General features: G+C 45.9%; 4 protein-coding genes across 15 annotated transcripts; 1 reads left to right on the forward strand and 3 right to left on the reverse strand.

Annotated features, from left to right (window-relative positions):
* The first annotated feature begins 4972 nt into the window (after positions 1–4972).
* CHRNA4 (cholinergic receptor nicotinic alpha 4 subunit) lies at positions 4973–26257 on the forward strand. Its single transcript, XM_053958379.1, has 6 exons — positions 4973–5445; positions 6607–6758; positions 10244–10288; positions 10379–10488; positions 19161–20541; positions 25668–26257. Exons 1-6 carry the CDS (start codon positions 5385–5387, stop codon positions 25791–25793), a joined length of 1875 nt encoding a protein of 624 aa, XP_053814354.1. The 5' UTR covers positions 4973–5384; the 3' UTR covers positions 25794–26257.
* Positions 26258–32187: 5930 nt separating this feature from the next.
* On the reverse strand, positions 32188–83074 carry COL20A1 (collagen type XX alpha 1 chain). Its single transcript, XM_053958485.1, has 40 exons — positions 82902–83074; positions 79313–79397; positions 76865–76975; positions 75085–75228; positions 74716–74865; positions 73604–73804; positions 72238–72393; positions 71165–71284; positions 70837–71001; positions 69479–69643; positions 68363–68535; positions 67634–67763; positions 67022–67167; positions 65183–65306; positions 64111–64250; positions 63386–63515; positions 62719–62861; positions 61525–61657; positions 56450–56592; positions 55756–55885; positions 55178–55234; positions 52204–52242; positions 50341–50479; positions 48528–48670; positions 48069–48178; positions 47204–47362; positions 45181–45258; positions 44452–44538; positions 42236–42289; positions 41316–41411; positions 40770–40823; positions 40360–40413; positions 39986–40039; positions 38523–38594; positions 37779–37814; positions 36433–36499; positions 35359–35547; positions 33976–34053; positions 33016–33171; positions 32188–32522 (listed from the first exon to the last, which is right to left on the reverse strand). The coding sequence occupies exons 2-40, from the start codon at positions 79383–79385 to the stop codon at positions 32509–32511; spliced, it is 4413 nt and encodes a 1470-aa protein (XP_053814460.1). The 5' UTR covers positions 79386–79397; positions 82902–83074; the 3' UTR covers positions 32188–32508.
* A 2616-nt stretch (positions 83075–85690) lies between these two features.
* Positions 85691–102256, reverse strand: LOC128796543 (DEP domain-containing mTOR-interacting protein-like). 5 transcript variants are annotated; one of them, XM_053958301.1, is made up of 9 exons: positions 101874–102256; positions 95516–95694; positions 91873–91996; positions 90474–90652; positions 89694–89879; positions 89190–89330; positions 88828–88898; positions 87086–87190; positions 85691–85963 (listed from the first exon to the last, which is right to left on the reverse strand). In XM_053958301.1, the coding sequence occupies exons 1-9, from the start codon at positions 101957–101959 to the stop codon at positions 85838–85840; spliced, it is 1197 nt and encodes a 398-aa protein (XP_053814276.1). In that variant the 5' UTR covers positions 101960–102256; the 3' UTR covers positions 85691–85837. The 5 variants fall into 5 exon arrangements, 4 of the variants coding, with proteins under 4 accessions (XP_053814276.1, XP_053814275.1, XP_053814274.1 ...); XM_053958300.1 differs by having other exon boundaries at positions 101900–101990; XR_008433834.1 differs by lacking the exon at positions 85691–85963 and adding an exon at positions 87287–87384 and having other exon boundaries at positions 87104–87190; positions 101874–102041.
* Positions 102257–109351: 7095 nt separating this feature from the next.
* On the reverse strand, positions 109352–130046 carry ARFGAP1 (ADP ribosylation factor GTPase activating protein 1). 8 transcript variants are annotated; one of them, XM_053958290.1, is made up of 15 exons: positions 129792–130046; positions 129425–129562; positions 125926–125989; positions 124980–125089; positions 123833–124004; positions 122806–122906; positions 122046–122132; positions 121453–121549; positions 120028–120084; positions 119810–119842; positions 118485–118514; positions 116634–116690; positions 115261–115320; positions 114079–114155; positions 109352–113623 (listed from the first exon to the last, which is right to left on the reverse strand). In XM_053958290.1, the coding sequence occupies exons 3-15, from the start codon at positions 125983–125985 to the stop codon at positions 113296–113298; spliced, it is 1269 nt and encodes a 422-aa protein (XP_053814265.1). In that variant the 5' UTR covers positions 125986–125989; positions 129425–129562; positions 129792–130046; the 3' UTR covers positions 109352–113295. The 8 variants fall into 8 exon arrangements, with proteins under 8 accessions (XP_053814265.1, XP_053814264.1, XP_053814266.1 ...); XM_053958289.1 differs by having other exon boundaries at positions 129786–130046; XM_053958291.1 differs by lacking the exon at positions 118485–118514 and having other exon boundaries at positions 129786–130045.
* Between the last annotated feature and the right edge of the window lie 8549 nt (positions 130047–138595).

Genomic DNA, 138595 nt, shown 5'->3' on the forward strand with positions numbered 1-138595 from the left:
ATCTTAAGAGAAGTGAAAGCTGCCTCCTTGCTCTTTATGGGTTCTTTACAATGGAGTCTGGCATTTACAAATAAGATGTAGAGGTTCATCTGATCTGTAACATGAGCCCTTTAATAGTTGTAGAGCTGAAAGTCTTAATGAGGCCATGACTTTCTGCTTTGCTTCATTTCCTCTTTCAAAGCTTGGCTCACTTTGTTTGTTGCTTTGTTTAAGCACAGCCAGAACCACAAATCCTCCTGTTGCTTCATTAATAAAGAGCCTTATTCAGAAATTCCCAGGATATGCCTGAGTGAGCAACAGGAAGAAGAGAAATCCAGAGAGGAAGAAATGTGTAGATTATTGTGTTTTGTTGGCATGATGAGTCATTGGTCAGACAAAAAGAGAATCAATGTGCTGCTGTGGAGGACAGAGGTGAGAACACGTCTGGAGGCAGAAGGATTGAGAGAATTCCCCCTGCTCTCCATCAGCACAGGCTGTTCAAAGGTAAATACAACTGGATTCTCCCCAGAGCTTCGTTATGGAGTTTATCCTGCAAAGTTCTGAGCTGCCTTAGCTCCCAGCCTGGCAATGTGTGAGAATTCCAAGGCAACGCAAAAGGTTAATGCAAGAGGGCTCTTGTGCTGGGATTCAAATCCTAAGGAGCACACAGAGAGGAGGGGAGGATGCTGCATGAGCCCCCCTGCCCTGCTGTGGAGTGTGCATGTCTGTGCTCCAGCCCCACTGAGCATCTCCTCGTGGATGGGCTGCCCTGGCTCGGCACTGGGGGGGCCTGGATGCCTTGGAGTGGCTACCTAGAACAGAGGCCAGACAAGACTAAGAGTGTAAAAGCAGGTATTTATTGAAGGCCTTCAACAGGTACTCCTTGGGCAGTCAAAACCTCTGCCCAAGATGGACAGTGGTCACAAGTTTTTTACACAATTATAAGCTTGAGCCATTTACATATCAGGGGTTAATCCTCCAATTACAGGTTCAGGTAATGAAGTCATATACCCCCACTTTCCTCCTCTCCCAACTTACTTTTTGTTTATATTTTTTAGAGCCTGAAACAGTAGGGTGTCCTTGAGTTTCAGGCCCAGAGAGGAATTGTTGTCTGAATAAAATGGGAAGGCAGTAACTAACAGGTTGTGGAGCTTTAGAGTTATACACTAAAGAAGCACAGGATCTGAAAAATATAAAAGCTAAAATCCTAAGGCATCACCCTGGCTGGACAATGTGTGCCTGTGGTGTCCCAAGTACCCAGGGCTGGGCTGCCAGGTGTGTGCTCACTGTGTGCACCCAGGGAGGGACACTGCTCCGGAGGGGAATCTCCTGGGAGGTGCAGCATGGAGCATCTCAGACGTGTTGGCACACCTGAGTTCTCACTGGGGGTGAGGTTTAGCAAAGCCATGGCACTGCCTTTTTCTGCAGGGCCTGGTCAGTGCCACGAGGGTGCTCCAGGTAATAATAAGAGGATATGGTAGAATTCAGTGGCTGAAACAAATCCACTCCATAGCCAACTTCCAAGAAGATGAGAAGCCTTGGAAAATCCTCGGCTCTATAATTATATCTACTGCTTTGGAAATAATCATTCCTACATTTACAGGCAGCATCTCTCCCTCCTCTCTGGGTGCTCATTAGGATTTGAATCCTTTTACATTCCTACAGTGTTGTTTTACTGTTGTTCTCACTCCCATGCAGGTGTCTCAGCTCCCCTGCATGGCCAGAACTCTCTTACACAGTAAAAACCCCTTTGATTTAGTTAAAAATGTCTTTCAAAGCATTCTTTCACTTCAGAATCAAACTGAAATGAATATGAATAAATCAGAGTCACTCTTGAGAGGCCAGCAGTACCTCGCAGGTTTCCCCAGAGGCAGATGGAGCCAGCTCTGCTCAGAAACAACCCTGCACGTCCCTCTGCTCTGCTCATTTCAGTGCACATTCTACTGAAAGGACATCTCTCCCCTTTCACTGTTGGTTTTCTTCCTCCTCCTTTTGCTCCACCTGAAGCTTCTGTTGATGACAAAGCAGTAAGAAACAGGAGAGGGAAATCTTTTTCACAGGAATGAAGAGACAAGGAAAAAAATCCCCTTTGAATGCAAAGCTGGTGTTTCTCAAGCATTCCATTAACCTGCACCGTCCCTTGTCCCTCGTGCCAAGCCCAAATGAGCAACGGGTAAGGAGATATTATCATTATAATGTCTCACTCGGGTAGATTTAAACATCCCAATGACATTTTACAAAATAAACAGAGGTCAAGGGCTTGCCCTGGAGAGCTGGCTGTGACATCCAAGACAAGATCATGGAGAGAGAGCAAATTCAAAGGAAATGTGCAGTCCTGGATTCCCTGGCAGCGCAGCAGCTTCTGCCTCCTCAAGCAGCTGAGTTTTTTCAGCATTGAATGAGGCAGGAGAGGGGGCTTAGGCACAGTTTATGTGCAGGCACCCACCACTCAGGGACCTTCAATCCACTTCTGCCAGTGTCTTTTATAGAATAAAAAATATTTGAGAAAGGTTTAAAGTAGACAAGAGATTTACAGGAGTGCAGAATGCAAGAAGGCACAGTCAAGACTTACCAGATCCTTGCAAAATCATGGAATTGCACTAAATGGCTTAAAACTGAGCTTGTTACTGCCTTGCCCTTTTTCCAAGGACAAGTCTGAGATTTCACTGGAAATCTTGGGGAAACACTGCCTTGTTTCTGTTTTGTTCAGTCTAGAATCTTCAATAGCTGGGATGTTTGAATCAGCTTTTGTGAACATCTGGATCACCCGAATTATCCACGTCTTTTTCGGACGAAGGAATATAATAATAATGAAGAGACTCAGAGCTGGGTCCCTGGAAATAAGGCTGGAGTTGCAGCTTTCTGCCACAATAAAAAAAAAAAAGAATTAAAACCTTTAAATGGCATCTTTTGTTCCAGTCAGAGTCCCTTGCACATGTACCAGTGGAAGTCATCGCCTTCCAAATTCACACAGAAGCTGATGGAAATTTTGTTATGGCCCAATGATGCAGAAAGAAACTGGCAGTGAGATTTAACAAGGTCACTTAAGGCACAGAAACCACTGTAAAATATGCTCATTCCACACATGGCCAGTGAGGTGAGGGATAAATATTTCACTCATAGGAAATAGTGATTTACGATTAATTTCCAAGAGAAGGAAATCCTTTTTTAATCAAAGTAATTTATAGGGTCAGTCTAAAGGCAGTGTTCGCTCGCCAGCATGGAAAGCCAGGCAAGGTGAAGATGGATGGGGTTTGTCCATGGGATTTGAATCAGCTCGGCACAGGAGGGCCTGTAGTCAAGGATACCTGTATTATTTATGGCCAAGGTTTTCAGAAGGGAATAGTTGATCTTGCATCCCTTGGGTTTGGCTGCTCGGGGTATGACCTGTGCAGAGCACCAGCCTCACTGAAAAAAGGCCTTTGGAAATCTATTCCCCACTATTTGTTGTGTTTGGTGCTCGTGGCTGGATGTAGGTGGACAGAAACCCAGGATTCCGTCATTTAATGCTGCTGGGTCAGAACTGAGCAAGGCTGGACATAACAAGGGGTACAAGAACCTGCAGGCTTCAGATTCCACAGAGAAAAGGTGTTTAAAGAAATGCTAGGGTTTTTTTTAGTAGTTGTTTTTGGGAATGTGTGGCTGCAGTAGGAGGCAGAGCGATGTTGTTTTAACCCTGGTGAGGAGTGATTGCCCCTCTGCTCCCCTGCTGCTGGAGGTGCTCAGAGCTGCACAGGACCTGGCTCTCAAGATGTATCCCATGCTGAAGCTCCGAGTTAATTTGATCTCACATCTGCTGCTTATTAAATTAATGCTGTATGGTTCCCTGGAATGAGCACTATAGATTTTTATAGCATATCACAGGTGCTCAGGTGCTGCAGTGAGGGTCAGGACTCCGAAAGCAAAGCAGGAAATTGTTCAGGAATCCATAAAGTGAGAAAATAGGGTGTGATTTGTCACTGGAAAGGCTGATAATTGTTGAGGAAGAGATGAGATAAGAAGAACAAGACAAGTCGAGTTTGGTACTACAGTGATGTTATTTATAATCTCACTACAGACCTATTTTCTCTTGTGACTTTAATCCTCCCCATTTGCAGTGAGCAATCTATTATACTGGAAGATAGTTGAGATGCTTTGGGAGTAGGGGAAGTATTATACATAAAATATGTGGCTAATATTATTAGAACAGATTCTGATTAATTTTGCAGCTGGCAACATTACCCCTGCCTGAAAATTAAATCCATTTGCTATCCGTGTGGAAGTAATTGTGTTAATATCAAAGCTAGTTTTGAAATGAAATGGGGAGAGTTCCACTCCATGTCTCCCATACAAGAAATCAGGGATATGAGATGAAGGGCTGGAGTAATAATTTCTTGCTAACAAAAGGAGTTATCCTTTCCTCCACCAAATTTGCAAGACTTCAGTAGAGTTTTTTGTGATGTGTTTAAGGTACATTCAAACATATAGATAAATCCAAGTGACCTTGTCTCAGTCTCACCCCTGGCTTGCAATATTGCCCGTGAGCAGACACAAATACAAATATTTGTATTTGTACCACGTTTGTACAGCACCAAGCACAGCAGAGCCCTGCTCTCCTGGGCAGGTTCATCACCCCAGTAATTACTGACAGCAAAGATACGTGCCCACGCCAGAAATATCTCAGTCTAATTACACTGGAGTGATTTTGAAAAGCAGTTGGACGAGATTAAAGAGACAGCTTTCGTTAATTAAGAACTGTTTGGGCTTCCGGTGCTGTAAAGATCCCAGCTGGCCCCATATGCACCTCTGGCTGCAGCTGGGCTCTGGATCTCCCCCTTTATTTCTCCTGGAAAAGTTTTCCTCCCTGCAGCCTGTTTGCTGGAGCGCGGCGATTCTCTCCTCCTCCTCCTCCTCCTAGGCAGGAGGTGGGCAGGTCTGACTACATTAAATATACAAACACGCTGTGCTCGCTCTCTGCTCCAGAGGCATCATCGGTGGCCCATGAGCAGCAAAACCCGAGCAAAGGCTGCCCCAAGGGCTGGGGGAAGGCTGAAAGCAGCAGCAGCAGCAGCAGCAGCAGCAGCAGCAAACAAACCAGCAGGGAAGGGGAGAGGAGCAGCAGGAGAGCCCAGGAGGGCTGGGCACCCCGGGCTCTCACAGGAGCTCTCTGCAGCCCTGGCACATCACTTGTGAGTAAACGAGCAGCAGCGTCCCAGCAAAGAGCATCCTTCGAGGAGGAAGAGCTGGAGATCACTCGGAAGAGAGAAGAAAACAAAACAAAACCAAACCAAAGCACCAGCTGCTATCCCTTCCCAGAGGGAGAGAGAGCGAAAGGAGTTTAGGGGAATGAACCTGGAGGATCCAGAGACTCAGAGCGGAAAAGTTGCCCTGACGGGAGACTCTGCACACTGAAGCTCTGCTCCACGATGGGATTTCTCGTGCCTAAGGGAAACCTCCTCCTCCTGCTGTGTGCCAGCATTTTCCCCGGTAAGTTTGAGAAAGCTCCTCTCCCCTTGCTCTGCTCTTTAGCTCTTTCCTCCCATATCCCTCTCAAAGACACGCTGCAGAGACCAGCCCGTGTCACCAGGGAATTTCCCTGACCCTTCTGCCCCACCATTTCTGGTCCCTTGAGCACCAACCTCTGCTGAGCAGCGCTTTGCCTTTATTTTCTGCTCCTTGTCTGATTTGATGGAGAAAGGGTTAAAGCCACTGTGGGAAGGGGACAGGAGGGAGAACCCAGACGGGGGCTCAGCATCCTGCTTCTAGCCTGGGCTTTTCTTCCCTGGATAAAGTGTGTTAATGTGTCTCGGGGCTACAGCTCCGGCTGGGGAGAGCACAGCCAGCGCTCAGCTAATGCTTCCCTTTGTATAATCCAGGGCAGCTAAAGACTAAGTAGAAGCCATATTCCACGAGGGACGTGGGGACAGCCCCCGGCTCCCTCTCCCCTCTGTCTGGTACCGCCGGCACAGGAGCACAGCTCCTCCAACAGCCTCTGGATGAAACGTGGCTTTAATTTTTAACAACAACCGGGCACCTCTGACAGCTCCTGGAGCCTACGTGCGGGGTCAGGGCTGCTCCTTGAAGCCTCCAACTTTTAAAGTTATGCCTGAGCAAAACTGGGATCTTGTCATCCAACTTGTGCTCTCCACCATCCTCTTCCTTCTCCCATCGTTTTTGTGAAATATCCACTCAGCAGGTTAAAGAGCTGAATTTCAGTCTGCCTTTTTTTTCCTGATAGATGTAATGCCAGTTTTTTATGTGTAAATCTGATCCAAAATCCCTATCTCTCAGCAGGAGGTTGCTTTTTCCTTTTTGGCTTGCCCTTCTAGCATCCCTCTTCCCTGCTTGCAGACTCCAGTGCTAGAAACTTGCCACAAAGTGGCCATAAAAATTAGTCCAGATTCAGGGAAGAATGGCTCATGAAGTGTTTTCTATGCAGTATTACTGGTGCTCCCACTTTCTTCAGACCAATCCTGCTCTGTAATAGTGGGTGAATAGAGTGAGGAATACCTGGCAATGTTGGGGGTAAAGGGGACACAAATCACCTGAGTAGCATCACCCTCCTGTGGTTTGCTGGAGTTTCCCTCTGGAGAAGGCTCCAGCTGTGCCAGCCCGTGGACCTGCAGGTGTTTCATTCCTCCCCCACAGCCTTTGGCCACGTGGAGACCCGAGCCCACGCAGAGGAGAGGCTCCTGAAGAAACTCTTCTCTGGTTATAACAAGTGGTCCCGTCCCGTGGCCAACATCTCGGACGTGGTCCTCGTCCGCTTCGGCCTGTCCATCGCCCAGCTCATCGATGTCGTAAGTGCAGCCTCTTTGTGCAACAAAGGCCAAAATTAACCAGGCTGGGCCCAGGGAGAGCCTCCTGGTGCATGTGGGCTTTACTGGCTGATGCAGGGTTGGGTTGGGAAGGCTCTGCCCTCAGCAGAGAACAGCAATCATGCAGACAGACCTGGTGGAACACGGGGGGACTCATGTGAGTAGATGGCCATGAAAGTGGATCCTTTACTCTTCATTTACTACAGGCAAAATCCCAAATTCCCTGTCAAAACCCATGGGACTGATCACAGCAGGGCAGTGGAGCCGCTGGCATAAGTGCCAGAGAATTCTGGCAAAATAATAAATCAAATACCTAATTTGGAATTTGAACCATAATCATTAACACTAATTTACACAAGCTAATAGGGACAGTGCTTTGCACACCCTGGGAAGAGAGATTGCCTGAAGAGGTTTCTGCAAATTAAAGTTTTCAGGGTTTTTAACTAATCTGGCAGATATTAACAAGAAAATTCTGAGTGTTTATTCAGACAGAAGTCACACATGGAAACTGCATATGCCCTGTACAAAACAGAGTGGTCTGCACGTAGATTGATGTGCCCTGAAACAGTATTTATGGGATTATTCTGGCACAGTGTGTTGGGGTCAAGTGTGGGACAAAGGAGGTCCCTGCAGGGCTGCAGATGCCAGACACACTCACAGGCTTTAGAGCTTGTGCAGATCTTGCTCCTGCATTTTTCTCCTTCCTGTCCCTATTTGCATGTGGCACTTCCCAGGACAGTGTCCCTGCAGCTGCACATTCTTTGAGCAGGTATTGGGCTGGCTTTCATAAAATGGCTGGGGTTGGAAGGGACCTTTAAAGGCCATCTTGTCCAAACCCCTTATTTTTCAGAGGGGACTCCCTGTCATTTTTTACTGTAGTCATGTGGCAGAATGAAAGGGGTGGTGATGCCCCAGCCCTGGGAGTGTTCAAGGCCAGGCTGGATGAGGCTTTGATCAGCCTGGTTTAGTGGAAGGTATTGGAGAGGGTTGGGACTGGATGAGCTTTGAAGCCTCTTCCAATCCAAACCATTCTGTGATTCCTGTGACAACGGAAAGAATAATGCAACCTAAAGACATTACTGGTGTGGGACAATCCTAACAGATGACTCTCCACACAGTTTTATATTTTGAAATCAGACTTTTGAGATGAAAAGGAAACAGCTGAGATGGTTCAGGAGGTGGGAAATCAAAGACACCAGTTGCTGGAGAGTCTCATCTCCTTGTGCAGAAGCCATCCACTTCCAGGTTTGCAGCACAACAATGGTCTCCCCTTCCCCTCCTCACTCTTATGTCAGCCTGAGGGATCCAGGGCTGTTTGCAGTTGCTAATGTTGAAGTTGCATGGTTCTCATCTGAATAATTGATAAGACTAAAGATAAGACATTAGTGACTGTGGAGGCATGAGAGAGACTCTCCATTATGCAGCTGCTGAATTGTGGAAGAGGGGGGATCGATACACCTGCTCTGCAGAGCTTTCCCAGTTTACTTAAGAAAAATTAATCTTCTTAAAACCATGTCAGTGGTTAGAAGTGCAGCTCACAGGCAGAGCTGTGCTGGGACCTGTGGGCATGGCTGGAGGAGAGCTCTCCCCTGCTGCCCCAGTCTGTGACTGGTGACACTCCTGCCACCACTGTGGCCCTTCGGCTCTCTCCCCCTTCCCGACAGTGACAGTTTTGGTGCAAACCCTGCTGCAATTGTTAGACACAACGCTCAGCTCCCAACGACAAGAAGTCTGAAAGAGAAATCAGAGCTGTATTCAAACCCCAGCTCCTGCTGACAAAAGCTGGGAGCAGGGGAACAGAAATCAATGGGGAACTCTACATTCCTGCATGTCCTTACCTCACCCTGGACTGCTGAGGGATTTCTGAGACCAGGAATAAGCGGGGGAGAGGTCAAATACATGTCCAGGAGCAGCCACTGAGAGACACATTTGGACTCCTGTGCCTGTGTGTCTGCAGGACCTCACGTGCTCTGCTCACCTTGAGAGAAGGGGCCAGGCAGTGCAACACCCCCATGGCTGTGGGGTCACTGCTGCCCTCTGGGCTGGCTCCTGAGGAGCATCCAGCTGAGGAGGAACTTGGTCATTATCCCATTGCAAACCCCTCTCAGATAATCCCGTGGGACTGGAGCTGTGCTTCACTCGGGTCAGGAGGATGGTGTGGTGATGGGCAGGAACTGCCACCAGGGGTGGTTCCAGGGAGGAGAATTCCAGGAAAAGGCGGCACCTGCTACACCGGGATGCCCCGTGCAGGGGCTGTGGTGGAGACCCTCAGGTGCTTGAATTGCAAAGTGGTAAGAGAAGCAGGTTCTCAAGGATTGGTCCAGGTCATGGCAGTCTTTATCTCCATCTCCCACCAGCAAAGAAGCAGCTGGATGTTTTCTCTCCCTTTGTTTCTCACTGGAGTGTTTTTGTATTCCTCCTTTCTCCATGTGCTTCTGGTCCCTAACCCCAGAGCAGAGAATCTCTGCTCAGGTTTTACATCTGGTGCCACAACAGCAATGAGGAGGCTCAGGGAGGAGGAGGCAGAGCTCCCCCCAAACATCCTGGGTTTTAATGTTCACAATCAATCCTGAACTGCCACAAGAGCAAGGTTAATGATGAGCAGTTTGCTGTCAGCTGAGCCCTGCCAACTGAGCTGGGTTTGGTGCCAACCAAGGCAAGAGATAAAAAACCCCACACAAATAAACCCTGAGCTCTGGTGGGACACTTCAGTCAGACCAGCACTAGGCTCTGCCCCACATAATTCATCTGAGTTACTTACAGAGGGCACAAGAGGCAAGCAGCAAACAGTAATTAACTCTACTGCAGTGCTGCCAGCATTATAAATGCCTGACAATTTTAAAATATGTATCTACAGTCCTACTATTTGTGCACAGAAAGTCTACCCATGGATGGAAATACACCAGGCTGCCCAAGAATTCCATGTCAGCAGAGCAGCTGGGGTTTATTCAGAAAACCCAACCCACAGTGCCACAAGCTCATGAATTTGGTAGGAGAAATGCTGCTGAGCTTCTTGTTTCCAGAACTGTGTCCATGGGTGATGTTTCACAGGAGAACACCCTTGCAGATGAAGCTGGAATCCACCACACGTGTGTGAGTCAGGGTTTATATATCCATCACTCCCCTCCAGTGCTCAGGTCAAAGGCAGGCTGGGGAGCTTTTTCCTCTACCTGGTATCATCATCCCAGGCTGAATCCATCAGCACTGAGTAAAATCCCAATAAATTCCAGTCCATCTGTTCACAGGATTGCTTAGGTGCAGGCTCAGCTGTTCAGTGGTATCAGACAGCTGTGCCCTGTCCCATGTCAAATGACAGAAACATCTGCTTTTGATTTCCAAGACAGAAATTACATTTATTGAAGAGGTGATTTGTAATTACATAAATGAAATATAATTAAGGGAAATTAAGAGGGTTCTTTGGGTGCCTTAATCTGCTCCTGTAACCAATATCTGATCTTGCATTTCAGGATGAGAAAAATCAAATGATGACCACGAATGTGTGGGTGAAACAGGTGAGTGTCCCCAGATATGTGGTTTTCCATGTTTCTTTTCAGTTTCTCTGCTGAACTCTCCCGGCTTTGTAACCACCTCATTTTTGGCAGGAGTGGCACGACTACAAGCTGCGCTGGGACCCTCAGGAATATGAAAATGTCACCTCCATCCGAATCCCCTCGGAGCTGATCTGGAGGCCAGACATTGTCCTGTACAACAAGTGAGTGTGAGCTCTGTGACCAGAGGGCAAACCCATCCTTGCAATTTTTCTCTGTTCATGAGGTTAAAATGTTTCTACTTTATTTTGTTCATGAGGTTAAAATGTTTCCACTTTATTTTGTTCTCTGTGGTCGGAGTTCCTGTAGATTCTACAACATGCCTTAAATGACATGACTGACATTCATCACAAGGGCTTTGCTCTCCTAATGATCCTTCCTCTGGGCAGCCAGTTTTGTTGGGGGATGCCAGGTATTGTTTTCTCTTCACATGTCAGATGCACAATTAAGCTGGATTTGAGCTTTCAGTCCTCTTCAATTTCATTTCACCCAGGAGCTCTCCCCTAATTCATCACCATCAACTGGAAAAGCCAATTACTGATGAGGAGCTTAAATAAGGAAAATATGCTGAAACATGTCGGGCTTGTGCATCTGCAAACTGGGGTTTCAGGTCAGCTAAATACCATTCTGGAATGATTTCTAAATAGGTATTTGTTCCTCATTGCAGATACTTGGAATCTGTCCCTTGTATGGACACTTCCTAGCGAGCAGGTTGTGGTTTTCTTTCTTTCCTTTGGAGCCTGTTGATATTCTTAGAAATGCTGCCCAAGTGCTAAGGCTGTTTTCTCCCTGGAGCCCCCACCACAGCTCTCCAGTCTCCCAGGGTGCCAGATATCCCAATTCCCCACCCTAGCACAGGCCCCAGAGAAAACACTTGCTGCAGGCATCAAAGGAAACATCTCTGCATGCGGCTGACACTCAGAGAAAACCCTCACAGCAGCAGCCAGGCTTTGTTTTAATAAACAGTCGCCTGGTTCTAGCTTGATATGATTTTGCTTCTGTTTAAAAACCAAAATAAATGGCTGAAGCTGGAATCTACCCAGGGGATTGTGAGCTTTGGAGACTGCAGGGTCTGTTATCTTTCCCATTAGCTCATTCTGGATCCTCAATGGTGTGGAGTGATTGCAAACCTCTTGGAAATCACTGCATCCTCACTGAGCACCTTTCAGAGATTAGCCCAATGGAAATGATTCATTCAGAGGCACTTGGCCCTTCCTGCCCTCCAGGGACACACTCTGAGCATGAGTATTGCATCAAAAGTGCCTCACTTGGCAGCCCAGAAAGTTGTTCACAGTTTCCACTGGAAGGAAAAAATAATGTCCTTGTCATTCTCGTTGTTTAATTAATGACAATGACAAGGGTTATTATTTTTGGAGCTTCTGGTGGTTGTTGTGGTGGACCATGGTGCCAAAGGAAATGACGTGGCACAATCCCCCCGTGACCTTTGTGTGTCAAACCATCCTTTTGCTGGAGCTTCTGGCACAGAAGAACCTGATATGTCACCCCTGCTTCCTCTCCCTTGGCTCAACACAGTTGATGAGGATGGCCCATGCAAGGAGGCGCCAGGAAATAAGGAATCACAGAATGGCAGAATGGTTTGGGAGAGACAAGATCTTAAACTTGATCTCATTCCAGTGGCAGGGACACTTTCCACCAGTCCAGGATGCTCAAAGCCCTGCTCAGCCTTGCCTTGACCACTTCCAAGGATGAGGAAGACTCCACGAGACCTTGGTATCCTTTAGGTCTCTGGACATTTTGGGGTTTCATGCTAAAGGCATCCTCCAGATGTCCAGGACACCCAGACCTGGAGCTGGGCAGCCTTTGGCTCCTGCCCCTCACACTCTGCCCCTCTGCCCCGTTGTTGTAGTTCAGTGTTGCTGTCACTTGAGTCTCTACAGGGACTCCAGGGGTCTGATCTCCTGGCCACAGCAGCTACTCCAGAATGTCCTTCTCAACCTCTTCTGGGCAGTGAGAGTTTCAGTCCTGCCCACCTTACTGCTCTGACTTGCAGTGGCAAATCTGACTGTCCTGGGACCTGCTGTCACAGGGAGAGCTCATGCCTCAGCTCCCCAAATCCAAGCTGCTTCTCTCCCTTGATCCATACTTAGTATTAATGATCATGCATTCATCTGTTGGTTGTCATGAGTCTATCATGCACTTTTAATTGGTTACTTTATCCATTAATTAAACATGGATGTGAGCTAGGCACCAGACATTAGTGGGTTTCCATGAATTCCATGTGTCTTCACTGCTGTATTTCCCTTTGTTCTTATGGAAAATGTTTTCTGCCCTGAGATGCACTTCTTTCTTCCACCTAACTTCCTACAAAACACATCTGGAGCTGCAGCCAATATCTTCATCAGGTTTCACATATTTTAGGGATTGCAGGGCAAATGCAAGGCAAAACCTTCAGAGTGAGGGGACACCAAGGTGAGGCTCTTTGGCACAAGATTTCACCAACTGCATTCCCAGCCAGGCCTTCTCCTGGTGGTCATCTCAGCTGGAAATGATGGTGACTAGCCATGGTGATGATAACAAGGAGTCCATCTCATATTTTACACATGTATATGTATAGTTTAGAGGGAGTTTAACATAGCTGCACATGATTCTGGGTCTCTGAGAGCAAGAGAATATGCAAAGAAACCTTGGTGGAAGAGAGCAAGAGGCCACACTGACCTTTTGCTGTCTTCAGGCTGTTTAGTGTGAGCTAATTATTGCTCATAATATTATTGAAATATGGTATTTCTGTTGGATGGACTCCTTTAGGAAAGATTATACAAACACCTCTTCTGTTTTTATCTTGGGCTATATATTAAAAAAAGGTTAAATTTCAGTTGATTGCAGATTTACATCTTTAAGGAAACCTAACCCTCTGTTGTGAGGTTACTCTCATATCTTGGCTCATTATTGTAAAAACATTCAGTTTACCCACTCTAGAGACCCAAATTAAATCAGTAAATTCAGCTGGTTTGGCCTAGAGACTAAATGTAGTTGTCAACATTCATAAGAAATCTGAAAAGAAATTAATATCCTACAGGGAAATTAATATGCTGCTGAATTTTCAGGCATGATGAGATAAGTTCCAAAACTCTGCAAATGGTTTCTACTGGATGTGACATAACATATGTACAACAGAGGAATATGAGTTCCTCATAGTGAAGTGACAAAGCCTCCTCTTTGCCAAAAAAACCAGGCTGTTCCTTATCTGAGGTTGTAAAGGCTCTTCAGGCACCACCAAATCATTTCTAAATGAATTACCTAATCCTCTGTATAGATTTGGTTTTCCATTCATGAATGGCTTTGAAGCACATTTTAGGGTTTTTTTTTGTATATTAGAAGTACAAAACATGAATTGTATTTTTTCCTCTAATGAGGGCATAAGCTCTTGGGGGTTGCATTTTTTGTTTGTAATGGGGTTTTTTGATTTGGTGTTTTTTGTTTGTTTGTTTGTTTTGGTTTTGGTAATTTTTTTTTTTTTTTGTTTGTTTGTTTGTTTGGGGTTTTTTTTTTTGGTTTTTTTTTTTTTTTTTTTTTTTTTTTTTTTTTTTTTTTTTTTTTTTTTTTTGCTTGTCCATCACTGTGTAGAGTCACTTGCTCAACATAGGAGCTCCAGAGGAGAAATCCCTGGAAGCACAGGTTTGCATCCAGGTGCTCCAGCTGCTGGGCAATCCAAGCCCATGTCCTTGAACCTATGCTGCTTTTCAGCTGGATAGTCATGGTATTATCACAGCATTTGTCTTCTCCAGCCTGATGATTGTAAAACCTGGGAAGAAGCTACTGGGAATATTGAGAATTCAGAAGTTTCTCTTTTCTTGGTATTTTCTGGGATTAATTGTTCCAGAAAGTAATCCCCGCCTTAGAATCCACAGTTACCAAAAAAAAAACCCCAAAAAAAACCCAAAGAAATAAAAAAGACAAGATCAGATATGAAGGAAAATCAAATACAAATTTCTGTAATTAGGCATAGGAAATATCTTGAGGAATTCATCCAGTGATAAAATGGACACAAAGGGATTACTGGACTGGGTAAGATCATCTGTCAGGCAGCTTTTGAAAATCATGGAAAAGCAAAGAGCTTTTTTGAAAAGTACTGTAGCAGCTTGTTCTCGTGAACTGTACTGTGATGTTTGCAACCAGTTAGATTTATGGAGTAACACTGGTTTCATGACTCATCCCAAAGCTCTTTGGAGGAGAAATACCAAAAGATGCCCCAGCATAACCTTTAAAATTGGAAACATACTTGACATTTTTCTTTATGTGCATTGGCACAGAACTCCTCATTCTGCACCAGCTATATTTATAATAGGCCAAGAAAAAAAATCACTGATTCACCCTTCAGTTCTCCTGATTCTTCTGGCAGGCTCAGTGGTTGTTTTTCTGGACAGGGACATCTTCAGATGCTTTGAGGTTTGCTGCCAAGCTCTACCCAGCAATGCAGGAGCTGATAGAAGGAAATCTAAAGAGGGATCCCTCTCCTGGGCTGCTGCTCTGTTCACACCCAAGGGCTGCTCCTACCATTCCAAGGACAGAGCAGGAGCTCTGTCTTCAAAGTGCTGGCAAGGATCCTTGGCAAAGGGGATAATTGGAGCAAACTGCACCAATCCAGCAGAGTGAGAGCTTCCTGAGACACCTGTGCTCATTCCATCGGCCCAAGCTGAGAATGGTGCCTGTTTTGCTGAGCAACAATCAAAATGTCATTAGTTACTGCTGGTTTCTAAACACCTAAGCCAAGCAAAAGCTGGGATGTGACTGAGGGAAGTCCCATCAGTGCACACACATCTCCCCTGGGCACCCAGGAAGTTTTGTACCCAGGTTGCCAAGATCCTGGAGATATTTAGAACCCAACTAGGTAAGGTCCTGATGCTCTCGTAGCTGACCTGCTTTGAGCAGGGAGTTTTGGGCAGGAGACAGCTCCAGAGGTGCCTTCCAAGCAGTGCATTTGAGTTATTTGGTAGCACAAAACAGTATATATTTTCCAGTACATATTTTCTGGTTTCCCTTTGAAGAGAATTTTAATCTGAACATTCCAGAAGCAGCTCTGTAATGGGTACCAAAAGGATGCAGGCTCCTAATACTACAATTTTTTCTTTGTTACTGCTCTTTGATGAAAAATGCTTTAAGTGAGGACATTCTACTCTATCCATATATGTGTATAGAAAATTTTCAGGCTTTTAAAGGTCTGTTTGGATTTAAATTGCATCATCAGAAATGAAAATAAATGTGTGCCTCATTTACATGCACTCTGAAAACACTTAATTTTGTGACATTGTGTATCTCCCAACTGCAGGAAAATAGAAAGTGGCAAAAGAAAATAAAAATTCTCCGTCAGCAGAGCTTTTTAGTAAAACATGGCTGGTAGTTGTCAGTAAAACAATGCCATCCTTAAACCCTTATAAACTTAGGAGATTTAGTAGAGCAGCCTTTATTCTCAAAATGAGAAATCAAAGCCTGCAGGACACAGCAGCTTTTTTATTTTTTGAAAAAAAAAAAAGTAATTGTCTTCTCTCTTTCTTGGTGTGCACTTCTGTGTTTGACATAAAAATATAAGAGCTCCAGTTCTTTAATACTGATAGATTTTTAAAGCTGTCAGGTCAGAGTAACCAAGAGAGCCTGACTATCTGAATTCTCCAGTTCTTGTGATGTTTGCCTTGCACTCACGCCTTCTTCCAAATGGATTTTCATGACAACTGTCACAACAGAGTGATCTCCACTGAGTGAGATGAGAACGTGCTGCTGCTCTAAAGGAATGTCTGCAGATTTTCTCTGTCCCACTTCATCAGGTCTCCCACCTTCCTAGGGCGGTATTCACGTGGTGCAGGCAGGGCTGTAGGAACAGGAATGGGTTTTCCCACGGCAAAGCTGTCCAAAAGAACACAGGGTTTCCCCAGTCTCCCAACTGCAGACTGTGCAGTTGGTTATCTCACCTTCATCCCTTGGAGATTGGAGAAAGACTTTGGAAAGCACCCAACAGCCAGGTGACCTTGTTTGCTCCCTCTCTGATGTGGAGAGGAGCAGAATCAAAGTCTCATGCAGGAGGGGAGGGAGAATTTCTTCAGGCTCCCTGCATGGGCAGGGTGCCAGCAGGCACAGCTTCCAATCCCCTAAACATATGCTTGAAGGTCCAGTGTGGGTGGAAATCTTGGGGAAGGAGGCAAAAATATATGGATGCATGAAGGGTGAGACAAGTGGGAATACTGCCTTTGCATGATGTGGCTGGCTGGGATGTACTCTATGTACACAGCATGGCTGATTTACCCTGCTTACAAATTCCTCTGCATTGAACTGCAAGGAGAAATCCAAACACACTCAGTAAAGTCAGGAGTTCCTTCATAGTCCTGGTAGGTTGGTGAGGCTGGAGCTTCCCAGGGTATTTTAGTGGCTCCTCAGAGTCAATAACTGACTAAATCCAAGGAGATGTTCTGCAGCTGCTTTCACTCCTGCCATGGCACTGCAGGCAAAAGCCAGCCTGAAAGGCAGTGCTAGTATTATTTGTAAAAACATGTGAGCCAAAGAGGACCCAAAGAGGGTGAAGTTGGATTTGTTAGGCGAGCAATTAAAAAAAAAAAAATGTTCCTCATTAAAAAGCAGATAATTTACAGAAACAAGCAACACACAGATCTGCAGCATCACAATGGTTCCATCTACACTTGCAGAGGAGGAGTGTGGTGATCACACAGAAACTGCAAAACTGCCAGGGAAGGCATTTCCGGGAATGAAACAGAGTTACATGTATTATTATCATTCCTGGATGCAATTTTAGAAAGAGTTTAGTGTGTTTTTTACCAAGAGTTTTCAAAAGAAAAATGCACACCTGTGTTGTTTATGCAGCCACTTACACGCTGCTCTACCTAAGAAGGGAAACACTCATAGTGGAGGCTCAAAATCCCTTTTCTCTAATAAGATCAAATTAAAAATATTGCTCCATTAATGAGCGATTTAATCATGCCTCGGAGATATCATTAAATGCAGAATTGGATTCCATATTCCTATTGAGATTTAAAAAGAAAACCACCAAGAACAGAAAGCACTGGGCTGTCACTTGCTGTGCACATTTCATGTCTCAATCTGGCTTTACTATGCTCCTGGCAAAACCCAGGAGAAAAAAAAAAAAAAGGTGGTTTTCATCCAAATCACATGTTCTGGAGTGCAAATTAGATTTAAGAAAGAAGAGGTAAGACAGGAGCTGGATGGATTGTACAATGGCCCAGGTTTCTTTGCTTCAGAGTAGATCACCATGCTGATTTTGTCTTAATCCCTTTGTGAGAGTCTTGTATGTAGTTTCCACTCTTTTTTCTTTAAGTGTTTTAAATATTTTGTGTTCTTTTGATTTGCCCAAAATCTGCCCCAAAGAACAAAGAAGAGTTTAGTAAAACCTGGTTCTCCACCACACAAGAATTCTGAGGTTATTTTTCCATTAATTCAAGCAACCTAGAAAATTGTCTCAAGGACATCTGGGCTGTGATCCTGAGGCCTGGGGACGTTTCCATCTCTGCCCAGAAGCCACATTAGCCAAGGCTGCTCAGCAAGTGCCAGATCCTCCCACTATTTCCCAATACTACACCAGTCTCATTTTTAGGATGTTCCACAGGGCAAGTGGAAATATGTGATGTGAGTTGTGAGGCCCTGGCACAGGCTGCCCAGAGAAGCTGTGGCTGTCTCATCTCTGGAATTGTTCCTGGCCAGATTGGATGGGGATTGGTGCAACCTGATCTAGTGGAAAGGGGAAAAAAAAAGAAACTTCCATGGCAGGGAGTTGAAATCAGATTGTCTTTAAAATCCTTTCCAACCCAAATCATTCCATGATTCTATGAAACTATCAAAAAGTCCTTTTTTTTTTTTTTTTTTTTTTTTTTCAATTTTGCTTATAAATGAATGGTCTCCTAAAGAAATTAACTCAGAAAGTTCCTGTGCCTTCTGCAGCTTGAGGAGCCCTGCTGGATCACCCGTGTGTTGATGATCTTGCTGCTGGTAGGGAGGAGGAGAGGAGAGCCCCCTGTCACTGCGTGGCTGCTGTCAGGGCACATCTGGGCACTGAAGCAGCAGAGTGGGGCCCAGGGATTTTGGGAACTGCAGGCTGGGCTGGTTTCAGCCAGAAGCACTGGGCAGGAGCAGAGAGCTTTCTATGTGTATCAGCCTGAATAATTCATCTCAAGTTTTTAGCAGAAGCTCTCTTCCCCTGCATAGCCTGTCCTTAGTCTGGCAGTGCTGCTGTTTGTAACTTGAGTTCTTCCTCCAAAAGTCTGGAAAATACAATTTATTCATACAATTCCAATACAAACTTCTGAGCTGTTATCTATTTATCTGATAACCCCCAGTTAAAGGTTCCTGTGAGATGACACCACAAAAGCCAATTCTCTTCCTAACTGGGAAATCAAAAGATTAATGTTCATTATTCTTACTAATAGGATGTTCTTGCTGTTTTTCACATAAAAGACTGGGTGATTACCCAGCACACTTTCATTTTTAGCAGCTGTCACAAATAATTCTGCCGAGCCCACAGCTACACTACCTGATAGTACTTCCTCCCACTTCTAAAAAAAACTCAACCCATTCCAGAGCACATATGGGACACCTTTGGGGAAAACCTGTGTACAATCACATCAAGGAACTGACTTATGCCAGGGGAAGGCTGACATGTACATGAATTCCAGGGCTTGTGTAAGCCAAGAGTTCAAAGTCCACTGGAGAGAGTAGATGGATCCAATGTTTGGACATGATGTGCCTCTTGCATCTCTCAGGTAATTTGGAAGCCATGCACTAAATATCCTATTTCCTTAAAAGAGCTGACATGTCCTAGAGAAGTCTGAGCCTTTCTTTGTCTTCCATCTGTCCCCAGTGCTGATGGTGACTTTGCAGTCACCCACCTGACCAAGGCTCACCTCTTCTACGATGGGAGAATTAAATGGATGCCCCCTGCTATCTATAAAAGCTCCTGCAGCATCGATGTCACCTTCTTCCCCTTTGACCAGCAAAACTGCACGATGAAGTTTGGCTCCTGGACCTACGACAAAGCCAAGATAGACTTGGTGAGCATGCACAGCCATGTGGACCAGCTGGACTACTGGGAGAGTGGGGAGTGGGTCATCATCAACGCTGTGGGCAATTACAACAGCAAGAAGTACGAGTGCTGCACAGAGATCTACCCCGATATAACTTATTCCTTCATTATCCGGAGGCTGCCGCTGTTCTACACCATCAACCTGATCATCCCCTGCCTGCTGATCTCCTGCCTGACCGTCCTGGTCTTTTACCTGCCCTCTGAGTGTGGAGAGAAGATAACCTTGTGCATCTCCGTGCTGCTGTCCCTCACTGTCTTCCTGCTGCTCATCACAGAGATCATCCCCTCCACCTCCTTGGTCATCCCTCTGATCGGGGAGTACCTCCTCTTCACCATGATATTCGTTACCTTGTCTATCATCATCACTGTCTTCGTGCTCAACGTGCACCACCGCTCCCCCCGCACCCACACCATGCCGGACTGGGTGAGGAGGGTCTTCCTTGACGTAGTCCCACGGATCCTTTTCATGAAACGTCCCTCCACAGTGAAGGACAATTGCAAGAAGCTCATTGAGTCCATGCACAAAATAACCAACGCACCGAGGCTTTGGTCCGAGATGGACATGGAACCCAACTTCACTACCTCATCCTCCCCCAGCCCCCAGAGCAATGAGCCATCACCCACCTCCTCCTTCTGTGCCCACCTCGAGGAGCCAGCCAAGCCTCAGCCCATGTGCAAGTCCCCCTCTGGGCAGTACTCTGTGCTGCACCCAGAGCCCGTACAGGTGACCTGCTCCTCTCCACAGCCCTCCTGCCACCCCCTGAGCGACACCCAGGCCACCTCTGTCTTGAAAGGCAGGTCACTCAGTGTCCAGCAGATGTACAGCCCCAGCAAGGCAGAGGAGGGGACAATCCGCTGCAGGTCCCGGAGCATCCAGTACTGCTACCTGCAAGAGGACTCTTCCCAGACCAATGGCCACTCCAGTGGCTCTCCAGCATCCCAGCGGTGCCACCTCAACGGGGAGCAGCCCCAGCACAAGCCCCCTCAGTGCAAGTGTAAGTGCAAAAGGGGCGTGGTGGCTGGCACAGCAGCCCAGGGGAGCAAGAGCCACAGCGCCAAAGAGCAGCACCTCGTGCTGATGTCCCCAGCCCTGAAGCTGGCAGTGGAAGGGGTTCACTACATCGCAGACCACCTGCGGGCGGAGGACGCGGATTTCTCGGTGAGTATTCCAGCGGAGCCTGCTCTCCTTCAGGAAGTCAGAAATGAGCTACTAAGGGAGCTGCAGCAAGCCTTGAGCTGTGCAGAGTGTGTACGTGTTGAGGCAGGCTCAGCCATACCTCTAGTGAGGGTTTTGGCCACTGTAGGCACAGCTGGAGATGTCCTCGGGGTCTTGGAATGAGGACCAAGGGGGCAGCACAACCAGGTCATGCTCAGGGCTGCGCTAGAACAGTGGATTCTCCAGCAGAAAATAGGAGTGAAGTTGTTGTTAGGCAGCAAAGAAGCAGTTTGGTTTGTGAGAGACCCAAAATGCAGCCATCTCACAGGAACAGAGACATTCCTTATTTAAACCTCTGACAAACGGGGAATCCACACTCTCTGCTTTTTATTAATCACTGACTTTGACTGTGGAGCCCAGGAAAGCAAATTGCCCAAGCAGGCTGTGGGAAGCTGTAGTAGAGTGGGGATACTGCAGGGTCTGTTCAGCTCTGCTCACATATCGTGATATGATTCCTCATTTGTGGACCTCCACTGGAGCAGTTGGCTCTGTGCAGGGAGGTGGGGGAACAAATTTCCTGCTTATTCTGTGGGGGTAAATATGGCTACAAATAAAAGGAGTAGAGGCTGAAAGGATTTCTTTTCATGGAGACACTGAATATAATAAATGCCACATCCTTTCACAGCTCTTGTAGCTCTTTCCTGCAGGACTATGGATATTGTGTGCTAGTAATTATGGCCATAATGAAAGGAGGCACAAGATAACCTGAAGTTAGTCACCTTATTAAAGAAAAGTCTTATCTATCTTTTCCCGGGCAGTTCCATATGCAAGAGGTTCTTTTTAGCTTTGTCTACAGTATAAATTTCTTAAGATTTAGAATCAGTGCAAGTCGTAGTGTGTTTATACAAGATTTCCTGTGCATGGAGAGTGTCTTTTATTCGCATTTTTCACAGCACTGAGCACCAGCAAGAAAAGCTTAAATACTACTGTCCATTTCTATACTCTTTGATATCATAGTTAAGGGCCTCTGTTCTTCAATGGATTTCACTTCACAGCATCCTTTGAGGACAGAACTGTTAATTCCTTATGTTGAGGAGTTACAGCCAAAACACAAACTTTCTATTCAAGGTCACAGAACCAATCTGTGGCAGAGATGGGTTGTGAATCCTCATCTTCATAAGTTGCCAGTCCAAAACTCCTTGCCAGCACTTCAGAAGCACATTAGGAGTACAGGAATTAAAATCTGCTCTCTCCCTCTGGCAACAACCACAAGTAAACCCTTGGATGTCAGTTGAGTTTAGCTCAATTTTTTCCCCATGGTGCAAATGAAAAAATATTACACCAATAATACTTCCCATTTCAAATGATTCTGCCTGCTGAGCTGGTTGGTGTTAACAAGAATGGACTCAATTAATATTTTGGGTTCCTTCCTCTTAATTTTTTTAATGAAGCAGCCTTCAAAAGCCACAAATTTTCTTCTGATACCTCCTGCTGCTCTTCCCTCTTAAAATTAAGTGATCATCCTGAGGAGAAAGCTATTTACAGCGCTAAACATCAAAAGCAGAAGAAAAGGAGCAGCTTTGAGCCTTTTGTCTCTGACCCAAGCTCCTGCCAGCCCAGGCTGTGAGGAGAGGCACCAGGAAAACATCCAGCAATGAGCTGTGGGCAGCTTTGTGGGCTCCCCTGGGGACTCAGGGTGACCTTTCTCCACCGTTCCACAGCAGCTGTGGTTGGCACAGAAGGCAGAGATTGAGTTTTCAGATAGAGGGGATAATGCTGACTCCATTGTGGGGCTGAACTATTTTCTCTCTCTGGACCCAAGTAACATAAAGTAGGAAAGCACAATTTTTTTCTCCCAGTGGAAATGAAAAAGAAGAAGGAAAACGATCTTCTGGAACTGAAATGTACTGTGAGGAGCAGAACTGATCTAATAAAATGAGAATTTATTGGGGAAAAAAATCAGTACTCAGAAATTTGCTTTCATCTTAAAATAAAATTGTGGCATTTCTTCATGGAAGTCTTCAATAAATCTATCAGCAGGCACCTCTGATGCAGCTACTGAGACACATCTTGCTGTCTTGTGGGCAATATTTCCAGAGACTTTCACCTCCCCAGAAGGAGAGCAGAGCTTCTTTTAAGTTCCTGTCTCTTTATTTTTTCTCTAAAGCTCCATTGCCACAGGGGCAGTGCTTCTAAATTAAAAGTAAATAGCTCATTTAATTAAGTGCTCCAGCGAAGAGAAAATGGGAAATGCAAGAGGCAGTTGTTTGTTACAGAAGGATATCTGCAAACAATACAGGCACAATGGGGCGCTGGGGAAAACACACGGAGGAATTGTCCCAGCATAAGATGGAAATGCCATTAGAAATTAATTACAGACTGAAAGGCAAAACAAGTTCCATGTCACACATCAGCCAAAATAACCAGACAGCACCAGCACCATCTGGGAAGTCATTCTGTCCATGGCTGTGTGCATCTCTGGAATGCTCTGATATGAAGACATTTAAAAATAAAATGGGAAGGAATAAAGCTGAGGGGCAGGAAACAGGATAATCTCACAGGGTTATTTTTAACAAAGTACAATAACACCGCCTGGGACTGCTCTAATCTGTGTTGCAGACTCCGGGTCCTGGGCATCAGATGTCACCAAGGCACCTCAATCCTCCACCCAAATCCTGAGGCTCAGACCCACAAGGAGCTGGACCAGGGCAGAGCTGCAGATTCCCACTTTTCAGGAGCTGGGGAGTGGGGGAGTCAGCTGGTTCTTCCCCTGATTGTTTCCCGAAAATAATTTTGAGCGAGCTTCTTAAAAACTAATCAAAAAAGAGGTCAGGAGTTGTGGTGGCAGATGTTGGCAGCTGCATGGATGTCAGAGAGACGTCTGTGGATCAGACTCCACCTGGGCTGCTGGACCACGAGGAAATGCTGCAATGGTGGCAGAACACAAAACAAAAAATCCAGATCATTTTCTCTCCCTCATCCTCTTTTTTTTCTTCTTTTATTATCTCTCCATAATTTCCAATTTCACCCTCGGTGCTCTCAGTCTGAAGCTGGATATTGATTTTACAAATATCTGATGCACTCCCAGCCATCATTTTCAGGATGGGCTCAGTATTTCTGCATACACCATTACATTAGAAAGCAAATTCCTGTCCATGTTGTTCATCCCCCACTTTCCTCTTCTTTGCTCAGGGAGAAACTCATCAAGTTTCTTTTCTTTGTGTGATCTAGCACTTATATTTACTAGCATAAATATTCAAAGAAAGTTATTACACCAGAATGAGACATTATTTGCTCAGTCCAGTTTTCCAGCTGAACATCAGATGGGAAATTTCAGATTTGCTTTACACACTGGTTGCATCATAAGACATTAATCCCATAAAAACAATCATCCAGGGCTTGTTTAGAAACCTTTTTAATGAGGAATTTTAAGCATAGAGACTCCAACTTTCAGCAAGTGATGAATAGGTCAGAAAATAAGTGCAGCAAAAGGGAGTTTTGAGCTCTTATCACAGAATTGTAGTCACAGAATGGTTTGGGTTGGAAAGGATCTTAGAGCTCATCTCATTCCACCTGCCATGAGCAGAGCCCCATCCCATCTGCCCTTGAACTTTCCAGGGATGGGGCAGCCACAGCTTCTCTGGGCAGCTGTACCAGGGCCTCAGCACCCCCACAGTAAAGGATTTCTTCCTAATTTCTAATCTAAAACACTACATTTCAGTTTAAAGTCATTCCCCCTTGTCCTGTCACTACACGATTTTATAAATTTGAATAAATTATAGTTCACAACCCAAGGAAATGATACAATCTTGGGATGAGAGAATTCCTTTTGATTTCAAGGGTCAATATTTTTTTTTTTTTACTTACCCTAATTACAGATGGTTGTGCAGAGGGCTGTACAATTATAAGATACTATGATTTTTCCCAAGAAGGTGACAAGATGCAGGATGAACATGGTTGTTTTCTCTGCCTATTCAGTAGTAAAGGCTGGCTTAACTCAATGGTGGTTTTAAAAGGAATAAATCTATCCATTTAATGAAAATATTGAACCCATTCTTACGCTTTTGACAACATTCAGGCATTCCTGAAATTGAAAATGCTTTGTTCAGAGAAAATATAATATGGTCTCCAGTGCGTGCCTCATTTCCCAGCTCACAAAGCTGCTCACTGAGCCAAGGAGCTCAGCAACACCTCTGTACCTGTGGAAACATCCTCTGCTGCAAATGGCATTTCACTGACCGCTGGATTGCTTCCTTTACCAAAATGCATTTTTGGCAGCTTTGCTGTCCCTGTCTCCTTTCACCACTCACAGCCACTGGGGAGGTTTGAGTGGGCTCCTGCTGCGATGTTTTCCCCAAAGAGCAAGGCAGCGTGCCAAATTTCAGCCCTCGGGACTATTAATCACCAAGTGGGAAATTGTAGGAAATCATGATGGGTACAGTCATATCAAACAGAGCTTTACCACCTGATCAGGCCTCTTCCTGGGAAAGAAATTACTAATAACAATGTAATAAAAGAGGTTTTCATCTATATATGCTTTCTTAATGAAGCAGTCATTTACCATTTCTGCCTCATGGTACTAGAACTCCCCAGAGAGGAATTGCTGGAAAATCCTCCCAGAGCAAGGCAAAAAAGGGGATAAAGGAGGGTGAGGGTACTTTTATTTGCTGGTTCATTTTCACTGCTTATTCACCCAAAGCTGGGAATCCCTTCACAGGAAGTTTGGCTTTGTTAATCTGTAAGCAAATCTTTTTATGAGCATGGGGAAACGAGTCATTTCTTACCCCCCACTGCCCCAGCTTGAATCACAGCCTCATTTACACATCCAGCTACAGCTGTTTGTGATGGAAAATGGGAGAGTGTGCAGATGGCCTTAATTATCCACAGGGGTGTGTTATCCATAGGGATTTGTGACTTCACATGCACACCCCTGCAGTCTGAGGATCCCTCAGGTGATTGATGAATAAACCTGTGCCATTTTATAGGACCACTAAGTGTGAGGGAGACCTCCCCCTCCTATCTCTGGAATTATATTAAAATATCCTACTTTGGAGTAAAGCTCTAAGAGTTTTCATAAATTTTAATCTCCAGTAAATGTCAATAATTGGCCTCTCTCCTCTGTGTTCCAGGTGAAGGAAGACTGGAAGTACGTTGCAATGGTCATCGACAGGATCTTCCTCTGGATGTTCATCATTGTGTGTTTGCTGGGAACTGTTGGGCTCTTTCTCCCACCGTGGCTGGCAGGAATGATCTAAATATAGCACCAAAGGGAAGAAATTATTGCCCCACTATCCCACTGTATGGATTTTAGTTCACCTGGAAGGAGAGAACGGAGAAGTGGAGGCAGCCCTTCGAATAATTCACTGAGTGTCCACACTCGAGCTGCTCCCGAGCTTTTGGGGAATCCTTGCAAGGTCACATTGTTCTGCCAAGCCATTTTCATCTCCTCCATCTAATTTAGGGGAAAAGTTCTTATCAAAGTCTGTACATAGCATGGTGGCATTCATTGGCATATACTCAGCAGTGTAAGAACATGAGCTTGTCCCTAAAGCAGCACAGAAAGGGGCTCTGCATCCACAAAGCAGCCCCTGGCAATAGCTCCAGTCACCCTCAGCAGTCTCACTGTGCCCTGCCCAGTGATTTTGCCCTGTCAGGCTGAAGTCTTTCAGGACTATGTCCCTGTATGAGTCATTTTATAAATAAAGTTCCAAATTTGGGATACCTGTGCAGGATGTGGTCTGTGTTCCGCTGGTAAAGGCAGATTCTGGAAAGGTTTAAATGACTGCTTGGGACAAACAGTGATCATTAGCACAGTAGATGCAGATCTTATACAGATTTTACTTTGGCCAGTGCCCTCCAGGAACTGTGGAGACTGGGGCTGAATGAGGATCAGGCAAATGGAGGGAGGATTTGGGGTTAAGACTGGGACCACATTGGCAACACTTTAGGGTACTTTCAGAGGAAATCTCCTGGATCCAAGTTACGGCTTCTGCAAAACAGCAGAGGGTCACCCTGAGCTGTAAAACCATTGATGCAGGTGGGGAAAGTACCTGAGACATGGGGAAGCCAGAACAGAAATCCAGGATGATGTCAGGATAATAAATGTGCCAGGGTCACCTAGAGCAGGTTATTTAGGTCACAGAGAGAGAGACTCCATGATCTCCCAGGCAGCCTCAGTGCTCTGCCACCCTCAGTGTAAAGCAGTTTTTCCTCATGCTGGGGTGAAACTTCGTGTCTTTCAGTCTGTCCAGCTCAGTTTGGTCTGGCTCACCGTTCTCACTCTCAGTGCTGGGTGCCAGCTGGGAGCAGCCCCCAGCCCAGTGTCTCCCTGCTTCCTTCAGAGCTCTGAGGCAGAAGGGCTCATGAACATTTTACCAGTGTGTGCAGGCAGAGGCAGATGTGGTCTAAAAATCCTCTAAAAGCTGCCTCAGGACCTGCCATGAGAGCACAACTCAAAGACCAGGCTGCAGCTCTGGGATCTGGCTTTGCCCAGCACCTCCTCCACACCCAGCTGGGATCAGCACCCAGGAGACTCTCTGGGCGCTGGGAAGTTTTCCCTGCCCTGAATTTAGGGGAATACACACCAGGAGAGGCAGGCAGCTGCCTGGGGAGCAGCACAGAGGGTCCTGGCAGGAGCCAGAGCCAGGTGAGAGCCCAGGTGGGACGTGTGCCACCCCTGTGTGGTGGCCTGGCACATGAGGCTGGTTGCTGCCACACGGCTCAGTGAGCAGCACAGGGCTGCTCAGAATTGTGACAGCAAAGCTGGAACCAAAACAATGGGGTTCAGAGACTTCTTTGAAATACAAGTTACTGCACTCAGCCCCAACAGCACAGGTTAAAAATCAATGCAGTGATCAGCCTGTGAGGCCTCATCTAGGAAACTACAAGTGACCTCCGTGTTCACAGATTCAGCCAAGTGCTTAAAATCTGTTTGGCTCGCAAAGAAAGCAGAGTAGCCGTGGTTTGGGCCAGTTCCACAGAGAGCTGTGCTGGCACAGCGCGGGGTGCGAGGCAGGCAGGGAGGATGAGAGAGCCGAGCTGCTGCTCCTCGTCGCTTGTTTTCAGAATGAAGAGAGACCCAGCCTTTGGAGATGCTAATTTATCCCTTTTCACAGTCAGTGAGTTTGCTTACGGCAATGAAAGGGAAACAAACAGTCGAACATCTTCAAGGCCTAGTGCATAAATGCACCAGCACAGCTGCGGTGTGTGTGCGGGCTGCGGCACAGCGGGGCTGCCCCTCGGTGTCACAGCCCCACGGGTCACAGGGTGAGCCCTCCCCAGCCCCTTTGCACATTTCTCTGACATCCTTTGACAAAAGGATCATGAAGGTGGAAGATTTCTGACCCTGGGCACTGCTGGGTCAGGGTGTCGTATCACAGAAATGCCCACAGCAGCTGCTCAGAGCTCGCTCTGCCTCCCCCTCCTCCTCCTCCTCCTCCTCCTGAACACATGGGAATCACTAGCAGCAGAGCAGGTGGGAGGCTTGGCTGTGCATGCAGATTTTTAGCAGTAAAAACAGCAGTTTCCAGCTGGGATAGAGTCAGCAGCAGCTTGAGTCTCTGCTCACATCTCCCAGCAAACAAGGGAGCCAAAACCAAAGGCAAGCCAGGGTGGCTGGACAGCCAGAGCTGCTGCTGGGCCCCTGAGAGCAGGAGGGGATGGCTGGGAGGCACCAGGAGAATTGATAAAGGTTTAAGGACAGAGTAAGAGCCAAATGTTCAGGGTGACATATTGGGAAGTTCAGTAGGGACAGGCACAGGCTGTCCTTTGTTGACAGCAAAGGGCTCATCTCCAATTTTCACCTTTTCTGCTCAAAGTCATGGCCAGTGCACACTGTGTGAAGGGCAGTGTCTCGGGGGAGCGAGGCACTTCGACTCCAACAGAGCAGGACATGAAACCCCGGGCAGAATGGCCCTGCCATGCAGGAGGGGGAGGAGGAAAGAGCTGCATTAGCACATCAGAAGTACCAGGTGTGATTAGGAGTGCTAAGGGTGTGGTTGTGTCCTTGAGGAGTCAGTGACGCTACAGCATCACGGGTTTGGAGGGACAAGATGAGGAGTGACAGCTGAAGCCATTTACAGAGGTGTTACTGGTGTCTGGGGAGAAGCTGAGATAGGGCAGGTCCCTGGCATCATCTGCTTTGTCAATGTCACAGCAGTTTTCATACACTGATAACTACATTTCTTCACATGTTACATAAGTCGTTTCTCAGGTTAAAGTTCAAATAAATTCTTGTTTTTGCTTCTGACATGCCTCCTTTTGAAGTCTAAGGGGAAAAATTAGGAAACAACATCTACTGCTCTTTCTCAGGCAGGTTATTCCATCTTAGAGGTTGTTTAGGAGGATGTTATCCCTCCATAGGATTCAGTGATCAGAAACTGGAATAAAACTGGGACATGAACCAGACTATAACCGTAGAATAATGAATAATTGTGCTATTTCAAACCCATGGAACACAAAGAGAGGTTTTAGCATATGAAAGACTCCAGGAAAATGCATGCAGCCAGACTGTTGGCATTTGTAATGCTCCCAGCTCAGAATTGATTCCCAGGACTTGAGTGAACAAGCTGACATCAGAAAAAGAGTGAGGAAGCAAGAGCGGGACACAACAAGAGCCCTAAAATGTCTTGGAAGAGATCCAGCACTAAGTAAATCGTTTTCAGCTTCCAGGAGTGCAAAACTAAGCTCAGAGACCCCAAAGGCATCAAAGACAGCAGACATGGATGTTGATCTTTTCTGTTTCACTTGTGCAGGAGAGATTGAATCCTTACCATGGTGTTTGATGTTTTCCTCCAGTACAGCTCCTTTGGGCATGAATGGAACAAAACTGACTGTAACAACCTCAGTTACCTCCATTGTTCTGTTTTTTCCCTACATTTTCTTTCTCCTGCTTCCCTAATGCTCACTTTGTCCAGATCATCTTCCCAGCCACAGAAGATGAGGGTATTTTATCTGCAGCTGGCTGGTAGGGTGATACATATGATTACATTCATATGTAATCCCCATTTCCCCAGCATTTCCAGGGCTGATTTCCATCTCATTCCCCAATGAGCTAATCCACGTAGCTTATAACACCTCCCTTTTGGAGAAGTTTCTCTAGACATTTATCAAGGAATTTGACTCAAGGAAATTCACTGGTGTAGAGGCAGACAGGCAGAGATGCAGATGAGATGCAAGATTCATGTACAGTCCAAGGAAAAACACCCCATAACAGCCCCACCTGGCCCTCCCTCACTGCAGTGATGTCCATTAATGACCTTTTATCCACTCCCAGGATATCTTTCTGTTTCCAGCCCTTTAATTCTGGTCCAGCCAAGCTGTTGAGTCATGGAGAAAGGGCATAACAAGCTCTGCTGCTTGTTAATAGCTTTGCTGATTACTCCTGTGGTTATATCTTACTCTTGAGACAGAGATAACACCTCAAAAAGATGCTTTTTTGTAAAAAATATCTGTCACTGAAAGGTCCTCAGCCTCTGCCAGAGCCCACCTACACCAGGTGGGTCAAACTCTCAGTGCCTAAAATTTCGCAGCAGAAAAGCTCCTTGGCTTGAGGAACTGGGTTACAAAGCACTGGCACAAGCTTTGTGACACTACATGGGCTAAATATCTTTGACTTCAAGTAAATAAAACCACTCATGGGACAAAGTTTAGGAAGATAAATGGACAAGTTGTTTGTGCAGGTTGTCTCTCTCCTAATCAATAGCCCTGCTGGGACCCAATATTGTTAAAATCTGACTGTTGCTGTTGTATCTGAAATAACCAGACAAAAGCAAATGTCACTAGAAATTCCACCAAAATAGATCAAATCCCAAGACAGGCAGAGAGGGGATGTGAGCAAATTTCAAAAACAGTTGATAAAGAAACATAAAGGAGCTCTGTCTCAAGTCACCTGTGGTTATTAATTTGAACAGGCAGAACAGCAAGTTCAGAACTGGGAATTTGGCTGCACTGGTTTAAGTCAGAAAGGAAGCAGAATAACCTGCAACTGCAGATGTTCCTCATTGCACTGCTCACCTTCCCCACTTTGTGAGCATTTCATGGCAGGAATTCTCTGTTCTGCTGTGCAGGCACCCCTTTTGCCTCCTTGCCTTTGCTGCCCACTGCTTTCAGTGGCCCATTATCACAGCTGTGGAGTTTATACTCAGTGCTAAATTCAGAACCATTCTGAACCAACTTACTGTAGGTTTGGCTTTGGTTTTTGTTTTTGTTTTTTTTTTTTTTTTCTCCCCAAGGAATCTGGAAAGCACAGTTCCAAATCTCTTTGACCCATATAAACAGAAACAACTCCCAACACCTGTGCAGGGTGTTCCTATGCAGCTGTCTCTTCTAAACACAGCACTCCTGCTGTGCTGCAACCTTCAGCTCCTCTGACCTCTCCTTTTTCTTCTGACTGGAGCTTTGTCTGCAACAACCCTTCATCTGAGCTGAAAGGTTTCCACTTTATATGTCAAGGCAACTCTGGAGAGCTCCACAGTGAACAGAAATGTTACTTCTATCAGAGTGGTATTTCTATGCATTTTCCTACATTTTCCAAAGGGAATGCATGTCATACTGAAAATATTAATTCTTGGGAGTTTCTAGAGAATGAACACATAAAGCCAAGGACGACTTTAAATACTTACAGGATGCACTAACCATATTTTATCTGACTTTTGTTGTAGGTTGGCTCCCACACAAGTCTGACATGTTCCAATATTCCTTTAGCAGAATTTCTTAACTCCATAGGATTTTTCCTTAATGACAAGAAGAAATAATATTTGGACTCCTTGTCTAAAAAAGTCAGTTCTCTTAAGATAAACCTCTTTCTCCTTGGTATTGATGTGACAATCTACTCTCTAAGTGTGATGTATTTGCTGCTAAGATTTCAAAGGTTGGCTGTATGAGCACCCAGGCTGCCAGCCTGTATGTAACTGCAGAAATTATACATCCAGAATAAATGTGGAGGAATGTGCATGATGCTCCCTTTACCTTTTAACAGCTCTGAAAAATCTGTACTGATACTTTTTGTGCCGCTCTGCTTTAGGCTTAGGGTTTAAATCAGAGTTCAGGAAGGTTTTTTTCTGAAGCAGGGGCAGGTTACAGGCAATGATCCAGCACAGCCCGAAGCAGTGATTGTAAAGAAGGAGGAACATGTTTATCAGTATCTGCATGGTTTGTTGCAGACACATCCCAGCTGATGGCAAGGAAAGGGGTGTAACACAACAATTACCTCCATGTCATATGGGTAAAAGCCGGACTCAGAGCTGTTCAATATTCCACCTGATAAAATGCAAAGTAGCTACTCAGCCTGCAGGAGGAAAACATGGAAAAAGCAGCAGGTTAATCTCCAGCTCCTCTCAGCACAGGGTTGTGACTCATGTAAGGCTTTGCCTGAGTTACCAAGCCCCAGGGGAGCTGAACAGTGGTTTGTCACATCACAGTGAGGTGATCTCTGGCTGCAATGTTTGTGTACAAAACACCCCTGCAAGGAAACCATCAGCATTCTGCCAAAAGCAGAAGCAGCCAAGATGGTGCTAGACTTTGTTACCTTGGCAGCCAACAGAAAATGCAGCTATGCCCCAATGGATTTGCTTCTTTGGTTATGAGGTGCTGCTTCTCTCTGTGCTGGGACACAGAACAACTGACAAAAAGAAACCACAAGCAGACAAATGGGCAGAAATTATCTGTTATTTCTGAGCATTTCAATACAGTATTTCTTTTTCTTACAAGTCTGCCAGCCTGAGTGTCCAGCTGTGCCTTTGTCTTGCTGTGGGATGTCAGTTTGAGCACTACAGTTGTGCAGACAGACGGCTCAGCCAGACACAGGCTGTGGCTGTGGAGTTTGATTGACTTGTCCGCACAGAAATGATGGGGCATTAAAAAAACATAACACATCTGCTATTTGGGTTGCTGTCTCTTTTGGAGTTGTGGAGTTTTCTTCCAGAGATTTCCAGGGAAAAGCAATGTCTTCAGCTGCCTCCGCCCCAGCCATCAGGGGACAAAATCTGTGTGTGGAAAGGATGAGGCCACTGAGCAAATGAATAAATCAGTGTCAGGGTGTGAGAAGGAATGGCACAGAATGAATTCCTTTCCCTTGTAAACCTTTTGTTCCATGCCAGTGAATTTCTTCACCAGCCAGATCTTTGTCACACTGAGCCTCCATGAAATGTAAATGTAGGAAATGAGGAATTGTCCCTCCCTCCATCCCCCATGAAAACGTTGCTGGTGACATGAAGAACTGATCCCCCATGATCACTCCCCACCTGCTTGACTAGTGCAGTTATGTGTTAATCCATGAAGGATAGCTGAGGAACAGCCCATGGAAATGGCTTTTATCCATGTGGGTTGCACGGGAATCACCCTGACTGCTCTGCAGAGGAGGCTTTGCAGGACTCCTGGTGCCTGAAGGATGAACAGAGGTCTCTGCCTGGCTCAGGAGAAGTAACCAGAGACCAGCCATAAAATCATCACTTTTGCACTGACATAGTCAGGACTTACCTCTTCTATCAGCCTCGTAACATCCAGAGATATCACAGCCCCCCGGATGCCCAGGCTGCCCAGGCTGCCCTCTGACACCAGGGACACCTGGAGGACCAGCATTCCCAGGGAAACCCTTGGGACCTGGTTTCCCCTGCACAACTTCTCCTGGTGGGCCTGCAGAAGGAGAAGCACTGTAAGCTGTAGCACATGTGCTTTAGCAGTGTAATACCTCTTCTGTATTTTCCTCCATCCTACATGGCAGGTAATTTTCTGAGCATAGCTTCCTCATTTTGGTGGATAAACAGGACCTGCCTGTTGGAAAACCTGTTCTGAATCCCAGTACCTGAATCCCAGTATTCTTGACCTCAAGGGTGCCCAGCTTGGCTAAAAATGGAGCCTGGTTATGAGAACCCCAAATCCACCTACATGTTAATGCAGAGAATCACCTTAACCCCAGGATCCATCCCAGAGCCATTCGGTTTTGCATCTTTACATTTCAACTATAGACAATTAAATGAAGAAGAATGTGTTTGACCACACTCTTTTGACAGTGCCTGGTTTGTTATGCCAGTGGCAAACTTCCCACAGGTCCCAGGTAGCAGGGATCAGGATGGAGGAGTACACCAAATCCTCACAGATTATCCACAAACCCTTATGTTCCACGAGCTGAATTTTCACAGCTTCTATCCCCTGAGCATCTGGTCTTGCATGCAAAAAGGCAGCAAAACTTAAACTCCCTGGATGTGCCTCATGTCCTCAAAACACATCATCCCCTGGGAATGGGAGGGATGAAGCTGCCCAGAGTAATCTCTTGCATTTTAGCAGAGAGCAACCATCGAGGATGCTGCCCACAGGGCTGTGGTGGGAAGGTGAGTCCAACCCCACCACACAGGTCCTTCAGCTGGGTGATGCTTTGAATCTGAGAGTAGCATCACAAGGCCTTGCTGGATCAATAGACAGAAGTTGGGGTCACTCTACCTGTTCTGCCTCTGGGTCCTTGGCTCCCTTCCTCACTGGCTCCAGCCATCCCTTTCTCTCCTTTGGGCCCTGGGGCACCTATTCACAGATAAAAGATAAGTGTTGCTTCACTGTATGTTGAATTTCACCCTAAACTGAGGCTCTTGCAGTCTCCCCATGTGTCAAAGTGGAGTCACAGCCCTTGGTAACACTGAGAAACATCCATTTGCTTTCATTCAGTCTGGGCACCTACTCTTGCTGTGACCAACAGGGCACTGATTTCTTTGATCCAAGCAGCACTGATTTGCAACCCAATAGGGGTGGGAATGAACACTTTTACAGAGAAATTCATAGCAATAATGTTACTGCACCAGCCTGAGGGTCAGGTCCACCTCTGAACTCTTCACCTGGATCAAACAAATCACAAAGCTGAACTGTCTCTTTGACCAGGTGCTGGTTAGCCAGGATTGATGTTTGCCTGTTAAATTACTTATGAAACTAGTACCTCTCAGAGAAAACAGGTACATTTTGACAAAATACGATTTTTTTCATTGTTTTAAGATGAAAATATTTTGATCAGCCATGTCCTTCAGGTGGTTTTTCACTGAGATCCATCTTCTGCTCTTTCCTGCTTGACAGGCTGGAAAAATCTGTTGTTACTCCCTTCTCTCTGAAGTGACATTTTGATAAGCTCTGCAGATATCAGCTAAGACTGACTACTGCAGGAGGAAGGAGTTAAACAGAACATTTCCAGTTACTCTGAGGTGTTAGGACTGCTGAAACCAGTGTTTTTCTTTTTATTTTGATAGACAATTACGTGAGCCACTGACAAACCTCATCTGCGAATCCAAGCAAAACATCTTCCCACTTTTCACCCATTCACGTGCAATAACTGAGGCCATTTCTGAGATTATATTAATCTATTTCTTTAGTTATGACTGAGTCTTTCACTGTGAAACTACTGCTCCAGAAACTTACTTCCCCTTGAAGATTGATTCAGCCGCCTCATGCCTTCCATCAGTGTTTTCCAATGCTCCTCATTTCTGCCCAAAGCTGATCTGTTCCACCACCCTGTCTTCACCCAAATGACTGCTTTTCTGTAGAAAAAGCCTCCTGACCTCTAAAATTAAACTCTCCATCCCTCCAAACCTACAAATGGTGCTAATCTGGCCTTTCCTTCCATTCAGAGCTTGAAAATAGAGTGGGATGCATCTGGTTTCTCCCTACTTGTTGAGATTTATAATTTGGGTGTCTCTTCCTAGAATGGAGAAATCCAAAAGGAAAACAGCAATGAAATGAGATAATATCATGGATTATCTATACAGTACTGCCTGAGGCACTAAGATGTTTAGTCAAAGTATCAAAGATGCAGTGAAAAATGCATATGAACACTTCTGTCCATACCTCTCTCTCCTGGATACCCATCTTTGCCTGGCTGTCCAGGGGTGCCATTTTCTCCTCTTTCTCCACTGTTCCCAGGTGGGCCTGGAGGACCTGGTGGTCCTGGCTCTCCTGGTTTTAACCTTTCCTCCCAAATGGGAACTGGCTTCCTTGCATGTTCATGTATGAATGAATCAAATTTCAACACATGAGCTGAGAAGGGAAGAGAGAAAACAAACGTTTCCTTGGCTGGGAAATTCAGAAGAGAGATAAAAATCAAAGGATTTTGTCTAAAAAGGTACTTAGAATGATCAACTAGTGCTAAAAAGCTGTCAGTCCAAACTGAGAAAGGCAGAAGATGAAGATGGGCAGCTGAGTGATGACTTTGCTGCCTGACCTTGGACAAGGCACTGCTTCTCTCTGCACATCACAGCACAGGAGCTTAACAAAACTGCCTCGTCTCGGGAGGAATCAGCACATATTGCTGAAAGAATAATTTCTCTCAAATTAGTTTCATGTTTTCCATTTAAGAAATGGAAATTTCTTAAATGAAATATAAGAAACATTTAAGAAATAAAGGAGGCTTTGCAATACACCAAAGAGTTTTGCAAATAAATATTTCGCAGATCTTTTCTATGCTAATGCCACCCAATAAAGCCAAAGTAGTGCTTAGAGCCTGAGATGGGACATTTGCTGGTCATGGTGCTCAGAAGGGCACAGGGTGGTGGAGCTGCTGGGATCACTACAGCTTCAGGCTGTCTCTCCTCTGGTTTTCCACTTCTGGAGATCATAGGATCATAGAATCACAGGCTGGTTTGGGTTGGAAGGGACCTTAAAGCTCATCCTGTTCCACCCCCTGCCATGGGCAGGGACACCTTCCACTGTCCCAGGGTGTTCCAAGCCCCATCCAGCCTGGCTTTGAACACCTCCAGGGATGGGGGCAGCCACAGCTTCTCAGGGCACCCTGTGCCACGGCCTCAGCACCCTCACAGGGAACAATTCCATATCTAATATAGATCCAATCCTTCAGCTTAAAGCCATTCCCCCTTGTGTCATCACCACATGAACAGAATCAGGAGCTGGGTTGGTTTTACTCACTCTGAATCATCCGCTCACAAGCCTGGCTAACGAGCTGGTAAATTGTGGCCAAGGACTGTGGTTCCCCCTAAAATGAAGCATTAAAAAAAAATTAAGAAAAAAAATGAAGTATTAATATCTTTTAGAAAGGATCTATCTCATAATGCATGATAGCTTTCACCCCATTCATTTTCTCAGCTTGATTTCCAGAGATATTAATTACTGTGAAATGCAGCTCTATTTATTTATCATGAAGCTCTGAAACCAGAAAATTGAAATTGGAAACATCAATAATTGCTTTTCTTCTGCACATCAAAAGGCCCAGACCGAATCTAAATAATTACCAAAAAAAAGGGAGAGCAAATTTCACCCTCACATTTTATCAGAAAAGATGCTAAGTCTATAACTCAGTGTTCTGTGATATGTAAAACATTTAGTATGATCAGATATTACAACTTCCTATCTTTGACTCCATCTTCCATGAATATTGATTCTTACTGTGTTTTGAATAAATCATATATGATGGGCCCTTCAGAAAATTTTAGTAAAGTAGGGAAAAGAGATTAAAATGCAAGAACCTGCTTAAAAATAAACACTGACTGTGAAAATTCATACCTAATGCACCTGCTTCCAGAACTGTTTATAAAACATACATCTCCTGCTGGATCACAGTGCAGATAATCCAGGCTTAAAAAACTGCTGTGATCAACACCCAAAGGAGAGGGAAACAGAAAGTTCCAGTATAAAAAAAAGTCTAGAAAAGGAAAAACTGGTGGGATTGGAAAGAAAATGCTCTTAAAAATATAATTCTGAGGAATTAACTTGAGACAAAAGCACCTCATCCCTGTCTGAAGACAAATTTGCATAAGTCAGTCTTGGCAATGACTCCTAGAAAGTCATGGCATTTTGATTTAACTAGAAGTCAGGATGAGAAAAACTTGAAAAACTTTTTTCCCATCGAAATAACCTTCCAAGGTCGTGTGGATGTCCTGACTGCCAAGGCCTGTGCTGGGCCAGGGACAATGATTATGACAAATGAGTCCCCCTTGTGCAACACATTAAACCAGAACAAAGTGGAGCCAAGTGGGTTTGGTTTTTTCCCTTCTCAGCAAAGAATGGATTTGCATTTGACATTTCTGCTTCATTACTACAAGTGATACTAAGGAGCTCCTGACTGCTGTGGGATTATTTACACCCCAGCAGCCCAGCCTGTGCAGGTGAAAGGAAAGGCAGCAAGCAATAGGTACAACCAACACTGGAGAGGTTTGGCTCAGAATTGTAAGTAAAGGTTGCAGTTCAGGTTACCACACCCACTCTTTTCAAGGTGTGATGTACTGACAGTGTCACCCAGCACCAGAAAAACTCACCTTCTCTCCTCTTTCTCCTTTGGGACCTGGCAGCCCCTATAGGAAAAAATAAATTAAAAATAAAGAAGTCTAAGGGAAGGAAGAACAGAAAACAAACAAACAAATCAATAAATTCACTGGGGGTGTGGGTTACATTAATGGGACATGGAGCACAAAATTTGTTTCTCACACTCTTGTTGGTTCCTTGACCTCGTAGCAGTGATTGTAAGAGTTTTAAGTCCATACTTGAAAGTATGAACTCATACTCAAACACTTTTTTTTTTAAAGAAAAGGAGTAATAAATCAGTAACTGGAGCAGCAGGATAAGCACCATCAAAAGGGATGCAGAAATTTCTCACATGCACTCTTAGAACAGATTTCCCAACAGATCAGGTGGTTTTTATCATCTGAGGAGAAGAAATACCTGTGACATTTAGATATGATTTCACCTACAAGCCCAAGGCTGGCTGCACCAGCGCAGGAGTGATTTTCTTGCTTTATTCTGGAATTTTACACTGGAAATCTGTTTGAATTTTGTGTAGCAGGTGAATCTGCAGAGGGCAAAGGGAGGTGGGATTTTTTTTTAATGCTTTATCAACAGATCAGTAGCCTGGGCTTTGAATGCCCAGACATCTCCTTAAGAAGGATGACTGTGAATTTAAACCATTCTTCAGACTCTGAGGCAGGGCTGCTATGGGAACAGCTCATTCCCATTCAATTATTCCATGTCTTGGCTTTCTTTGAGACCCAAAAGCAGAAACTTACTGTTGGCCCAACATCACCTGGAGGTCCCTTCTCACCACTGCTGCCTCGGGTGCCTGTGGCTCCTTGGAAACCCTGCAGACATTACAAATTTAAAATCCAGGGGTTTTTTTTTTTTTTGTTTTGTTTTGTTTTGGTTTGGTTTTTTTCTGATAAAGGGCTCCAGGGGCACCTGTAGTGGGAGTTTAGAGGACTCAAGCAAGGGAACAGTAGCCTTAAGTTCCTGTCCAGCCACGAGCCCACTGTTCAAAGCACATCATGTGTGAGTCACGCTCACATCATTTCCCATCACCATCTCAATTATGGCCAAGCCAGCAAAGCTGAGTTTTGCCAACAAACTGCAGTGTAGTTTATACCCTACAGGCTTTTGATCTTTCATTATATATTCAGATTTAGACATAGCCTAGAGCACAACCCTCTTCTTCAGCCTCCCAAAACCACATGGTTGTTTTCTTTTTCCTTTAAAACCTGTGCTGGCCTCTAATACTTAACAACACCAACAGCAGCTTAGAGAGTGGGAAGTGCCTTCTGTGGTCATCCCCTCTTTGTGAGCTGTCTGTGCCTTTTGGAGCCATAAAGGGAAGAAAAAAATAAGCCAAAAGCAGCTAGCAGAAATACTTTGGTTTAGAATTTTCCAGCTATTACATTTGAATTCAGTAGATATTAGCAAATTTCTGAACAGTGAAAATGAGAAAAGTTTTCAAGGCAGCACCAGAACAGCTTTCAGAGTCTTCTCTGAAGGTGACAGTGCTTTCCTCATATTTAAAAAGCTGAGGCTCAGTGCTGCCAGCTCCACATATTCCCAGGATGAACAAGTCAAAGTTATGAGCCTAATTCAACCTTGGCTCCTATAAATAACTTAGCACAAGCACTGCCAAATTCCTTATAATTCAGCAGTGAGACTCAGCTGTGAGATTCAGCTGTGAGAATCAGTAACTTATCAGGTCCACCAGCCATCAACTAAACCCAAATTTGGTTCAATTTCCCAAGTAAAATGAAGTGTTCCTGTGGTGTCTTCCAATTAGGAGCTGTGAATCAACATATCTTAAAGTTCTGCTACCCTGGGCATGACTGAGTGCAAGTACACCCATCTACATCCAGCCCTGGCAGCAGATACTGGCAGTGATGTGGGGGGAAACCTTACACACTGCCTGCGTCCTCCAGCTCCTGCTGATTTCAGTCTAACAAGCCAAATCACCTCCAACTCAACCAACAGTTGGAAAACAGTAGTGTCAGGAAAGTGAAAACAGCAAATAAGAATCTCCTTGCTGGGATGAAGTCCCTCGAGTTGCCAGAGGAAGCCAGGGATTTTCCTCTTACACTGAGCAAAGGGGGCACCTGCACGATGTGCCAGATGTTCCCCGTGGCGCCTCGGGAAGGGGGTTTGCCCTGACACTTCCAGGTGAAAGCACAAAACTCTGCTGAGGAACAGATTTCAGAGTGCACCACTCACAGGGAGTACTCACCCTTGGTCCAGGAGGTCCTGGAGGCCCAGCTGTGCCTTCTAGTCCCCTCACCCCCTGCAAAGCCAAATCCAGTCATTTACTAACCAGAGGATTCTAAGAGACCTCATCAGCAGTGAGATGCTTTTCCATGTGCTGCTTTTAACAGGAGCTTGCTAAAGATGGGTAAAAAAAGCATCTGCTCAAGAAGGGCGGTATCTGCTCAAATTTGGCCAAACCTGAAATGATCCCATTTTTTTCCCCCCAGTCCCTCTGGCTTTGTGAAAAATCATTCACTTCTGCACTGAATGCATTGGATTGTTTTGGGTCTCTGCTGGGATGCTCCTAGCAGATTTTTAGGCACCCATGCATTAAACCACAGGGGTGAGGTGTTTTACCTTTGCACCTTGAAGTCCATCCCTGCCCGGAGCTCCCTGCACACCAGGCATGCCCTGTAAATCAGAAATGCTGGGTAAAGTCAGCAGCTCATTATCACTGCCCTAATTCATCTTGGAACAGAGGACAGAAGAGAAAGGTCAAAGAAGAGAGAGAGTTATTCACTACATAGAGCAAAGACTGTTACCACAGCTTGAATTCCATCATATCCAGATAGGTCTATCTCTCTTACACCAAGTGACTCAGTTTCCCTTGGGAAAACGATGGCATTCCAAAATGACAGACAGTTCCCAAGCAGACAAGAGCAACAACTTTTCAGACTTGCTTAAAGTAGTTACCCAGGGAAAAAAAAAAAAAAAAAAAAAAAGGGCATATCTTTGGGACAAGTAGAAGGAGTGGTGTTTACCATTACCTGCATGCCAGGGATTCCAGTGTCTCCTTTCTCTCCTTTAATTCCTGGTGGCCCCTTGGATTAAAACAGAAGCACACAGTTGGGTGTGCGTCAGAACCCTTTAAGGCAAAGAGCATCCTGCTGCTCCACATCCTTGTCCCTGCAGTGTTCCAGGGTAATTTACAGCCACAGCATGTGCACAGGGATTCTGCCATCCCAGACATGTGGCAGCCCTTGCCACTACTCCCTGCCAAGCAATGATGATCACTGGAAAGAGAAATGCCTGAATATTCATAGACTATCCTGAGTTGGAAGGGCCCCCACTGGGCTGCTTGAAATAAAAGCCCAAAAAGGAGAGTCTGGACAAAGGAAGGCTTTGGCCAAAATGATTAAGTGCAGGGCCTCATCAGCATAAACCCCACTGATTGTCATCTTTCCCTCTGCAGCTGCTCAGCTGTTAGTGAGGGTGATGTAAATACACAAATCACAGCACTGACACCCATTTCTGAGACAAGTTCTGGCTGTGAAGAGCGAGTGCATAAAAAGGCAACGGAAGAGGTCACATACCACAGGGCCCTGAACTGTGATTCCTTGGGAGCCTGGAGAGCCTTGTTGGCCACTGGGACCTGCTGGTCCTACTTGTCCAGGTGGGCCTGGCTCACCCTGAAAGCAAAGACAAGGAAACAATCATAAGGGAGGAAGTGGTTGGTGCCTGCTCTCCTCACAGGCTTCACTGCAAAGTCTAGGTCAGCATGAGCCATCTACAGGATTCAAGATTAAATTGGGGCACTGAGGGCATCTCCAGTAACCTCAGCTGCCTTTATATTTTTTAGGTCCAAGATTTTGGTCTATCTTTCATGAGAGCAGACAGCAAAGCTGCAGAGGGTGCTTTGCAGAGCAAAGTTCACCTTCCCAAGCAGTTATTCCTGTTATTCAAGGTGGTCAGAGAGCAAAGGGAAACCTTCCTTAGTCCATTTCTGAGATCTGTGTCCATTCTCATTCCTTCCCCCAAATCTCTCCCCTGCAGCTATGCTGCTTTCCCAGATATCACCCCAAAAAAATGGGACCAGTGGTCTGCTCTGGCTCTGCCTTGTGCTGATCCATGGAGCTGTGAACACGTGCACCAGGCTTTGCTACAGTCCCCAGGGCTGGGGGACTCAGACCCAGCCATTCCTCATGCCCACCTCAGGGCTGTGCTTCCCCCTCTGCCTCCCTCCTCACGCTGCTCTGCCCCAGGACAGTACCAGTGTGTCTGGTCAGGAGAATCTGGCAGCACAAAGCCTGACCCTGTAGCAGCACAGCTGCTCTCAGAGGACATTGCATGTACAGTGCATTAATTCAGCACAATCAGGCTCATCATCTCAATCTCCAAAGCCCAACTGAGCATTTAATTAATAATAAGTGATCCCATCCTCCTCTATGTGTTGTTAAGATTCTGCTTAGGCTCAGCTTGGTGCAGTGAGATAATCTCCAGCCTAAGGACTCACCTTGGGTCCTGGCTCCCCCTGTTCCCCCTGAGGTCCTCTCCTCCCAGGGCTGCCCTGCCAGTGGGACACAAAGAACATCATCACATTTATTGCACTGTAACCAGGAGCCTGGGGGACAGAACTCTGTGCACTTCACTGCCCCACACTGAAAGATGTTTCCTGCCCCACAGAGCTAAAAACAAATAGAGGTAAAAAGAAAATTAATTGAGTTATCCAAGAAATGTGGGAAAGGTAAAAAGAAAGCAACAGCCCAGTCCCTCCATGACCAGCATTGGGAACACAGCACTTATTCCCAGCAGAGATGAAGTTTCAACCTGTTTAACCTCCCTCCAACTCCCTCTCAGTGGATCCACACTGAGACAAAGTCTCATATGGACATGGGAACACACTTGAGAAGGAAGAAAAGGGGTGCTCACATCTACACTCCTTTGGAACTCAGTTGGGTTTTATACTCTCCACCCCAGAAATGTGACATGTGCTGAGCTCAGGGACAGACCTGGCTCTGCGAGACCTGGCTTAGCTCTGCCTCTGCCTAACTCTGGGTAGGGAGAAGAAAACAACCTCCTGGCATGACCTCATTTTGTGTGAATTTTTGACATCTTAATCTGAACATTGCTATTCTTGAATCCAAAGAAAATGTGGATTTGAATTGAGAAGCACAGGCAAGGAACTTTGGGAAAGGTGCTTTCAGAAGTGCCCAGAAACTCATTTCAGAAGCCAGCTGGATCTAGTCAGACACACTCATTAAGGACAGTGATAAATACAAGGTGGGACATGTCTTGCTAACTGGAATTTTAAAAATAGCAGTGAGTGCTGTTGTAACTACAGCAAATTACCAAGAGTTCAGTGGTGTGAGGAGAAGGTTATGTGTCAAAACCTGATTTCCTCTAATGCCTTAAAGAGTCCTGCTCTTTAAGGAGTTGTCTGTGGAGATGCTTAAACCACAGGGCAATGCAAGCTGCTAATTATGCACTTAGGATATTGGAGCAAACTGTGACAGTGGAGTGTGCTGTTAATTAATCTTCCACCCGAACGAGCAAGTAATTACTCTGCAATGAGGCACTCTCCTTGCACAGAACTGAACTCACAGCTAAACCATAGGTCAGTGCAGGAGATGACCTTTTCACACTTGAAAAAGGAGGAAAATGTTTCCATTTGTGGTTATTTTCCAGGAGAAAAGCACCTGGAGTGGTTGAACTGAGGTGCTCTGGACAGGCTGTCTGTCAGGTTTCAGCTGGCTTGTACAAATCAAATATTCTTCCCCAGATTTTAAAAAAGCTTTTTTTTTTTTTCTTTTTTTTTTTTTTTTTTAATAGCTGTTTCCTAGTGTTTAACAGGAATATTTTCTCCTGGGATTTAAGCCCATGACAGCTTTCCTGCATCCATAAGGGATAGGGCAGAATTGATGCCCTTTTTCCTGAGCACACTGCATATGTAATGGCTGTTTTCTCTTCCCCCCCATTTCTTCAGGGTTTTTTTGCAAGTGACATTCTCTGAACAGAAAGAGAGCTTTGGGGACAGCCAGGATAGCAAAGTCTCCCCTTTCTCTTTACACTGTCCACCCACACAGACACTCACAAGTCTCCAATTTAACATAGCATCCAGACAGGAAGATTTTTTTTTTGGTGAGTTGTTTTTTCCTTACATTTACAGAGAATTTCAGAGCCTCCAATCCATGAAATCTCTGCAGACACTGAGGGTGACCTGTCCTTCTCTCCTAAGAGGATTAGTGTGGAACCAGGCACTGCTCAGCCTGTTCCCAGCTGCAGCTGTTGTGCTGCCAACTCTCCATCTCCCCATTCCATCACCATCCAAAATCCAAAGGGAAACTCTCAGCCTTGCCCTGGAAAAGCTCCTTGAGTTAGGATGAGAGGAAATGACTTCAATTTGCACCAGGGGAGGTTTAGATTAAACATGAGGATAAAACTTCACCAAAAAGGGCTGTCAAGACCTGGCACAGGCTGCTCAGGGCAGGGGTGGAGTCACCATTTCTGCAGGGATTTAAAAGGTGTAGATGTGGCTCTTGGGGACATGGTTTAGAGCTGGGTTTGACAGCCCTGATTAAGGGGTGGACTCAATGATCTTTAGGATCTTTTCCAACCTGAATGATTCTGTGATTCTAAAATCTCCAAGAGCCCTAGGAGTGTTACCCACATGCCCCAAAAATTGAAGCAACAGCAGCACCTGCAATACACTGGGTGGGAGGGTGGACTTACAGGGGGCCCTGGGGGTCCTGGCAAGCCTGGGCGCCCAGAAGTGCAAGAACAGGCAGGAGCCAAGGTAGGGCAGGTGTCCTCATCCCTCTGAAATGAAATCAAGCCAAAACCAGTCATTAGCAGCTGCACAGCAAGAGCAGGATGGATCACAAGTACAACACTCAGTGTTTCAGAATTCAGTCTTTTACTTGAAGTAAAGCAGAATTTTTTTTCTACTCCACTGAGAGATTTTTGTGAGTAATCGAATGCTTTCTTTTTTCTGTTAAATAACAAATGTAGACAAAAAAAAAAAAAAAAAAAGCTATCAACCTTCCCTGCCTGCAATGTGCAAAACACATATTGGAAGATAATTTTCTCCTTTCTACATATTTATACACCCCACATAGCAGCTCTCTGTGTGGAGAAGAGAAGTGAAAAGTGAAAGGAAGAGTGGGGGATGTTGTGCCTCGGGGCTGAGATGGCAGCAAAGCTGTAGGTCTGCAGGGCTCCTGGATCAGGTTGTGACAGGAAAAATATGCACTGCACCAGGATTGGAAGTTTTCACTCTTTTTGAAACAAACATAGTTTGTTTGCTTCACCAAGAAACACACTGATGTTATTCCCAAGAGGAAAAAAGTGCTCTCCCTCTTAAGTCTATCAAAATCATTTGCAGTGTCACTTCAGTGCCATGGACTTGTCCCATCCTCCCCAGCTTCCTGTCAATGAGCAGAGCAGTGCCCCTTGTCTTACCAGTGCAGGGAGATCACAGCATCTGTCCTGCTCTGCCCCCACACTGCTGCACAAGATCTGCAGAGACTGCAGCTGGAACTGGGAAAAAAAAAAAAAAAAAAAAAAAAAAAAGAGAGTTTGATAAGAAACTAGCATTGACTCCCACCACCCATCACCAAATCTTATGAAGTTCAAGAGATAAAAACAATCTTCAGGGATGATTTGACAGGGCTCTTCTGTGTGGTCCCAATTATAACTGTACCCCAAAAAAGTCACAACATGAGAACTACCCTCAGACTGAGTGTTCCACAAGTCCTCAGGTCTCTGTCTTGCTGAGCAAGTCAACAAAGCAGCTTCACATCACGTCTCCAATTTACTCACAGCTCTGCAAAAGCAGCAGGTTCTCAACTAATTTGCCTTCAGCACCACCAGAATGTGAAAGTAAACTTTGATTTGCTCCCCTTGGGGACATGGGGAGAAGGGTAAATGTGGCAGCAGCATTTTCCAGGGCAGGGATGTGATCCCCTCCCCAAAAACCCCAACCAGTCTCTCTCTGCCTCCCTCGCAACAGCCACATCTTTCCATTAACAAAAAAGCTCACACTGCACAAAGCCAAACAAAATAATGAGGCAGAGATTAATTTTTCTTTCCTTGACACTATTTCTCATCTTTTTTTTTTTTTTTTTCTTTCAGTCCATGCATTTAACAAGGAGAGAGCTGTACAGCCCAGGGAGGGTTACAGATACAGATGAGCCCTGCAGATCAAGTGGCATTTAAAGATTTCTTAAATTAAATAAGGTTCCCTGATAACCAATAATGAGGCACTCTGTCTTCTCAAGGACAGCAGAGCTGTGGAAGATGTGAAATGTTGCTGTGCTTGAAAGGCAATGGCAGTAGGGATGGCACAAGGCTGTTTATTATTCGGCCAGACCTGTCTAGCTGAGCTGCTAGAAGAGAGAATTTGGGAGGGACAAGGAAAGCACAGATTCCTGCCTTGATGGCCACAGGTTTTGATCAAATTGTCAGAGAATTTATTTAGGAAACAAGTAAATACAGATTGAAGACACTGTCCCCTGGTTTGTTACACAGCAGAGCCCATTTCTTACAGGCAATTCCACTTTTTTCCAGGTGTGTCCCAGACCTCTCCCTCTCAGTTTGCAACGGGGGATGCACATGGGACAAAGAGGTTTTACGGTGCTGCTTTGAGGCAAGGGGAGTTATAAATCACCTGATGAGCTGTTTTCCTCTGGACTTCTAGATCTAAAATCAGGGCCAAGGAGCAAGATCTTGATGTCAGTGGTGAATGATTTCCTACAGCCCCCCTAGAATCTTGTGAGTGATTAACTTGCCACTGATTCTGCACATAATTAACACTCCTGCTTTGGGGAGTAAGAATGGAACAGACAGACAGAAGAAGGGAGGTTTTGCCCTGAGGACTGTGCACAGGCCAGGACACCGAGTCCACACATCCCCTTTTCCTGCCCCATCGCAGGGAGCAGCTCCCTGCAGAGCTGTGTGGAGCAGTGAGGACAGCACTCACTGTTGGATTGCGTTTTTTTTTTCAAAGTAGCAGCTGATAAAGAGCCTCTCTACTGGAGATTATTTTCCCCTCATTTGTATTCAGATAGACAAATCAAAAAACACTGGAGACTGGGGCACACCCAGCTCTGCTGCCTTCAGCCACCAGCATTTCCCAGCATTGCTCTGTGTGGGCTGATGTGCCCAAGTTTCCTTGCAGAAGCAATTCCCAAACCCTCCTGTCTGCTTCAGCATCCCAGTGCAGGAGCTGTGCTGCCCCATCCCCGGGGGATGCAGCCAGCAGAAGGCTCCTGTGGGACACACTCCTGCTGCCACCCCCCATCACAGTCCCCACACCAAGGCAGGAGGGACAAAAACGCTCTCCCAGTGCTGGGAAAGCTCATTAAAGCCACAGGGACCAGCGGGATCAGCACAGCAGAGTGGGGAGGCGTTCAGATGGGGGTGATGTGGCACTCCTGCCCGTGTGCCACCCCAGCCAGCTCCAGCAGCACGACCCAGGACTCACGGGCACGGAGCCGCTCCGGGGCCCTCTGGTGCGGGTCACTTTTCCCAGCATGATGAAGCCGGCGCTGGAGACGCTGCCCAGGGTGTTGATGGGCTTCTCTGCTGTTTTCTTACAGTCCACATAGAGCTTGACCTTGAAGTGGCTCACGGCCACGTGCACCTGGCAGCAGGAGGAAGAAGTCGTGTTGGAGCTCTGTGGTGGGATGAGGGGGTCTCCTACTGGCAGCAACACCTTCTGCCCCATCCCCAGCCTGCTGCTGGCACGGGTGGGGTGTTTTTAATGAGTGAATGGATGGAGGGGGCTCAGGAGTAAGTTTTAGTATGTGCTTTCCCCTGTTGATCCCCTCACCTCTCCTTGGGAGAAGCCTTGCTGGAGCTGAATAATGAACCTGCCCACAGATACTCAAGGAAAGAGCTCGTTGCTCATTTGGGTGCAATCCCTTTGCTATGAGGACATAGATAGCCAAAAACCCCGCCCTATTATGAGTGATAAAGTGGCTTTCTCACAAGGCTGGATTCTCTTTTCCTTTCATCCAGAACTAAATGGTTACCAAAATTCTAAATGCTAAAAAAAAAAAAAAAAAATTAAAAAAATTATTTTTCAATTTTTCCTGATTATAAAGAGCTAAAAAACATCTCAGTTTTTGAGGTCTGGGGGAAAAGGGAAAAATCAATACATGGAAATCATATTTTGATCATGAGATCCACCTGAATTCTTTACAATTATGAATTTCATCATATCTAAGAGGTTGGCCACTTCTCTGGCAATCAGGACAAAGCATTTGGATGATCACCCCTCAGTCTGAACAATACTCCCTGACCAGAGTGAGATCATGAGCCACATTTCTCCCTCCCTTGATAAGGACCTTATGAAAGCTCCCATAGAATATCTTCTTCACTTCCTGCTCGTCAAAGGAGACTTCCTGTAAATCAGCCTTGTAGTCATGATTGAAATAGGTCAAGGATTTCTTACTGGCTGCAGGGAAGATAGGACAAATAACGGCTTAGAAATTGATTTCACACATATATACAGTAGTAAATAATTAGCCTTAAACATGGTGGAAGATTTCCTATATTATCAAGAAGTACTTCTAAACAATGGAAAAAATATGTAAAAATAAAGAATATGCTGCAAGTAGAATAGAAATAAAAATGTCTTTCAATTGCACTGGGCATGTTTTAAATGTGAGGTTGTGGCAGCCACGACAAAGCTTCCCAAGAAGCTGCTGCTGAGTAAGGAAACCATTAAAACATCCAAGCGAGTCCTGCTGCTTGCAAGATGTACGGAAGCACCCGAATTTAATGCATTTAGCAAGAAATCTTACGGTCCAGGTTAACACCCAGGAGAGGCTGGAAGTCCTCGTCCGTGACCTGCCACACAGCAAAGGGCTCCTTGGGGGTGTCGGGCAGCAGGCGCAGCAGGATGACGATGGTGTGCTCGGGTGGGATGGCAAACAGGTGGACGTCACTGGAATGGCACAAAGCAAGGGAACATCACCACCAGAAACATCCCTGTGTTTGCTGGGCAGGGAGGGGCTGGCAAAGCTTTGCTCCCAGGAGATGATGGTGATATGAAGAGAAAGAGCCTGGACCTGCTGTGCCTGGACCACTCTGTGGTGAGTGATGAGCACTCGTGGGCCTTCTCCTCACACCTGGGGGATGCTCAGCTGGAGCAGTTGGTGTCAATCCATCACTGCCAGAGCTGCCTCAGGGAATGCCAAGCCACAGCGAATGCAGCCTCAATGCTTTTGAGATGAGAGCTCAGTGGAGGCTTACAAAGCATCCCTGCCAGGTTCCAAAGCACTCCCCCAGGTCTTCTCTTCAAGGAGGAGGAATGGTTGCCATATATCATGGCGTAAATCTTTAAACCCTGGCACAAAACCCTTGGCTTAGGGACATGGTTTAGTGGCAGACCTGGCAGCATTAAGGTAATGGTTGAACTCTGTGATTCTCCCAACCTAAATGATTCTATTATCCTAAACCAGTGCAAATGCCCTTCAGGGATAAGCACTGAGCCCACAGAAAAGCCTCCTCTGGGTCCCCACATCCCAGCTGCAGGATTTAGGCTCAGCAGCAGTGAGAGGATACAAGGCAATAAGGGAAGGTCAAATTGGTTTTGCCTGAAACACGCCTGTAATCTGAAACAGGACACACTGGCACAGCATAAACACAACCCATCAGACATCTTTTCAGGACTGATTCATAAATAATATAAGTTTTTTTTCTTTCTCACTCAGTTTCTGGAGGGGTAGTGTCCTTGGAAAGGCATCTGTAAGAGCCGAACAAAAGGATTTGCCCATCATTTCCTGAGTATTTATACCAAAGGGTTCTCTGAATCTCCCCCACTCTGTTTACTCTAAGAAGCTTTGCCTCTTTAACTAAGATTAAGCGGAGTCAGTGGCTCAGTAATTAGGCTTTAAACAAAGTAGCAATGAATGTCAGGAGTCAGATCACTCCTGATTCATAATCATAAAAAAGGAATGAGGTCACAGGAGCTGCCTGGCTTGCTTGGGACCCTGTGGAGAAGCTTCATATGCAACGGAATGAGGTCAAGCCACAAGCCAGAGCTAATGGTTATTCCCTCCCATCAGTGCAGCCCAGGCTGCAGAGAGCAGCTACGAGAGTGATATTTTCTAAAGCAAAGATCTCTCTCCAAACCAGAGCTATTTGGGAGAAGGGATTGAAGATGAAAATGTGACCTCAAACTGCCATCCCTGAAATGTAGGTGGCTGTGGACAGAATGCCTAAAGACTGGTGCAGTGTCCATACGTGACATGATCCTCATGTCCATCACAGCAACTAAAAAGCTGGAAAAAAGTGATTTTGTAGAAACCAAAAACAGCACTGTGAAAATGTTTGGCTGTACAAATGCATAATAAATACTATTGTGTCCCCTTAATTTCTACATGACAACTCATCTTGAGGAAAGTCAGGGGTTTATTTATTAATGCATTAAGTAAAAACCCTCTGGCTATTTTTTCAATTTACCAATGATTTGATTTAGCTCATCATATTTATCATTTCATTTGGAAGCTGCCAGCAGGGCTGCACAATTCCTCCCCAAAATGACCTTCCTTTGCCGTGCACATGGCATGAGGCTGAGGATGAGGATGGCAAGAGCCAGAGCTCTGCTCCCACCTGGTCCTCTGGGTGAGCTGAATGTCCCTGAACAGGGTGAAGGTGCGGGAGCCGCTGAATACAAAGGGCTCCATGGCCACGCCTTTAATGGAGGAATATTCCTTCTCTACCAAGCCAAAAACTTCCATCATATCAAATCCTGGAACAAAGGAAAACAGAGAAATCAGTGGTTAGGCAGCAGTGCAAAAGCAGTGTCTTTGAAGAGCAGGTTGAATTAGCACAGAGAAGGCTGCAGGAGAAAATGCCCTGCATGACACAACATCAGCTCCAGTGTACCCCTCAAATGGCAGCCAAGGAAAAGGAGATTGTGTGCACATTTCTTGTAATCTCTTCCTCTTGAAGGAGAGTGGACAAAAGATGGAGGCTTTCACAACTGTGTTTTCAAATCTTCAGGATGAAAAAAAGCCCCCAATGAGAAAGATGTTACTCCAATGATTTCTTCCTTTCAACTACACAAAAAGTATTATCTTCAAAAGGCGTGGAATCAGCCCAGTAATTGCTAGCAGGGAGAGAAAATGATTTCTACTCTGAAACGCCTTATGCGTAAGAGACAGAAGAAAATAGGAAAAAAACTTTAAAATACAAACTTTTCCATTTCTCTCTATTTTCAGAAGACACCCAGGGCTGACCTGTCTTGTGTGGGCTACAGAGATTCCCCTCTGACACCTTCTCTGGCTCATGCAGCTTCACCTCTCTCCCCCAGCTCATCATTAAAGCTCCAAGTCATTTTCATTTCAGTTCAGTAAGACAAGATCTCACTGTTTGGATTCTGTTTGAGTTTATCTGAGTTTGCACCAGACTGGGATGAAGGAGATTGTTCTTTCTTGAGCAAATGGAAGGGCTTCATTTCAGTGTGGTGGTTTCAGTCTGGATTCCCTCACCCCTTCACCATTCACAATCTTCTGCAGTTTCTTGGCTTGAGTTTTTATTTCACCTGGGGGCTGGCCCAGGGTGCTTTTATTTCATTATTTTTTCATATCCCAGCAGTACAAGGGAGTTTGCCAAAATAAATGACCTACTTGAGGGCCATTCATCTCTGGTATGGAGCTTCTGATACTGAGACTCCCTTTAAAATGCACAGGAAGAGAAGGCTTGAGTCACAATTAAAAACATATTGAAATATAATCCCATTATTCTCACAGAGTCATGGAATCATAGAACAGCTTGAGTTGGAAGGGACCTTAAAGATCATCTAGTTCCATGGGCAGGGATGTTACCTGCAAGATCAGGCCAACCTGGCCTTGGGCAAGGTGAAATGACTCAGCTGTGGAGTAACCAGACCTGAGAACTGCAGCCAGTCCCTCAGCTCACCTGTAACTCAGAACTCTCTGGGAAGGAGGTGACACCCCTTTCTAAGCAGAATTTACTGCTTTCACAGAAAAAAACCAATCGCAACAAACCCAACAGCAGGAACAGTTCTCATGGCACAGACAGGAAAAAGGGGAACCCAGCAAAATCTGTGCAGCCTGAGTGCAGAGAGCTCCCTGGGCAGCGAGACCTCCTCTGGAGGATGCACAGGAGATCCCAGGGACAGACTGAGAGGTTTGGAGTTTGATAGTCTGAGGAGCCTTTGTGAGATAGGAATTCAAATCCTCTTGGAATTCAAGGGCTGTTTGCAGCTTCACCTCCTCAAGGCTGGTGAAAATCCTGGTGTTAAGCACTAACAGCCGAGAGCACAACTCAGGTACTGCAAAATATTCTTCTACCTGATAAAAGATAAGTTCCAATTTTGGTTCTCACACTTCTCCCCTTTTCCTTGGGACATTTTTCCCACACTCAGCTCTTGCATATGTCTCCAAATCAAGACCAGGCAGTGGTTTCAGTCACAGCCCAGCAGCACCAGGGCTTGATCTGCTACTGTACCTCTTATGGAACCTTCCATGGAGGTCATGGTGGGGCAGGCTGTGAGAAGAGAATAAAAGGGGAAAAATATTAGAGGGGAAAAAAAAAAAGACAGCAGGGGATTATGGAAGCAAAATGAACATAGTTCCTTTAGACAGAGCAAAGCAAAAACATAGCAAAATTTATAATATCCTGCAGCTTCATTCAGAGCTTGGACTTTAACCTTGTTTATATATATATATGGAGAAGGAGAGAATTGATTTTTATGCAAACATAAAAGCTGATTCCTGGCTTGCCTATCACCAAAATAAAAATAGTGTCTTTCATCATCAAACATCTCCATGATCACTTTCTTTTGACTAACTCAGCTGGCACCTGATGATATGCAATACAAGAGAGCATCATTTTGGCAAGTTTTTTTTTTTTTTAAACAGACATCAAAACATTTCTTTTTCTTTTAACAGTGCCTTAGTAGTGTGGTAAAATAAAGATATATGCAGTTTCAAATTTTGTACCTGCGATTAAAAATACACACAGCAAAAAAAAAATATATCTCAACTCGAGAGTCTGGCTTTTGATTTCTTTCAGAAAACAGAGAGGGTTTTGAAAATTTTTGCAGTTTGTCTTTCAGAAATCCTCTTGATGAATCCTCTGAGATGCCACAGGATAAAAAGCAAGACCAGAGAAGACATGGGGGTGTGAAGCTGGGAGATGAGGCACCAGGGCTGTGAGCACTCTGTTTAAAGGCTCAGGTAAAGGGGTGTTTTAGAAAACAGCTCATGAATGCTATTTTCAATCATCTGCTGCCATGTAAATCCCAGGCCATGGATGCCAGATGGAGCTGGACAAAGGGAATGCTTGACGCAAAATGAGAAATGTCCCTGGAAATCAAGGACACTCGACAGGATGGGCTGTTTCACAAGGAGCTTTCTCGGTCATCAGGATAATAGAATCTAAGAGATCATTGTACTGAGGCTTCAGCATGGCCTTGCCTTTCTTCCATCAATGCCATTTCTTACCTCAGCAGCAGCCTAACTTTTGTAAAATGTGTAAAACATTTAAAGGAGGTGATTTACTTGCCCCAAAAGACATGAGATTTCTAAGCCTGTAAGAGTTTCAATGCCATTCCTCATGGTGAACAAAGGGCACCCAAACCTATGACTCTGATAGCCACAGGACCACTAAAGCCAGGATTTAAACCACAAAGACTTACAAGGTGCTGTGACATCTGTTGTTCCAACTGATGCTTATTTTTTTATATACCATAATTCCTGTAGAATTGGGTGTAAACTATTGAATTGATCTATGGAAATCCATTAAAAACTCAGTTTCTGAAACTTCAGCCTTGCAATGCTGAGCCTGACCAGCCCTTGCATGCAGGATCTTCAGCCTATACACTGCTCTTTCCCTTCTCCTTCCAGAAACCAACTTTTCTAAATCTTAGAGAATGGTTTGGGTTGGAAGGGACCTTAAACTCATCTTGTTCCACCCCCTTCCATGGGCAGGGACACCTTCCACTATCCCAGGTTGCTCCAAGCTCCATCCAACCTGGCCTTGGACACTTCCAGGGATGGGGCAGCCACAGCTTCTCTGGGCACCCTGTGCCAGGGCCTCCCCACCCTCACAGGGAAGAATTCCTTCCTGACATCTAATCCAAACCTGCTCTTTGTCAGTTTGAAGCCATCACCCCTTTTTCTATCACTCCACCCCCTTGTACAAAATCCCTCTCCAGCTCTGTCAGAACTGAAGCATGTTGAATAAAAAACAAAAAAGAAATGATCCCAAGAAAGCTGTAAACTTGCCCATTTTCCAGGCATCTGACCTTGTTCGGGAGTCAGCGAGCTCATTCTGACCCAGAGTCCCTCTTGCTTACATCCCTGGCAATTCTCCCCTCGTTCCCAGCTGGCAGCACTGGGATTGCTCACAGCTCTTTGATCAGGCAATGCTCAGCTTGTGTGAAGCCTCTCAGAGTCAGGGCAAGGATCCCTGACTCTGGCAGTTTCACTTCTGCTTTGAAGATTTTTTTCCCTAGACTTTCCAGCCTGAGATTCCTGTTGTCTTGTTATTTCCTTTGGTTTTTGTTTTTCTCTCCAAATCCCAGCCCAATGCAGTTATTCACTGTTCCATGAACACTCACTCCTGCAACATCAGATCATTTCTCTCAATAATTTGGTTATGTATCAATATTGGAGTTTTTATTGCACATCCAACTGTTTTCCCAGCATTGTTACATATTGTATCTCCTTCTTCAAAAAAAAAAAGTACTTCATAAAACATAAAGAATTTAGTATTTCTTCCATTGTCTTTTCAGTTATCATAGCCAAACAGCTATATTAAATTCTACAAGGTGACTCATCAGCCTTTTGAGAGATTGTTTTCTGCTTGAAAGTTCACAGGACTTTTCCAGTGTGATCTGAACACCTCAATAACACTTGAAAACTTAATCTGCTTTGTCCTTTGTTGGCTATAAACTCATTTTTTTTACATCTAAGCTGCCTCATTCTTCAATCTTGACTTCACTCAATAATTTTTTTAAAACTGATATTTTGCTTGGAATAGTTTCAAATAGTCAGGAAAAGCCAGCAGTGCCACAATATCTGCATTGTGATATTTACTTATTAAAAACTTTTTATAACCCCATTAATTCAACATTTCTCACTAATCCATTTCATAGTTTGCTTTCTATCAGCTATGAGAGCATATGCTCATTAAATTTAATAAGGGACTTAACAGGGAATTTTAATTTAAAACATGTCACACTTCCCTGCACTACATTTTGGTCAAGTTGTGCAGAAATCCTCTAAAATACCGTTGGTCTCTTTACTGAGCCTGATGTTAAGAAGTTCTGTGGTTTCTGGTTGTCCTTGGGTTGTCCCCAAGGGCATCTGTCAAGAGCTGATGGACCCCTCCTGCTGCTCTGCAGAGCCCACACTCTGCTGTTTGCTCCTGAATTACAAACCAACAGCAAAGCAGGGCTTTAGAGGAGATGATTTACCCTCTGCCTTAGGTGGGATGAATCCTCGGATGGAAGGGAATTTAGACAGCACCGGAGCTGAAAGAGAAACCAGTCATAGAATCAGAAAGTTGGAAAAGGCCTTGAAGACCATCAAGTCCAACTTTTGACCAAAACCCACCACATCCACTCAGCCACATCAGGAAGGGACACATCTGCTCAGTTTTTAACACTTCCAGGGATAGTGACTCCACCACTTCTCTGGGGAGCATTTTCCAATAATTAACCACTTTTTCAGTGAAGAAATGTTTCCTAATATCTGACCTGAACCTCTCCTGGCCCAACTTGAGTCTATGCCTGAGCTGTGTTATTCAAGATTGTGATGCCAGGCTCAAAACCCAACAGGCCACCAGCACTCTGCACTCATCCCAGAACTGTCAATAACTCACAGGAGTACAGAAACTGGGGCAGGATTTTCACTTTTCAAGGCTCATATTCTATTGCTGAGCAAAACCCTGGCTTCAGGCAGAGCCCAGTGCAAGTGAGGCCATCACTGTCCCAGCAGAGGTGGCCTCGAGGTGACGGATGGAGGAGGTGCCCGTTGCAGCTGAGCCCTGTACCTGTCCGGCCCGTCGTGGAGGTGTTCTCGCTCTCTCCCGTGTAGTGGATGGCAGAAATGGTCACCTTGTAGGCTCGATCAGGCAGCAGGGACTGCAGGGTCACACTGCTGCTTTTGCCAGGAGCCATGATCTACAACGGGGGAAGAAAAGATCCCAGTGATTTGGGGTTCTCATTCCAGCTCCCACTCACAGCCCAGAGTTAGGTGGAGCTCAGAGCAGCATTCCTGCTTGGCTCTGCCCACGAGGCTTGGCTGTGTGTTGCTGTTGGACTAGCAAGAGGAAAAGCATTTTCCCATATAAAGACCCCACTATTCCCCAGGGAAATGCAGCAGAAGTGCCTTATAACAGGATTATCAGGCTGTTTAAGTAGGGAATCTTTTAAAAGAATTATATTTAACCTCTCTAAGCCAGAGGGGCAGTAGGTTTATTCCCCACGCCTCTGCCTTCAAGAGTTCCCTCCCCAGTTCAGGGAGCAGAGAAAGTTGTGTTATTGGTGGCTTTGATGGAGAAAAATATCTTAATTACAAAAGTGCCTTGAAGTTCTGTTTACAAAGCAACACATCAGCAAGGAGAGATTTGGTTTTGAGCTCTTATATCCTAAACCTGGCTGGAGTGAGCAGAGTTCCTCTGGTCATATTGTCCCCACGGGCCTCTGGCCCAGTGTCTGTCCCCCACAAAGGAGCTGGACACTCACAGTTTGCTGGGCAGCAGCATCAGAAACAGGGCTGTAGGTGATTTTGTAGTGCTGAACTCGGCCATCAGGAGGGGTCCAGTGCACCTGGAGGCTGCTGGGGGTCTCAGAGTCGATGAAGAGGTTGGTGGGTGGGCTCCGGGAATCTGTGACAGGGATGGAAGGTGAGCAGCACAAAAAGCAGGGAGAAATCTCTGTAAATGGAGCCAGCAGTGTTTGCTTCCAGGCCCATTTCTGAACGCCTCAGCGCTCTGCTGTGCAGGTAACCAACACTCAGGGCAGCCACAAGCACCCAGGCAAGAGGGAAAAAAATTCTGGGTGGATGGGGATTGCCCAGCTACAACACACCACAACTCAAACATTCAGCAATTCCAAGCCTAGGACACAGGAAAAATTCTTGCAAAGGTGAAAGAGTGCCTGGAAGCACAAGGCAAAGAGACCCATTGTGCACATCATGAACAAACACCAAGGCTGCTTGAACTGGAACTGAGTTTCATCAAGCTGGACAAACAGCTTTACTGGCAATTAAACCTGGATCACACATCAGAGTTAATCCATCATCATTTCTAATATTTTTCAGCTTTTTCTGTTTTAAAATTACTCTCTAAAAAAAAAAAAAAAACACAACACCCAGAGCATCCAGCACACCAGAGTTCTGTCTAGAGCTTCTGACACCCACAGCCCTGGAATGGGTCACACACAGTGCCTGAGCTACCCCCTCTTCTCTGGCTCTGTCCTAGGATGGCTGGATGGATTCTAAACAGGTGATGGGCTGAGCCAGACAGCCAGAAAAGGATTTGCCAGAGACCATAGCTGAGCAATTTTTAATTACATAAATGCATTTCTTTCCCTGGGGTCCTACTGTGCAGCAAACTGGATCTGATGACAGAGGGTCTTATGCTGGAGGGATTTCTCTGAGCAGAGGTTGAAAGGGAGGAAGGGAAAGGCAGAGGGGGCAAAATCAGGTCAAAAAGAGGCTCAAGAACATGGGGTCATCTGCTCCTGGGGCTTGTTTCCAAGCATAAAATCATGTGTCTGTCCTTGAACTCATGCTGGTGTGAAGACTCGGAAGTTCTGAGCAGAGAAAAAGAAGAATTTATTCAGAAGACACTAAAAATGATGGGTGAGCCCTAAAGACAGTCAAAGAAACACACTAAGGTGATGAGGTTCGTATTCTGCACTTTTCCTGTCAGGATGTTCTGCCCACCCAGCAAAGCCTGGGGTGACCTTAAAGCACAGGTTGAGTGAAGATCATTTGCATCTTCATTGATCCTCCTTCTCTTTTGTTTATAAAATGAGCTTACTTTTACTGAGGCTGAACTGAGATTGCAGCAGCTGAATCAGGCTGGAGGTGTTGCTGTGCACCACCACGAGGTAAAGCAGAGAAGAAAACAAGAACAAGCAGCATTTTTATTAGCCAGTGAGGTATCTTTGCTGCCTGCACTGGCTATTTACTTCACCTGAGGTAAGGGGAGAATGCTTAAGTGAACTTTAAAGGGAGAGTTAGGGGAAGTCTTTAGAGTCAGGTTTATTCTGGAAAGCCCTCAGGCCTGACAGAATTTGATGGCATGGTTCTGACAGACAGGGGACAGACAGGCCACTTCCTGAAGCTGCCCTGGAGGATAGAAGCATCTCTGCCAGCATTTGTGTCTTTGTTTGCCTCTTCAACCTCTGCTCCTCCACAGGAGCAATCCCTGTGTGCTCTCAGGTCTAACCAGCATCACAGGCACACAAATACTCAAATAAGAATCAAACCCTGGGCCCCACTCCACCCAAATGCTCACCTGCAATGATTATTATATATGAACTACAAGCCATGTGTTTTCCTGCCGTGGGTTGAAGCTTCATTCCCACATTTCAATCTCTTTTATTTTCCATGCATACTCTGTTAGGAGCAGTGTATCCTCACTGAGGAGCTGGAAAAAGAGATTTCCCCACAGCTTAGCTGGAGGAGCAGGGCACACAAGCACTTTATAAAACATTGCAGTGCAAAGCCAACCAGGATAGCTCAGCCCACTTTCAGCAGCAGTTCCCATCCAAATTGCCCTCTCCTTGTCATTCAGGACTATCAAGGGGCTCTTTTCTTTTGCTCAAGTTCTTTTTCCCCAGCCTGGATGAAAGAACTCTCCCTCAGCACAAAAGAAGGTCCTTGTCTGATTCTCAGCAGGACTAAAGCCACCCCTTCCAGCATTTTCCAATAATCACCATTCAGCAACACCTCCATGTCCCAGCAGATTCCTCCAGGAAAGCATCATCCGCACTCCCTGTGCTTGCTTGGAAGGTTTGTGTTTGAAGTACCACTAAGTTGTTTATTAGTATGACAAGTGATGACTGTGAAAGCCTTTGGTCAAGGATAAGGACTTTGCTACACTTGACAATTTATAAAACAGACTGAAAGGAGAGCTCAACTCAAATGAGAATTCAGTCTAAATAGAACAGAGAGGGAAAAAAAGGAACATCAGAACCGTGGGTAAGCAGCACATTTTGACAATTTTGTTGTCTGTGGGAAATACATCAGCATCCTTTTGTTTCTGCTCTGCCTCTTGGAAAGTCTACAGGGAAAAGTTTGCTAACTGGGTTACTGAAAATAATCCCAAACTTTTTTCTTTCCTCCAGTCAAAACAAAGAATTTTAAAAAATCCAATATCTCCAAGACAAGAAAGGACCTGTATCATACCAATGTCTCCAAATTTTCTTTTCCAGCTAAAGTTACTCACTGATTTTGAGTTCATAAAATGACAAATCCCAAACCATAACTTTGAAACAACTTTTTCTCCTACCAGAATGATGAGTGACCTCATCCCAGTCTCCTTCCAAATGATACAACACAGTGATGAGAGTTGTTTGTTTTTATAGGAAGATGATATTTCTGGTGACCTGTATTTTGTGAGGGATTGGTGTCTGCAGGGTCCCATGAACATAACACATTTGGTCTCAAAATGGGTGTTTCAGGTGAGACAAGAGGCATTACTGGTCCTGGATAAAATGAAGTTGGTGTTTTTCCCTCACCCCAGGGGCAGTGCTTGGTTCCATTTCACAAAACCATAGGCAAAGAGACCTGGCAATTTTTTCCCTTGACCTTCAAAGAAGAAAGTATTCCAGGGAAGCTGAAGGACAGGGAGAGGATCTTGTGTTACCTGTTCCTGCTGAGTTTCACTTCAGTCCTTGCCCTTAAACTTCAGCATTTCTTGGAAATTCTACCAAGATATTTTTAAGAAAAACTTCATGACTTGACCTATCCTTACACAAAGGGATGTTGCCAAGGGAGGAAAAAGAGAAAAGCAATGATGAAAGCAAAAGAAAGCACTTCCTCCCTCCCACAACCTCCTCTGGCACACACTTTTGGGATTGGTCAGCACAGCCTGATCAATGCTGTTCACCAAAGTCTGCCATCCTGAGGAGAAGCAGAGAGCTTTCATCACTGTTTCAGCCCTCAGAATCCCATTTTATAATGAAAATTAAGGGGAAGAGGGCTCAAGAATCAGACCAAGAGGTCTGGGTTTTCAGATAACATCAGAGATTCCCGTGCTGTGTATAAATGAGTTGCTCTCCACCAGCTCTGATGGTAGACTAACACCACTGGACATCCTGACCAAGCACAGTACAGAGTGCTTGAAACACTGAAAATTTGAAATATAACCATATCCCAGGAGTTCTCAGAGTCCTGCCTATTGCCACATCATCCCATACATTCATTGCTCAAGCCTTCAGCAATTTTCTGGCACCCCCAAGTTTCCCCTGGCCTGCCCCAGAGCAGCTCTGGAAATCCCCAGCCACCCCTTCTGTGCCACTTCTCTGTGGGCACTTCTTACTTTAAACACTAGAAAAGAATTAGCATCAAAACCATTGATTTCACATGCAAATACTGGCTGGGAGGAGTGTGGCAGTGTCCTGAGTGCTCCTGCACAGGGACCAGCAGCACCCAGGCACTGAGCCCTGTGCTGGCTGCCCAGCTGCACACCTGGCTTTCTGGAGAATTCTATTTTCTTCATGCAGAAGGCAGAGCCTGACAATTCCCAAGGCTCCTGCACAAGGACAGCAGCTGACAAGCAGAAATCAAATTGCTTTCCCTGCTCTGCTGGGGTGCCAGCAGCAGCAAGGACTGGCTTGTGCAAATGTGCCTAGAAGGGCACTGTCACGTGTCATTTTGTTGGGCTGAGAGAGCTCCTCTGACACTTCATAATTCATAGCTTAAAACATAGTAATTAATTTTCCTACATCCTCCAAACAGCTCTAATTGTCCTCTTGTCGTCATATATCAGTAGGATGCTTGCTTTTCTTTTTTTCTTTTGTCAGTATGCAGCTCCAAGGTACTTGTCTGAGGTAGCTTCCTATTAAAAATGGTTTTATTATTTATTATTAATAAAACCTGAGCTTCTTATTCCAAGATTACCATTTACTTCAAGCTTCATCAGCTCAACATCAGCCAAAATGAGTTTATTCTGCAGAGGAGGATGAGATCTGAGAGGGGAGGGAGGACGGCTGGTGTTGAAGTGCTCCATTCACTTCCAACAAAGCCATTTTACAGGCAATATTAATTACCAGGACCAGTGGGAGTGCCACTTTTTAACCTCATATCCTGCCTGCACAAAGCCAGATTTAGACAATGCTTCCAAGGCAGAGTGTGCCTGCAGGATTGCCTCCCAGATTTGTAAACGCCCTCAGTGAGGCACAGCTCAGCCATGACAGAGCCCAGGAAATCCTCACCCTCCCTACAGGCAATATTTTATTAACAAGAACCATTCCTTAGGCAGCACATGGACACGTTCAGCTGGACACCCTCAGAATTCATTTCCATCCATGCACTACACAGAGGCAGGGGAGGGATGAAATGTATTCCATGTGGAACACGTGCAGGGATTATCATCTGTGCGCCAGCCTGATGTGATTGTCCAGCCGCTTGTCCTCAGGACAGATTGAGAACATTTTCAAACAGAAAGCCTAAATATCTCTAGCTTTTTTCAGACATTTGAGTTTGTGTTTTCAGATCTGGAGGTGACCAGTCTGAGCTGCACGTGTGAGGGACCCATGCCCTGTTTGCCATCCTTGGGCTGTGGATGCCAGCACTGGTCACTTACTGGTCCTGTGGTGAACAGAAACGGTGTCGCTTCGAGCACCATCTTTGTAGTAGGCCCAGATGGATATTTTGTAGTCAGTGTTCTTCTGCAGGCCGGGCAGGATGGCCGTGGCCACGTTTCCAGCCAGGGAGAGCTGCAGAAGGAGAGGAAAGGAGTCAGCCCCACTGCCAGGCATCCCCAGGCTGGCTCATGCCACCCAGGTGCCGGGCTCACAGATTGTCCCTGGGCACAAATGAGTTTTGGGGCCAAAGTTTTGTTTGGGGCTGCACACGTGCAGGCAAAGGCAGAATTCCAGCAGTGAATAATGCAGAGCAGATGCCTGTGCATGGCAGCCCAGTTATGATCAGCAGCTCCTACAGCACCACAGCACAGAGCTCTGACACAAAGCAGTGCCTGCCTGCAGCACAGAGTCCCTTTGCTGAGTTTCCAGCTTCTAGGGAAGCTGGGGACAGAAGCCCCAGTACCCCTCTGTTCCAGCCCAAATAGAACATGTTTGGTCTCACTCATTGCAGGAGAGACTTTGGGTATTAAGCCTAGATTTAAACTGCTGTTTGACCTCATACTGAAAATAGGGGCTTCAGGTGGAAGAGGGCACCTGGTCCATCCTGCCACACCTGCACCAGCTCTGTCTTTTGTCATTCTCCTCTGTGTGCTCCTTACTTGGACCTCATCCTTCCCAAAGAGCAGAATCCCAAAAGTATCAGTGGTTCCTAGCACTGAGGAGAGAAAATGCTCCACCTTCTTAGAAGCAATACCTCCAGCTATAAATACTTGAGTATTGTCCTTTTCTTATCCACATCATCTTGACATTGGGGACTGGTGATCCTCTGCAACCCCAGATCTTTTTCTACTGAATTGCTTCTTAGCTATTTGTTCTACATCCTGTATACCTATGGTTAATTATTCCTGCCTAAGCTTAATACTTTTGGCTTGTCCCTCTTAAATTTCATCCTTGAGGTTTCCCAGAACACTTCTGCAATCTTCCCAGAGCCTGCAGGACTCTGCCCTGCTGTCCCCTCCTGCTTCCAGCCCTCAAGGTGACTGCTCCACTTTAGCCAGACCCAGGAGGGATCCTGCTGAACTGTTCAATTGCTGGAGTGCGTTTCCCTGAACACTTTTGCACAGCTCTCTGCCACTCCAGCAGGTGAGCTCAGAGCCAGCCCAGCCTGCCCAGAGCTGTGTGTGGGCTCATACCTCCTGAGGCTTCTCTCCACTGGCTGTGCTCCACTTGATCTGATAGACAACCACATCCGAGGCAGCGACAGCTTCCCACTGCAGGCGGAGGCTGTTCCCGGAGAGCTCAGTGACCTTCAGAGCACGAGGAGGAGGGACCTTCACTGAGGGGGGCACAAGGAACAGGAGCTGAAGTGCAGGCTCTGACAGCACCCTGTCAGAGCCAAGGTGGGGAGCAGATGGCTGGGGAGCAAAACATCAACCAAGCAGATGTCTGAGACCAGCCTGTCTGTCGCTTCTTCAGACCCATATGACAACAGTCATCAGGACAGACAGGGGTAAATTATTTTTAAAGCCCTAATTAAGACAGGTTATCTGGTTTATGGAGAGCACACATATCACATCGGTTTTGTAAAGGGAAGAAGGCTAGGAGGGCTCTCAAGGATGCAGAGGTTAGTGATACATCATGCTTTTCTTCATTTGCTTTTCTTTATCCCTTCCACCTCATTTTGAGCATAACACAGTTGGACATATTCCACACACAAAGAACAGCAGCCATCTGTGCTCTGTGCAAGAGTTTTGGCCACGAGCTGCTGGGGCCAGTCTGCAAAACATCTGAGTTCAGAGACACACAAACCAACTTTGTCACCTCTTACTGAGGCCAGAAGTATTCCTGTTCCTTACTTACAGGTGGTGACATTGCCAGTAATTGGAAAGGAGTCCCCTTCATCGTACGTAGATCTGACACTGATGAAGTATTGAGTGAGGGAGGACAGAGGTCTCAGGACAGTGGATGTTGCAGTGCCAGGAACTTCCACCTGCAGTGGGGGAGTTGTGTGAGTGCTCTAAGAGACAGGCTGAGACACCTGGGCTTGGTCAGCCTGAAGAAAATGAGACACTTTATTGCAGCCTTTCAGTATTTAAAGGGAGATTACAAGAAAGATGGGAACAGACTTCTTTAGCAAGGCCTGATGCTATAGGACAAGAGGTCCTGGCTTTAAACTAAAAGATGTAGATTTAGATGAGGTATAAGGAAGACTTTTACAACAAAGGTGGTAAAACACTGGCACAGGTTACCCAGAGAGGTGGTGGATGCCCCATCCCTGGAAACATTCAAGGCCAGATTGGATGGGGATCTGAGCAACCTGATGTAGATGGAAATGTCCCTTCTCACTGCAGGGGAGTTGGACTAGATGGTTATGGATGTCCCCTCCAACCCAAAGCATCCTGTGACTCTAGAGGGTACAGCTGCACAGAGGGCAGCATGTGGTGATAACTGCAGCAAAAGCATCCATTTCAGAGTAAAAACTCTGCCAGCACACGGGCTCTCCCTGAACCATGCAGCTGAAGGAGAACAGGGCGTTATCCCACTTCCCAAGTTTCTTTTTCTCCCCCCAGCCCTTGAGGACTCACCTGTCCAGCGTTGCCCCCTCTGCTAGAGACATAAGTGACGTGGTGAGCGCGCACGGCCGGGGCTGCGGGCTCCCAGCTGACCCGCACGGACGCGTGGCTGAGCTCCGAGAAGCTCAGGTACCTGGGAGGACTCAAGGCCACTGCAACAACAGTTAGTGACAGCACCCCGAGCCTTCACTGGCTTGCATAAAGGAAATGCCACCCACTGCCTCCTGCTGCTCTTACATGATCCCACCTTGAACTAAGAGGCTCGTTCATTATGCAGGAAAATATTCCCTTTATTCACTCTGATGCCTTGTGAAGGCTCACCTAGAACAGAGACTAGATGGAGTTAAAGAATAAAGTAGGGATTTATTAGAAGGCCTCCATGGATCCACCTTGGGCAGCACAAGAGCTTAGCCAGGGCTGCACCCAAGATGAACCAAAATGGTCACAAAATGGATGACTGCTCACGGGGTCTCTCACTTCTGTAAGTTCTGGTGCATTTGCATATTGGAGTTAATTGTCCAATTATAGGTTTAGCATATGAAGTCCCATCCTTGTTTTTTTCTCTTCAGTCCATCATTGTTTGTGCTCTTGGGCCTGAAATTTGGATCATTTGTCCTTGGTCCCCAGCTAAAGAAGGAATTGTTTTGTCTCCCTGCTCTGTGAAGAGAGCTCACCATCCCCTAATATGAAGCTCAGAAGTGCACACTAAAGCAGTACAGAATCTGAAAAATATAAAAGCTAAACCTGAGGCATCAACTACCACGTGTACATCTGGGAGGTTACGAAGGACTGCCACAGATTTAGGTGAGGAAACAGCCAGATGATCACCTTTTCTCCCCCATACAACAAAGACTTCAAGGAACACCTCTTTCAGGGGTCCTTTATTACCAGGGGAGCACCACTCCTTTTTCACAGCTTACCCTGCAATTAGAGATCCCCTTGGGGAGCAATATCCGCTTCAGATCCAGCAGAAAAAGGCAGCATGTGTACAAGCCACATGCACAATATGGGAAGCACCTCATTGAACACATCTCTCCTGCCCTGAGTGTTTAATAACAGCTCAGTAAGCAGCAGCAGCACTTACGGGTGGTTTCCTGGATGCTGGCTGGATCACTGGCATCTTCCCCATACATGGCATACACTGCCACGGAGTACCCAGTGCTGGGGGACAGCCCCTCCAGCAGCACCTCGGGCTGGGTCACCTTCACCTGCCAGCAGAGAGGGGGTTTAGGGTACCCTTCAGCCATAGGGAACCTCCCAATGTGTTTAAGACAGCAGGACCTTACAGAGACACAGGCCAAGGACCTTTGGTTACAGTAAGGGGACATCTCCACTCTAGAATGGTCTTAGAACCATAATATCACCAATAATATCCCAAGCATAATAATATCCCACAGATAATATCCCAAGCTGAAAGGGACTCATAAGGACCATCAGAGTCCAAATCCTGTTCTGGACAGGAAAGCCCCAAGAACCCCACGATGTGCCTGAGAGTGTGGTACAAATGATCTCTGTCACCCTGCTGCTGTGACCATCCCATGCCCACCCACCCCCCGGCTAAGGAACCCTTTCCTGATATCGCCCCTAAACCTGCCCTGACACAGCTCCAGCTGTTCCCTCGGCTCCTCGCTGGTCACACCGAGCAGAGATGGGAGCTGCCCCTCCCTTCCCCTCACCCGGACACTGCAGACCTCGATGATGTCTCCCCTCATTCTCCTCCTCTCCAGTCCCTTCCCCACCTGGGCAGGTGCTCTGCAGTGCTCTGCCTGACACCGAACCCCTTGGGGATGCACAGCGCCTCCTCCTAACCCTGCTCTGCAGAGCCCTGAGCCTCTCACGCCAAAACGCTGCTGCTGCTCTGGCTTGGATCGGGGGGCATTCAAGAGCTGCGATCCCGCTTTTCTCACACCCGTGGGAAGCTCTGGCAGGAGCGCTGTGCTCTGGCACCCAGAGCAGCCGGGCTGCTGCCATCTGCTGCCAACACAGCACGGGCACAGCTCTGGTCCCGCAGCCTGCGAGCCACAGAAAGCCACCACCGGGACTTAGGAGTCTGCACCCATTGGAGCACAGTTTATAAGAAGATGGGACCATTTTAATGCTGGTTTTGCAGACATCCCATAGGTCTGGAGCATTGCACTCTTGCAGGGAGTAGGTCAGGTAACTGTGGAAGTGTTTTAGTATGCTGAAATGCCAATTTGAATGTTGGTGTTGCTTCAAGTGTTCTGGATCTTATAAAAATCCCATGATTATGCCCTGAAAACAGAGTATTGTTCTGGTTTGAAAACCATCCTGCAATTGTCCCTACTGCTGTGCATTCAAAGGGGGAATCTTAGGCAAAGAGGAAATAAATGTTCTTCCCCCCTCCAAAGTGAGGGGGGAAGAAGTGAGTGTTTTTTTAGTGAGTGTTTTTTTAAAATTCATATCCTCAGCTTACAGGTACTCCAGATAAGTCATTAAAATGCACAACAAAGGGTTCTCAGATGTTTCTAAGTATTTTCCATTCATCAAGCATTGTTTTATTCATCTGCAGTGTTGTAAGTCTGTTTTCAGATGTCAGCAAAATCCACCCTAACACATTTTCAATTAACATTTAAGGATGCACACAGTCAAGATGTTTATGTACAGCCTCAAGGATACAGTGATTACACTTGGGGCTGCAAGGATGTGAGTTCAGTGCCTTGGTTTCCATGGCCCCCAGATCTCTCCCTTGACTTAATTTTCCACATGAAACCCTTGAAGTTAGAAATCATTTTGAGACAAAACATGACAAAAATTTTTTTTATGAAAGCTGTTTCTGGCAATAATTCTGAAACATTTTTTTTTCTTTGACCACACGATACCAATTGCCAAAGCTTAGAGCTAGCATTAAACTCAGCCCAGACAGAGAAAAAAACAACGTTATCACTATTGTCACAAACTCTACCTCTGTTGTATAGTCCTCTGCTCCATCAGGGGCTGCAGAGCAGAGCACCAGGTAGTGTGTGGCTCCCTGGGCTGCTTTCCAGCTCAGCCTCAGACTGTTGTGGCTCAGCTCAGAGACACGCAGGGAGCGAGGGGAAGACAAAGGCACTAAAGAGAAAAATAAGACACAAAGGTACCTTCAGTGTATGAGGTCTGAAACAACTCAAAACCCAGGGGACACCTGGCTTTACAACAGCTGCTTCAAGCTGGTGGTCACTTACCCCATGTCTAACACAGTCTCTATGCTACAGAGAATTTAATTCACTTGGAGACCATGGATTTAAAATTTTAAAAAGCAGCAAGTAGTTGCAATATATTTCTAGCATTACTGCCACATTCTGCTTTGCAGAATGATGTAGGTGGAAAGGACCCCTGGAGGTCTCTGGCCCAGCCAGCTGCTCAAAGAACAGTTTGCTCAGGGTCTTGTCTGGTTGAGTTCTGAGCACCTCCAAGATAAAGAGAGCTGTAGGCAGGCTGAACTTGAGCTGGGAAATACACAAGGCAGGCTCCAGTCTGAGATGGTCAGACCAGCCACCACCAGCCATGAGCACAGGTCTCTCTACTCACGACCTACGTGTGGAGGTGACGCCTCTCAGCCCGTCCCCCGCGGCGGTGTCGTACACGGGGATCACCGACACCACGTACTCCGTGTGCGAGGTCAGGTTGGACAGCTGCAGGGAGGACACTGCTCCCTCTAAAACCACCTGCAAGCACAAGGCAGGGCTGTCAGGGCAGGGAGGTGCTGCTGCTCGTCAGCAATGGAATGGCTGAAGTGGCCATCCCTGGCCAGCGTGGCTCCACCGTGGCACATCTGTGCCCAGAAACATGAAGTCCAGTTGCCCTCTGTGCTTTGTGCTAGCTAAAATCTTTCCAAAGCAGAGAGGTGAGAGGCAGAAAGAATCGCTGTCCTCTAAGCCTGGGATTTGTGCAAACACTGAGCACAAAACTCTAGTCATGCTCTCAATGAAATCAATGGAAATTCATCCACAACTTGGATTTGCTTTTTTAAATCATATCCATCACTGATGAGTATCCTTGGACAGATCTCTGTACCCAAGTGTCCTCTTTGAGTCAAAACACATGATTTAGGGAGGGGGTAACACTGGCTAAGAGAAAAATCAACATCTTCTGTCTTGTCACCCTATTACCTCATCACATTTACACTCATTGTACATTTAATTTCATCTCTGGCTCAACTGATGTTCCACTCCCACCCTCTTTTTGTCCACCCAAGCCTACTTAAATTCCCAGCCACCATCTGGAAACTGTGGCAGTCTCGGGTGTCCAGGGAAAGGTCTCTCACCTCTTTGGGGGTCCCACCCTTGGATGGAAAATACACAACCCGGTATTTCTTTGGTGGTCTCAGAGGAGGGCTCCAGGCCAAGTGCATGCTCTTGGAGGTCACAGCAGATATTTTCAGGTCAGTTGGGCTGAGCTGGGCACCTGTGTTCACAGGAGTGTCTTTCACAGTGCTGCCTAGGAATTAAAAACAGAGTTACTTTCTTACATTCACACTTCTCATGCCAAACATACTTTCCAGCTCATAAATATGAGTGACATTTTTCAAATCAAGTTGCAGTCTCCTTCCCTATAGAGTATAGAAACTGTTCCAGACTGCTCTGAAATAAATATTTTAAAACTGCATGTACAGAGAACATAAATACTCCCTAAAGAGCAGGCTGTGTATTTTGCTGCATGCTGCAAATAATTCTTCAACACAAGTCTGCATTCTTCAATCACAAAAATTTGCCAAAATTACCAAGCAAAAATTACTTTGGTTTCTTTATGAAGAAGCTCATTTTTCTTCAGCCTAACCTTCACCTTTGTAAAATGTCTATTTATGTCAAATACAAATCAATAAGAATAAATGAATTTATTTACATGAATGTCCAGAGCATTAAGATAAAATTATGTTTGAAATTTAGATGTTCCTATTCTGCTTAGGTCAATCTTAGAGCAAAAAGAGATAGAAATATGTACACAGTATTTCTCCTGAGGATCAAAGCTAACATCTGGAGTGGTTCTTCATGTTCTTCATCATGCAAGCTGATCCCTAGCAAAGGAAAAAAAAGGCTGCTTGATTTCAACTTGAAAATGCCTTGGAGATCCATCATTTAAGGTTTAGTGGAGAAAAAAAAAAGTGTATAGGTGTTTTGTCATCTCCTCATCCTACCTCCACATTTACCCCATACTCTTTCCCTCGTCTCTTTTCATACTAGTTCTTCTGCTTTTGCTGCCTCTTTTTGGTTGGAAGAAACTTAGAAAAGGAGATGGATACAACATATTTATCACACCCTCTGATAAAGGAAGAGGGAAGGGAAGCCCCTTTTCCCTATAATGCTAATTGCTGTCATTAGGCAATTTTATCCTCCAAGAGGAAGGGGGATGGTGAGCAGCAGGAAGGGAGGCCCCACTTCACCTGTGGTCTCCTTGTGGCTCCTCTCCTTGATCCTGGTGCACAGGACCCGTGTGAGTTTGCCCACCAGGGAGCTGAGCAGGGGGAAGTCCAGCACGTTGTAGACGGTGAGCTCCAGCGGCTCCGAGGCCACCTGCCGCAGCTCCGCCTCGTCCGCGTTCTTCACCCCTGCCGCCAGAGAACCAGCCTGAGAAACTCCCAGACAGGGGCTCACCACCACCCTGCTGTCCAAGCACAGCCTCCCAGTCACCCCACTGGCACAGTGGTGTCTTTTCCTGCAGAACTTTCCTACGGCGACCACCTCAGCCCAGCCTGGGAAGAGCTTTCAGCTCAGAAGGCCTTTAGTGGCCTGGAGACAGCCTGGTGAATCTTCCTTCTGTTTTCCTGCCTCCTCACCACTTGCAGGCTTTGCTATCAGAAAGGTAGATATTTTTCAACCCGAGAGGCAGTTGGCATAAACAGATGAGGGACTGAATGAACAAACAACCATTTTATATTTATGAGGTGCCAGCACTCCCCACAGAGAGCCTGTTGTCAGAACACCACATTGCATTTCAACAGTCAGGGATGAGCAAAAAGCAGCCCTTTTATATAACAGAACTTCATCACACAGCATCCTCCATCCCCATCCTTCAGCTCCCCCTCCTCATTGACTCTCTGCTGACCAAGCTCCACAATACAACTCATTTTTCTTCCCAGAACTAAGTTCAAGGTTCCCTAGCACTGTCCAAGGAGGCTCAGCAGCTCTCCTCCCTCCATAAATGCCACTTATCTGCATAACCCTGTGCAATAAACCCTCACTTGCATATTCCCAACAAAAATTAGCACTTAAACTTTTGGAGATTGCATTTTTAGGGGAGTTTTTATGTAACTTTATTGCTCATGTATCAGTCTCCAGCAGACTTTGTGTGCTCCTCAAGGCCAGAGCTGCTCAAGGCCATTCTGTGTCTCAGTGTTGCTGGCAGACAGTGAAAAAAAGATAATGTTGTTATTCAGAGAAATGGGAAGTTGTGAGAGGCAGTAATTATACAGGAGGTCTCCTGCCACCCCAATACAATGTTCTCTTGCCTTATTCCACAGCTAAGAATATTGTTTTCATGGCACTGGTCCCTGAGGCTCCCAAAGTTCATTAGATGGGAGGTGTGAAATCTCCAAAAAGAAAATATCCTTTGAAGACACTGCCTGGGCTGAATGAATGAGTTAATTTTCATCTGAGCCACAGTGTAATGAGGTCTCACCCACTACCTCAGTCCTACAGCCTCAGGATGCTTCTGTCAAAGTTGAGGGAACATAACCTTATTTGAAGACGACCAAAAATACGTTGGCTTTTTCCTACAGCTCATCAAAGGCTGTGATCTTACCAATGGCAAATATCTCTATGCCCAGGTTTTTCAAGGTCTGAGCAGCCAGGTTGGCATCATCCTGGGATTTCCCATCAGTCAGGAGGATTACCAACTTCTCAGCCTCCAGCCGGGCACCAGCATCTGGTTTCAGATTCTGCTCCAGGACGTGGGTCAGTGCTAGACCTGGAGAGGGGCAGAGATGGAGGTTGTGCCAGAGCCCTCCAAAAAACCCCCATGCTTTTACTGTTTTCTCTGCTTCCCGGTGGCCACATTCCCCCAGAGCACATTACCCACGGGAACAGCTTCCCCCACTGTGGCTGTTTAGAGCCCTGCCAGGTGGAGTTACCTGTAAAGGTGTTGCCACCCTTGTACCGCAGATTCCTGACGGCCTCCAGCACCTGTTCCCTCGTGGAGTAAGCGCTCAGATCCCACTCCGTGCGGGGGTCACTGCTGTACTGGGACAGCCCTGGGGAACACAGGAGCTGTGGGCATCGAGCCAGCCCAGGTGAGCTCAGGAGGCCCACTCAGGATTGGCAGGGAAGATGACACAAAATAATGACAGGGACTGGGGGTGAGCAGGTGGAGCTTCTAACTCCACTTCTCTGCATGGTTCTGAGAAAACAGCATGAAGTTGAGTCAGGGGAGGTTTAGGTTGGATATCAGGAAAAGATTCTTCCCCCAGAGGGTGGTGGGGCACTGAACACGTTCCCCAGGGAAGTGGTCACAGTTCCAGGCCTCACAGAGCTCAAGGAATGTTTGGATAATGCTCTCAGGCACAGGGTGGGATCTTTGGGGTGTTCTGTGCAGGGCCAGGACTCGATGATCCTTGTGGGTCCCTCCCAAATCAGAATATTCCACAATTCTGTGATTCTTTGCTGCCATGCTGGGAGCAAAGCGATGCCTCAGACCCCACGTGGTACAGAGGTACACACCCCTGTCATGATGATCACAGGTAGTTGATAAGGTGTCAGGGTTAATCCAGGTCAAACAATCAGCTGCAAGGGCTGAGAAGGATTTACCCCATCCTATTTCATGTACAGCCTGGCTGTCAGCATCACTCAGAGCTGCAAGTAGCCCCATTCCCTGCTGAACTCACAGCAGCCCCAGCGGGGCATTGCACTCAGTGCACTGGTGGCTGAGCACCTCGTCAGAGGTGGCAGCAAATCCCAAAAATATCTCAGCATCACCACCCGAGCTAGGGCTGCCCAAAGACAGCGCTGCTGTTCACTGTGCAGATATTTCTCACAGCCACTAGGGGCCAGAGCTTGCTGCCAGATGGGAAAAGCTTCCAAGAGCAGCTCAAGGACCCCATCCTAAAGAAATAACAGCTCCCAAGAGGAGCACATAACCACGGGGACAAGAGACCAAGGCCCCTTCAAACATCAACACCCCAAGCCAGGAAACAGGAGCATGTCCTACCTACTCTTATCTTGTCTTCTGCAATACTGAATGGGGAAATCAAATTGCTCAGGAACTCCTTAATGAGCTTGAAATTGTTGCGCCCGATGCTCCAGGAGCCATCCACAAGCAGGACAATGTCAATCATGGCAGGTGTGTCACACTGAAACTGGGAGCCTGCAGGGGAAAGGTTTGATACTGAGAGAAGCAATTGTAAGGAGAAAAACCTGCTTCAGTTTTAAGATAAAAATCAAATCTGCTGTGCAGGGCCTTGTCTGGATGGTGGAATGGACCATCTGCCAGTCTGGCACATGTCAGCATCCTGTGAAAACCGTGGAGCCAAGGATAACCTATCTCAGCACCTCGAAACGGAGTGGTGTGCAGCTGCACCTCTGCAAAGAAGGGGTTAAAGCTGTCAGGAAGCATGTGCTAACCCAAGCACTGCTCTCTGCAAGCTGTCAGCTCCATTCCATCTCTGCCCCAGCCCAGTGCTTCCTTTTATCTAGCTTAAGTCTCCAAGAATTGCAGGTGATTGCTTAATTCCATTCCATCATGAGATCCCCTGTGGGCTACAATTATTTCATGGCTTTATATGAAATCCAATCTCTCAGTAAAAACCTTCTGGCACCATGGATACTTCAGCTCTGCCTTCCTCCCCACCCCAGCCTTCAGTTCAGCAGAGGATAGATAAGGCATTTTGCTAATTGTTTGCATCTTCCTTGAGTATCTCTCAGATGGGGAATTTTCCATCTTTGGTGGAGGGGAAACAGATGATCCCACTAAGATTTATCAGGCTCCAAGGTGTGTCTCCTCTCACAGACATGGATTTCTACTGGGCCCAAGGGGATGCTCTGGCCCATCCCATTCCCACCATTTCAGCAGGCTGGGAGCCATCACAATCTCAACTGAATCTGAAGGCTCCTCATGGATCAGTTATCTGTGAAACACGAAGAACAAGCCCAGAAGGAGAAGCAGGCCGGGTAACAAACACCCTGGTGCTTGGAAAGGAAACACCTTGGAAAGGTCCATGGCTGGGGGTGCTCTGCTGAAGAACACAAATGCTTACATGAATCTGCCAGAAGCAGGGGGAGATGACAACATGAAGAGAGAATGGTGCCAAATCAATTAAAATCAATAAATTAAATCATCTGGAAGGAATTTTTGGCCTAACTCCAACTTTCTTGAGAATTCATGTTGTTCTGCAGAACTCCAAATTTCTCCAGTGAGCTCTGAGAGCTCCCACAGTGTGACCTAGGGATTGGAAGCACAACCAGCAGCACTGTACTCTGGCGGGGGGGCAGAGGGTGGGCTGGAAGGCTTGAATTCAATGAGTATTAGGAAAAACAGGAGAGAAGAAGGAGCAAGACATGTTTGAGCCCCATCTCACCTCGTCTCAGTGAATCCTTTGGGGGTTTTTCTTTTCCTGGAGACTCTCGCTCTGCATTTGCAGGAGTGTGCGAGGATGATTTTGGGGTTGTTGATGCTGTTTCTGTCACGCTGGCCTCCACACTGGGCTGGTTTCTTGTCGTTTCTCCTGAGCTCTTTGGCTGAATCCCCTTCTGCCTTTTCTTTTCAGCTCTGTCCTTTGCTGTGCTCCAAAGAGAAAAATCCCCCTGTCCCTAACTGTGTTATCCCCATGCAACCCCACTCCTCAGCTGATTTAAGCCACATTTGGCACAGGTGTAGGGGGCTCAGAAAGGGTAAAATTCCTACAAGTTTATGGAAGTAGGTGGATAGACAATCACCACCTTCATTCATACCTCTCTGAGAGGGCTGCATGTGTGCTCAGGAGCTAATGTTAAAGATGGATCACATCAACAAGTTTGTCCTTCCACTTATCTTCAATGATGAAAAACAATGAATGTTTATAAAATATAAATCAGGGAAAACATCCCATGGCACCTCATACCCAGTTGCTTTCCAGAGCTCAGCAATCTGTGACTTGCAAATACCCTGAACTAGTGCAAGACTTTTTGGATAATGGCCCTGATGGTTCTTTCTTCCATCAACAGGTGTAATTCCTTTTTGAGCCCATGGAAACACGAGACTCTGTAGTTACATATAGTCCTCAGCCAGGGGGGTTGAGGAAATCCTTCTTGTAGAGCACCTGTAGCCAGCCCTGGGACACAGAACTTGGGGAAAAAAACACCATCAGCCCTAGTGCTCAGGGAGCTGCTTTTTCTCAAAGGATCCACATTCAGTTAAAGGATGAGTTTGCATCCGCTGAATTTGGGTACCTGGACATGCATTTTCAGCTTGGCTGGAATGAGGGGCAAATATTTTTACATGGTTTGCTGTGTTTTACAGCTAAGAATTGTATACAAAAGATGAGACCAGGCTAGCAAGGCTTACTGAAAGAATATCCCTTGATGAAAGGAGATTGTAGTGAGAAAATGGGAATGGTTTTAGGGACAGCTGAATGCTCCAGCCGTGGCAGCATGGCACAGGCCTTGGCTCAAAATCAACCCTGTGTGACTCCAGGATGGTGAGAGCACCCACCTGAGTGCGACAGGGCAGTGTTCAGGGGTGGTGGGGTGGCCTCTGCCACCCCACTGTGCTCAGCTGCCGAGGAGGTGAGATTCTTTCCTGACGCAGCTCCTGCATTCCTTCGGTTGTTTCTAGTCTGGGATGCATTTCTGAGCTCCTCTACTGTAGGAAGACCAAAAGCAGAGAAGAGAGACATCTAGAAAAGCTTGTGAGCCACAGTGCCTCCCTCATCCCCATGTCCCTTTCTAACCTTCCAACCAAAATAGTGCCAGGCTCTGGGATTGCCAAGCAGTCTGCAGGGCCAGAGGATGGGCTCTGAGCAGACATATCCCCAAGAGCCTCAGGAGCTCTGTCTGGTAAAATCTAGCTCTCTCCACTTACTCACAAATTTCCTCTTGGCAAACAGGGCTTCCTGGGAGCCATTGAGCACGTAGACCTGCAGGGTGTATTCCTTGGTGGGGCTCAGCCCTCCCACTGTGGCTTTGGGAGTCTTGGTTTTCAGCATGACTTCTTGCTCCGAGTCCCCTGAGGTGGGATGAAGCCACAGTTCAGAGCCTGTCAGAGCTTAAATTTAAGCTGACAGTAGCAAAAGCAGCACTGAAATGCAGGGAATGTCTGCCTAGGGACTGCAGTCAGCTCCTATTCATGCTTTACATTTTGAGGAGCTCTGATTTTTACTCTTTTTCTTCAATGTAGAGTTGGAAAGATTGAGGTAGGTTTTTTAAATCTCTGGTACGTGCCCAAATTAGAAAATTACTTCCCATCCAGTATTAGTGCAACTTTCACCAGCTTCCCAAGGAGCTGTTGAGTGAAAAGCTGTTCAGAGTGTAGAGGCTGGCAAGTGCTTATGAAAACACCCAGCTGATTGAGGTCATATGTGACAAAATAAGGAAGTGACTCGGAGTTTTTGGAGGTCACTGCTGGCACTTGGACTCATCTTACCCCAGCTGTGCTGTCTCTGCCCCATCTGTCTCCAAGGGCAGCTGCTGCCTGCAGGGCACAGCTCATTTCTGGGGCTGGCACTGCCTCCAGAGCCCTCCACAGCCGTGTCCCAAGCTGTTGGACCCTGTCCTGGGACTGGGATGCCTTGACCAGCCAAGAACTGGGGCGTTTCTGTGCTGGCAGGGCAGTGAGCAGAGGGAGCAAGGCAGTGACTGCTGCCCCATGGGCTCCGTGCTGCACAGAACAGAGAGGCACAGCAGCTCCCTAAACCCCTCTGACTAGGAAAGGTCTGCAAGCTTTAAATGATGGAGATGGTTGTGCTCCTGACCCAGCCATCCCCGTGCTCCTGCCTGGGGCTGGAAACTCCCCAGCCTGAGAGGGAAAGCCTCAGGCATGTGCTGGGAGCGCCGGTGGGGATTCCCTGCATTCCCGGGATGCTCCTCAATCTCTGCTGAGCTGAGGCTCTGGGGAGGAGCAGGGCAGGCAAGGAATGAGAAACCTGCTGCTCCAGCCTGGGAAACAGGTGGGGGCTGAGCTAAAAACGGGTGGATGATCACAGGAGCTGCCGCCCGCACTCCTGCTCCGCAGCTCCCTTTTCCGGCTCGCTGGGAAAGCGGCAGCGACAGGGAACCGAGTGCCAGCCACGACTAAGGATGGCTCAGCCCCTCCTCCCCGCTGAGGGACATCGTGTCCTTCCAACACCGCCAGGTTCAACATCTGAAATCAGGGAGTAGGGGTAGGGAGCTAGGGGGATGAGCCTACCCACGGAAATAGGGTCCAAGACTTCCCATTCCTTGTCCCTGCAGGGGTGGGAGGGCTCCCGCAGAAGAGCCAGGCAATGACCCTGTTTCATTTTTGTCTCACAGAGTCCCAAAGAACAGCGTTTCTGGCTAAACCTTTCCCCTAGGATGAAGAGGGCTGCATTTCCTCTCTTTCCTGTGGATGAGTGAAAAAGGGACCGTGCCTGCATTGGCACTACAGGCTGCTGCCACGGTGGCCAGAAAGGCTCCTTGTCAATGCTGCACGTACAGCCCAGTGAAACCAGCACCTGGAACCAGAGCAGGCTGTGGGCAATTCCCTCTGCCTTGTCTCTATTCCCTTAAGGTGTAAATAATGGTCATGCTTAGCTCCTGTTGTGCTGCAGACAAAAGGTGGAGCTCAGTCCCCCTCTCACACAGGAATCTCTGCTGGGACTCACGCCCGGGGTGTCAGCACGCACCTGCCATGGGCTTTACCCGAACTTTGTAGCCACCGATGTTCCCTTCAGTCTCTTTCCACTTCATCTGGAGCCTGTCTTCTGAAAGGACAGTGAGCTTCAGCCGGCCCGACCCTGGGGAGGAGGAGACGTGTCCGTGCTGTTATGGGCGCAGTTCCTGCCACAAAACCCACGTGTGCTGTCTCCTCTAAGGACTTTGTCCTACAAAGGGAACCTTCCCCACCCCAGGCAAGTCCTCAGCATCCCCTGGGGCTGCGTGGCGGCTCCTGCAGTCCCCTTGCGCCTCTGCAGGCCTGGAGCCTCCTGTGCAAGGAGGAGTTCCTCAGGGGCTCATTTTATACCCCTGCAGAAAGGGAAAGCAGCCTCCCCACAGGTGGGGGCTTTCTCTGAACCCTCCATGTCTTGAAGGGCTCTCCCAGGACCTTTCATGCTGAATGTTTTTTTACAGCAAGTGTGTTCAGTGCAAACTCGTGAAATGGGAGAGCAGCAAACAGATAAATGGGCTCAAGCAGAGCTCTTCTATAGGCTCAGGCTGCTGAGAAATACAGAAATTCCCCAGGTGATGGATCCCACGCTTTTGCAGAATGATCATTTCAGAGGCAGCTCCAAGGACAGCTGGGTTTAGAAAGAAGGAAAAAAAAAAAAAAAAGAAAGAAAGAAAACCTGATAAAGTGTAAATAACAGCTCCTGGCAGGACTATAATTCATGGGCACCAGCTTGTATCAGTTTGCTGCAGGGAGCTGCAAGCTAAATGACAAATCCTGAGGGAAAAAATAGTATCAGACAAGGAGGTAAAGAGAAGAAAGAGCACATTCCTTTATCATCTCCAGATTTCACAGCTATCTGTTAACCCCAGCTCGATGTCTGAGCTCACGTGTCACTCCTTGAATCCATGATTCCTGTCACACAAATGTCACCATATGAAACTTTTTCTCTCGGCTGGCTGCAGGATGGCAGCTCAGCAGATTTCTCTCCCCTCCCTCTGACATTGTGCCCAGAGCTGCCTTTCCAGCAGGATGCCCTCATTTGCAGTGAGTGAGCACACGATAAACATCTGCACCCAAGTGTTCCCCTCATTTGCAGCTGTTACCAATCTTTTTCCCTTTACAATTACTCACAAAAAAATAAATCAATGAGTGACCTGGAGTTTCTGCTCAGTGTTGCCAAAATGTCACCCAGGGCTCCTCAGCTCCCTAATCTGCTCTTGCAGGATGCCCTGACACCTCCTGACATCCCTGCCATGATGTCACCACCCAGGAAAGCAGTGAGAGCTGGCAGTGAGGTTCCTGCTTGTCTCAGCCCAACATCTGTGCCTTAACTTTTCCTTGCAGGGACTTCCTGCAGGCTGCCCAACAAGCAGATAACTATTTTGGGGAAACAAAGCTCAGATTCACATCTCACCCCAGGCAAATCTGAAGAGGAAGAAAGAAAACAGGGGAAAGAGGGGTGAAGGGCAAAAAGCAAATCCTAAAATCATGCCTAAGAGAAATGGTAAAAGATCATGGAACAATGAGGGGAATTCATAGTTAGATTAGACATGGAGCTGTCTTCTTTTGGCCAAGTGTGGTCCAGCTCCTTGGGCATCATTCTAGGAGCCCAGAAGCTAAAAAGACAAGAATGTCCCCAGACAGACCAGAAAGGACATCATCCTCTAAAGCACCATTATGTGCTGGATGCAAATGATCCCCAGTGCCATGAAAGCTCCACTGTTTCCTTGCCCTGTGTTAGATGTGCACTATTTGATGCTGTAACCTTGCTCTCCAGCTCAGAGGGAGTTAAGCCCAGGCTTAACTGCAGAAGTCTGGAAGATCCACAGCAGGGAGACACATCTGTCCCAGCCCTGCAGTGCCACCACCTCTCCAGAAACCTTTGTGCTCTTCCACAGAGCATTCAGACATAACCTAAAGGTGTCTCTTCCACATCAGAGAGGCTGTGCTGAGGTGCTGTAGGCATTTTCTGGTCACTCTGGGGGGCAGGATGACACAGGAGGAATCACCTCCTGCTTTCTCACCCAGATGTTGCACCACATCTCACCACAAACATCCAAAGCAGCAAGGTGCAGTGTCTAAAGAAGCAACAGCCTTTTTCTTCCTATTTCTCAGGCTCCCACAGATCACACAAGCCCCTCATTGCTTGCACAGGCTGAAATGCATCCCTGATGCAAGGGAGTGGCTGAACTGCTGCCAGGGATGAGGACAGGCCAAGGTGGGGTGGGGAGGGATCGAGGGGCTCTCCCCACATGGGCCCCCTGACCCCTCATTGCTCTTCATGCTTGGAAAAAGCTGCTTGGAGCTTCACCAGCAGACACCAGAGCACAGCAGCCCCCTGGCATCCTGCCTGGCTTTGGGAATGCCCCTCTCTGTGGTGTCACTGCCAGCAGGAAGGGCTGGGCTATCCCAGGGGCAGAGAAAGCACAGGGAACAGCCCCGCAGGGGCAGGCAGGCTCCTTACCTTGGCCCACTCGTCCCCAGACATGGCTCACCACAGGCAGGCAGGCAAGAAAGAACCAAGTGTGAATCAGCATTGTGAGCAGGACCTACGAAAGGGCAAATGTCAGGAAGGAGAAGTAAAAGTTGTATTTCACCACATCAAAATGCAGGTTTTGTCTGTCCTCATTTAAGGCACCACAAGCTCAGGGCAACATTGATGGCACTGAAAGGGTGGGTGGAGAAGAACACACAGATTTTCCTGCAATCCGTACACATTATTTTATCTTTTTGGTCCCTCCAATATAGCTGCTCAGTGCCTTGGACTAAACTGTGTTTATAAACCTGGTGGGAAATGCTCCTCTCCTCCTGCTTGTGCCTGGGGCTGGGCACTGCTCTCTGGAACTCCCAGTGATGGGCTCTGTTCTGATCAGAGCCCATCACTGGGATCTGATCATGGAAATCTGATCATGGAAATCAACAACATTAGCAAATGATTGGACAGAGAGATTCCAGAATAACTTCTGGTTTAAAATGTACAGAAGTAATTCATTCTGATTATCATGACCCCAATCATTCCAGGTATACAGACAGCAGGTTTCTCATGTCCCTGGGATGCACACACCAGTCACAAGGGGGAAAGCACAAAGAGGAGCACTCTGTAGCAGCCAGGCTCCTCAAACCACAGATTTAATGACATCAGTTGCTGTGATAAAGCAATTTTGCAGAAGGAGGGATCCACAGACCCAGTGGAGTTTGTATGTGAACAGCTTACAAAGAAGGGGTTTATTTCTTATTTCATTCCCAAAAAGTTATATCCAGGATTTGTTGGGATAGTTTTCCTTTCATTTGTTCACCTGAACAGACTGAAAGCAGACAGGACAGACTAACCCATGGCAGAGGATCAGTTTGACTCAGAAATAACCTCTGCAGCATGGCCAAAGCTGACTGCCAGCCTCAACCCATGGACCTCGAGCACCCACAGTTGACTTTGCCAGCCTGGAATTCAGTGCTGTTCAGTTTGGGTCAGGAATTTTGGGTCAGCAGAAAACCACCCTGATGGAAGCAGTGCCACCCCCTCATCTGGCTCTCAGCAAACCAGGTTTTAAGCACACGTTGTTGGCCTTTTGTCATCTCTGCGCTCCACGTTTCAGCCTCACTGCTTCTGGCAGAACCAGCCCCTGCACCCGCTCCTGCAGTGACATTTCACTTGTGTTCACCTTGATGGACAGGTATGCAGAGGCTCCTGGCAAATGCCTGCTTCCCCTCAACACAGCAGCTTTGTAGCAATTTCAAGGAAAAATAAATATGCAGGTGAGTGACCCAGGCATGATCTGTTTAAATCAGATCTAAATTGGTGAAGATTGAATGGAAAAACATGCAAGTTGTAACAGGGAGTTGTTAACCACCCTTCTCTGCCTGTGATTTTTTTTTTTTTTTTTTTTTTGCTTGAAGATGAATGGAACAACTGCAGTGTAACCGAAGCCTTTAGCCATGGGAAACACTTGCTTTATTTTTCCAGCTAATAAAATGAGGTCATTGTTTATTAAAAACAGCAAACATTTTATAGGTGAGTTTCAGGACCCTGACTGTCACCTCCAGGAAAGCAGAGCCTGCCCTGGCTGCAGAGGTGTGTGTGCCAAACAGCAGCAAAAAGTCACCATTTTTCAAATTCCTTGAAGTAAAACTTCATTTTTGCCATTTTGCAATGCCACCAAACTGCTCTTGGTTTCCTTGAAACTTCTATGCAACTGCTGACAATCAGGATGCCAAACTCTGGCAAAAGCACTGGATTGTGTGTGATCTTTTCACGTTAACCAGGGTTATATGGGATCCAAAGTCCAGAAAAATGGACTCCTCCAGCCTGCACTCATCTGGCCTTACTGCAGGCTCTGATTCAGGCAGGAACTTCCACCCTGTTGTGTCAGTAAGGATGAGTTCAATATTACCATGGAATCACAGACTGCTTTGGGCTGGAAGGGACCTTAAAGTTCATCTCATTCCACCCCTGCCATGGTCAGGGACACTTTCCACTCTCCCAGGTTGCTCCAAGACTCATCCAACCTGGCCTTGGACACTTCCAGGGATCCAGGGGCACCCTCACAGTAATCCTGGTTTTAAGCCACATTGGGCACAGTTAGACCCCAGGCTGTGGATCTTTTCTGCAGCTTTAAAGCAAGAAACAGGGACTTCATCTCTTCTGCCATCTCAGAGGCAAACCCATCACCATTCTGCCTCTTCTGCTACAGTCATTTTCCTACCTGTAAATCAGGAATGAGAAATGCACCTGTCTGAAGTGCTGGAAGTCGCACATCTGGAGGAGCTCCCTCTCCACAGCTCACCTGCCACATCCCAAGCCCCGACTCCAGGACTCCATGGTCCCTCCCCATCCATTTCTGCCATCAGTGGTGCCAGCAGGCAGCCAGGCTGAGTGTGGCCCCTGGAACTGAGGGGACCACAGTGACAGCAGCCTGCTGGCAGGCAGGGAGCCCACAGCACGCTGATGCCTCTCTCCTGTTACCCCCAGGGAAGGAATGTGGAGACAGCAGCATATGGAGCAAGTGGTGAGTATTTCCAGAGCCTGGAAAATAGGGGTGTGTGGGGAGCACACCACTTTCCACTTGCTCCAGCCGTGTGCTCAGAGGAGATTTGGAGGTTAAGGCAGTCAGAGAAGCCTTTTTTTGTACAGGAAATTTTAGACGTAGTCACCTTAGTTAAAGAAAAAAAAAAAAAATGCCAGCCCATATTTAAATCAGCAGGACTAAAGGTGAGGATTTGCAGGCACTGTGAATTATTTCCATCCTCCACAGTCACAGTCTGGGGACATTTCCTCATGTCAGAGGTCATCACTGTCTCTGCACAGACGTGCTGGCAGAAGCAATGCCACCTCGTGTCCCACTCACTGCGGGACACATGAGCAGCGCCAGGGACAGCCCTGCAGGAGAGACAGGGACCTGCCTGAGGCAGGCAACTGCAGGGAATAAATCAGTCCCACATTCCCTGAGTGCTTTGCTGATTAAAAGACCTAAAACAGACTAAAAAACACAAATCCATCAATTCTAGTGTCTCTTGGAAAGCTCCTCTATTTCAGTTCCACTGTTGAACAAAAGGTTTCTCGCAGCACCAGACTAAAAAAAGTCAGGAAAAAGTTCCACTTGTAGGCTGAGCTTTTGCAGCTCCCCCAGCCCATCAGACTGAACCCACCCACACCTCCAGGTGGGAAAAACCCACGCAGGTAACAAACCCTTCCAAGAACTCTCTGGCAGCAATATCCTGCAGTTTTGTACTCTCAACCACAAAACAGAAGGGGAAAAAAATATCAAACCAACAAACAAACTGCGTTTTTCAGAGCCACAGCCCCTGAGGAGCTGCCAAGGCAGTGCTGGCAGTGTTTAGACTGATGTCAGGGAATGTGCCTTGAAGCCACTTCACCCCAAAGGATGGGACCTGTCCCCCCTGCCCGGCACCAGCAGCGCTGCCCCGAGCACTGCACCAGCTCCAGGCTTCCAAGCTGCAGAAATCCCCTTCTTGGGATACCCACACATGCCCCAGAGGAACAAAGCCCTCCTCGGCATCCCTGCAGACCCAGCCCCGGCGGGGAAGGAGGCACAGACCTCTCGGAGCGGCGCGGCTCCCCTGGAGTCAGCCGGGACGGGCGGCGGGTCCGGCTACATCCTGCAAGTGGGGGAGAATCATCTGCTCCTCGGCGTGATTAAAGATTTCAATTCCCAGGCGTCAGGAGGGATAAGGAAGGGGAGGGAGAGGGATGGGATTCCCCCACCTCCCTCTCCGCATGCACGGCTTGGCCCCTTCGCGCGGCCAAATAAAGCATGAAAAGCAGGAGGCTGCTTCTATGGGCAGCAGCAAACGGCTTTTAGGGGCTTTGCTAATGAAATAAAAGAAAATCCCTGCCTGGGAGGCTGCAGGCTGATTTCCTAGAACGCAGCAACAAGTCCTGGATCCCGCCCACCCTCAGAGTGCCCGGGATGAAGTCAGTGCTCACATCCCATTAATAGCTGTGAGAGCCCCGCGTGTGCGCTGGAGGGGAGCTGTGCTCCGTTTGCTTAAGGAAATTAAGCACATCTGTAAGTTTTGCAGGGCCAGAGGCTGAATCATGAACTGGAGCTCCTCAGCTGTGGAACCAGCCCTGAGCTCCTGAGGGAGGGATCCTCAGCACCAGGAGCTCCTGGGAGAGACCCCCAGCTCCCTGCCAAAACTTCTTCTGGACAGATTTTGTCCTTGATGCTGGGAGGGAATGACTGACAGTGACATTTCTCGTTACACAGGCCAGACTTTCAGCTTCATCTGCAGGGACTGTCAGCATCAGTCTCCCATCTCAACTGAGGTTTCAGATATTTGCATTGCCATTCAGCAGGAAACATGGATACCTTTGGAAGTGTCAAGTTAAACAGGAAAAAAATCATAGTTTTCAAAATATTTTGCACATTTAACAAATATTTGTTAGCTCTTTGCAGTTTTGTTTTATAATCTTGTAAGTACTTGAAGCATCACAATATACAGACCAAAGGATAATACCAAAGGGAAGCACTTAAATAATAGAATTACAGAAGGATTTGGGTTGGAAGGGACATAACAGAGCATGTTATTCCAAACCCTGCATGGAAGGAACTCCTTCCACTATCCCAGGTTGCTCCAAGCCCCACCCAACCCAGCCCTGAACACTTCCAGGGATGGGGCAGCCGCAGCTTCCCTGGGCAAAAAAAGTGGGCAACAAACCTTAAAACAAAGCACAGAGCATTTTGTACCCCATGGAGAGAGTGTTGTCACTGCCCTTTGTGTAAATACCACAAATTACCTCTTCTGTAATTCCTGTTGGGTTTCTGATGTTGCTCAGAGCTGTTAGAGTTTTCTTCAAAAGTAGAAGGAGAGAAAGAAATGAGCACTTATCTCCTGTGCTTTCAAGGAATTCAGACCCAGAATTAAAAAATCCTGCTCTGACACAGAGAAATCTGGAGCTGTTTTCAGTGCTTGTGTTCAGAGTGTTGTTTCCTGACCTGCCTTTCCCAAGGTGCCCACTCCATGCCTAAATCTTCTGGATTTGACCTTAGCGCAAGCCAAGCACTCTGGGTTAAATCTTTGGGACATCACAGATGCCCAAAGTCCCCCTAAAGAGAATTCAAAAAGCAAAAAGGCAGATGGAGGTTGCTGAACTCATGCACTGAGTGCTACAAATAACAACTGTGAGTTTGTTGAGGAGATGGTCTGGTTCCACTTAGGGGCTGGAAGGACCCCAGTTATCAATGCAAACATCTTTGCCTGGACCCTGTTCCAGGAATTCTGTGCTCCAAGTTGTCCCATTACCTCAGCACCAGCACTGGGGGAGCAGATATCCCTTTATACCAAGGGGAAAAAAGGCAACCAGCAGTACCTGGCAATACCTGATGCACAGCTGACACCAGATTCTCCAAGAAAGTCAACCCCATTTCTACACATATCAAAATTACTATCTTTGGCCATTTTGGGTTGTTTTTAAGGCTTGGTTTGTGGCCAAAGGAGCTGCTGAGGACCCTGCCCTAAGCAGGAGTGCTGGCAATCACCCAGTCTATGCACAGCACGGCAGGCTAATCACAAACAGGACGCTCTGTGAACTGGAAAGAAGGGGACCTCCCTAATTTCTTGTTATTACCTGTTTTTCTATATTTAGTTCACTTTCAGGGTATTTTGCAAGGAATATTTTGCACTGGCTGTAAATACAGCCATCCTGCAAGCATCAGGGGACAGGGGGCTGGATTTTGGTGGCTTTTACTCATTTTTGTTCCTTCCCAGAGCCAGATTCAGACCAGGACACATTTCCTTTTGGCCACACTCTGCTTTTGGTCCCTTCTTTACCCACTGCTCCCCACTAGGTTGGTAGCAACCTATGATGTTGGGATCTCTGCCCACCTCCTTGCTGAGGTGAAGCTGATTAATGAAATTAAACATTATTAAGGGGTGGGGGCACAAAAAGCACAATCATGGAAGTGTCACCTTTTCAAGAAACAGCCGGGAACAGCAACCAGCCCTGGCTGTGAGCGTGGCCAAGCCAGGAGAGTAGCAGGAGCCTTAGACTTTACAAGGAACACACATTCCTGTATTCATTTCCTTATTTTCTTGACAGAGCCAGTGGCACAGCTTATGGGGCCATCTGGAGAGCACATTGTGTTCTTGGAAGAGTGCACAGACAGCTCAGGGCAGCTCAGACAGACTCACTTGGTATAAACTTCTTGCTGCTTACCAGCTTTGCCACCTGCCTCACAGCTTGGCTGGTGGAGGGCTTGCTCTAAGGTGGGCTTCATTAAGTGCTGAATTCTCACACTGGCACTAAAAAGGAGCTGCAAGAGCTCAGACACACAAAGAGTGGGTAGAGACAAATATTTCAAGAGCATAAAAATCCATTATTTGTCCATTCGAATGTATTTATTTGAAAATACATCAAAATGCCTGGGTAACACATCACAGTGAGTGGTTGAGCTTGGTCCCTCCCCTCAGTCCATCCCTGCCAAGTGGCGAGTCCTTCCTTTCCAAGCAGCAGTGGCAGGAGACTCTTGGCTCATTCAATGGCTTCCATGACTTCCATCACCAGAGTCCGTGGTCCTGTCATGATGAGGCTGCTGATGGTCTGATAGTCCAGGTGCAGAACATACACCCCATTCACTGAGAAAACAAACTGGCACACCTGCAAGAGAGGAGGGACAGCTCACCTCCAGCCCCACAGCACCTCCTGCCCGGGATTAACTGGAACCAGGGGCTGTGATGCAAATAACTCCTGTCAAAATCCTGGAAACTCTGTAGCTACACCAAAAATCACAGGGCTGCAATCACTGTGTCATAAAAATGGGACCAAGGGGATTTAGGCTGTGAGCTAACAGAGGAAAAAAAGACTCATTTGTGAGCAGGGGCTCATTTCACAGATGGAAATGAAACACAATATTAACATCCAGCAATTTGGTAGCAAATGAGATTAGGTAAGTAGAAATTAACTGGGCTCTTGAGTAAATGAAACAAATTCATCCATCCCCTTCCAATCCTGCCTGAAGCAAACAAGGAGTCACACTCTGCCTCTGAAGAATCCCATTGTTTCAAATATTCATGTGACTTTAGACTTATATCAGTCTTTAGAAATTACTCCCTTGCTGCTGGAGTTTCTGTAGGGAACTGGGAAACTCAACACTTCGTTCATTCAAGCCTATGACTGCACACCAAACCCACATGCCTGGGCCTAAAGTGAGTTTCAAGCTCTAAATTAATTTCTCCTGAGCTGTAAATACTGGAAATTACTTGATGAATCAAATTAAGGCATAAATTTAATATTATTAAAGTTTTATGTACTTGGAAAACAGCTCAATGCAGAAGCCCATTGCTAATAGCAGGGAAACAAAATGCTCAGGAGCTGAGTATTTCAGGAACTGTGATTCAGGACGAAGCTCTGCTCCTTGCCTGCCTCCCTGGGGTTATGTAAAGTCACTGGAACTGAACTGGGAATTCTCTGCTTTGTTTTTAGTAGCTCAAACCATTTTGACAGTTCCAAGGTCTGGCACAGGGATGGGTTACTTTTGACAGAGTTTTTTGAGGTTTAGCTGCCCACAGCCCCTGTGCTGCCTCCACTCTGCCACCACACACAGGGCACTCTGCCTGCAGACAACATCCCTCCCTCCATCTCTCCCAGAGCTCCATGTGCCCATTCCATCAGTCTGATCCCCAGGGCAGGAGGTGGGAATATGGAGGATGTGTTCAGCCCAAAAAGCTCAAACAGGACACAGATCCTGTCTCCTGTTTATTGCCCATGAGTTAGAAGTACCTTCATCCCCGCAGCAGCAGCAGGTCCTCCTGGGTCCACGGCCTGGATGTGGCAAGGTCTTCCTCCTCGAACCACAAACCCCCAGCCCACTGCATCCCCCACAATCTGCAAGGAAAACAAAAGGGGTTTAAAAATCAAGGAATGGACTGGAGAGAGGAGATGCAACAGCTCCTAGAGAGACAGAGAGCTCATGGTCCTAACCTGTTATGGGCAGGAGAGAAAGGGCCATGCACCAAGTGAGATGCAGAACTGATTCATTGCTCCCTGCAAAGCTGCTTTCTGATCAATTCCCTGTCAGCCTGTGCAGGAAAGAGAATCACAGGCAGCATCAGGCTGAAGTGCAAGGCATGCCCCACGAGCACGCTTGAGAACATTCCCAGGGCACACTCACAGCGCCCTTGCCTTGGCACAGCAGAGCATTTCCTGGGTGGAAGGGCTGCTCTTGCCTTGCCCCACACCAGGGTCAGCCTGCAGAGCAGTGTGCTGTGGTACTCTGAAGTGCCCAAAAGAGAAAAGGAATTCCCAAGGGACCTTGCACATTGCCCATATAAATAAATAACAGCAACTGCAGAGCTAAGCAGGAGGAAATGAGCCATGAAAGGCTCAGGCTGGCAGAGTTGAAGGGCAGGGCAAGAGCGTTCAGGAAGAGAATGAACAGCACGTCCTCAGACATGCCATGCTAATCACCAGCTTGATTTTTCTTCCTCCCTTCCCACCATTTTGTACAGCACACTTAATTTGGCAACCTGATCCACATTTCCTGGTGCCAAACCAGCATGGCAAGGCAGCCCTCACGCTTCCTACACTGCTCTCTGTGAGATTGCCCCTTTCAGAGGTGGGCAGTGAAGGGGTGAGACACAAAAATAGCCAAGTGCAATAGGATCCACAGGGCAGGAGCTGCCTTGCAATATTTCCACCCACCACCCCTGACTTGACCAGTCCTTCAGCTCTAGAAATAATTTAAAAAGCAAAACCCCCAAACTCGAGTTGTCTGCAGCATCCTGGAGATTTGTCCGTGTAAAAAGCCCAACATAAGGAAGGCAAGAGTGGCCCTTGGATGCTCCCCCCACCCAGTGCAGCTCCATCAGATGCTGATGGATCAAATCAACACCCCTGATCTGCAGAGGGACCTTAAAGGTGCACAAAGCTGTGCACAAAGGGTGTGACAGAGGGTGAGTGTCACAGTCCCGAGTGTCACAAGACACACTGATTCTGCAGCTTGCATGGAGCTGGATGGAACAGAAATGACAGAATATTAGAATAGGTTGGATTGGAAAGGACCTTAAAGATCACCTCGTCCCAGCCCCCTGCCATGAGCAGGGATGGGGCAGCCACAGCTCTCTTCCACTATCCCAGGGTGCTCCAAGCCCCCTCCAGCCTGGCCTTGGACACTTCCAGGGATGGGGCAGCCACAGTTTCTCAGGGCACCCTGTGCCAGGGCCTGACCAATGGCAAAAAAATTCCAAAATGGGAGATTTTTTTCAGGCCAGAAAACAATTTTTTTTCCTGATCTAGCTCATGGATATACATTAAGCTCTCAGAGGGGATGAGCACGTTTCCACCCACAAGAATGTGTGAAGACACTGATCCCTAGAGAGTCACCAACAAAAAGGCACGCTGATGTGACAAGCAGTCAAAGCTTTAGCATAGAGAGGTCAGAGCAGCCAGCAGAAAGCCACCAAAGAGCAGGCAGGGAGCTGGATACTGCTGGATTAGCAATGCCATTCCCAATGGTCACTCACAGTCAGCGTTTTCTTGACATAGGGGGCCCCAGGGGACAGCAGCTCCTCAGTGGTGACGGGTCTCTTTAACACTAGAGCAGAAGGTGACAGATTCCATCAGAATCAAGGGGTTTGTACAGTAAAGTGCATAACAAGGCAGCCTGGGGATCACCCTGGGCTGGAAAACAGATGTTAGAACCACAGTTCCTTCACAGAGAAACCTTTGTGCTCATCTCAGTGGTTTTCCAAACACAAGGACAACTTTTCAAATCAAGATGCAGAGGTGAGGCTGAGGGGTTTGATGGGTTTGGACCTGGGCTGGAGCCCGTGCCCTGAAAGAATAGATGTCTCCCAATAACAACAGGCAATGCAGAAGCCCAGACCTGATTTGGGGTTGCACTCAGCCACAGGAGGGAATACCAAGGTAGGAGGAGCACTGAAGTAGGTGTTGGAGTTTCCAGAGAGGGAAGTGATGCTGCTCCTTCGAACTGCTGAGACAACTTTGATCTCCTTGTTGGTCTGGACTGAAAGAGGCACATAAAAATTTTTCCATGTAAAAAAAGAGTAGTTTAAAATAACAAGCTTCCCCCCAAACCTGGTCTACACTTGAAAGGGATGTGTGCACAGAAGAAGGTATTTGAGCTTAGAAAGAGTAAAACCAGCTTCAAAGAAAGATCAAGAGCTGATCTGATGCTAAGCTGAGTTTTTTTCCTGGGATGGGGGCTGTGCTAGAGACTGTCAGTGCATCGTGACATCCACCACAAACCAGTGGCATGGGTGTTCACTTCATGGGATGCCCAGAGGAACCTCTCAAACCCTGCTGGAGCAACACCCTCATCCCTGGGGTACTCTGCTAATGTAGTCCTGGCTTTCACATCCACGGTTACCAGAGAGGAAGCTGCTGTTGCCTGGCTCTGGGTTGAGCTTGCGGAGGCAGAAGGGGCTGTCGGGGCTCTCGGAGAGGGCACGGGAAGAGTTCTCATTGAGCAACTCCGTGAGACGCCGCCGCCGCCGAAAGTTGATCCAGAAGTGGTAGAGGATGTCACTGTCAAAGAAGTGATGCCGATTGGAGACTAGGAGAGAACAGGGGAGGAGGGAGAGGCTGAGGGGGTGGAAAAAGATATAACAAATATCCTCATGAATTGCTTTTAATGCCCCTGTGCTCTACTGTAGCTTTTCTGCCTGCTTGAGAATGCTGCCTGCAGGGAGGGAGGAACAGCAGGGCCACCCCCCTAGAGGTGCCATCTCCCAGGGGTGCACTCAGTGTCACAGCCCTCCACCTGCCCCTGTCCCAGGACACTCAGAGGACTCCCTGCCTTCCGAACTGGAAGTTTAATTATAGCAGATGGATATGATCTCCAGCCAAGAGGAGCTAACCATGACATCCTCACGCCCCAGCCCTCCAAACCCAGGGGTGCAGCCCAGCCCTGTGGCCGGTGGCTTTGAAGAGCAAGAGCTCAGATTTCATCTCAAAGCCTTTGCGGATGATAAAGATTGCTCCAGTTTCAAAGGTCACCAGCTCCAAACATAGAACTAAAAGGCTCCATTGCCTTCTCCAAGTGGGCACTTGACCAGCACTTGTTGCATGGCATGAATGGGGATTTGTTCCTCCACAGCCACGCTCATCCCTCGCTTCCCACCCCGGCTCCAGCCGGGCCCTGGCTCACCGTGCTGAATGATCCCGTGCTCCAGCAGTGCCCGGCCCAGCTCCACTGCTTCCTGCCTGTTCTCCACCTCTCCCTCCTGAATGAGCCAGTCGATCATCTCAGAGCCCAGGAAAGTCCTCTGGTACTTCACCGAGTTCTCCTCCCTCACCTTCAGGATTGACTCTTCCACGCTCACCAGCCTGGCACAGAGGTGGGACAAGGCTCCCCTGATGCCAAACATCCCTGCCAGTCCCCACGGGTGAAGGAAGGCCGAGGGAAGTGGGCAAAGCATTGCAGCCAGAACATTCCTGCCGGGGAGCAGCGGGAAGGGAGGGAGGAGCACGGAGCTGCAGTCGGGCACCTCCGTAAATCTTCAGCACAGCGAGGCAGCAGCTCCAGCAAAACCAGGTGGGCTGTGAGCTCAGCCAAAGATCACAGGGAAAGCCAAGCAAGCGACTGAGTGTGGGCAACACACGGCAGACGGTCCAAATGCAAGGACAAGGTGGGTTTCAGTCAGCAGGTGCTCCACTGGCAGCAAGCGAGAGCTAAATCCGGTGTCTCCACGAGAGGGTGCAGCCAGCTCAGCCATCAGACCGCCGGGATGCTCTCCCCATCCCACGGTCACTGCTGCGCATCAAGAGCAAAGCACAAGGGATGCACATCGGGCAAAGGGGCAGGGACACGCCCAAAATCACCACCCGGCCGGATGGAGGACTCTCCTTCAGGGCAGTTTGTGACTCGCACTGCCAGAGGGGGGAGGATGTGGAACTGTGAAGAGGCTGTTAAAGGCAACAGGTCCAGAGAGGGGGCTGGGGTTAAACTCTGGAAAGATGGCTCGGATTTAGAACCAGAAACAATTAACACAACGAAAATGAAACACTTGGAGGTGGAAGGAGTTTTCTCTACTCTCTGAGAATAACCTTTTCCATTACAAACTTTGCAAATTAGGCAAAGAAATAGCATAATTTAGGCTATGAATAGCCTAAACAGACTAATAGGCTAAGAAAGGGGCACGGACCCAGGCCCACGAAGGTCCTGAAAGTCCCATACCTTGCTGATTTTGGTGGGACATAAGTCCTAATAGAGCTGGTGGAAGCAGCTCGCACGAGGAAGCTGGAAGAGTGCTGGGAGTGGCCACTGGATGTGCTCATGCCAGGAGCACTCAGACTTTACTTCCCTGTACCAGATCCTGCATGTGGGCTGGAGCCCTCGGAAGCATCCATGAGTTCATAATAAAACTCCAGAACCACGCCCTGGCTGTCCTGCAGCTGTGACAGGGCTCAGGAAGCAGCATTGCCCAGCAGGGAGGGCAGAGAAGGAAAAGCAGAGCCAGCGGGAGCTGGGGCTCCCAGCTGCAGGGCACCAGCAGCCCGCACAGCCAGCAGGGCACAGCCCCAGTGCCAGGGGAGGACTCACGTACTTCTCATAAAGGCTCTGCCCTCGCAGGAACACCTTCACGTCCTTACTGAGCGGGAAGGTCCCGTCGTCCTTGCGGAAGCGGTAGAGCAGCTTGGCATCCTTGTAATCCGAGTGCTCGTCACAGACTGGAGGGACACGGGGCAGGGATGTCAGCCCGTGAGGGCACACAGGGCTCACCTCAGCAGGTGCTGTCTCCAGGCTAAAAGCTGCGAGGGCTTCGTGCCATGTCCCTCCCTGTGCCCCTCGTCCCATGGAACAATCGGCATCCAAGTCCTCGGTCCCCAAAAATTACCTGCTCGTGAACACCTGAAGCTCATGCTGGTGGGAGAGGTCAATTCCAATGCACAGACCTTGGCAAAGCTGGAGTTGGGGTCTGCATTTTGTTCCAGACACTAAAATATTCACTAGAAAACGCAGGAATTTTTTTTTTCATTTAAGTGTTAATGTTTAGATTTAGACTAAAAGAGGATGAACAGAATTGCCTCAATCAATTTTTTTTTAAAAAGCTACAGCCACATGTAAGTGGACTTAGAGGACAGAGGAAAAAAACCACACTGCACTCAAACCCCCATAAAATTACCTCTGTCTGTCAAAAATACTCATAAGCTAAAAAAAAAAAAAAAGGCACAAACTTTTCCACATCATTTTGTGTCCACCGTGCCCAATTCATTTGCATGGCAAACTGACCTCAAGAGTAAATTTCCCTCAAAGCCAGGCTCAATACAACTGGAATAATTAAATCTGTATGAAAAGCCTTGGATTCATCTTGGGGATGGGCACACAGTCTGCAAATGTGTGGCTTTATAGTTTATGTAACCTTTAGCAGGTAAATATTTGGGATACCAAATATTTAAATAAGTGAGATAAACCTGTCTGAAACAGATTCCTAGACTGCAAGTAAAAAAAAAAACAAAAACAAAACAAAAAAAAACCAACAAAACTGAAACAAAGACAAAAAAACAGCCCAAAAATCATAGTTCTTTAAAGTTAGCCTGCCTTCAGCTGAACCTGTCTGAAGCAAGAAGAAGAAATTTAAGTGGTAAAAAAAACCCCAAACAACAAAAGCAACAAAAACCAGAATAAAGAATATGCCTGGAAATAAAATACAATTAATTGAAAGGAAAAAGAAAAACCACAAATGTTTCCTCACTAAAGTAACATCATCCACTAGAGTGAAATTCAAAAGATTCAAAATACTTCTTGTGAAAATTTTAACTCTTTTTCATCCTTCCAAGCAGACTGGCAAAACCACATTCCCCTTCAGGTGAGCAGCAAAATGCCAAAACTTGTCAGATTATCTCGGGTTCATCATTCCTGCAGAGCAGCTGTCTCAGATGCAATCAGGACTCTAAAGCCTGTGACTCACCAAGCACGAGGGCAGGATGAGAAAGTTGTTTTAACAACCTTTTTTTTTTTTTTTTAAGTGAAAGTTTGCAGCCTCACAATTCCAAGGTGCAGCTATTTCAAAGACACTGCAACCAGGAATAGAACAAAAAAATCCTACAGGACTGTACCCATAGACAACCAAAGCAGTTTTTCTATTTAAAGACCAATTTCAGTGTGTTTCCAGCATGTAAAAGAACCGAAGCTCAAAGCACACCAGACAATTAAGAGGCAGCAGGATGATCTTCATGAGATAATTATCTGGATGCCAGGGGAGAAGAGGGCAAACAGTTCAGCCAGACAATTGCCAAGCACCCAGCACTGTGCTGCATTAGCCTTTTTTCCACAGGACTAACAAAATTAATGGACAAAAGGCAGGTTGGAAAGTCCAACTTCCGTGTCCTGCCAGGAATTGTCACAGGAGCAGGAGGGACATGTCTTAATATGCAATCAAAACAGTGCTAGTACCCAGCGCTGCATAGGTTTAATTAACTAATGGATTTATTTGAAACTGTCAGCTGGAGAGATGGAAAAATAATCAGGTGTAAGTGTTAATGGTTAACTGAGAACCCCCTGCTTCAGCTTTTTGTGATAAAGCCCAGCAGCAGTTTATTTTTATTCAAGGCAGTTTAATGCAAAGGGCATTACCCTCAGCAAGTAGCAGATGGCAACAGGGAGCGTTTGCATTGCAGTGGTCAAAGGCAGCTATTTTTGGACCCCAGAGAAGAGGGGGGAGGAGAGGGTTTGTTTTGGTGTGGTCATCATCTGCTTCTGTCTCCTCAGCTACATCCTCGTGTGACAAACCAGCACCAGCTCCAGGCAGCCCCAGCTCCTGTCCCAAAGCCCTGGAGCAGGAGAGCTCAGCCACAGCCCTTCCCACCCATGGCAGAGGTGTTCCAGGGCTGTTTGACAGTCTGGGGGTTTTGATCCTGGCTGGGCCTGAAAACCACATGGACAGGAATTGCTTTTTGCCCCTCTGAAGCACGGCTTGTTTCTGTTGCCTGGACCTTGCTCTGCAGCACAGACATCAGTATGTGACCTGAGTTAATTCAAAACTCCTGAAAGTTCCAAAGAAATTTTAAAAAGAAAAAAATCCTGAGTACTGCTAAGAGCTGGGCTTCAGCATCAAGCTGCCTTTTCTCCATGCTTCCTTTTTTTTCCCCTTCCTTTTTAAATTTCTTTTTAATTAGGTTCCACAGACAAGCCTTTGTAATGGCAACACTTAAATCCCAAGGGAGGCTTTCCTACAGGATTGCTTCAGCTTCAGGTTCACAGGTGTCAGATTAAATTTTCCTTGGAGTGATGTGGACTGCACAGCCCTCTTTGTCCAAGCATGAGGAAACTAAGGAGTACCAGGGTCTTATGGTGCAGATGTGCAATGTGCTACAATTCAGCTTCCACTTCTGCACGACACAGACATGAGCCAGACCAGCTGCTGTACAAACACCCACCTGCCTGGGCAGAGGAATACAGGCCAGGTGTTACCGAGCTTGCTTTCAAAGAGGAGACACTTTAGACATCATTTTACCAGTGCACAGCCCAAACCTCTTCTCTGGTGGGCAGGGAGCTCACAGAATTCACAGAATCACCAGGTTGGAAGAGACCTTCAAAATCATTATGTCCAAACCAGCCCCAACACCTCGACTAAACCCTGGCACCCAGTGCCACATCCAGGCTTTTGTTAAACACATCCAGGGATGGTGACCACCTCCCTGGGAAGGCCATTCCAGAACTTTATCACTCTTTCTGTAAAAAACTTTTTTCCTAATATCCAACCTGTATTTCCCTTGATGCAGCTTGAGGCTGTGTCCTCTGGTTCTGTCAGTGCTGCCTGGAGAAAGAGACCAACCCCAGCTGAGCACAGCCACCTTTCAGGAGTTGTAGAGAGCAATAAGGTCACCCCTGAGTCTCCTTTTCTCCAGGGTAACCAACCCCAGCTCCCTCAGCCGTTCCTCACAGGGTTTGTGTTCCAAGCCCCTCACCAGCCTCACTGCCTCCTCTGGACACACTCAAGTGTCTCAACGTCCTTCCCAAACTGAGGGCCCAGAACTGGACACAGCACTCGAGGTGTGGCCTCACCAGTGCCGAGCATCTGGCACATCCCCCAGAGCAACACAGCTTCACACCCATCCAGCCCCACCCAGCCTCTCCAGGAGCCCTCACCCGTGGCAGGGTGGCACACGGGGACTCCTGCGTGCCGGGCCGGGTGACACAGGGGGTGAGCAGACACACAGCCTGGGGGTGGCAGGAGCCCCACGCACCATGGTGGATGATGTAGTGATCCATCAGCTTCTGCATGAGGCGGATGCCGGTCTCGCGGTCGGGCGCTTCCTTGTGGTCGATGAGCCAGTCCGTGAGCTCCTTGGCCACGAAGCAGTTCGGGTACGTCCGCAGGTGGAACCGCCTGTCCTTGATCAGCTTCCCATCGTGGAGACGAAGCCTGGGGGAAAAGGCAGCCCCTGAGCACAGCTGGGCACGCAGGGGAGTTTGGGTCTGATGCCCAGATCTGCCCAGCCTGGAGAGACCAGGATGTGCTGGGGCTGGTGCCGAGCAGCCAGGGACTGATCAGTTCAACCAAACCCCTTGGCACTGCCAGACTGCATCAATCCCAGGGAGCCTCTCCACCATCCCCTTCTCCCCTCCTGCCACCACTCAGGTTGCCTGAGCAGATGTAGTGTGACCCATACGTGTCTTTTCATTCTAAACAAGCCTCTAAACCCCACAACAGCCAACCAAAAAGGGTGAAAAGGGGACAAAATTCAGAAAAAAAATAGCAGTACATGTATTTGTTATCTTGGCATAATTCTGTGTCTAGTTCTCCTTCCCCATGGCCACGAAAGCAGGAATAAAGCTGCCCCCAGGACAGACCTTACTCATAACTCCAGGTGGGAGCAGTAACAAGAGCCCTCCTTTCTTCTGTCCAAGCAGAGTGCCAGGTGGATCCCAGCACTACCTAATCCCTGCACCCACTAACCCACAGCAGCAGTGGACAACAGCCCTGGCATTTTCTGGTTCCAGCTGGGATTGACCCAAAACCAGCCCTCCTATCCCAACAACCCCGATGCTATGGCTGGTCTGCAGCTCGGATGGAAAGACAGATGGGGGAAGGTTACTCAGGTGAGCACAGCTTTGACTTTCAAAAGGACCTTAACAACTGAGTGAGCCACAAGGCACAGAGTTCCTCTGTGCTCCAGCCAAAGCCAGCCCTCTTTGGCAGGAGATCTGTCCAGGGGCCAAACTTTTGCCCTGTAGCCATGACTGTCCCCAAAACACCAGTGCTGGAAAAAGCCCAGTGTGTGCAGCAGGCTCCGAGGGGAGATGTTAATTAAACATCTCTGTAACTCCAGGATAGTTTTCATTTCAAATTATTAATCTCAATTCCCAGGTTTGCCCCAGGCCAGTGAGTTTTTCTAGGGCATTAAACACTGCAGCCTTTTGTTATTTCATGCCTCAAGTTCTTTTGTTCTTTTTGGAAAACTTATGCCTGTTGGACAACACTTTTAGGTACCTCACAAGAAGTTTGAATATCCTAAAAAAACTCTCAGCTAATAATGGATTATCCTATATTGTAGGATTTATAAATACTAAGTTCCTCAAAGTTTTACCATCAAATATTTTGTTAGAAGAATAATTAGTAATTGATTGTTGCAATTAATACTGAGAAGTTGACAAAGTTTTCAGACCTTCCTGCTAATTAAAATACTAAACTAAAGATTCATGCAGAACCAGCTCCTGGCCTTGCCTTGCACAGACCTCCCTCAAATCCTGAGGTCCATATCCAGCATTTGACTCTTTACCTGGAAAGATTCCCACATGTGATCAGCACTCGTTCTGCAGATGGATTTTACCCAGAAAGAACAGTCCACAGGCAGCTGCCTGGCTATTTTTAGAAGTTTTTTTTTTCTTTTTTTCTTTTTTCTTCCTTTATTTCATGGTCCACTGTCAAAATGCAACCAGACACAGTCAGCAGTGACTGCAAACAGAGGATCCCCACCCATGGAGGAAGACACAGCCAATTTTATGTTTTCTCTCCTTCACAATCAAAAAGTGGGAAGGCACTTTAGAGGAATATTTGGTAAAGATAAGAAACATTTCAAGAGTGCTCTATTGCCACCAAGAGTCTACAGGAGTCTATATGAAGAATATATACAGTCTATATATTTAGGAGTCTATATATAAGAATACATATATATATATTTACACTCACACACACCTCCTACACATATAATAATACAAAGATCATAATCACACAAGGCCTGAATAGAAATTGGTTAGGAGAACACTATTTCCCCTATTTTATTCCCTTTATTTGATCATGTTTCAGAATACAGAAAAAATTGCACAGATATTGAAAGAGATAAATAAAATTTAAAAAAAAAATGTTTTTTTAGGAAGCAATGCTGCTAAGGCCTAAGATTTAAAAATTAAAAAATGCACTTATTCTGAAAATATTTGATCGGGAGCAATTGCCAGGACAGGAAGCAGGTGGTATTTCAGCACCTCTGGAGCAGCATCTTGGACCTTTAAGGGCTGTTTTAGGCCTGTGACGAGTTTTCCCTCTGTCCTGCAGACTCAGGGCAGCTGGAATGTCCTTGCAGACTTTTCACTTTCCTCTTGTTTACTGTTTCCTGTCAACCCTGAAGAGACAAACTTTGTCCTTCAGCCACAGGATGTAGCAGCTCTCGTGTGATGTTACAAAAACAAAGCTGGTGAAACCATGAGCGGGTTCTAATCATGCTTCCAGATAAAAAGGATTAAGGAAATATATAATAATATGCAATATTATGAGTTTTCTAGATGGCAAAATCCACCCTGTGGACATATTACTTCTTCAAAAGGGAAAAAAAAAAAGGCAGAATAAGGTCAGGATAAAACACTTGCTGGAACATGAGAATGGCTCTTATGAAATACTCCTGGCTTGGCAGGCAGAGCCTCCACGTGCATTTGCTTTGAGTAGGTTGTGTTGGGTAAGCAAATTGTTTCTTTGTCAAGGTTCCTACAAAGCCATCATTATTCATCCTGGGTAACCTTGTTGAAAGGGACATCCAAACAGAAGAGGAATAAACTCTCCCTCACCTCCCATGTAAACAAACCTTGGGCATCTCAAATGACAAGGTGGATCTTTCAAGGATATTAATTCCAGTTCACATTGCCACAGCAGCTAAGCACAAATGAGTGGCCTTGGAAAGATGCATCATCCAAAAGATCTTTCCTGTTCCTATCTTCACAGGAACAAACAAACAAAAAAAAAAAAAAAAAAGAAAAAAGCAACAAACAACTAAGTGCTTACTAAAAGGCAGCAACAGGCACAGGAGCATTTCTGCAAAGCAGCTGCTGCTGGAGAGGCACAATCAGGCAAAAGAGCTGCTGCAAACATGCTCAGCAAAGCCCAGTTTGCATCACCCCCAGTCTGAAAAAGCACTGGTACATCTGGGGACAAGGGATGGCTTTGCACGCCTGTGACAGCCCAAAGTGGTACTGAGATGTTTCATTTTCCTTGTATTTAAATATAAGTATAGGAAGACTTAAATCTCAGAAAGAAATCCCAGGAAGCACAAGTCTTCTTCCCAGTCCTCCCTTTCACCAGTGCTAGAAATTTAATAATTTGCTTTTTATGGTCATTCTGACCATGAAGTCTCATCTTTGAATAATGCTCACTGTTCCATCAAGCAGTGCCCCATGATTCCTCAAGGAATTCATGCTCTCCACAAGAGATCCAAGTCCAACAGAGAACCACCAAACCTCCTGCAGACAAATGACTTTTGGGCAAGAATACAAATTTTGGCACGTTCAGCCACACACGTTTAGTGAGCCCAATTTCCAGAGCATCAAAGAATGAGCACTTCATTTAACAGCATTTCAGTTTGAGTACTCAATAAAACACTCGCCAGCTCTGGAAGTTTTGGACAGTGGCAGAAATTGCAATTTCATTCTTTGTAGGAAAAAAGCTTCCTTCTCCTGTCACTTTTCCTGTGCAAGATATAAATTTACTGAGTATATTTTATGTTTAGGAGTGATTAATGCAGCTTAACAGAGCTATTAGAGAACAGCTGCTTCTCTTGACCATGGGAATACCCAGATGAGAGTGCACCAGGGCTTGTCCATACTTGAGGAACTCTGATTACAGCAGGGTGTGAATGCAAAGCGAGGAAGCTGCTCCAGAACCTCTCTGTGTAGATAAGCCATTTGTTGCAATTAGGAGTGACTAATTGGGCCTCTCTTACAGAATGCCACCCAGGAATACACAACGCCCAGTAAAACCGATGTGATTTTCATGCAAGTTTGTATGTCTGACACAAGAGGAATGACAGCAGACGTGAGGAACGAGCCTGAGCCAGCAGCTCTGTCAGACTCAAGGCCAAAATATCAGTGAAAATTTTATTTTTGTCTTTTTAGTGACGAGAGACTCAAAATATAATTTTTTTTTTCCCCTCCCTGGACCAGGCAGCCGTTGAAGCAGAGGGACCCTGGCAGACAGGCAAACCCAAGCCACAGTGGCCAATCTCCCACTGATTCCTCCAGGATCCACTTCATTCCCAGCCATCCACACGGAGCATTCCTCCAGCCCTCACTTGTGCAGCTATTCCTGGCTGGGAAACACATCCTGACACTGAACAGACTCACCCCGCTGGCCAAACCAAACTCTGAGGCATTTGCAAACTTGCTGGGAAGCCAAAGAACTGTAAAGATGGAGCAAAGGTTTGTTTGATTTAATGTAATGGTGGGGAGGCAGGGCAGGAAGCGGGGAGCGGGGAAAAACAAATGTTTGATGTTTCATGTGGATACAGCAGCATGATTTGCTGATGGAGGTTTACTGAGTCAGGGCAGCTGCAAGGCTCCTTTCCATGCCTCTGTATTCCACATCTAGGGAAAAGCAGGGAAGGACAATGTGGACATTTATCCCTGTCCATCTTCTGCTGTCTGACACATCACCCAGCCTCTCTGCCTCAGTTTCCCCATTGCTCTCCACCGGTTATCCAGGAAGATCCATACCACTAACCCCTGACCTGCCAGGCTGTGAGATCCCCAAAACACAAGGGAGAAATTCAAACTCTGTGTGTTCTGCCTCACTCAATTCTCCTTCCAGCCAGAGGTTCAGTGGAAGGGGCAGCCCAGCTCCAGGCTGGTGTCCATCTCCTCATCCTCCTCCCCAGGTTTTACACCAACAGCTCCTTCCCATCCTCTGCACCGGGAACAGCCTCCTGCCCAGACCAAAGCAGAAGCACACTGCTGTGTGCCCAGCCCCAGCAAAAGGACCCTCCTCCCCCTCACTTTGAACACTCAGATTCTGGGAGCTCCCTAAACCAGGAAACGTCAAGGCACTGCAGCTATAGAGAAAAAAATAAAGAAGAAGAAGAAAAAAAGATGGATATCCCCAAAACTACATAAACTTTGGGGTTTCTATTCAACTTTAGCCCAGAGTGCAATGTTCTGGAAGAATTCTGTTCACAAACAAATTTACTCTATCCCCTTCTTGTGCTTAGAGTCACAATCACCAAATGGTCCAAGGCCTGATCTGCTCCTGTCCTGCAACAGGCATGGGGAAGTCACATCACCCCCCACATATGGGACACAGTTTTAACACACAGTTTGAGTATTTTATTTTCTCTCTCAGTACCTGATCTCTTCCTTTGGCCTGGGCTATGCAGCTCAATTTAAACTTCAGTCACTCCAGGTAAGTTACTGGAAATATAAATATGAATAAACCTGCTCTGTTCCTTGGCTGTATGTTCAAGATGGGGCCCCAGTCCTTAGGTGGAAGTTATCAATCCTTGATACAGTTCAAAGAACAAAGCTAAAGCTAACAGTGCTCACTGAGAATGGACAACAAACCTACACCAAGCTAATTTTAGGGATCTGATGATACCACACTCAGGCTCTGGACTATTTACATTATCAAGGATAGATTTCCTATTTTCCACTCACATTTCATAACAAACCAGAATAGCTCCAGATACAAACAAGCAAACTGCTCTAGAGCTAGGAAAGCCCACAGTCAGATGCTTGGAAGCAAGGAGGGGGTTCTAACCCCACATACACAAGGAACACATTTTCTCGGCCACACATTGCATAGGAGAATGGATTTCTGTCTTCATAAGAAGAAAACCCTCAGAAGCTGCTGAAGAACTGGGACTACAAACCAGCAGAAGTTCCCAAAAGAGACTTTCAGGAAAGGGAAGATCCAGTCCAGGCACGTGGCGCCCATGGAATGCCCTTCCAAAGTCCCAATGCCCCAAAGTCTGAGCATCCCCAGAAGTGCTGCTGTCCTCATCCAGCCAGGGTCAGGGACCTCGTGGGGGCTGCTCAGTGCCACCACACCACTCTCCGTGCTTCGGGGAAGGTGGAATGGGACAAAAAAATCTGTTGCCATCTAAATTCACCCGTCAGTCCCCTGGTACCTGGGGGTGAAGGGCGGGAGAGAGGAGCAGCAGGACAAGGTAGAACAGAAGAGGACCTGGCTCAGCACTCTGGTAGGTGAAGGAAGGTCAGCAGGTACTGGAGAGGGGAACACCCGCACCTGGGGGAAAGAGCTCGTTGTTCAAAGATAAAGCTCTGAGCCTGCTGCTAACGGGATACAGCCCAGAGCCCCGGCTACAGGAGGACCCCAGGACCTCCTACCTCAGCTGCTCTCCAGCAATCATCACCTCAGCCCTGTAGTGGTGCTCCGTGGCTTTCTTTTTCAGGCTGCTGCTCAGGCTCTCCATGCCGGGCTGGCGATGCTCCCCACGGGCTGCGGGGGGAAGATGCTGCTCCCCGCGCCGCCGGCACGGGCCAGGTAAGGCAGCCCAGAGTTGCTGACTCCGGCTCCACGCCTGTCCCTCCCTCCCGGCAGGCTCCGGAGGAGGAGCCTGCTGCAATCTGAGCCCGGCTCTGCCGGCTGCTCCCCCGCTGCCAGCCGGGAGCCGGCCGCGATGCTCCCGGCACGCTGGGACAGTGTCCCCTCTGCCGGGGGATGGCTCTGGCAGGCTCCGGGCACTCACGGGCTGGAGGATGAGCCAAAGATGGACAAAGCGGTTCCTTCCCTACGCTGTAACTTTCCTGCGGGGGTTCAAGATGTGCCGTTCCCCAAGGCAAGCCGAGTGCGTTGTTCCCATCTTCCTCCCCGAGGGCTCTCTGCCTTTGTACGGGTTGGGATGCATCCAACACCGTGGCCAACGCTTGCTAAAAGCGGATCAGAGCAGCTTGAGGCCTCCCTCTGTGCAGGAGCCACCGGAGAGGTTGGAGGGAGAAGCACAGGCTGCGAATAGCAAGATCTGGCACTGGTGAGTCTGGAGCTCTGCTGGTGCCAAGCTGACACTGACACCACTTCTAAAATGTGCCTCCAGGCACTGGCACCTGCCTCAGCTACCACTCATCATTCCCTTTATTAGAGGAACTTTCTGCAAGGCCAGAGCTCACCTGAAAGTGATGGTGACCGACAAAGGAAAAGGCAGAGCAACTGGGATGTGGAAAGGGTTAATTACATCCATCACTACTGTCAGGTTCCTGTAAAATCATGTTTCCATCAGTTCAATCAGAAGTGAAAAATAGTGCCTGGCACGGGGGACCAAACCTCAGAAACACAAAAGAAACCTCCAGAAAGAGGTTGTGGAGAAGATGGGTGTGAGGGCAGGGAAGGAAATTTTATCAGCTAAGGAGGTCCTGCTTCAATTTAAGTCTAATAAAGCATCAATAAACTAAACGCTGTCTTTGATTAGCTCCTCTGTAGCAGTAATTCATCAGCAGGCAGTGAGTTTGCCGTTGTCTCCATCAGCACGGACTTCCAGGCTTCCATTCCCCCATCCCATAAATGCTGCTAAATCCATCCACCTGGGCTGGGCATTCGGGAAGAGCAGCATAAGGAGCAGGAGACACGGGGTAAGGGCACCACCGTAGCTGAGGCACGCTGGTTTTCTTCTGGCTCCCTGCTGGAAGAGGAGCAGCCGAGGTAACGAGCGGGGCTGGACAAGGCTCGCTGCCGGCGCTCCCGTCCAAGGCAAACAGCGGGATGGGCAGTGCCGACAAGGCTCCTCTGTCCGGGCTCTCCCGGAGCAGCTCTGCCCCGTGTCCCGCTGGCCGGGCCGGGCCAGAAAGGCAGAACAGGCTCCCCTTGTGTGCTCAGCCGTGCTCAGCCCCGGGCCGTGCTCGGGGCGGCTCCCGGAGCCCCTCCGGGGTGTCCAGGCTCAGCTAAAGAGCTTTTGAGGGGCTCCCAGGGCAGGCTGGGCTTGTCCCTGCCCTGCTGCAGCATCCTTCATTCCTAATGTGAACACAGTGGGGACCCCAAAGCATTTTGTTCCCTTTTTTGAAGGGAATGTAGGGAATACACCCAGCGAGCTCCTGTTAACTCCATCCTGGAGGTGACAGAATTTCAGGGTTGGGAAAAACAATCCCTAAATATGTCTCCCTCACTCCCCATCCATGGAGGGATTAATTAGATTGAATTAGTTATCAGCTCAATTTACAGATGAAAAGTGCTTTCCACAGCATGGCTTTGGAGTCCAACCTACAATGGATGTGCAGAGTCCCTTCACCTAGGTCTCCCGTCAAGAGGAACTGCAGTGTCTGAATTTTCTGTTTCAATAGATTAGGAAGTAGTTTGACTCATTAAGTGTTCAGAAAAGATAGAGGCACCTCTGGGTACAGCCAAATATCTTTGTTTTCAGCTCTCAACTTTGTAACATCAAATAGAAGGTTCAGCACCCTTTGATTTTTTTTTTCCTTCATTTTTCCCTAGCAGGGCTGAGGAAAAGACAGGAAGAAATCAGATGAGTTTGTTCTGAAAAGCTGTAAAAAGATAAAAAAACTGTTTGTAAATCTTGCCAGGAGTGAGCACAGAGGACACCAGGACCTGTCACAGCCATCCTTGTCACTGGCTGCAAAGCTTGCTTTAGTCCTTTGCCTAAATTTTGTCCTCTGTGTGGCAATTCAGGCCTGCATTTCAAGCAGAGCTGAAGAAATCTGCCATGCAGGGGAGCAGAGTCTGGCAAGAGCAGATGCAGATTTTTCCTGCTCTGAGCTGGCATATCTGATGGCAGCAGGCTGCAGCTGGCAGCCAGCCAGCACCAAATTTGATTTCGCTTAAACAAAAAAAAAATACACTAAAAAAACTTTAAAAGGATTTCACTGCCAACATCAACACAATAAAATCCCTGATTTGATTTGATAAAATCCCTTCCCCAGGCCAGCTGCCACAGTGCTGTCCTTGCCAGAGAGCATTTCCCTGGGGGTAAGTCCTTGTCCCCAGCAAGGTTGCCCACCTGGGCTGGAGCTCGGAGCTGGGCTGGCAGCAGAGTGCCCAGCATTGTTTGGGAGCCAGGCCCTCCCTGCTGCATTGGGAAAAGTTGTTTCTATCTGTCAGTAAAGGTCACAGGCCACCCCCGGGGCTATTTGTGCTTAACTCATTGGTGTCCGTGCCACAGCAAACACCAGAGGCCACCTGGCATCAACCTGGCATCAAACCCTTCCACTTGGAACAGCACATCAATAATTCTGGGGGCATCTTCCACAGAGGTCCTTCATCCACAGCACCAGGGAATGGTCCTGTAGCCAGGAAAGCCAGCCTGGAGGTTGCTGTGCACCAGGGAAGCACACTGCACCCTGGAGAATGCTGCACTCCGGGGCTGGAGGCTGCGAGTGGACAGCAGTGCTCTCAGAGAAAAATGGAAGATTTATTTCCATCTAGTGGCAGAAAACGAACATAGTATTCAGCAATTTCTCATTACCCAGTTATAAATCTGAGCTGGAGCTCTCCTGTCATTGAGTGTCCTTCATTTTGTTCCAGAAAAAAATATTTGGATTTTGTTTGAGCAATATGTTGCATATTTCCACAGAAAAGAGAGGCTCCTAACCCGAAGCAATCGAACACAAGACAAAATAATTTGGTTGGCTTCAAAATAACAAACGGGGGGATCTTTGTTGCCCTTAAAATTGTAAACAAATACAGCTCAGTCCTGGTTCTCCAGAACTACAAGGAATAGAACTTCAGCTTGGAAAACAAACAAACAAACAACACTGAAAAATTAAATTCTCCCATGATTGCATTGCTTCGGGACCTGCAGCATCAATGAAAACACCACCAAGTGCTCACCTTCTTTATGAACTAATAAAAGTTTTCATTGGGAAAAAAATAAGACCAACAAAGAAAAAAATGACAACAAAAGAAATGCTCTTACACAACAAGACACGGAACTTTGTCACCTCCACTTCCCCATTCCTCAACATCAGAAGAAACATTTCAAACAGTTTAGTCCTTAACTTTTAGCTCCCATACCAGAGTGTGGGTGTGAGATTTCAAAGCAGGGCAGAGGAGTTTAATTCCCCCTGTTCACCCTCAGGGTGAGGCTCTTCAGTGTGTTTTTTAAAGATCAGGTGTTGCAGACCACTGGGACAGGGACACAGAGACTTCCTTGTCCCTGCTCTGGGACACCTCTGGGAGGCACCTCTGCTGCCCCAGCTCCACCTCTCAGGACTCACAGATCGTGGAGGTCTTTTCCAGTCATAATGATTCTATGATTCAGGGAGCTGCAGACTGCAGAGCAGCACTCAGAGATCCCCACCAGGGTCTGGGCGCCCTGACCTGGGTCAGGGCCATGCCATGGCCAAATCTGGACCCACATTTCTCTCAGAGAAGCAATGCTCAGGCTTCAGAGGTGGGAAAGTCTCCAGTCCCCTGCTATGATGGGAATGTGCTAATTACATTGCAATTAGCCTGGACTGAACACAGCCAAAGGAACTACTCCTGGCAGGGGAACTGTAATCCTATCATGATCCATTAAAAAGAGCTGTTGGCTATTGCCAAGCTGTGTGGGGAGCAGTGAGAGACAGCCCTGTCCCAGCTCTGCACCACCAGTCTGCTCTTCTTCCTCATAAAGAAAGGGCTTACAGTGGTTTAACAGCAAGGGCCAGGATACCAGGGATCACATAAAGCCTAGATATTTGCTGGTTGTTACAGCCTGAGCTTTAAACTGCCTCCATCCAGCCTGGTGCATTCTGGCAGAGAGATGGGAGAGCTGGAATCCCAAGGCAGTAACTAAAATCAAAGGAGTACCTGTGTGTGGTTGCAGGACAGGAATTTGCCCCGTGGTTGCTCAGTGCAGCATGAAAGTCCCAGGCGGACGACAGGATGGGGCTGTGGATAAGAGATCCAGGAGCAGGAACACATTTCCAACCCTGCATCCAGTTATCCAAACCTCACAAAAGGCTCCCTCAGAGCCACCCATGCCCAGTGACACAATCTCCTCTGAGGAAGGAAGGTGAAGTGACAAGTGAAGATCTGCCATCAGCTCTGAAAGGAGCATCTTCACAGAGTCATAAAATCACTTTTGGGCGGAAAGGACCTTCAAGGTCATTTAGTTCCAGCCCCTGCTCCATGGGCAGGGACACTTTCACTGGATCAGCTTCATCTGTGTGAGCTGGTGTTGCCCCAGTCCTTCCTCAGGCCCAGTGCAAGAGAGGGTTTGGGTGGCCTTTAGCAGATGGTAAAAGCCCTTCATAACCACCATCAGAGAGAGGACAGGCATTTAACAGACGTGGGAATGGGGGAGTCTGTTCTGCAGAGGTTTAATTTGACAAGCTGGGATCTCACCAGCAGCCTAGATTACACAAGGAGTATTTATTCCACTCCTTTGATATGCTTTGTGCTCCCTCCCTAGGTCTGGGACCAGCTTAGAGACACACCTTGGTGTGGGCAAGAAGCTTGGGAGAGTTGCAGCAGCCTGAGTTCAGATTCTATCTCTTCTTGTCAGTCCTGCAGTAACCCTGGGCAGCTTGACCTGACTGGTAAAGCCCTGTCTGGGCAGACTAGATTTGTAATTCAAGTCCAGTGCACTGAGCTGCTCCCCAAATGTGACAGCTGATGGCTGGAGTCAATAGGCAATTTGTGAACACAGAATTAAAATAGCAATTCCCTCTTGAATGCTATCAACCTTCAATGCAACAACAACACACAGAAGAGGTTCTGTAAGGAGGAAAATTCGTAGATTGACCTTGATCACAACAGCCTTTATATAGGCTGGCACATCAATTTACATATATTAACCATCCATGTCAGCAGAGTAGGGAAAAAAACATATATACAGGTGGGTTTTGCCCTAGGTACTAAAACACCTTTCCATTGAAGGCAAGATGAGCAATCCAGTGCAGAACTGCTGATATCAAGCAGCAGCACTTCTCAATCAGAAGTGGTGAAATTTTTTTCATAAGAGACACACTCCAGCCTTTCTGCCTTTCCACCAGCCTCAGCAACGCTGAGCAGCCTCTCCGAGGGAGCACACTTTGGCAGGGCTTAGAGGGACAGACAAGAACTGGTTTCCAAAGTGTGCAGAGCTGATAGCACTGGATTTTCCTGCTTGAGCAGCAGTCACCATCCTGGTGAGGTACAACATGACTGTTCTTGGCAGTCCTTGCAGCCAGCCCTGCCAGAGACTCAGTCTCTCCCACTCATTCTCAGCAACTGCAAGTACCAGGAGGCTTCTCCTAGGAGATCTTTTCAGTATTTCTTTCATCTCTTCTGTTTTTAGCCAGTTTAAACGTTGCCATCAGGGCGGTGTTGGTGAAATTCAGATTGAAAGCAAGGCCGCATTTGAGGATAAATCCAGGGTGGTTTCATCTCACCTAAAGCAAACATCAGCGCCTTGCTCAGAGGAGGAGCTGACCTTTCTTTTCCTGCCTTCCTGAGGAGATGCAGCTTCTTGCTGACAGAGCACAAGTGGCTGGAGCTGACACAGCCAGGCAGCCTCTCCTGGCCTCCTGCAAATCAGTGACTGAACAGCCGAGGAATGATCACACTGCAGGTCTGTCAGAGCTGCAAGGTTTACAGCTTCCCCACAGGACAACACAGCTCCATCTCATTTTCCTCATGGAATTTTCAGTTTTCACCCCATGGCTGCATCCTGCAAACCTCTGCCAAAGCAGTGGGGAGGTGCAGAGCCTCAGGGGGGTCCCTATGGAGTTTGGGGGGGTGATGATGAAGCTCCTGAGCCCAAAGCCTGCTGCAGATGGCTCCTGTGGACAAACCTTCTGGAACATGAGGAGAGCATAAGGAGGGAAACCAAGACACATCCCCAGTGCCTGCCTGCACACCTCAGAGGGCACGAGTGTTTGTTGTGTGAAGTGAGCTGTGAAGCCCAGTCACCTTCTGAGCCTGCATCTGCCTTGGAGGCCACCTACACAGATCAACATTGGCAGGAAGCTCCAGCTGGACTTGCTGCTGGTTCTGGGATCAGAGCACAGAGTGGGACATGGCAATGCAGCAGTGACCTGTCCTCCCTCAAGTCCAAGCCTTTTGTCTTCTGGTCTCAGTGTTTTCTGGTCTAGACTCCACTTTTTCTATCAGCTTTTACTGACTGTGCTCAGTCTGAAATCCAGAATACAAATCATTGCTTCCTTGGTGTTTTGTTTTTAGGTCATTAACTCTGGATGTTGTCAGAATAAAGGGCCCAAATCCTCTCTCCAGAACCAGCATGTCCTGTTTACTTCCCATGTGAAAACTTTGCACCCCACTCAGCAGCCCTTGCAGGAAGAATGGACACAGCCTGTCCGTGGAATAATACCAGTGATGTTATCAAACACGAATGGCCATTTTTTTAGGTGTAAAAATCAGTAAAATTACCTCTACACAGCAAGTAGGATTCAGTCCTACTGACCAAGAACATAACAGAAAATATTTTAAATTTGCACGAACTGCAGCCATTTGGAGTATTCACGTGGCTGTTTGGCTCATGGAGGAAACTGGAATCTGAATGTGGACCACTACCACAGCTGAAGGATTTGTCAGAGGACTCTCTCTTCTTGCAGGAAAACTGCTTTAAAAGTTACCTTTTTCTGCTGTAAAAAGTGCCTCTGTAGACAAGCTAATAAAATTTCAGAGTACATAAATTTATCTGCACTTTAATTTCTATTTATAGTTCTCCTTAAATAAGGAGGCAAACAATGTCTCCAAGCTGCTCCTAAGAGTTTGAAGTTAGACTGTGAAACTCCAATGAAATACAAAGATGTTTTTGGCTCTATTAATTATTGGCAGCTTCCTTTCTCCTTTGTTACTGGCAGGGAAGGATTTGCCTGACACCAGCACCTGGGCTGAAAAGTAACTGAAGCCTCTTGAAAAAGGCTGACCACCATTCTGCTCCAGATCTCTTTGCTTTATTATAATACTTTTTAAAAGATGACACTGCAGTTCAAGTCCAGAACCACTCTACAGAACAATGAATAGTGTTCACTGAAATCGCCATTCCTGTGAACTTCACAAAAAAACACTGCAGGAAAATTAAAGATACAGTACTCCAGACTGAGCAAGTTTCTGCTGGCATGGAAATGAAAGAGGGTTCTGCAGCTAGAGGCCACTCAGCCATTAGGATCAAACTCTTAATAATGGCCATGGAAATGTTTCTTGATTTCTGTTTAAATCACTGATTGCTCAAACCTTTACCTGGGTCACTGAAATTTAGTATTTCAGCCAGAATAAGCTAAGAAATACTGAAATACTTGTGTAGACTGCTACTCCCCAAGAGGACCACTGTATCTTTAAATGTATCCTGGTTTAAACAAAGGTTTTATCTACACTTGTTAATTATTGCACAGACCATTACACTGACAAGTACATTATGAACCCATGGAATGTTACAGTCTGGCCTGGAAAATAAAAGCAGCAGCATTATCCTTGAGGTCTCAACCATGAGGGAGAGCTGGCCAAGCACTTCTTGAATTGTACTAATTATTAAGAGGTTTCAATACACAAATAAAACATTTTAAAATAATCACCAACTCCCAGGATTATGTTTGGGAACATTCTCCAAGACTTTCACTGTTTTGCAAGTGGCACTTAGTTTGGTTTCTTGACATTTTTCTTGTATCAGACTATCTGCAGGAATCCAGCTGCTCTGTTTTTTTCAAAGTTGAAGCCATACAAAGAAATAAAATCTTGGGTCACCAGGAGATTTGAACCAGCCATTGCAATGTTCAAATGACGCAGCAATTTCACCTACTGCACATCTCCTGGCAGTTTGCTTGTATGACTTAAACCTGTGACTCAGGGAGTGGGATGAAAGGGGAGCAGAGCCCTGGTCACCCCTGCACAGGCAGAGCCCACGGTGACAGCACAGCCCTGCCACAGCACACGCTGATTCATGGCTGGAGCCTCACTCAGCCAGGCAGCCTCAGCTCCAGCAGCCTGCACTCAATGCCTCTGCTCCTCATCAGGCCAAAAGGGGAGGATTTGGGGCGAGGAGGAGGAATTAAAAAATAAAAAATTCTGATTCAGAAACACTTGCTCCGCACATGCAACTTGATGGGATTTTCTTCACAGTGCAGAAACCTCCCAGCCACCTACTCTGACAAAAAGTAAAATTCAATAAAACAGTGGGTGTGCAAAAAAAAGAAAATACCTTCGTTTCATCCACTCCTCTGGAAGGCATGATCACACATTCAGGCTCAAAAAAGTCATTAAAAAATGCCCATTTGCCCATCAAACTGACCAGCTGGCACACTGGTTTTGTGCCTGCAGTTACACCTTCTGCTATTATATTGGTTTATTTGGATCTTCCACTAACATCTTTCTGTCAGTTGCTTCCCTACAACACTGCAGAGAGAGATGGCAACTGTTCTGTCCCTGTCTCAACTGGAGGAAAAATCCTTACCCAAAACTTCTGCTTGAGCAGGGCTCTGGCTGTTTGATTTACAAGATAAAAGTTTCAAAAGCTACAAAAATCCAATCAAAAGAACAAACAAATGGCTCATGCCAAGTGTGGCTGCAAGTGATACATAAATAAACCACTTCTGTCCCAGGCAAAGTTCACAGCTGAGGAGGACGTGCACACACACAGCACAATACCAGTGATTGAGTGGACTGAAATAAAGATTCTCCTGCTACAAGCCATTTCAAGAGGTTTATGAAAGAGAAACTGTAATAAACTTGCACAGAAGAAACTGAATCAGCTTCAGACTGGGCAGCAGACACATTGACAAGGAGGCAACAGAGGTGTAAGCATAAAAAAAACAAAGTTATGTTTGACATGCTATGACAAAGTTATACTTGGAACTGGAGAAAAAGTACAAAAAAATCCTTGTTTTAGTCTGGCTGTGAACTGGTGCCAATGGTACCATGAACAGCACTGCAAACAGAGAGCTCTCGTGCCTTTGGCACTTCCACAGGGTCTGTGACAGCAGGGACACCTTGGGAATGGCTCAGCCTGGAGCAGCACTTGGGTCTGAGCAGCTCTGGGTCCTGCTGCAGAGGCTCAGAGACCACGAGCTTCAGACCACACTCAGGAGAGGCAAGGGGGAAAAAAGAAATCCCAACTCTCACAGAACACGGTGAGAGAAGACTGGAAACATATTCTGTTCACCATCTGAAAGATCCTAGGAATAGAAATACAGACTCAGGCTGTAAACAGAGCTACTTCTACTCAGACTTAAGCCTTTAAAATCTGCTAATTATGAGGAAATTAATTTTCTTTCCTTTAAAAACTGTTGATATTACTATCTGCTCAAAAACCTCTGTGAGGAATAAAGGAAGTGAAGTGTAATTTAAGATAACTTTGACACCTTCAGTTGGTTCTTGAACAAATTAATCAGGTTTTAAAAGAAAAGGCTTTTTAGGTAAGTAATAGGATCTACAAGGTTCACAGAAAGAACTCCATGCTGGAAAAGCAGACCACAGAGAACATCATGATTTGAGTTTTCAAGTGAGCTGATTGTTTTCGTGCTGAGGGTACATTCACAACCCACCCCCCAAAATAAAATGGGATACCTATGATACCTTTGCTGTTAGAAGTCACAATTCTTCTCTAGAAGTCATGGTTCGTGTCATGCAAAGCACTTTCTTGGGTCAAAACTGACACATACTGAATCTCCTGATTCAGTCCTTAATGCTGACCAAGAGTTTCTCGTGTTTCCAAAATAGTGTTTCTTTAACAAGATCCAGGAAAAAATGTGGAGAAATATATGACAGAAACAGAGATACAGCTTGACATACTACAGAATCATTTGGAAAACATCTGTTTAAATTAAATTTTACTATTAAATCCAGACATCTACTCATCTTGACAGGGGCTTGCTGCCAGGCTTTTTCCTAAATGTTCTTGTATTTTCCACCCATTTTTTCTTGCTGGAATCTTCTTTATAATTTTTTTCTTTCACTGCCAGGTTGCCAAACACATGTCCAGAAGGACATAAGCAGCAAAAAGACTTCATTTTTTTACCAGCATTAATAAAATACTACACAGGTAGAATGAAGAAAGGGAAAAAAGAGAGTACATAAAATACTCAAACTGGGGCAAGGGCATAGGTGAGGAAAGAAAACACAACAGCTTTGCTTTTCTGTGTAGCAGAAACTACAATTGAGTGCAAACTCAATCCATTGAGTAATGTGGGCAAGTAGAGCCATTCTGGATATCCCTTGAGAGCTCAGGTCAAACATGTAAATTTACACAAATAATTCTCTAGCTCTAGATTCCTTCTGAATTCTAAAGGAGGAAAATAAGCTTTCAACTACTAAAAAAAAAATAATGCCACAATGTTTAAAAACAAAGCTCCAATAAAAAATATGTTAAAGACCATCTTGAATTGCCAGACCTCCTGTAGTCAGAGCAATCCATAAGGCATTGGAACTCGATGTATCCAGCTGCAGCTTGCCCAGTTAATGGCTGTCTTTCCAAGTCACACCCTGTCCTTTCTTTGCATTAAACACCCCAAATCTCAAATTAGATGAGGACCGGATGAACACCTATTAACCTACACATGCAAGGTTGTGCCATGGAAGTGTCCTTGCACTGATTTCTTTCCTTCAACATCTGTGTTAAGAAAGTTGCTGTAGCCAGCTCAAATAGTGCAAGGAGAATATACTTATCACTATCCTTAAAAAAGGGAGAGCCACCTTTATGTAAGAAAAGATTCAAATGCTACTTTTTTTTCCCTATACCAGGGTAGAAGGAAGGAGAATGAATGGGAAGCACAAACAGATCAGAAAGGTCAGCCATGATACTCCAGGTGTGTGTAAAACTTCCTCCCCTCCATCAACCAGCACAGCCTCCCTTTCCCAGCTGTGCAGAGCAGGGTTAACACAGTTCTAAAAGTCATCCCACGCATTTTTTGTTGCCTTAGGAGGTTTTCTGGTCTTGCTCTCCCCTCCTGTGTTCTCCCAGTTGGTCTCCCAGTTTTCCCAGCTGTCGCTGTTACTGTTCTTGTTGGAAACCGTTCCCGAGCCCCACACGTCCCAGCTATCCGAGCTCTTCTTCTCTGTGGAATTGTCCACATAGGTCCAGCTCTCACTGCTTGGAGATTTATGAGCTTTTGGTGCATCTGAGTTGCCAAAGGTCTCCCAGAAGCTTTGATCTACAGCATTGTTCTGGTAGCCCTCCCCTCCACTGTTCTGGTAGCTGTCTCCCTCAGCTGGTCTTTTGGGGGTGAGGGGGAAAGGAAGGTAGAAATAAATTAGTTATGCCAAACATAACAGTAAAAATAAATGACCCCAAAGAAAGCCATCATTCTACTGCTCTTTGCTTAAAAAAAACCCTGATGATAAAGGAATAATTAAATATTGCTCCAAATGACATAAGCTTGTTGTCTAATTCACAGATTTTTGTTAAGAGATTTAACAGGCCCAAGGAAAGGGAATGTGCATTTGGAGTAAGTTTTAAACCAAAATATGTGCACTGCTTTGTTCTCAGTTTAAAAACAGTTATAAACAAAGTTATATTGAATTCCTCCCTATTACATAGAGGAGGACTATCAGCAGAGACAGAATAAGTTCTTAATATTGAAAAATTACCTTTCACTACTATACTACAGAGAATGTACAGGAGATATAATTATGTTTTCAAAGAGATAGGAAGCAAGAACAAAATATTACCTGTCAGAATTATCATCTGCTTTGCCTGAAAAGAAAGTGGTGACATCTCTCCATCCCTTACTCCCAACTCCCTGAACCTAGAGAAAAAAAAAGACACTCCATTCATTTGGACTGAACCAACACCTCTGCCAAGTCCAACAGCAAAAGCCAGAACGAATTCCTCCACTTGTTCCCATAAACTAAACACATTTAACTCAGAGCTCAATAATGTTTTTGATGGGCAGTTACGTGGTGGATGTAAAGAACATACATTTGACAGCACTGTGCAGCTGGAAGAGGTGGGAAGCAGGTCAGGTTTAGCTTTTTCACCCATTGTTGCAACATCTTTTGAATTCTCTCCTAGACTTCCTTGACAAAAGTACTGGAATTAGTCCTTACATAAAATTAAACTTAATGAAAGCACTGATGTTTTATGATTAATGTAACTTGCATTTCTATTTCTACTGGTCTACACAGCTATTTTCACTCTGTTTCAGCATTATTTCACTACCCACATAAAACAGGCCAAAAGTTGAGTCCTAGAATTGGATTAGAAATACAACTTCTGAAGTGACACTGTGAAAAGTACTATTCTGAGCTAGAGACAGGGAGGATGGATCCCAGAATTCAGCCTGAGAGTTTCCAGGCTCTAAACACAACAGGTAACACAATTTATTTTATTTTATTCAAACAGTACCAAAACCTAAGACACTGAGCTGGCCTATGGGAGAGTTTCCAGTGCTGAGTTTCCCAGTGCTAGAAGACACACACTCCTGGGTAACACCATGCAAATGTTATCCCAGCAGGTGTTAGTTAGTGCAGGATTTCTGTGCTTGGCAGCCTCAGACAGCACTTACCACGTCACCGAGAGCAGCGGAAGGCAAAGGAGAAAGGTGCAGAGCATTAGCAGGTTTTACTGTACCAGTGGAACACAAGCTGTCTCCATATTCCCTCACACATTTTCTTTGCTGTTTATAACCACCCATTGTCCTCATTCAAATTATTAAGAGGACACCACCATGCCTGTGCAGCTTTAAACACCCCAGCAGAAGTGCTGCCTGCTGAAAATTCCACTTTCCAAATGTCTCTATTCAACACAAGCATAGACCAAAGCTGCACTGGGGTTTTGTGTTATTTTTATAAGAATATGGAGACTGGCTTGACTAATTTGGCCTCCTTAAAGCCAGGCAGGCCACCTCATACCTTGCTGGCCAACTGCGATACCCCCGTGGTGACCTCCTCAAATATTTTCCCCTCTTTCACCTATGTGGACCAAAGTATTGGTAATTAGTCATAAAACAAAGTATTACTGAAACCTTCAGACAAGCTCATTTGTGCTTAACAGCTAAAATGTCAAGAAACCCAACCCCAAACTGAATCGAAACAGATTTAAGTCAAAACTAAGTAAGTTAAGAAAATTATATATGAAGTCTGTTAATCTATAGTGGAGTGAATTTCAGTCCTTTGAGTTCATGGGAATTTTCTGTGACTAAAACCCAGTTTGAGGAAGGTATCACACCCAGTTTGAGAAAGGTATCATTTAAACATGGTTCAGGTATCATTACACTACTGCTGAACAATAAAACACAAGTACAAAAAACATCTGCAAACATGAAGCTTTATCAATATATTCCACTGCATAAAAAGGCTATGCTTAGAAATGTAGCAAGTCCCTTTTATTCTCTATCTTTTATAGATGCTTATTTAAATATTAAAAGGGCTTTGAATTTTGGTGGAACACAATACAACAGGTACCTTTCACCACTTAATAAATGGCAGCTGTTCCAAAGCAAGTGACTTTGTATAACTATATAGAGAATACTTATTTCATAAAGTAACACTTATTTAGGACTAACAGCACAACATCCTAAGGGAAATTCATCTCTTTTTTCTTAAACACTAAACACATAATTTCTCATTAAATTGTCCTACAAAATAAAAATCAGCTCAAGGAAATGCACCCTAAAAAATAACTCTGGAAATAATGCATCTAAGCTCTCTAAAATAAGCTGTGGATAATCCTGGGGAATAGAACACCAATTAGAGTCTTCTCCTGTGGTTTGAAATGCCATGTAAAGAATGGTAAATTAATAAAGGTAATGGAAGAGGAATTAGTTTGCAATATGATTAAAACATTCTTTTCAAATGGCTCAAAGATGTTTGACTGAATTAAAATAAAGCTGGCAGGTAGGTAAAACACTAGGAACTTAACACTCCAAGATACAACTACTAATGGATATAAATATATATATATATATATTAAAACAACTGATTTTATATCCATTGAGGGTGCATTTTCCCCTTGTTCCATCTGCCATTACTGAAAGCACAAAATCTATAAAATGGTGTCTAACAAGAGAGAATGTGACAGACTCTGGTGGACATGAGAAAGGAAGGTGGAGGGAATTTACCCTCATTATCATTTCTCTGATAACAGCCTAACTTGGAGTTGTTTGATGTCTCCCTTTTACAAAAAGGCCCCCTGAGAACCTGGGCAGCTGTGGCAGCAGGAATCAACCAGTCCCTGAGTGAGTACAAGCATTTTTCTGCAAGTCATTTACTAGATCCAAAGTTACCTTTTCCTGTGCAGGTTTGAGAACATTTTCATTTAATGTCTGACCTAACTCTGAAGCCTATTTAAAAGCAAAACAAAAACAAAGTCAGTTATATTTTCTTAAAAAAAAAAAAAAAAAACCAATTAAAACCCACAGCAAACAACTTCTGCAGGCTCATTTCTCAGCAGTATCTCCAAAAACACAAGAAGCCTTTAGCTTTGATTCATACAAGCAGAATGAGCTGAAAAGCACACACAGCAAAGTGCTGCAGGAGAAACTAAAAGACAATAAATTAAAATCAGATACACATGGCAATAGATGCCCAGAGCCCAAGCAAAGTCTGACCTTGCACTGGAAGCTGAAGCAATGGTGCAACCAGCAACAGTTTTGACGATGGGCCCCTTGCTAATGCCTGCAGCTGAATATTTGGAAGAACTATCTTCATCCCCCCCTTGTTTTTCCATACTAATTAAATTACTCCTAGAATTAGATCTTTTTGGCTGATTTTCCTCCAATTTCTCTGTCTTGTAGTGTTCCAATTATCATCTGTTAGTAAAAGCCCAAGTGTTTCTGAGCAGTACACAAGAGCTAAAGCTGTGACAGAAGATTTGTTATTTTCTTTAAAGCTCCAGGTTTGCAGGGAGAAAAAAACAATGAACTGCAGAAATCTGTTGCAATCCAGAACAAGATGCACAAGGATATCGTACTTCAGAGGCAGCTTACAAAAATGTAAGCCCATGGTCCAAGTCACAAAATTACTTTCCTAAGGCAAAGCTGACAAGGACAGCAGGTTTAGAAGAGCTTGAAATCATTCCTTGTCTACTACTATAATAAGCCTTTGACAGATTTAAACTTTCTTCAGAATTGCCATATCATACTGAGTGCCTCCAGAATTATCCTGATTAATCCAAAAGGGCCAATATGCCAGGTGCTGAAGTTTCATTTCCTAAGGGTTCATATTTGATTACTACCATTGGTCAGGGTGTGAGCCTTCACTCATGTTCTTCCTGGGAATGGAGCACCTTCAACATCTTTCCTCCACAGACTCCCAGGTGTCTAAGAAGCCTTTCCTTAAGCCACTGCATTCCCAGGATCTCCCCTTTTCCCAGCCATTAGCTCCAGTACTTCTACTCCTTACAGGATAAAAATTCTTTGAGAAGCAAAGGCAAAAGGAAATCCCACTTCCACCTAGTGAGAAACATGAATGCAAATCACAAAGGGCTTGCTACCTTTGGAAGTGAGGCTACAAAGTGCTTAAGAAAAACAAGAAGGGTGTGTTCTCACCTTTAAAAAGCCCTCTGGACTCTACTGAAACCAGCAAAGTGTTTGTTTGATAATAAAGAGTGTAACACACCCAGACTTACAGTTCAGGTGTCCAAGTGGAGTCACTGCTAGAATTAGGAAGAATTCTTATCTGATCTCTTACTCAGCCACATAATTTTGTAAATGTGAAATGGAAAAATTTGGCTACAACTGTATTTTCATCTAAATCACTTCACCTTTCCTTCCTATTGCTGAATTTAGGACAGCACTCTAACCACAATAACAAACATCTCATTCAAGTGTCTGCCTTCCAGCAACACCCTGCTCTTGGCACATTCCTGGGGCAGACATGCAAACAGAAATCCTGAAATCATCAGAGCGTGGACAGCAGCACAGTCAATTTTCAAACAGTGCACAGCTTGGGTATCTCTATCCAACTTCACAAATTTTAATTAGGTTTGCAGAAATGTTACCATACAATGCACACAACATTATTCTAAACAGGTTTGATGTAAGGCAGAGAAAGAAAAGACAGCTCAGGAGCAAATGCACATATTCAGCACCAACAGACAAGGAGTCCATGCACAAGAACAGATGTGAGGGTGTTACCGGCTCTGGCTGCTGCTTGTAGCCCCAAAACTTTACCCAGAGAGCAAAAGAGAAAAGAGCAAGGAAGGCAGAAGCAGCTTTTAGCAAAAAATTGGCAGCATTTTTTCAGGCAAGTTAAGTATCATGAACCTTTTTCAACTTTTAACATCTACTGACAAGAGAAACAGTGAAATGTGTTTGGTCACTGGGCCCCCACATACACTTTCAACCAATGCAGTGCATGAAAAATGAGTTAAATCTATTCTGCAAAGGGTCAGAAGTTTCAGGAACAAAATTTAGCCTTCAGTAACACAGCTTAGACTGTAGAGCATCATGTTGCTGTAGTCCTTGTCAGTAGATGTGATGAGCTTTTAAGCTTAATATTAGTTATTAATAATACTAAAGAAAGAGCAGCTTTTATTACAAAAGGAAAACTGCCAGAGGGAGTGAAGAGGAAGACCTGTAAAAAACTTAGTTTTTCTTAAGCCAAACAGTAAATATTTCAAAGCAGTGAAGTAGGAAGTTTGGGTGCTTTAACAAGACATTTTTGTTCCAAACATCCCCAAGTCTGGCCATTTGAAGGATTAATATCCCAGTGCATAGACCTCTCTGAACACCAGCACCTGCACATTGGTTTTGAGCAATACTTTCTATGCCTATCAGAAGCCAACCAGGCTAATGCTGCACACACACAAGTTGTAGTTCAATTAAAACTCCTGAATCATCTATAAATATCTGCACCTCACTCAGAACTTGGCAAATTAAGAATCCCCATTCTTTTATCATTTTTACATTTGAATTTAAAACTTTTCCTTGCAGACAGATCTTGCATATGTCAGAGCTCTGTGTAATCAGATTTCACTGTCTGTTTTAACCCTAGTCTGATAAATGAAATCCTTTTGTCATTGGTATTTTTTAAAACATACACGAGCAAGTTGATTTATTAATAATATCGAGCAGTTCACACTTGTAACATCTTATTAGGCTTTAGCCATGGGAAGCTGGCTTGCATTGTATTGTATCACCAAGAAAACTACTTGAAGCTAGACCACATTTAAGATTCACAGAAGTAAACCAGGGGTATGTTAAGTTTGCAAGCTCTGCAGCCTCTCCAACACATCCAACAGGAAAAAACAGCAGAGTATCCCTGTTTATCTCTTGCTTAATTTGATCACTGCAGCTGATTGCAATTCCCATGGAATTAAAAGCTAGAACTAAACATTACTGGGCACTATGAAGGAAAAGCACACTGGTCTGCTGATGATTAAATCTAAGTCAATTGGTGCAGGCAAACACATGGCACTTAAAGACAATTAGATGGAATAAAGAGCTAAATCTATAATCACCTTTTGACTTGCTTGAGATCCAAACCTGGTAGCCTGTGAAGAGAAGCAAATACATGCAGGTTTACCTGGAATAAACTTTCAAAGACATGCATTTAGAAATGCTGCATGATCCTCTTCAAGGTAATGGAGCTTTGGCAGAATTTCACAGTGAAAAGAGAATACCCATATCACCACCTCTGGCATTCCACTGCTAACTAAACCACATTTTATTTACTTACACCCTCCTTAGCAGCTGAGGCAATTTTGCTGGCTCCAGTTGTAAAACTGCTCCATCCCTTTAAAGAAAGCAAGAAAGTTGTGAGCTACATATGAATAGTAATAGTAAATAACCAAGTTTTCATTAAAAACAGATCAGCTTAAGTCAAAATGCTTTAATACAGCTTGTCCTGTAGTCATAAGAACTACCTGCTACTGAGAGAAAAATTAGAGCCTCTCACTTAACTGAAATATAGTGATGAACTTCCAGTATTTGTGTGAATTTGAACAAGCCAGAGTGTTTCAGATGTTACTCTTCTAAAAATGGCTACAAGTGTGGGGATAAATCATCCCATGCAGTGGAAGACAAATTGTTTTCCTCTCCAGGATGAAGATCCATGCAAGGAACTCAGCCTCCCAGAAATAAAGGACTTCAGGACACACTGCAATGTGTGTCTGTGCTCACACGAGGGCATTCCAGCCAGGACATTCAGGCAGATCCTGGGCTCAAAGAATGGCTCACAGCAATGGTGTTGCCTCTCCTTGGCTGTCTTAGCTCACCTGCAATACACTGCAGAAGTGCTTTCTGATCTGAACTCTCTGGCCTAAAATCTGTGAGATACCTAGAAAATATCTAGCTGATCTATACCAAGCAGCCTGTGGGATCACCTGGAATATAGTGATCAACCTGTTCAAAGGCTCAGGCATTACCTTTCTCTGGTAAATTCTAGTGAAATTATTTATTTATTTTTAAATAAACAGCGGAACCTGGTGTGAGTATTTAGGCAGTGAGGTTCTACAGAGGGCTGTTGGCCACTAACCTTGGTAGAATACCTTACTGTATTTCCAAATGACTCCAAACCCCAAATATTGCTCAGCACTGTGACTTTGCAGCCCATCAAAGCAGCAGTATGGCCCTGACTGCCTCTGACTTTATTCCCATTTTATTTCAACAATGCATCTTTCACTATCTCTACTTGAATCACGACAACTGTTCAGCCATATGCTGTTATCTCTTCACACCCTGTCACAAGTATTTCAAATGTTTTCATCACTGCTCAGGGCTTCTGGCACCCACATAAACACACATTTCAGTTATCTTCCTCTGAACATCCCTAATATGGTTAACAGATCTAGAGCTATTCCCTACAGGTAATTACATTTTTTTCATTCAGCCCTGTTGATCATTATTTATAATACATTGCGGTATCCTCACTTATTTCTATGAACTGATACCAGACGTAATTCTTAAGTTCTGCTCAAATTTTTCCATTTTGCCTGTTAAAGTCCACCCATATCTTCTTCACTCTTTGAGAATACAACCAATCCTCTGCATCTCTCCATATCCACCTGCAGTCTTTAGTTTCTCCTCTCCATTCATATTCTCCCATACCAGGGGCTAAACCAGAAGAAAACAGTAATTCAGAAAGCTCCAAGCAATTCCTTACCGAGTACAACGAGGACATGGCATTATTCAGGAAGTCATCCTCTCTTTTTGGAGGGTTTACTGTGTTCCCAAACCCCACATAGCGGTTCTCTTGGCCACTGCCACAGGAAAAGGAATATACCTGTATCAGCATGCAGCCATTCAAAACATTAAATGAGAACTGAAAAGTATGGAAAGATGACAATTGTTTTTGCACCTGGAAAAGAAAGTCCTGTAGCACCCAGTACCCAAAATACAAAACTACTCACTTCATAAAAACACCAAGGATCCACTGAGGAATCCTAGCACAATATGATTTCCTCTGTGCAAGCTAATGTGATCTTAATGATTCTCCAGGTTTAACAAATCACTGACATCAGAAAGCTGAGTAAATCCTAATAAAGTGATAAATGAAAATGAGGAAAGGAATGAGAGAAGCTTAATAAATGCCTCTGTTTAACTCAAATCACTGTAAGGTACAACACACAATCAGAATTCCCTGGTTTGGAACCCACCACAATAATATTTGGAGTTACAAACTTTTTCTTCAATGCTTCAAACATTTTATTATGCTAGAAAGAGAGGCACTCAGAAAGTCGGTAAATATTGCATTACCCTTGGTAGGAGCTGACATCGTCATTTAACCAGTCTTCAAAAGCCTTGTCAGAAGAGGCAGTTGCAGTCTGAGATTGTCCAGCAGAACTGAAATAAAACATTGAAGAATCAAAGCCATGTTAAGCAAAACCCATCAGCTCAGCAGTGCAGCTTGATGTATATCACCATAATACAGGTTAGAAATTGATTATTTATTTCATCTATCAAAAAGGGAACTCTAATGCAACCACTAAAAGACATGAAGCTCTTGTTCCTTTGATTTACAACTGCTTTTGCAGTTAACTAGGATCTTTAGTGCACAGAGTAACAAACACCACATGCAAAAGCAGAACAACAGAATTGCTGTGGTAGAAAGCTTTAATGTTCCCCTGGTAATTAGCAGCAGAAGGGAAAAGTCTGATTCTTTTTCCCTGGCATCCAATCCCAAATTGGCACAGCACCACAGTTAAGGTGAGGATGTCACACACTACCTGTGAGTGACACATATGCCTAATTTCAGGTGCATTACAAGTCAGAATAAAACAAACATGGCTTCTTCCCTGCTCTCGCTCACTTCTCTCTGCCATGGTTTAAAGCTCAGGTGCAGGGGATGAGAATTATTACAAAAACAAATTCCTGTTACCTCATACTCCATAATTTCAGCTTGTTCAGACAGCAGCACCAACAGGCAAACCCAGCAGACAAGAAACCATCAGGCTTTGATGTTTTGTCTGCATCTGATGCTGCATCTGTACCAACATTAGCTAAACAGGGCACGTACCGGTGAGCAGAAGACAGAGACATTTTAGGCTGAGGTGGGGTCCAGTTCCTGGCAGGAGAAGTTTCAATGGACCATTCCTTGCCTTCAGCTACTGTAGCTACCTACATGAGGCAGAATAGTCAAGAATGCCAAGTCAGAGATTTCATACAAATTAAAAATGATTCTGTAACACAAGGACAAATCATTTTTTCCAATTTGCTGATGGATCACTTAAATTTTTTTTCACAAGAAACCAATTTTTTTTGACTCCCAGGTTGTGATGTTGAATTGAACCCTGGTTTTATTTCAGGCAACCGAAATAGAAAATTAGACAATTTCCTCAAAGAGGTAGGTTTGGTTTGAAGAGGAAAGACTGGATTAATGAAGAGATGTAAGGACTAATCACAGAGTAATGGAGGAACAGAACTACATTATTGTTGTATGTTACTACATACACTAAAGATTTATCAAAAATCACTTTGGATAGAAATGTACAGCTGAAGTAGTGAACTGGAGTGAACTGAGGACTGAGATAGCTCCACTGACCAAACAGCCGCAACAAACTGCAGCACTGAAAATTGGAGCTACCTCAGCTAAATGCAGAAATGAAAATTTCAATAGAAAACTCTTACAAGACTTGGGAAGAAGCACTCTAAGACCTTTAGGGTCCCAAGAGGGCAGTCCTGGACTGCCAGCTCTGAGGTACCAGACCCTTGGGATACCCTTGGGCTAAATTAGGAAGAGTTACTCGAAATAAGGAAGTTAGTCCAGAAAAGCTCCTGCCTGCCCAAGACACTCTTTTCTAACCCCACCTTATCTCCCAGGTAGGACAACATTCCTCTTCTCTTCTGCCAAATACCTGAGCCATGAACTCATTCAGCTTTATATAAACTCTTCCAGGATTTCACTCTCTCACATTTACCCTTTCAGGAACCACTACAAAGGTTCAAAAAACTACAACTTTCCCTCCTTTCAGAACCAAGAGTTTACAAAGCACTTTGATATTTTCAGATCATAGGGGTGAGGACTCACCTAAAACTGAGCTTACCTGGTCTCTAAACAGAGCTGCAGCTTTGCTGTTGTATTTCTCTTGCATTGTCCAGCATGGATCATAATCATCTTGAGACTCCAAGAACTGTCGGAATTTGCTGTTACCTCCCGCTTTCATTTTCTCCAGCTCAATATCCTTCCACTTGTCCATGGTTACAGAACGCACAAAACTGAAAAGCAGGTTTAAAAAAAATAAAATTAGATCACAGCTTGTTATAATTTCATGCTGTATCAACAGTGATTAAAAAAAGCTTATTACAACCCATCTCAAAAGTTGAGAGTATAAACATGTTGGAGAACACTCTCCAAGTACAGAAAGACAGATCATCTTAAGAAGGTGGGCAGATCCTCACTGAAATAAGCCAAAATCATGTCACTTATTGGCATTTAAAGGAGACAGTCAACAGAAGGCAAGTGACTGAAAAAGCAGTTCCTTCGAAGTCCAGAAATTAATCTAGCCCACTATGTAACAGAAACTTTTCCCATACTTCACTCTGCAATTTTCTTTTTCTGTCTATTATGTATTTTGACAGTTGGACTCGATGATCTTAGAGGTCTTTTCCAAACTTGGCGATTCTATGTCCTCATCTCAGAAATTTCATCTTTTCTTCCATGCCACATACAGAACAGTTCAAAATGCTCCTTTCCTGTGCAACTTCTACTCACTAATGAGCTTCAAATCACCCCTGGAAAAGCAAAGAATGTACTTCTGAATGGCCTCCTTGCTTTGGTGATTTCCCTCCTGGACTTCCTCTCCCTTCCTCATTTGAGTAACTGTTCCCTGCTTTGACCCTATTACATACACACTGTGAGTCTCCAAAACCCATAACAGTTCTTATTCCATAGACTTCCATCTCAGCTGAGCACAATTCTTGGAAAACAACAAAAACTATCACTTATATTACAAAGAAAAAAGAAATCTCCTAAACAGAATAAAGCTGTTTCTTAGACTAGTTTTATACCCAACTAGTTACAGACAAGGCACAGAGAGCAAAGCCCACTTCAGAGAGAAGCACGAAGCAAAACTGCCAACAAAATGTTGGATTTGAGACATTCTATACATTCCAAACCAACACATGCTGTTCACAGCCATAATGAACCCTGAGGTAATGCAATTCAGTCCCATGTCTGTTGGAAAGGCTGACCTGAGGTGAACTCCCAAGCCTCGGTGTTTTCCTGAGCACTCCAGACAGATCCAAATTCCATAGGTCACACTCACCCACTGGGGGTTAAATGCACCACATTCAAAACAGACCTGTGAGTGAAAAACAGTTATTTCTGCAATCTGTCATCACTGTCCATGGGAAGTTTTCACAGCTCAAAAAGGCAAATCATGACAACATCACACATCAAAAATAATTTCAGAAGGAAGGGTTCTTAGTGTTTGGAAACACTTCCCTGATACCATAAACTTCCTTCAGGTATTTATTCATGCTGCTTGGATTATAAAAATTACTGCACCAACTACAAAAAAAAAAACAATGAGGAAATACAGACAAGCAAATGGAAACTACATTGCAAAGAATTCATTTTTATTTCAATTGCAATGCCTTGAAAGTAACCAAACTGAATTCTTGAGGTTTCCTTGGCAAAATAAAAATGCAATATTTAAAGTTTGGAACATATTTTCAGTCACGCTACAGTTTGGCAGTAAATGGTAGCAGATCTAAACAGAATTTTTTCTTTAGAAATAGCTTTACTGTTCATACAGTGCTACAATTTCCGTTATATGATCAGATTCACCACTCAAGATTTTATGTATTGATATAAATAAAACGGAATCTTTCCATGGACTATCACATTTAAGGTATAATCAAGCTACTTGAAATGGACCACTTTAATTTGTGCCCCAGACACCACCTGTTGAAAAGACCCAGGGGTTCCAGCCTTACTAGAACTTCTGAAATATTTGTGCCAAATATGCAGCGAAGTATTGTAATGCATACACAAGATATCCAAATTTCTATGTTAACATTAGTGAGCCACAGCACAAAGACAACAGCAGCTGTAGCAGACCCCAGTGTACATTTGGAGAAGGTAAAAAGCAAATTCAATTCTACAAAACTGATCTAAACATCATAATTTTCTCACATTGTTCTCATCTTGTGCTCTGACTTCCTTGAGGACTTTCCTTGTTCTTGGACTTGCCATGATTCTGCAAAGGGAGAAAAAGAAAGCAAGTCATGATTATGGATTTGATGTTGGCAGGACGCTCAGCACCTCACAAGCACAGCTAGTTACAAAGAGCCTGGAATCTAAACCACTGACTCACAACCAGCTGCAGAGGAAAAACACACAAACCAAACCACCATAAACCCCACAACCTTATTTTTCCATTCACTTTGCACTTTTGGGGGGATTTAGTCATCTTAAATCCATCAGTGGAAAGGTGTAATTCAGTCATGGCTGAAAAGTGGGCGGGGGGTGATAAACACAGGAATTCTTCGATGTCACAAGTGGTATCAAAACAGACTCTACTGGATGCTGCTCCCTGCATCCACTGCCCTCCCTGAAAGCACTTCCTAACATCCACGACTTCACATGCACACAACTCATCAGACCTATGCCAAAAAATAGCAGAAACTCTTACACTTCGGAGTGCAGAACACATTGCTAAAAGAGCCCTTTACTAGATGACACAAGAATTTGTAATTTTCCAGAAATATTGAGTTTGGTTGTCAACTGAATTCTAAGAAATTAAGGCAATTCTTGGGCCTTTTACACAAAATAGTATTGTAATTCAACAGGCACGTCTCGCTGGCAAACCACATCATCTCACTCTAATTTTTATGACACAGAAAACAGCAGGGAGCAGTGGCATGCTATGGGTAAAATTCACATTAAGACAAAAAAAAGTGATTTACACACAGTACACAGCTTGGAAAAACCCAAAGTACACAAAGTACTCATGATTTGAAGAACTACAGTGTAGGGTGCAGCATAAGGCTGCAATTTAGATAAAAAACAAATTCTTATTATCAACTAATAGCATCATATTTAACTTTAAATAAATAACATTCTCCCTTTTTCTCCCTTTTTACTTCCTCTCCATCTTGTAATTTCTACTCCAGAAAACAAACTTCTAAGATGTAATAAAAGACAGAATTCACCAAGCTGACTAGAAACAGCACCAACTACTAAATGTCAAGTTTACTGGCCAGTCAAGATACAAAGCATAAAGCAGCAGGTTGGTATTTTCAACAAACACTGGTGTGAGGGGCAAAAATGCCTTTAGGCAACTCTCTGTTCACTGTGCTGTTTGACCAAATAATCAAAAGTCCTTAGAACATCAATAAAATTAACAATCTCACAATCATTTTAGAAGGTAAATGTTACAAACAACAGCCCTAGGGGATGGAGGAAGGATGTATCTTAAATAAATAAAGGAAGGGTGTTGAAAAAGGTAAAATGCTACAGGTAAGGAAACATTTCATTTGTATGACTGACATCAACTTCAATCTCCAAAGCAAAGCAGTACAATGAATAGTTCTGTGCATCACCTGCTAAGATAACGACTCAGAAAGGAAAAGCTCAGTGTTGTACCTACATACTGCCACTGCTAAAAGCAGAGGGTGCTTGTAGCCCAAGTCACTGCTTTTTATCTAAAACACTTATTCCTCTGTAAATATGTTGTTGACAAATGCTTAATTCTGTGGAATTTAAGGTGAAGTGCTTTCACTGATGTTTAGAATGTGCCACCTTTTCAGTCTTAATTACTTTGTACTGGGCAAAACCAGGTAATTGTGACAAAAGTCACTGCAAACAGTGGTGAATAAAATCTTCCTGTCATCCTACATTAAAATAAAACTGAGCACAGTTATTTTTATCAATAATCTAATAAAAATTGTGTAACCTTAAGAACAGGAGAATGAAAGTGTGTCAAGTCAAGACTCATATAATTAAACACACCTTTTCCAATAGCACTCCAATAACATTTAACCTTCCACAACTCACTCATGTGCATGTGAGCAGGGAGGGAGACAGCACTACATGCATTTGCTCAAGTCCTAAATAACAACCATAAACACATTTCTATGACTCCCAGTCTCTGTCTTCAATTCCACTATCTGTCCCTGGTGAGATAATGTAGAATTCTTCCTCTGCAGTACAGAAATTAAGTAAATAACTCAGCAAGAATAGCCAGACAGACAACAGTGCACCCTCTGGGCCCTCCTCTCTGCCGTTATTGCTGCCTGCTCTTTGCATGCAAATATCTCTTCCTCAGGAATTAATTTCCCCAGCATCTTACTGTACATTACTGACAGCTTCCAAAGCTCCTCTCTTTGGCTGGACGTTCAATCCTCTTTACTTCTACCCTTCCTTTGCCATTTTTCCTCCTTTTTTACAGATTTTCAATCAGAATAACCAACAGAGGCAGTCTACATGCAGAGGCCTTCCAGCCTCAATGGCGATGAGCACTGCTGGAGCTGAACAGGAAAGCCTCTTCCCACTCCAACTCTGCACATGCCAGGAATTGTCTACAAAGCAGAAACAACAGCCAATATCCAGCCCCCTCCAGAGCTTATACATGAGTTTCACATCTCCAGCTCCAAGGTGACAGAGGAAGCAATTGCTTTTGGTTCTGCCATAACTACCTTTTTTAAAACAAAAACTGAAAGACTTTGGCCAACTGCAGTCTGAACATACACCCATTCCACATGCACCAAGCTCCCTGCTCAACCCACGTCTGTCTGGTGGGAAGGCAGAGCTACACCCACACCATGACATCCAAGAAAAGGAGGAGGTAACTAAAGGCACCAGCTTTTCATCTTGTCCTCCCCCACCAAAGCATTTGGAAATAAAGGACAAAGTAAAAATGTCATGTTCTAAGCTTTCTAATAGGTAACACCTTTAGAGGTGCCCAGTTTACTTTTAATGATTTTCTCACAAAGTTTTAAGGGTTCAAATTATCATTGATTAGCATCAAAAAACAGCACCCTGGTAACTGACTGGATATATAACCAGTGCTGTTTAAGTATATAAACCTGTGCTGTTTAAGTTTCATGGCTAAATACTGAAGAAAGAAGCCACCTGAAAGAAATATACATTGTTTTGATCTAATAGAAATAGACATAAGCAGTGAAGAAAATTATTCATTTCAGAGTAAGTTTCCATTGATGAATATAAATATTTTTGACAAGGGTTCCAAAGTTGAAAGAAACAGCTTCACTCAAACAAATCTCACACTCTTATTTCCCAAACAATCTGCTCCCAGAGCAAAAACTAGATGTTCACCATATGAGTTTTCTGATAATGAAATCTTTAGTTTGCTAAACAAGCAAAAAGAAGTGGACTAGAAGTGGAAATAATACATGGTAGGACCTTGCTCCTCTGATAGAGCAACAAATTCCGAGCCAACCCGTAAAGGGCTTTGCAATTCAGCACACGAAGAGTCAGCGGGTGACGTGGCCTGGTGACTTCATGGTGCTGAAGGCTCCCTGTGAGTCCCACCAGTGCAGAAAGGCACAGAGGCTGAAGAAACCGTAGCAATCTCACAAAGCGCCCATCTCCATGGAGCTGGCACGGTTCTCCTTCGCAAATACATCAAAGACCGGTGCATACTTTTAAAGCCGAGCAGTTTCACACTCACCCGCCTCACCCAGCGCCTCGCAGGGCCGAGAGAAGGGCGATTCCTTCAGGCACACCTGCGGTACCCCGATCCCAGCGGCGTCCTGCAGCCTCCCTCAGAACATGGCCGGGTTCCGCCGAGCCCTCCGGCCTCTGCTTTCTAGGCAAGAAAATAACGCAGAAATAGCTGAAACAGCGGGCAGGGTGATGCCTGCTGCCCGCCACGCCAGCCTGGCACCCGCACCTCGCCCGCCCTCGGGACCGTCCTGTGTGACAGTGCGGGGGCCGGGCCCGAGCGCCGCCACCTCAGCGCTGGGCTGGGCTGCGGGGCACGGGCGGCCCCGGCACGGCGAGCCCCGGCGCGGGGAGCCACGGAGACGCACCACGACCTTGAGCAACACTGCCGCCCCTGCCTCGGTCCCGGTCCTGATCCCGGTGCCAGTTCTGAACCCGGTGCCGATCCCGGTCCCGGCCGCGGCCCGGTCCCGCCCGGCGCCGCCGACGTTGCAGGGCGCGAGGCATTGTGGGCGCGCGGCTTAACCCGCTGCGGGCCGGGCACGCCGAAAACATTCGATTAAATCCAACTCCGCGTGCTCCAGAGAGAAGTTTAAAGGATTTGTTTCCACCGAGCAAAGCTGAAATAAAGCTTTACGGCGAGCCTTGCGGGCGCGCTGCTCTCCGTGCGGTTCCAGGCTGCAAAAACGACCCCCGGGGTTTATCGCTGAGGGGAGGCTGCCCGTGAGGGTGAATTATGTGGAATTATGTGTTTTTTCCTCACACACCTATGGATGTGAGCGAAGCGGTGATTTCAGATGATGGCCCATGTTGCTCCCAAGCTGGGAATAGGAGATGAAGGGGCTGGTTGGACCCCCAGGCCTCCCCCACGTCCAGGTCTGCCTGCGCTGCTGTGGTCACAGCTGGAGCACTGGGATGGTTTGGGGTACCCCAATCAATATATGGAGGCGCTAAAGGTACTAAGGAGAATCCAGAAGAGGCCACAAGGATGAGGAAAGGTCTAGGGAAAGCCATTAGAGGAGTGGCTGAGGGTCCTTGGGTTGTTCAGCCTGAAGAAGAGGAGACTGAGGGGAGACATCATTGAGGTCTGTGCTTCCTCATGAGAGGAACTGCAGGAGCATCTCTGCTCTCTGGTGACCAGTGATAGGACACAAGGGAATGGCTGGAACTGTGTCAGGGGAGGTTTAGGTTGGATATTACAAAAAGATTCTTCCCCTAGAGGGGGGTTGGGCACTGAACAGGCTCCTCAGGGAATGGTCATGGCCCCAAGGCGAGCTCAAGGAGCTTTTGGACAATGCTCTCAGGGATGCACGGAGTGGGATTTGGTGGTTTCCTGTGCACAGAAACCCCAAAAAGTCTGGGTTGGTACTCGATGATCCTTGTGTGTCCCTTCCAGCTCAGGACTTTGTCTCCAGAGATCCTCCCAAAGGTGAGGGTGGATCAGATGGAAAGAGCGCCCAGAGTTGCTCTGTGGTGCTTGGAAGCACAGGCCAGGCAAGCACAATTATGCTATTGCTAACTTCTTTTTAATCAGCTGTAGGCACAGGGCAATGATTTAATGTTTACATCTGAATCCCACAGAGGCAATACGCTGCTCATTTCAGTGCAACTCCTAGTCTGGCCTCTGTACTTAATAAGTAGGCTATTATCTGACTATCAGCGCACAGGAGATTAACAGGAGCCATTTTCATTACCATTAATGGTGGCTACACACATAATGCCCTCACATCAATGAGAAGATAATGGGCCCTTAAGTGTGCGTTGTGTAAGGCCGACAGAGGAAGGGGTATGAAATATAAAGCAAACTCGGCTTAAATAACTTGCTTTTCCAGTTAAGAAGAAAGTAATCTCTTCTCATAAGCACCATAATTTTCTGGTAAACGTGAACCAACAGGCAATGAGGTTCCCATTACACAAATGCTGTGTTACAGGGTCTAATGAGCATATTAATCTTTGTTTTTCCATATAATTGGTAGATAATCCAGGGATTTGTGTCGGCGTTGGCTCTGCTGTGGTTCTGGGTGAATGTGTGTGCTCACAGCCTGAGCCAGGAGTCATCCTCTACCCCAGACACCGTGAGCAGAAAAGACTCACCTACATGAGGGCTGCAGGATGGGGCTGTCTGGGAAGCAGTAGGAATGAAGGGATGCCACAAACATTTGTCCTCAGCGAGCAAATCAATGTGTGCCATTCCCTGGCAAGTGTGGTTTGCACCGTTCCTGGAATTTGGGATGGGTGCATAGCTCTCTCCCCAGCTCTGCAATGTGTGGCAAATGTCTATTCTGAGATAATAGATAATGCCAAGAAAAAACATTGCAAAGGCAGCCAGCACTGCCTTCCCTACTTGTTCTCTTTATCTGCTTATGAGCTGTTTCTAGCTTGAAACTAAATGACAAATATTTTTAGCACAATTGCCATTGTTATAATTGTTATGCCCAATGTCAAGAACATATGAAACATGATGATAAGGAACAAATTACAGCATAAAATAATACAACACAGGCACAGTATCCTTGAGCTGTTTTCCATGTTGAGATTTTCCAGATAGAAATAATTTTGCTTGGCTTCAAAAGGACAATATGCAAACATGTAAAGGTCAGTCTGATTTGAGAGCACAGAAAACAGCTAGAGCCAAATTCTGCAGAGATTTCATGAATAAGTTCACCATAATTGCAGTGAAGAAGACTAATAGCAAGTGGAGACTTACTAAGATAAGCTACCTAGTGTACAATTTTGCTTGTAAATTAATGATGGGATTGAGACTTCTTAGGGGAAAAAAAAATCTCTGGAATAGGATTTAAGCCAAAGAGCATTCATTTTCACTTTTTCCTGTTTTACAGATTTACTAAACCCTTTCTAAACTATTAATAAGACTAGATTTTGGTTATTAAATACTGCAGTCCTTGACATTAATGAAGCAGCATTACCTCTCAGTTTAAATCACACAAAAATACATGAAAAATTCTCTTCTAGAACAGCTGAAAGCCTGAGCTTCAAATATTAAAGGCAAAAGCCTTTTTGGACTTGTTTACTGATGCCTGTGTGGGCTGAATTACAGCCCTCACTAGTAGCAGCACTTGTCATGAACTGAGAAACTGTAAATTTTTATTGCCTTTTTCCCTCCCAACACACCTGAGATGAGCCACTATATCAGAATGTCACAACACTTAAATTGAGGGGGAACAAGAAGAAAAGCAGATCCCATCTTAGATAAATCTACTTAATAAATCCGAGGAGCAAGGAGCGAGGAATGGAGCTGTTTGCATGATGAATGTCACCACTGGAGGTCTGCGTTGTCACTGTGTGTGACTCATGTAACTGTGTGAACAAAGTACACCTGTGAATGTAACATAGAAGTGTGGCTGTAACTGTGTGAGTCAAAATGCAACCCCAAACTCAGCCCTTCTAGTGCCAGGAGAAGTCTGGGTAATTGGTGGGACTGTGGTAACACCCTTTTCCTGCAGGGTTTTTTGGTACTCCTGCTCTGAGTAGCACCCTGGGAACTGCAGGTTGTCACCTGAGCCACCAAAGGCTTCACCTCATTTTCAACTTCATGAGCTTGAGAGTTCAGAGTGACTTTGGGGAGGGTCTTATTTTTGTACATCTCGACAGAAGATTCCTACTAACCTTATGTCACATAAAAAAATACTAGAAAAATTGTATGTGACATATTTTCTACCATGGGATAAAACACCAGTTGTTATTAAATGTTTATTTTCATATTATTATTTATTACACTGAACAAATAATATTTATTTTTATTAATCATAGCACTCAGGGCTATTGATACTCATTGCATTTGGCAGCCACAGTCTAGCAAATCTACCCAGCTACAATGAATATTGCCATTAAGCAACAGAAATGTCACATGCACTTAATAAAACAGTCTCTTCCCTTTCCTTGTACAAGGGAATATTACTTTTTTCCTTCCTTTTCAGCTGAGAAACCCATGTTTTCTGATACATTTCCTCAGTTAACTTGACACTGAGACAAATCAGTAACTCCATCTAATGACCAGCACAGCCCTGCTGGTGGTCAGGCACCAGAAGCCAGAATTTAGGCAGGGCTTTAGTCCTACAGCTAAATCACAGAGTCCTGCCTATGCCATGACCACACACCACAGGCTCCAGCACTGAATTTCATGTCCAGCTCTTCAAAGCACAGACAAAATCAGGACAGTAATCAGACCCCATCCTTCCTCTGCATATTTATAGGGAATTCACTTCTGATTGAGCTCCCTGTGCCCACTCCCCCACACAGCTGGGAGGGCATTTTAATGTGTGTATTTCTGCTACCCATCAGGTCACTCAGACATCCTTTCATTATATTTTTCCACCTCAGAGCTTGAGCTGAAACAAAACTTAAGCAGATACTTGTATTTATAAACCCCCATCAGTCCTTCTCCCTGTGCACATTTTTTTCATTTCAAAAACTGAACAAAATTTGGAAAGCTTTTACATGAGACCACAGGAAGCTTTACTCTGATATTTGAACAGCAAACAGCAGAAAAGCAAAACCTTTTATTTTAAAAGCAGCTGTTACTCAACGCAGCTTTAACTTTGTGTTTATGTCACATCCATGTGTGTCACATCACAGTTTGTAGCACTGTCAATCAAAGCTGTCAAAGTGGTCAGTTTGGTCCAGGAGAGGGAAAAAGCCAGGAAGTGCTGCTTGAATCTACTCTGTGGATATTCAGAATGAACTCTGGGAGGCTGGTTCAAGTGGCTTATTTCCAAGGCAATTAAGTCTTTCTTAAGTAAATGTGTGTAAAAAATGCTCCCTCAGCCTGGTGGCACCTGACACTGCTGACTTCTTAATAGGCATTAGCTCTCCCTGGCTGGGATTGGAGAGAATATCACTAAAAACACAGCAGAAAAATAGCTGGGTTTGTGTGTGTATGGGTTGGAATATCTTTGGACTGCATGTTCCATCCCCTCCTCGGGGCAGGACTCACAAACGCCCGCTCCTGACACCACACACCCACACTGCTGCAGATGTCCTTCAAAAGACGTGCTAAAAGAAACTCGTTATTGATTTCTTCTCCATCACATCACTTGAGACTTGTTAAATTGGCTGGGGGAAGTTTGTAATCATTTGAGAGGGAGAAATGATTCCTAAGCAAATGGGGAAGCAGCTTTTCTAAATGAGAGCGCCCTAAGCCAGTGCCCGAAACTGGAGACTGCTCTCACCCTTCAGGCTCTCTTTTTTGTCATATCATTTGAGAAATGCAACTGTTGCATGGAAACCTTGAATAATCACTTGGTATCAATACCCAGGGACCTTGGCAGCTGCACTGAATTACTCCTTGGTCACAGTGCCTAGTGAAACTGCCGCTGGAAATGTGGCTGCAGCCATGCCAGCTACTCGGATTGCATGGCGAGGTGCTGGGTGTCAGCTGTGCTTCTCCTGCGGGGTTTAACCCTTTGGGCACTGCCTCCCCTCTGCTCCAGGCTGTGCCTGTTTTGTCAGGAATGCTGACATAGAATCATAGAATATCCTAGGTTGGAAGGTACAAGGATCCATCAAGCTCCTGGCCCTGCACAGAACGATTCCTTCATGTGCCTGAGACCATTGTCCAAACACTCTGTGAGCTCTGCCAGTCTGGGAGGCAAGACCACTTCCCTGGGGAGCTGTTCCAATGCCCAGCCACCCTCTGGGGGCAGAACCTCCTCCAAATACCCAACCTAAACCTCTCCTAACACAACTCCATGCTGTTCCCTGGATCCTGTCCCTGCACATGCCATGCCCAGAGCTACTACGACGCTAGTTTGAGCAGCCTTTCTCAAGTTCAGTAGTTGTTACATGGTTTTGTTCTCCAGACCAAATCTCCAGATGGGAGATTTCAGTGGATGAGGGAGGATTTTCAGTGCTGCTGCTTAGGTGAGATGGTCTGTGGCACAAGGCACCCCCTCAGACTAACAAATATGCTGGCAGCTTCCAGGGTGTGTCTGGCTCAATGTTTTTCCTTTATAGCCATGAAGAAATAGAGCAAAGAGGGCTGTGAGAGGCTGTTTGTGGGATGTTATGGCAGAATTACCACATTAGTAAAGGTGTGGATTTGAACCTTGACTCCAGTGTAGAGGTAAATGGGTGCTGCTGTGTTTGATCCAGGGAAGGAACGATGCCAGTCAGGTTTCCTTTATACAGGCCTTGATCACACAAACAAGGCAGCTGCATCAGCCAGATATGGACAAATTGTTCACCTTGCTGTTACTCTGACGTACCAGAGAACTTGGTGAATCTTCCTTCTCCCTGTGCCACCCTCCACGTGGTCATCAAAGAGTGATGAGAATTTGTTGTGCAGCTCAGCAAGTTAATATTAGAGAATTACAAATGTGAAATGCAGACGATGGTGGTGTAAAAATGCCGAAAAGCCCTGATTAGGAGCTGCCTCCTCTCAACATTGGAGACTTCACAGGGATCAGAGAGAAAATGACAGATTTCACACACCAGTTCTGATGAATTTTACAGATCGCCCTGGGCTGCAGGGAAACCCATTCAAAGCGTAAAAATCATTGAGAATTTTTCCTTTCTTGTGCAGCAATGAGAACAGTTTCTGAAACATTGTGCTTTGCTGTCACCAGGCTGTTTTCCTCAGCAATTAATTCACCAGGCTGCAAAAGGAGGGGAAGATCAGTGTGTGGTTCCTCTGGCCATGGCCTGCTGAGGGTATGCCACTGTGGTGCTGCTCAGTTTGGGCTTCTCTGCTTCTCTAGTCCTTCTGGAGAGAAGGACATGTCTGGGCTATTGCCACCTCTTGGGTCTTCTACCACGATAGTCTTGGCTTCAGCTGGCTTCAGTCCCAGAGCAGCAGTTATTAGCCCAGGGTAATGGCAGGTTTGAAAAATTACAAGTTTAAAATTAGAAGGTCAAGAGTTCTTGTCCTTTTTTTCATACTCTCTAGTTGGTTCAGTATTTTTTCTCTATGCTGAAAGTCTTCAATAAGACATGTGGGACACATCACAGAGCCCAGTTTTTACAGCCAGAGCTGGCTGCCCAAGGTGACTGGAGGCAACCTTGAGTCACCAGCAGTTAGATCATCTCCCTGCATCCAACGTTAGTCTTGAGGAGAGAGGAGAGAGCCCTTTCCTTCTCCCATGCAGAAAGATGATTTATCCTAATTCAGTTGTACATTTTAAACTTCCACAGTGTCCTGTGGCAGGAAGCTTCACAGCTCATCCACCTTGGATGTGCAGACTTGCCAGTGATCATTTTGGATGTGTCTGCAGGAAATCCTGCTCTGTGCAGTGCTGAGCTGCCATCACTCAGGCCACTGGCAGTAGGGCTTACTTCTAGTTGTGACACAGAAATAGGATGTGACATGCCTTGGGAAGGCTGATGTGTGCCCTGGAGCAGGAGAGCAGGCTGGCTGATTAGCTCTGGGACAGGCAGGCTTTGCCTTTGAGGTGTGGATGGAAAGGTTGGAACACTCTGACACTGCCGTGTTTGATCAGACATCTGCAAAGGCACCATGACCCAGCTGATGTTATTAAAATGGAGAGGAGGTGGATGTAAATGAACTGAGTGGAATAATGCCCCCCATGGTACCATGGGTTGTAAGAGCATCTCCAGCCTTCAGCAGCTGTGACAATTACAGAGATTAGCTGTGAAGAGACACGTCCCCAGCTAATACTTTTAGCCTCCACTGCTCCTCTTGATCTGTCAGAGCGAGGAGGCTGCAGGTATTAGAGATAAGCTGTGGTAAGGTGCTGCTGCTTTGTTTCAAGTGTGCTAACTTTGTTTCTTCATCTCTTCTAAAGTAAACCTGTGACTTCTCCCAGAAATTTGGATGTAATCAGACAGGTGATAACAAGGTCCCAGTAGCTAAGGTTAATCACCTCTGGCAATGCAGCTGGATCCATGCAACAATACATTTGGATGGGAATTCAAACACTGTCTAGGAACAGGGACATTCAACCTTTGGAGCATCATTTGAACCTGAGGATGTTTCCCACACCATGGAGGGATTCCATTCCCTCCATTAAGTCAGGATATGCATCAGAATCTTAAAATACAGGCATGTCCTCAGGAATTAAAGGAGGGTAAAAGAAACAACTAGGATCTCTTAAACATCCCTGTGGCTTGGCATTTGGAGAGGGCTGCAGTAATGACTGCTTGACCAGTTCTTTGTACTTGGTCCTCTCCTCATGGTGAGGGATGCAGGTGCCTGTGCTTGCCTTGCTCTGTGTACACATATCCCTGTACACCAATATCCCTGCTAAGAATCACTCACACCCCATCCAGAACCTCTTAATCAGGAGAAATCTTTCTTAACATTCAGACTGGACTCTTGAAGCAACATTTCATCCACCAAAAGCTGAGGGTAAGTTTATACTTCAGGAAATAAAATATTCAGAATACTGAGCAATTTTGATTTTCTTTCTTTTTTATGCTAAATTAAAGTTGTAGTTGCTTTTATGAATTAAACTTTCAAGGTAGATGTGTGGTCCTGCAGCACTCATGCAGGAATTCAGATGGTCAGATACATGGGTAAGAAATAATATGAATGAAGATTATAGTATCAGCCTCTGGGAGTTTTAAGTCTCTCTTTGAAATACAGGTTTTGTTATTCCTGTGGCCTCACCCTTACCAAAAAGCTCAGGAAAGTCTGTGTTTTCCTTCACATGCATGTGGAGTCCTGGCCAAGCCATGCTTGCTTTCTGCACAGCTTATCAAGATAAAAGTGCAGGTGGAAAAAATCCTATTTCTGTCAAGCTTAGCCCTTCAGCAGAAATACCTTTTGCTGTTTCACACTGTGTGTCCTTTGCAGTACAACTGAGCTGGAAAATAGCAATGCCTACAGGAGGTTTTTAGAAGCAGGAGGTGGAACAAGAGATGCAGAAAACCTTAAGAACTGGCACAAAAGGCAGGTTCTAACGTGCATGGCTGTATCCCAGCTTTCCCCTGCTGTTCCCAGCAGTTTCCAGAGCATGTAACAAGTCCAGCCTAACCCCAGGCTGCTTTTGGCCAACTTGAGCTCCTGTTCTAATTCTGATGTCAGTTGCCTGACCCTACAGTGCAGACTGAGCCCTCCCTGTGCAGTTTGTAAGGAATGTTTTATCTGCATTCATGAAAAAATAAACTGATCTTTGCTCCATTGCCTTTTCTATTCAAAATCCATCTTCTGCAGAATATAATACTGCCAAAGCTTCCTCAGTCCAGAGTTTTCTGGGTGAAA

Source organism: Vidua chalybeata, chromosome 17 (assembly GCF_026979565.1).
Source record: "Vidua chalybeata isolate OUT-0048 chromosome 17, bVidCha1 merged haplotype, whole genome shotgun sequence".
NCBI lineage: Eukaryota > Metazoa > Chordata > Aves > Passeriformes > Viduidae > Vidua > Vidua chalybeata.

Excerpts from the sequence above, each read along its gene's own strand:
- CHRNA4 (XM_053958379.1), top strand. The coding sequence starts at position 5,385 with ATGGGATTTCTCGTGCCTAAGGGAAACCTCCTCCTCCTGCTGTGTGCC. Across the intron at positions 10,289-10,378 it reads CGAATGTGTGGGTGAAACAG|GAGTGGCACGACTACAAGCT; the intron begins GTGAGTGTCCCC and ends CATTTTTGGCAG. Across the intron at positions 20,542-25,667 it reads CGGAGGACGCGGATTTCTCG|GTGAAGGAAGACTGGAAGTA; the intron begins GTGAGTATTCCA and ends TCTGTGTTCCAG.
- COL20A1 (XM_053958485.1), bottom strand. The coding sequence starts at position 79,385 with ATGCTGATTCACACTTGGTTCTTTCTTGCCTGCCTGCCTGTGGTGAGC. Across the intron at positions 67,168-67,633 it reads GAGAGGCGTCACCTCCACAC|TGCCTTTGTCTTCCCCTCGC; the intron begins GTAGGTCGTGAG and ends TTTTCTCTTTAG. Across the intron at positions 38,595-39,985 it reads CAGGACCTCCTGGACCAAGG|GGTTTCCAAGGAGCCACAGG; the intron begins GTGAGTACTCCC and ends TAATGTCTGCAG.
- LOC128796543 (XM_053958301.1), bottom strand. The coding sequence starts at position 101,959 with ATGGAGAGCCTGAGCAGCAGCCTGAAAAAGAAAGCCACGGAGCACCAC. Across the intron at positions 89,331-89,693 it reads CAACAGCAGCTTCCTCTCTG|TCCAGACCAACAAGGAGATC; the intron begins GTAACCGTGGAT and ends TGCCTCTTTCAG. Across the intron at positions 88,899-89,189 it reads TGAGTGCAACCCCAAATCAG|TGTTAAAGAGACCCGTCACC; the intron begins GTCTGGGCTTCT and ends CTTCTGCTCTAG.
- ARFGAP1 (XM_053958290.1), bottom strand. The coding sequence starts at position 125,985 with ATGGCAAGTCCAAGAACAAGGAAAGTCCTCAAGGAAGTCAGAGCACAA. Across the intron at positions 118,515-119,809 it reads GATCTCAAGCAAGTCAAAAG|TTTTGGGGCTACAAGCAGCA; the intron begins GTGATTATAGAT and ends CTCTGGGTAAAG. Across the intron at positions 115,321-116,633 it reads TCAAACCTGCACAGGAAAAG|GTGAAAGAGGGGAAAATATT; the intron begins GTAACTTTGGAT and ends TGGTCCACATAG.